The sequence below is a fragment of the Necator americanus genome, chromosome II (assembly GCF_031761385.1).
Source record: "Necator americanus strain Aroian chromosome II, whole genome shotgun sequence".
Lineage (NCBI taxonomy): Eukaryota > Metazoa > Nematoda > Chromadorea > Rhabditida > Ancylostomatidae > Necator > Necator americanus.
In genome coordinates this window covers 34,903,926-35,048,104 of record NC_087372.1, presented here as the reverse complement: position 1 = coordinate 35,048,104, position 144,179 = coordinate 34,903,926, and the positions used below count along the sequence as shown (strand labels likewise).

General features: G+C 37.5%; 10 protein-coding genes across 17 annotated transcripts in view; 6 read left to right on the top strand and 4 right to left on the bottom strand.

Annotated features, from left to right (window-relative positions):
* Positions 1–6,974: 6,974 nt before the first annotated feature.
* Positions 6,975–7,259, top strand: RB195_020442 (uncharacterized protein; the record flags this gene model as incomplete). The annotated part of the gene is made up of 1 exon (XM_064188734.1): positions 6,975–7,259. The coding sequence occupies one exon, from the start codon at positions 6,975–6,977 to the stop codon at positions 7,257–7,259; it is 285 nt and encodes a 94-aa protein (XP_064044615.1).
* Positions 7,260–16,782: 9,523 nt separating this feature from the next.
* RB195_020441 (uncharacterized protein) lies at positions 16,783–17,265 on the bottom strand (the record flags this gene model as incomplete). Its single annotated transcript, XM_064188733.1, has 2 exons — positions 16,783–16,987; positions 17,054–17,265. The coding sequence occupies 2 exons, from the start codon at positions 17,263–17,265 to the stop codon at positions 16,783–16,785; spliced, it is 417 nt and encodes a 138-aa protein (XP_064044614.1).
* A 6,018-nt stretch (positions 17,266–23,283) lies between these two features.
* On the top strand, positions 23,284–28,849 carry RB195_020440 (uncharacterized protein; the record flags this gene model as incomplete). The annotated part of the gene is made up of 10 exons (XM_064188732.1): positions 23,284–23,394; positions 23,761–23,861; positions 23,943–24,045; positions 24,632–24,768; positions 25,017–25,094; positions 26,475–26,536; positions 27,811–27,923; positions 27,983–28,094; positions 28,163–28,293; positions 28,679–28,849. The coding sequence occupies 10 exons, from the start codon at positions 23,284–23,286 to the stop codon at positions 28,847–28,849; spliced, it is 1,119 nt and encodes a 372-aa protein (XP_064044613.1).
* A 1,045-nt stretch (positions 28,850–29,894) lies between these two features.
* Positions 29,895–34,075, bottom strand: RB195_020439 (uncharacterized protein; the record flags this gene model as incomplete). 2 transcript variants are annotated; one of them, XM_064188731.1, is made up of 7 exons in its annotated part: positions 29,895–29,956; positions 30,566–30,577; positions 30,634–30,724; positions 31,334–31,421; positions 31,495–31,554; positions 31,662–31,778; positions 32,811–32,869. In XM_064188731.1, the coding sequence occupies 7 exons, from the start codon at positions 32,867–32,869 to the stop codon at positions 29,895–29,897; spliced, it is 489 nt and encodes a 162-aa protein (XP_064044612.1). The 2 variants fall into 2 exon arrangements, with proteins under 2 accessions (XP_064044612.1, XP_064044611.1); XM_064188730.1 differs by lacking the exons at positions 29,895–29,956; positions 30,566–30,577 and adding an exon at positions 34,043–34,075 and having other exon boundaries at positions 30,599–30,724; positions 32,811–32,932.
* A 292-nt stretch (positions 34,076–34,367) lies between these two features.
* On the top strand, positions 34,368–46,256 carry RB195_020438 (uncharacterized protein; the record flags this gene model as incomplete). 3 transcript variants are annotated; one of them, XM_064188729.1, is made up of 34 exons in its annotated part: positions 34,368–34,524; positions 34,700–34,825; positions 34,913–35,018; positions 35,093–35,241; positions 35,317–35,459; positions 35,514–35,635; positions 36,127–36,244; positions 36,994–37,086; positions 37,608–37,711; positions 37,772–37,834; positions 37,909–38,035; positions 38,175–38,267; positions 38,328–38,422; positions 38,504–38,586; positions 39,183–39,351; positions 39,419–39,514; positions 39,646–39,730; positions 40,233–40,384; positions 40,462–40,528; positions 40,660–40,824; positions 40,912–40,980; positions 41,045–41,146; positions 41,206–41,292; positions 41,419–41,484; positions 41,739–41,872; positions 41,928–42,024; positions 42,086–42,189; positions 42,362–42,483; positions 42,809–42,933; positions 42,994–43,090; positions 44,151–44,306; positions 45,332–45,465; positions 45,594–45,691; positions 46,151–46,256. In XM_064188729.1, 34 exons carry the CDS (start codon positions 34,368–34,370, stop codon positions 46,254–46,256), a joined length of 3,810 nt encoding a protein of 1,269 aa, XP_064044609.1. The 3 variants fall into 3 exon arrangements, with proteins under 3 accessions (XP_064044609.1, XP_064044610.1, XP_013296442.2); XM_064188728.1 differs by lacking the exons at positions 44,151–44,306; positions 45,332–45,465; positions 45,594–45,691; positions 46,151–46,256 and having other exon boundaries at positions 42,994–43,134; XM_013440988.2 differs by lacking the exons at positions 34,368–34,524; positions 34,700–34,825; positions 34,913–35,018; ... (25 more) ...; positions 42,809–42,933; positions 42,994–43,090 and having other exon boundaries at positions 44,102–44,306.
* Positions 46,257–46,683: 427 nt separating this feature from the next.
* Positions 46,684–54,258, top strand: RB195_020437 (uncharacterized protein; the record flags this gene model as incomplete). Its single annotated transcript, XM_064188727.1, has 20 exons — positions 46,684–46,747; positions 46,852–46,981; positions 47,038–47,185; positions 47,251–47,292; positions 47,351–47,445; positions 47,518–47,644; positions 48,132–48,251; positions 49,027–49,152; positions 49,284–49,401; positions 49,878–50,056; positions 50,107–50,310; positions 50,367–50,549; positions 50,836–50,967; positions 51,262–51,435; positions 52,598–52,767; positions 52,829–52,949; positions 53,344–53,442; positions 53,616–53,774; positions 54,015–54,095; positions 54,157–54,258. 20 exons carry the CDS (start codon positions 46,684–46,686, stop codon positions 54,256–54,258), a joined length of 2,574 nt encoding a protein of 857 aa, XP_064044608.1.
* Positions 54,259–83,844: 29,586 nt separating this feature from the next.
* On the top strand, positions 83,845–104,066 carry RB195_020435 (uncharacterized protein; the record flags this gene model as incomplete). 4 transcript variants are annotated; one of them, XM_064188724.1, is made up of 13 exons in its annotated part: positions 83,845–83,909; positions 88,186–88,260; positions 88,873–88,957; positions 89,094–89,284; positions 89,730–89,898; positions 90,315–90,375; positions 99,278–99,379; positions 101,919–102,060; positions 102,616–102,775; positions 102,857–102,982; positions 103,644–103,708; positions 103,765–103,897; positions 103,956–104,066. In XM_064188724.1, 13 exons carry the CDS (start codon positions 83,845–83,847, stop codon positions 104,064–104,066), a joined length of 1,485 nt encoding a protein of 494 aa, XP_064044605.1. The 4 variants fall into 4 exon arrangements, with proteins under 4 accessions (XP_064044605.1, XP_013306884.1, XP_064044606.1 ...); XM_013451430.2 differs by lacking the exons at positions 99,278–99,379; positions 101,919–102,060; positions 102,616–102,775; ... (2 more) ...; positions 103,765–103,897; positions 103,956–104,066 and having other exon boundaries at positions 90,315–90,422; XM_013451429.2 differs by lacking the exons at positions 83,845–83,909; positions 88,186–88,260; positions 88,873–88,957; ... (2 more) ...; positions 90,315–90,375; positions 99,278–99,379 and having other exon boundaries at positions 102,011–102,060.
* On the top strand, positions 94,113–94,901 carry RB195_020436 (uncharacterized protein; the record flags this gene model as incomplete). The annotated part of the gene is made up of 2 exons (XM_064188726.1): positions 94,113–94,204; positions 94,727–94,901. 2 exons carry the CDS (start codon positions 94,113–94,115, stop codon positions 94,899–94,901), a joined length of 267 nt encoding a protein of 88 aa, XP_064044607.1.
* Positions 104,067–104,256: 190 nt separating the features above from the next.
* RB195_020434 (uncharacterized protein) lies at positions 104,257–115,708 on the bottom strand (the record flags this gene model as incomplete). Of its 2 annotated transcripts, XM_064188722.1 has the most annotated exons (8): positions 104,257–104,310; positions 106,165–106,244; positions 107,673–107,818; positions 108,966–109,072; positions 111,924–112,004; positions 112,624–112,846; positions 114,001–114,122; positions 115,670–115,708. In XM_064188722.1, the coding sequence occupies 8 exons, from the start codon at positions 115,706–115,708 to the stop codon at positions 104,257–104,259; spliced, it is 852 nt and encodes a 283-aa protein (XP_064044603.1). The 2 variants fall into 2 exon arrangements, with proteins under 2 accessions (XP_064044603.1, XP_064044604.1); XM_064188723.1 differs by lacking the exons at positions 111,924–112,004; positions 112,624–112,846; positions 114,001–114,122; positions 115,670–115,708 and adding an exon at positions 110,350–110,484.
* Positions 115,709–130,036: 14,328 nt separating this feature from the next.
* RB195_020433 (uncharacterized protein) overlaps positions 130,037–144,179 on the bottom strand; it is a gene marked incomplete at both ends in the record, with an annotated part of 24,454 nt that continues 10,311 nt past the window's right edge. Inside the window, 8 exons of the mRNA XM_064188721.1 lie at positions 130,037–130,145; positions 130,248–130,462; positions 131,508–131,679; positions 133,326–133,489; positions 133,561–133,629; positions 137,661–137,739; positions 138,248–138,348; positions 140,125–140,226. Coding sequence (XP_064044602.1) covers positions 130,037–130,145; positions 130,248–130,462; positions 131,508–131,679; positions 133,326–133,489; positions 133,561–133,629; positions 137,661–137,739; positions 138,248–138,348; positions 140,125–140,226 — 1,011 coding nt within the window. The remainder of the gene's footprint in view (positions 130,146–130,247; positions 130,463–131,507; positions 131,680–133,325; positions 133,490–133,560; positions 133,630–137,660; positions 137,740–138,247; positions 138,349–140,124; positions 140,227–144,179) is intronic.

The window sequence follows — 144,179 nt, the reverse complement described above, 5'->3', positions numbered from 1 at the left end:
TGAAATTCTTCCCGATTTTGCATCCGAGATGATGCTATCGTAACGTTTTCGTAACATTTTCATTTTTTTCCCTATTTTGATAGTCTTATTTTACTCTCAGCTACGCACTTATTTGTTTCTGCGGTGCTCTTCATCATCTCTTTCTTATAACTCTAGAATATTCTCTCGAAAATAGGACAATTTTTCTGGAAAATCAGTTCCAGTATTGCAACCGAGCGGTGACCGTAATTGCGTGGCGGCGAACTGAAAAACCTAAGGAAATTCACCGTCAAATCGCCTTTTGACGAATTCATCGTCAAAAGGTGATTTGACATTGGAATTCCTAAGGCGATTTGAAATTTTCTGCGTGCGCTCGAAATAAAACACAATTTAAACTGGTTAAACCGTCCATTCATTCAGTAACAGTCGTTTTTTTGTTCGATATTCGCCAAATTCTGAACCGGCACTTATTTTTTTCATCAGTGCACTTTATTACCTCTTTCTTATAATTCTAGAAGGATGTCTCGAAAATAGGACGATTTTCTGGAAAATTCTCTTTGGAGCAGCAGCGAAACGATTTTGTCCTTGTAATTGATAACATTTACGATAGAATTTTATGAATAATTCATTTCTCGAAAATGGGAGGAAACAAAAAAAAATCTCTGTTCTCATCTACAGCTTCAGCGCATCTGTTCATTGTTTCATGATTTTTTTTCAAAATTTGTTTCAAAATTTAGGTTATGTTTTACCATGGATGCATAGAATTGAGGAGTTTTTCCTAACGTTTATTATTCCTGGCTATAGCGACGGAAATTTGCCTCTTTTGCAAATTGGTATGCAAAGTTTATAAGACAGTTGTAAATCTGAGCATTTTCATGGAATTTCCTGGATCTAAACTGTTCCACACTTCTCTAGACAAGGGCTGTTGTCTACGAAAATACTGCGCTAATGTGAAATTACAAACGTATCCAGTTCCAAGAGGAAACAAACTTGGTTTCCATAACTTCTGACCTCGATATATTAATTTTTATGAGTAATACTTTTATTAATAATATTTTTACTATTATAGGAATAATATATCTCATTTTAGGATTTTCAAGACGAGAAATATGTACCTCTATTTATTTTGATGTGATGAATTGATCCATGTATAGGTCAGAAAGAAAATCTTTATAAATTTCTAAAGAAAACGGTTCTTTTCCACAAGAAATTTCTTCGCGAGACCTTTCCACAGAAATTCCCAATGCCAAACCCAAATAATTGCAAAGATTTATGATATTATTGACAAAATAAACATACATATATAACAAATTATTTACATTATCGAAGCATGAAAAATGATGCAGAGATGAAACGCATCCACTCAAGCGAGTCCCTCCTTGAAAATTTTCTTCTCGGAGAATTGTCCAGGTTTATTTCGACTGATTTCGCTGAAACATGTGTAGAGAAATGATATAAATAATTCTCTAAGAGAAAAAAGGGGAAACGACGATACCCATCCAATCGAAGATTTTCAAACAACGGTAGCACATCCGTAGGAACCTCGACCACTTCATCGATATATTGTGGTAGGTCATCCTTTTCGATCATGCTATACTTGGGAATCGTTCGTCCAACCTCTTTCGTGTGTCGATTGAAGAAATAATTAGCATGACAGTAATTATTTAGTAGCAAATCATATAGTAAGGAGAAGAAAAACACGTAATAGTAGTGGGACATTGTTGTGTTTTGAAAAAGTAGTTCTGAAATAGGGAATGTTTATTTATTTACTTATTTATTACGCTTAACCGTGTGCCTAAAAGGATGCGTAAAGGGATCACTCCACGAATCCGGAGTGGTGCGGGTTTCAGGTTGGTTGTGCCTGTACGAGGTCGCAGATTATGGGGAGAAGGGTGATTCCGAGCGTTCCGGGGCGCTATTTCCTACAACGAGTTCGATTGGAGCGCGCCAGCTTTGCGTATCTTCCGGGCCGTTTTTTACGGCAATTAGGAAGAAATGGACGGAATCACCCTCTTCCCCATAATCTACGACCCCGTATAGGCATAACTCACCTGAAATCCGCGCTACCCCAAATTCGTGGGGTGATGCCTTTAAAGATAAAACATAGAACAAATATAGTAGGCTCAAAACGACACGAGCCACGATGCGGTTGCGTAAGCGGTTGCGCTCTACGATAGCGATTGGAATCGGGGTGGGACCATCGGGGACTATAGCGAGAAATACGGCGACAGCAAGGGTCCTCGCAAGATTCTTACCGCTATGCTCCACCGCGTCGCTTCGAGCGCAGCCGCTTACGCAAACGCATCGTGCGTCGTTCTGACCCTGCTATACAATAAATACATCTAGAAAAGATATGAAAAAAGAATAGAACAAGCAGGGATCAGTTCCGTGAACGACTCCAGCTTCACAAATGTGGATATTTCGTTGTGGATAAGCAGCTCTTCGACGGGAAACGCCGAGGCGAAAAAGTTCAGCCGAAAAGAGCATAGAACTCGAAGGATGAACTCAACTCTGCGACAAAGCAGGAGCTGAGAATGATTCGAGAGAAAAAAAAAACTCTTTCAAAACGAGAGGAATTATAATATTACTTAAATAATTATTATAAATAAGTCATAGCGAGAATAGAAACGATTTAGTCTTCTCTCCGACGTTCCAGAATATTGATGTTGATATTAGCGACTGATCTGCTGCCTTTTTATACTAATGGAACCTTAGGTTCTCGAAGGTTCTAGAAGATGTTTTCCACTCATTGCCACGTTTACACATTGCGAACATTAACTTTTTCTTAAATCACGTACTAAATTGTTAAACTTTCTTAAACTACAACTTTCTTAAACTTTTTCTTAAATCATGTACTAAATTCTTAAACTTTCTTAAACTACATTCCTTTGAGTAAATCTCTTTTTCTTGGATTTTTTTTTCTGACAGGATTTACTCACCACTTTTGTATGTGAAGTAACAGACAGATATATGTATTTATAAATAGTTGGAATCAATATAAAAAGGGATAAAGAAGAGAGTAATATAAGATAGTAATATAATAATAAATATATTAATATAGTAAAATAAATCAATAATAGCAATATAATCAATAATTAATATGTATAGAAGTGGTTAGAATTCAAATTGGGACCATTTGCTGAAATTATAAATAGGATGTAAGAGACCATATTGTACATTGACAAACTTGGAATTAAATTGAAAATAAAAAAAAAATTGGCGTAGACAGCATTGCTATTGCTTGGAAAAAGAAATTCTTGGAAAAAAAAAATTAAATTCAAAACAAAAAAAATTGGCGTAGACAGCATCGCTATTGCTTGGAAAAAGAAATTCCTGGGAAAAAAATGCTTGGAAAAAATTGACTGAACTTTGAAACGCATAGTTTTACTAATAAAATTTGAAGTTATGTGAGGAAAAAAAGTAAAATTTAAAAATTTAATTTTTATAACGAGAAGTGCGTCGAGATCTAGATGGGACTATGCTTAAAATACAAATAGTTTGTTTTAGATGAATTGCAATTGAAGATTCCACTGTGTGTGTATATATAGAGAGCTGAAAGTGTCCCCCAATTAAACAAAAAGTGCTTAAGAGAGTGCTTAAGCGTTAATGATACACTATTATGAGTGGAACAATCGTTATTTTTAAATAATACAAGTTTCCAGATGTTTCCCTAAGGAGGATTTATGCTATTCACTAAAATTTATAATGTTTAACATTTTGTAAAGGAATCTGCATCACAAACTTCTTTCTGGTTTATTTACTCGCACTGTTTATCTTTTTAAAAAGTAATTTGTTTCCTTTCAACTCGTTTTGCTTTTTTCGAGCATGAATTGCCGGAGAAAGATTTTCAAGCGAACATTACCACTTTCAACAATGCCTTTTCTTCCCAATCGATCAAAAAAAAAAGAGAAAGGAATTTATAGTAGCGCTGAATTTTCTCCTGTGATTAATTTTGTCGGAAAAAACAAAACGTCAGTAAAAAAAATATTTTAACTCACAATAAAGGTATAATTTTCAACTTCAAAGACCTGATTTTTTTTCTTAAGCTGTAATCTTAAGAAGAATATTTTTTCTACCAGATAAAAAGGATTAAAAGACGTTAATTTCGGATCTACTTTTCTTTCTTTCTTTCCTTTTGTAAATGATTAATGTGAGAGATTTTAGTAGAATACAGGAGACAAGAGCAGTGCTCACGCTAATCAGTGTACGTAAGTTATTTGACGAAAAAAATACGTAAACTTTAATCCGCGTCATAGTTCTTGTGTTTATTATTTATTCTGTGTTTATTATTTATTCTCTGTTTAATTTTTTTCAACTTTTCTTTCCAATTTATTTCCGCAAGCATGTATCTATACTGTTATTTGTATTTTTTCTCTAAAATTATGAAAATTAAATTTTGCTTCGTTCTTGCTCATACACCTCCTCTTCTTCACAGTCCAAAAATAGGTTTTTTTTCTAAATATCCTCAACAAAAAGGAGCAAATCTTGTCATAAAAACCCCGAAGCAACTAGGAAACAAAAAAAAAATCAAAGGAAACCGTCTTCTTCATTTCCATGGTCAATTCAGTGATAATTTCACTCACCCAATTATTCAGACGAACCACGTAGCAAGCTTAGCTACCGATGCAGTAAACTTCCTGTGACTGTTAAATTGCTCCAATCGAATGCGCATCGCGGTCCTCCTGGGAAACATAGCTGTCAGTGCGAGTATATGAGCGCAAATAGAATAATTTATTGTTATTCGAATAAGATTTCCGCCCTATGCACCACTACTCACAGCGAAGGTGGAAATTTTTTTTTTAAAAAAACTAGCTCGAAATAACTTTTAACTTGTTTCTTTTTAGACTTTTGGTAAGTTTCTTCCTCAAAAGATCAATTTTTGTATTCAATAGAAACCGTTTCGGAAAAACAATGAAATTTCTGAACAGAAAATAATCAGAACTTTTCTTGTGATTTCCATTTTTTATTTTTGTGAATTTCAAGCCATTTTTTACGTGTTGATAAATGCTATATGACGAAAGTAAACCCGCAGGAAAAAAAAATAAGAAAAGTCCTGATTATTTTCTGTCCAGAAATTTCATTGTTTTTGCGAAACGGTTTCTATTGAATACAAAGAATTGTTCTTTTGAGGAGGAAACTTATCAAAAGTCTAAAAAGAAATATTAAAATTATTATTAAAGTTAAAAGTTATTTTGAGCTTGTTTATTAAGCAAAACGCAACGTCATTATTTATTTGTTTACATTAATTCTTATTTCTTGTTTTTTGCAGCTAACCTTATTGGTTGAATCTTTTTTTGTATTTTTTTAATTTTCGCTCCTCTACGAGGCAATTTATATTTGGTGCAGTACAACGAACCTATCGAGATGTTTCAATCACCATTAGAGACGGAAATTGTCGGCAGTTTTTTCTCTCATTTTGTCGTCGTTAAAATGGGTCTAAGAAGAATTTTTTTTGCGGCCAAAAAAAAAGGCTACACGACTTTGAAATGTGTAGGGGAAAGAGTAAAGCATAGAGGTCACATGCTTCTTTTTTTCTGGTAGGTAACGTTCAGCTCAGCTGATGATGAGTAGATACGGTGTGACAGCTAAAAAAAAAAGCAGTGACAGCGTGTTTATCAGAAATTGAGGAGATTTTTTTCCCCGCGTAAACATGACACTGCTTTCACTAACGATTCGTTTCGGATGAGAACTTGGCTTTATCGATTAGTTTTGATCGGCTTCTGTCTTTTAATTTGGTTCTATCTTTCACTTTTATCCAACGCACGGTCCTATCTAGAATCTACAACGAGGTAAATTTAGAAAAAAAAACACTAGAAAAGAATTCAAGAGTCACTCATGCTATATACATGCTTCTCACTACGACATCAGGGACGGAATCGCGAATGGACTCCTCACCTCATCCAAGCCGAAATTAGTTTTCCACGTTATCTCTACGATTATTTAGTAACTTTTTTTTTTCAAAATAAAGCGGTTTTTCTTCTTAGAACAATATTCTAGCACAATGAGCACTAAAAACCTTGCGAAAATCTTGTTTTTCAACTTCTAATTCCTTCAATCACTGTCCTTTAGTGTGTTCTGCCTTTTTTGTTCTTTATTTTCTTCTTTTCAACATTGCTTTTAACAAAGGAAAAAAGCCAAAACATTCCTTTTGGCTTTTTTCTTTTGTTAAAAACAATGTCTATGAACAATTGCCTCGTCCTTTAAAACGCGCACGATAAATGTACCGTCGTCTAACGTTTATTGCTGAGAACCATGCTGAATAGTTACAGTGGTTCGATCATGCGCACGGAACGGCCGGTACTTATGTTTACCTGAGCGATCGCGTCTGCAACAACTTACGAAAACTGTACTATTAATAATTACACGATCGAAGCGAAAATTATTCTTCACTGTTATCTCAAATTTTATGCAGTACTTTTCCAAAACTTTTTAGTTTCTTTTCCAAAACAAACCGATTTTTCTTGTAATTCGTATTAAGTGCAGTACAAAAATACAGCTAGGCATAGTCTGACTACCTCGCTCCTCGTCAGCCTCAACTAATTTAGCCGACACCGTGCTACCCATGTAAACATAGGTACCAGTTTCAGCAGCAACAAAAAAAAAAAAGAGAATTGTCGCTCTGCGACAGTACTCGAAATGATCAAAATAACATCGCAGAGAACGGAAACGAAGAAGGAAGATGCGTAGGAAAAACTTGTAGAACAGGATACCACTTCAGAAACACTGCTTAAAGTTAGCACATAGGAGATTCACGTGATCTGTTGCTCTTCCTAACAGTGCTTTCCTAACAGTGCTAAGGTCCCAGTCATGCTTAACAAATTTATACGGTGAGCACGTAGAACTCCTACAGCGAATTCAAGGATGTGAAACATATGGAGCACTCAGCGCTATATTAGATCGCATAATTTCTCCAGAAAAATGATTTACAGCGTCTTCACGCCGTTAGGAAGGTTAGCTATAGGTTAGCGAAAGACTCTATTGCCCCAACACTACACATGCCCTCGTTCTCTTCATTCGCAGATCGTATGTCCGATTTTGACACTGGACATGGATTGTTGGCTCTGGATGCTCCAATTGTTAAAATTCTTGGATTTTTGGAAGGGAATAACACGTTTTTTAAACGTGAATCTCCTCTTGAATTATGCGGTGGGTCCTACCTTAACAAAGCGAGTGCTTCAAATTTTGAAAACGAAGAGTATGCACATTTCTTCAAACGCTATTATCAAAGGCATCATGTCCAAAATTCACGGATGTGCTGTGGTCTCTGGGGACAACGATAGAATTTTGTTCCTAGATTATGAGTATGACCCCTCTCAATTCGCCTTCGCCCTGATCGTTCTAAAAAACGGCGTAGGAAACTGCATTAGTTTTTACGAGAGCCATTAGAACCCGCCGTCTTTGTACACGCGCTGCGCTGCTATGAGCGAGCGGTCGGAAATCAATGAGATCTCCTCAGCAGCTTATTCAAGTAAAACTAATGAACAAACTGTTAAGGGCATCCGGCTTTAGACCGAGTATTGATTGATCTTCTTGCGGATTGGATTGGTGTAACGCAGTGCCAAGGAAGTTTTACTATGCCTACACGTTCGTCGGTTCAAAATCATGGTCAACCGAGCCTTTTATCATTCAAGTCCATAAATTGGCACTATGTAAACAGAAGCATTAATTCGATTTATTGATTGGTTCCAGCAAGTCATAGTATAGGCTAGATATGCGTTCGTAAACCTTAAACGATTCTGAGTTGAAGTGAACCCGTCGGCGTTTCCCAGCCGGACTGATTAACTCCAGACATTTAATCCTTTATCTTTTTAAATCAAATAATTGTTTGTAGGTTCGTCGTTCGCGCAGGAATGAATACATCAACAAACTACTTAATGGATGTTTTCTAGGATCTGGAGAAATCTAAACCAGTACGTAAAATTCTTTCTAGAACGTGAAGGAAAATTCTTACCTGTCGATATTCGCTGAGAAATTCAGTAACGCTAACCGCCATGAAACGCTCAGAAAAGGTGAGACGACCGCAGAAATGCCAATGCCACACTGATCAAGTGAAGTTGAAATGTGAGCGAAACAAAAAAAAAGACAAAAGACTTTTGAGACGTGATGTAGTGGATTTCTCCGTGAAAACCAGGTAGTTTATCCGAATATTCAGATAACGATACCCTTAAGAAGAACCACAACAGCAAAACTGTGTGCAGGTGATTATGCCTTAGAAATAGTACAAGGATGTGTGTTCAAACGTGCATCGTAAGAAAAATCCCGTTCCCACGTCACTTTTTCTTGCGATGACTAAGGAACTGGACTGGTTTCCATGATCCACAACCCGAACTCTACATTTTCCTTGGATTTCCGCATCACGTCAGTTTCGTGACACGCTGCCTTCAAGCTTGTCCTGACAACCGCGACAGCAATTTTTCAACTTCCACCACTTAACACACGTACTCCCTTCCTTTGGTTCCGCTCTAATCAAGGATGCATCTGCCGGTTCCGCACAAAATAGGTCCAAATTTATTTAGTATGAGAAATGAAGTACTCTAAGAAGCTAAGAAGTACAAAATTACAGCTACAAAATTTGGAGCACTTGGATTGTTTTAATGACTCTTCCTGTAAGCTTATGTGCGTCAATAAGGCTTGGAAAAAGATGAGGGTAGCAGTGGAGAGGTATTGTTGGATGAAGGACGAGAAAGGCATAGAATCTGTAGGGGAGATACCGCGCAAGACTACTATTATTATTCCAAACAAAAATTCCTGCTTATAGATGACGTATGGAACACCTTTGGGCACCTCGAGTGAGAATACCACTACCGTTCCGCCGGTACTCTCAAACATAGGCGAGGAAAACACGATGATCATTATGATCATATGATACGACAACGAGAATTACCGCGCTCCTAAAATCTTCTAAAGAAGTTTCCTGAGACTTCCGAGCGGAAAATAGTTGCATCAAACTGCACGCATAAGAAAAACATCTGTTCAGAAGCAATCACCTCCCACTGCGTGACCAAACGATCAATTAAAAGTCATGCGGTTACTGTTACAGCCATGCCGAACCATCGCTTCGGAACCACCGTTTCCGATGTGGAAAATGCTTCCTGGGCCTCTTCTGCCGAGACGAAGAGGTGAAAATTTCAACGGAACAGGAAAAAATGGAAATATGTACCAAGTACGCATTCACTTCATGGTGGATAGTCGTTTCTTCGAAACCTTTAGCAATAAGAAACCACGACAGCACGCTGTTTTTTATTGGATACGTTTATTTGCACTTTAGTCATTGTTTGAAAGTTTTTGTCACAATGGGAACGATCTCCGTGTGGTTGCTGTTTGTGTGTTTGACGCCCAACATGCATGTGGAGTTGGTTCAAGTTAGCTGAACACTGGGAACAGGGAAGGGGCTCCCATTGCCCAGCATCTACAGCGGTTCTGCCCAAGCGGCACAAATTGCTTTCGGGAAAAAATGATTGAGCTGTGCTCGAGAACCTAAAAAACCTAGACGAAAAAAATAGATTCCAACCTCCTCAGGTTCTATGACAAAGTTCGAGTATCTGTGACCCTGATAGAATGGTCATCTGCGCACAAAGTGGCACGATGGGACCTCCACTCATTCCTTCAGTCAGGATTGCAGCTAACGATGGTCCCATACCGATCGCCACCGGTTACGTAATTGCATCAGGATACTCCCGCTCGGCTACGCTTTTTGGGTAACCTCCGCTCGGACAATCCTAGCACGGCATAGTGTCCAACTCGAAGTGGGTCGGTGAAGCTAAGATTTTTGATCGACGGGAGACTCTTACTCATCTCTGCGATCTGATGGCAGCAAGCGAGGGTCCCGTTTGACGCAATTCGACGAAAAATTCGTTAAATCCGCAAAAATAGCCACCCTGCTATGGTGAAATGAATGGAGATACGTATGTCAGAAGAAATCGCTTTTCAAATGGTTTCTTTCCTATAAAATCAAAGTAATCATTAGTTACAGTCCGTTAAAACGACTTAAAACGAGCTCCGGTGCAGTCGCGGTCGAAACGACGCGGTGGTGCGTAGCGGTTGCGAGCGACTCAGCCTGCATGGATGAGAGGAGCTAGTGAGGGTTCCATCTTAATAACAGGCGCTAACAATGAAAAACGACGCAATGATAGTGGGACAAATTTAAATAGAATATTTTTAAGGCAGTTTATTCATGTTGTGAAAATATAAAAATGGTGGGTAGCATCAGAATAGAGTAGGGAGGAGCGAAAGAACGTTGATAAGTCAACGGCTAAGTCGGCGCACACACTTTCGAGCACATTTATTGCATATTGGAGATCACTGGTAGGTCATGGCGACGTTCACTGCAGGAGTCGTACAGGAGGTGAAAATGTACGCTTAGAATGTGACGAAGGGGGCCGGTTCTGTCATGGTGCGTTTATTTCATACGCCCTAATATAAGATACGTGATCATTTATGATGCTATAGAATGTTGTATAAAAAGTGGTTCCATCGGTTGTTATTCACGAAGTGAATTCGGTGAAAGGACGCAAGAAACGGGCTCAGCGAAAAACTAATTGCGGTTGCAGTTGATTATGCGCTCTGATTTTTCTTCACTCTTATTTAGAATTCCTACAATTGCTTCTAGGATCCTCAATGAAGTGTACAGTCTGGTCAAGACAACTTGAAGCCGGGAACTGTACCGTAGAACAGCGCAACAGGGCTAGCGGTTGCGATCGAGGTGGGACCATTCCTGCACTCCGATTGCATCAGGTGAGGGTCCTAGCTAGATTACAACCGCTGGCTTCACTGCGCCACTACGAGAGCAGACGCTTGCGCAGTTGCGCCAGTCGGATTGAACGATTATTACATACACCTAAATACCATTCGCTGAAAATTTCATAATCTACTATTTATACACATATTTATTTATTTATTCACATGCATCAATGGCGCAGGTCGATTCGATTTAGTATAGGTCGATTTATCCAGATGTCAGGTTTCGGATGACCAACTTAGCCCAAGGCAGAAGGGCCGTGGGTTAAGTTGGTCATTCGAAATTCGACACCATGGGACTCTAGACGAATCAGACGGGAGAAATTAAGCAAAAGAGTTCACCAACTTTCGTGGTCCTCAAACGATTAACTATCACAATATAAACTGACATCTTTTAGCGATAGTTCAGTGGATTTTCCAGCCACGAAGTAAGCCTCAAACTGAGGTAATTAAAGTTTATTAAAACCAAACAGATAAAGTACTTAAACATATAATATACACGAGAGAGTGAGGAATAGCAACAAAAAGGCGAGACATGGAAGTCGTGAATAAAATGAAATGAGATCATAATAGAATGCTGCGAGCCCTGACGTACGAAGAATTCTCTGATTGGGGAATGAACACTGGTAGATAGTCCAAATTTCATTGTCTGAGCTCGACACAACACTACTCTCCCAATTTGATTGTGCTCGAATACTCCTAGTCCAGCAAATGTGCCAGCTGCGCGAGAGTGCAACTCGTACAGATAGCTTGTTATTCGAATGCGCTTTGTCTGAGCATTCTCAAGCAAGAATACACTAGATTTTGTTCTTTTATTTTGATGCTTCGTGGTCACGTCTGTGACAAGACTGCATTCTAGACCAAACCAACCAGATGTTGCCAAACTCACTAAGAGAATGTTATTCAAAAGCAGGCGAGAGAGGAGATAATACGACGGAACAATTCAAAAGGAGGTATAACCGCAAAGTATCCTTGTTGTTGAAACGAGTTTCAACTTCATTTATGGTAGGGTTAAAACGACATGAAGCACGGTGCAATTGCGTACGGGGGTTCTTTCGAAGAGGCACGGTGGAGCGCAGCGGTTAGGAGCGTACTGGAACCCTTGCTGGCACAGCCTATTGCTGCAGTTTGCATTGGTCCCACCTCGGCTCCAACTGCTGCCTTCACCATGTCGTTTCGAGCGCGTGCGCAAATGCACCGTGCTTCATATCGTTTTGAGCCAGCTATACATGTATGTATATGTGTATTATACTATATATATATATATATATATATATATATCATTTGCATATGTATTTATGTAAACTATGTCTAGATCTACAGTTTCAACCAACTGAGCTAAACCGAGCCTTGACTTTGCCTACTTTTCGCCGTACTACCGTAGACGTACGCATTTACATGGCACCGCTTGACCGTAGCGCGTGTCCTCGCGCAACTCCTGCAACCTGACGCAAACGCCTGTGCGATAGAAGTCCGTTGTTTCTAAGGCTTTAATTTCTTTGTTGCTATTCCTATCGCTAACTGGTTACTACCAATAAACATGATGAATTGTAATTAACGAATTAGCTACAAAATCAAAAATAGCCAAACTTGTTCACATTGTTTACGAGTTTTTTTTTTCACAATTTTTGTTTCGGGAAGCTATACGAAAAAAGGATATCCTTCAACGATTTTATCCCAATTATATCGAATGCTTTTTCTCCGAGTTCTTTTTTAGAACCTGAAGCAATACATTAGAAAGCTTTCAAAAGGGTGCATTTAACCGAATGACGCAAATTGTGCTGAGGAGAATGTCTAGAAGCATGGACAAATTATTATTTTTTTATTAATAGATAATTATTACATTGTTCGTTACTAGTCAATTGTTATTAAACACTTAAAGAATATTTCTGACTCTTCACAAAATTGTTTTGAAAAGTCCGATAGAAACCTGAGACACTACAAAGTGTCGACTGCGATGAAGAAGTCGGTGACTTTGATATGAGGAAAAAAAAAACGCCTCCTCAGTCGGTGGCAGAATTTTTGCTCAGGTTCAGGTGACTGTGGCGTGTCTGTCGCAGGCGCACACACTCCGTCCTCCTCTAATCGGCTGATGTCGAGTTCGTCACTGTTTGGACAGAAAAATATCACCGTATCTGTGATGGCGTGAAGCACGTGATGATTCTATCAAATTCCTACGATTTTTCTTTTTCTTGCGAAGGAATTCAAAGCACAGGAGACGAGAAAAAACTCGTGCTAATAGCTGTTCTTGCCACATTTTTTTCCTTCTTCAGACAATTTAGCTATTTGCTGAGGATACTGGAACCATATTAAAGCCACCAACAATGGTCATACTTGCCAAAGTACAGTTCTTGTTGTTTCTTCGATATAACGATGACGAATCGCTGTTAGGTAACCGGTCTAATGCAAGCTACAGTCACACTATCAATAATTTCAGCTGATGAGCATAAAATGTACCGTTCATATGCGTTCCTTCAAGAAGTGGGGGTATTTTTTCTTGAATTGAAGTGGTAGTCTGATCTTTCAGTATTGAGAAGAAGGAAGGCAAGCATAACTTATTGTGAAGATTGGGATTAAATCTGCATCCAAGTTCCTTCTACTATTAGTTCTAGTATTCTATGACCACCGTACTACACAAATTTAGGTATTTCTTGTGCACCCTAAAGTTGTTAATTTCTTGCTGGTTTGTGAAGGTTGGATTGGTCGGGGCAAAATGACCTTAAAGGCATCACCCCACGAATCTGAGGTGGTACGGATTTTCAGGTGAAGTATTGGCATACGGGATGGGAGACTATGGAGAGGGGGGTGATTTCATACATTTCTTCTAAATTGCCGTAAAAAACGGCCCGGAAGATGCGGCGCCGCACAGGGCTGGCGCGCTCCAGTCGAACTCCTTGTAGAAAACAGTGCGCCAGAACGCCTGAAGCTATATCTTCAGGGCTATTTTATACGGCAATTAGTAAGAAATTACCCCCCTCTCCATTCCCATCCCGTATACGAATACTCCACCTGAAATCCGTACCACCTCAGATTCGTGGAGTGATACCTTTGAAGGCAAGGATGCAGGGCACTACTTTCTACAAGGAGTTGGACTGGAGCGCGCCAGCCTTGTGCGGCGCCGCATCATTCGGGCCGTTTTTACGGCAATTAGGCAGAAATGGAGTCACTTTCCTCTCCATAATCTACTATCCCTTGCAAGAATACTCCACCTGAAATCTCCACCTCAGATTCGTGGGGTGATGCCCTTAAGCTGGTTCCAGTTGCGTAAGCGGCTGCATTAAGGGCGCCGCGGTGGAGCAAGCAGTTGGGACCGAGCTGGGACCATCGCCAAATCTGCGATGGGCGGTGCCAGCAAGGATCCTTTTCAAACCTACATATCCACTACGCTCTACCGGGCCGTTTCGAACGCAACCGCCTACAACTGCATCGACCTTCAGGTAATTTTGCATCGACTGTACCACACATTATATTTATGAGTAAATCATGTACTTCACACCTACTTTCTGGTTACTGCGTAGCTCATACAAACACATCGAGAGTACGGGTTTGACTTAAACAGAACAGGGAGTATGTAAATCAAATCGAGAAAGGGGAACTTTATAAGTGGCTTGATGCCTCGGCAATCTCGTTTTTATCGAAGCCTTAAGAAATGGTTCGAGGTTTCTGATGCTATGCATATCCGATTAGACTCCTCCTCTCTCTTTGCCAAGCCTCGATATCGTTTCAAGTACGCCACGAGAGAACTCGAAAAGGAAAACAAACTGATCAGTCTCACCGACTAGCAAGACTGCTCAACCACCGCGTTCCTAAGGATTGTCACACAAGAAGGATGAGACCAACGCACTGTATGGATAGATGTGTTGGTGTCTGGTAGTGTTGAGGAACTACATGTGGGACAATCTTATAGCTCACAGAGTGTTATGAACTGCAGAAAGTCATTAGTAATTGAGCACTGATACTGAGCAATTCAAGCAGCAGTTAGATACTGATTCATGTGATTTGTGGATTTCTGGATTTTTTTTCATCATAAAGCCCTATACCATCTAATCCATAACCCGAACCCATATCATATGGATCACTGACAGAAATTCAGAGTGCTTCCAACGCCTTCTTAGTAGACATTTCTTTCTCGAGGGCTAATATGATACACTTTATTTCAAACTCATTTTCATAAGTTTTCTCATTCTTTTGCCGTCCTATTGGTTTCATTAAATTTTTACGCCTTTTACCAGCTAAATGTTCTTTGATACGCAAGCTCAGCATCCCTCCAGTTAAAAGGCAATGAACGCTAGGAATTTTATGTGTTAAATGAGGCTTAGCAAGGAGAGAGGTGGAGTTTGATGGGATGTGCATTTCATAAAAACAAAACCTCGAACCATTTTCATGCATTTGACAAAGGGGTTGTCGAAACGTTAGGCTGTCAATAAAGCTTCGCCAAAACCTCATTGGCACAAACAGAAGAGATTAAGCTTCAGCCCAGATGAAGTTCCAGTTCACAATACCGAAGTTTCAAGAAGAGGGGACTTGAAGATTTATAAACGATTTCATAGAGAATTTGTCCATGGATTTTCTTACGAAAGTCACCACGAATTTCAAGGATAAGGATAAAGATAAAGTTTCTGGCGTTAATCAATCCGCTTGGGATGCGCCCTCCTTCAATTCAGAATCGTTTGAGGTTTACGAGCGTGTAACTGGCCTATAGAATGACCTGCGGTGGCTAACCGATGTCGGTGTCGACTCGCTGTTTTTATCCTCCCAGACAAGTCTGGTACCAATTTATCGATTCCGGGATGAAAAGCTTGGTGAGCACTAGGCCGGATTCGAACCTCCGATCAATCGTGCAGACAGCGGAATCTCTAACCGCTACATTAAACCCGCCCTGAATTTTAAGGATATTGATGCTTAATGCAGATTTGAGATCAACACAACTTGTAAGTGCAAAAATCAGGTTTGCTATGCTGGAGACAATGCTGCAGTAAAGAACAACTACTTACAGTTTGAAGCACAAAAACGACGCCAACGTGTGGGACTACGTGGAGTGACCATGCAAGGATAACTACGAGCTAACTCCGGCGAGGCAACTCGTCCACTTTCTTCACAATAATCAACTCGTACATCCAATAAGAATGAAATGCAGTCATTTAACATTAGTAAGTGGGGATATTTATTCACAACACACCACAATCAATATTTTGTGGAGTATAACCATAAATGAAACATGTTCTCTCATTGGGTAAAGCTTCTCCTCCTCTCTGTCTGTGTTCAACAACATGAAGTTCCTTGCATTCCACAAATATTGCGATGTTAGCTCGCAAATTTCTCTGAGAAATCTAGTAGAGCATGCGTAGATTTATCCTCACATGCTTCATTGTTCCATATTTGTCGTGCATGTTTGTTGTTGTTTGTTTGGAAGGCTCAACAAGGTCTGAAGTCTGGTCAATGGGTCTCGGATGGATTCTCGTGCCGTTGTTCAACCTAATAGTAGATACAATTTTAGTAGCAGACACTGTATTTTGTAACTTTCCTAAGAGGCAGGTGTAGCGGTTAGAGATTCCGCTTCCTGCACGATCGATCGGAGGTTCGAATCCGGCCCAGTGCTCACCATGCCTTTAATCCCTCCGAGGTCGATAAATTGGTACCAAACTTGTCTGGGAGGATAAAAACACTGACTTGACGCATCGGCTAGCCACCCAAGTCACTGTATGGGCCAGTTACACGTCCATGAACCTCAAGCGATTCTGAATTGAAGTGAATGTGGGGGCGCATCTCAAACGGGTTGATTGACGCCAGAATCTTTATCCTTTATCCTTTTAAGAGGTTTCGCTATCATGAAAGTTTAAATGAGCTGTAGCCATTTCAAATTATTTCTGATAACTGCTAATGCAGATAAGAACTTGGACCACATTAACGCAAGATAATAACAGAGAAGTAAAAATTTATTACAGTATTAACAAAGCGGCTACTCATGAGTCCCAAGGATTTTTCTTTCATTTCCTCAATAATGTGATTGTCTTACCGCTAGCAGAAGATCATACAATGAAATATACGAAGCGAAGAAAGTGAGGGTCATCCATAAAGTCCCATACCACCTAATCCATAGCCCAAACCCATACCATATGGATACGGAAAACCCATACCCATCCCGTAAGGGTATCCGAATCCTCCGAGTCTCCATGGGCGCATATATCCACCCCATGGGACACCCCAGCCACCATAACCATAACCCCATGGCATGCCATATCCATACCATCTTTTCGCTCGTGAACGCGGTCTGGAAAAAATAGCTATGTTTGAATGTCCGGTTTTCTGTTTTAGAGAAAAAAACTCAACAACTTACTCATTCCCAGCATCTCGCACGGTTCTTGTTATCGCTCCTTGCGTATCCTTTTCGTTATCGGACCATTTACCGTATTCTGGTGGGTAGGTAGCTGACGTTTTTCCATGGGGTTTGATTCCGAAATTGTACGCTCCAACTGGATCTTGTCCAAAGCACAACGGGATCACGAACAGCAAAATTCCAAAATATAGGGCTCCTCTGCAGGTGAGCATTGTCCTGGAATAGGTGTTTATCCTAGTGATCCACGCATATTAAGGACGTAGTATCGGAAGATACGCACAACTGTGCTGGCTAAGAATTTTCCTGCTTTTTTTCTGCTTTTACCGTAGCTAACATTCACGCGTCAACGTACCTACCATCCCCTTTTAAATTTGTAGGCTTCCTAAATTTCACTACAAGCATTTATTTTCTGCTTAAGTTGTTGTTTTTCGTGTTCGTTTTTTTTTTGTTTGTGTTGTTTTTTGTGTTTGTTTTTTTCTGTTCTCATTCATGTTCTGCTGACGAGGTGAACTGCTATAAAAGCGCTGCAACGGAGGAATTGATCACTTCAACTCAATTTCAAGTCACCATCTGTGAACTATCTAGTATCCATTGGCAAAGAGAAGAAAAAAATGATGATCAGTGTGATTTTTCCCCTTAGCTTTCATATTCAGAAAATCAGTACTTTATTTCTCAAAAAACGTTGGGCTCTGAAGTAGCGGTAACGTAGTTTGATAGGTACATGATATACGTTAAAAAATAGGGAATAACAAAATAAATTAATATGATTTTAAAAAAAAAAAAAATTTTAAAAAAAAAAAAAAAAAAAAAAAAAAAAAAAAAAAATAAAGATGAACCCATATGATGAACAGAATCGTCAAATCCATCCAGATAAGTCCATAACACTGAAGATGTGAATATTCTAGTGATCAGAATGAAATTAAATTTTAAATAAGGTAGGAAATAAATAATACGGTGGGAAATAAAAATATTTTGAGAACTGAATCAAATGGATTTACCGAGAAAATTCAACAGATGTAAACAACAGACACAGACACTATAAATTTTCTTTGTAGAGAAAAAAGTAAAGGTGGTGGAGTTCTTCTTGCATGCAAGTATCCGTGAATCACAGTTTTTGTGGGCACAGGAAGAGGTTATGAACATTCAGATTTAGCAACAGATTCATTCAATATCAATTTTTTCAAATCAATTTTTCCTGACCGCATCCGTGAATGAAGAGATATGGAGTTACGATATGGGGTTGCATGGAATTATGGTTATTGGTTAAGCTCGAAAAATATGCAAATTTTCGTTTATAAAAAAATAAAAATAATTTAACAAAATAATAATGATGTATAAGATAATTTTATAAAAAAAAGGGAACTCACGGATTTTCTAACGCACTTTTGTAAATAATCGCATTCGAAAAGACTGGTAGATTTTGTTGTTGCCTCAAAAACTGACGACCAGTAAGGAGGCGCTTTTAAATTTTAGTTCCCGTGAAATCGAGAAATGGAATATTTCGTGAAATTTATGGTGTACGGGGAGGGGGGGGGGGGCGGTTTACGAAAATCACTATTTATTCATTTTTATATTCTTTTTATTTATTTCACTATTCAATATTCTAGCTCAGGAAATTGAGTGATTTTGTTTAGTGACTTCTGATGAGACGAATGAGAGTATTATTCAGAGTAAAGTCAGGGTCACAACAAGAGTGAGGAAAGTCAGAAAATTGACATTTGTACAAAGTTAGTGTTTTATTTAATCTATTAATAAGCAGGGAGAGAAGGAAGCAGCATCACTTTAAAATTAAATACACAGTAATAAGGCAAAGAGTCTCCCGGCTCCAAAGGAACGCCTGCTACGGTAGCGTCAGGAGGTCAAGGGTTCCAGGAGTCATCTAAGCTACCGGATGTGCATCACAATCTAGTGCAGGTACTAATTTCTCACCGTATGCTTCTTATTCAAGCGATGTGGATAAATGTAAATTCCGTAGTCACACAGCTACTACTGTAGATAACAGAAAGTTGAAAAAAAAAACTAAAAATAAAAACATTTACCCCCATATATATACTAGATGAGTTTGTTTTTAGTGATGACAATAAGAAATTCGGCAAACTATGATGCGCTCACAGCAAATGTTAACTCAGGCTGCCTGGCACGCTGCCAACTTGTAGACAACACCTTTCGAACTGTAGTTAATGGCTGAAGAGTCGCTATTTGTGCAGAGTTCTTCTTTGGTGAATTTAAGACTTTAATTGGTGTTTTTGTTTTTCTCCCCTCAACCCGATGTTCAACGATCACATGATTACGAATGACCTCTGAGGGCAAAGAGATGAAATAGGAATTGAACGGAAGGATGCAGAAGGAGATTTGAAGAGAAAAGTCAGCATATTTATCTGTTTACCGTATGAAATAAGAGAGAAAACCAATTGATAACGTTGTTGCTTAATCATGGGACCCTGGTGGAAACCATCTCCTGATTTCCCGAACTAAGGGAGAATTAGGTCAGCTCGCACGCCAAAAAAACTATTCTATAATTCTTCAAAGTCAAAGGAAAGCAAGACGATCTATTTATTTTCGAAAGAGGACATTTTGTATACTTCTTCACGAGAACTGGTCCTTGGCAGTAATAGTGACAACAGTAACAACAGAACAGCTGTGATTTTATTGTGTAGAAATAGAACGGCTCGACAAAACTCGAGAGGAAAATCAGAACAACAGAAGCACGAAATAAAACGAAAACAACAGAAAAAAGGGAAGGAATTGGATGTTCAGACTGACTGAGAGTTTTTTTCGCAAAATTTTTGGTTTTTGAATTACTCCATCAAACATATAACGAGATCAAAACGACATGAAGCACGGTGCAGTTGCGTCAGCGACTGCACTCGGGGAGTCGCGGCATAACGTAGCGGTTAGGATCCAGGGGGCCCTTACTACCACCAACAACGATGAAGTTTGCGATGGCCCCACATTCGACACCTACCGCCGTTTCCACCGCGTCGCTTCGAGCGCAGCCGCTTACGCAACTGCTCCGTGCTTCATATCGTTTTGACCCGACTATGGGTTGCTGAAGCTTGAAAAGTAACATTTTCTACTCTTCACGTTTTGATTTCACCTAAAACCACAGACTTCTCTTTACTTTGAAAATAATTGTTTAAAAAAATTAAAACAAAAAAAATTAGTTAATTTTAAACATTCATCAAAGATAATATTTTCTATAAGGTCTATTGTTACAAATTAAATTGTTAATGAAAATTACAGTGACAAAAAAAAACAAAAAAAAAAACCAAAACTAAATTTGTATCCAATAATTAAAGTGAAGTCTCTGGCGTATCAATCCATTTGGGATGCACCTACGCGTTCAGTATAAATTCAGAATAGACTACAGTTAATGAACAAGTGTACAGACTTACAATGACCTACGAGGGCTAGCCGGCGTATCATGTCGTTGTTTTATCCTCCCAGACAAGTCTGTTACCAATTTATTGACCCTGGAGGGATTGCGAGCTTGGTTGGCACTGGAGCAGTTTTGAACCATCGATCAATCGTACAGACACAGCGGAACCTCTTACCGACGGCGCTACACCCGCTTCCGTCATAATCAATAAGTATTGTGCAAAATTGTGTGAATTATTGTGCAATTCAAATTTGATATCGGAAGATTGGATCGTTCAAGCCAATTTATCTCTGGAAGCAGCTCAAGTTATGAGGAAAATGAAAAAAAAATATGGAAAATATATGGATAATTTTTCAAACTAAAAAAACAGAAATAAGGCTGATCGTAATAGGATGATTCCATAACTTTTCTGACTACATTCATTCATACATACATCCAAGATTAACAGAACCATCTGCAACATTTCAATGCTCTTTGAGATACGTTTAAAATCAGGCCATTCATGGACAGGTTTTCTGCATGTCTATCCTTCTATAAGCGCCTTATCCTCGGGTTTTTCTTCAATGCTGAAACTATTTTCGAGCACAGTTGTGCGTCGAACAATGGAGGGCACATATGTTCGCAATTAGTATGAGCTGGCGTCAAGTTTTTTTTTTTTTTTTTTTTGAGAGAGAGAAATAAAATTACTTTTCATTTCTTCGTCGCTTCATAAATGGGAGGAGATAGCTGGATAAAATCCTTTTCAAAATTCTGCGATTCAGAGCAATAAAAGAAGTTTAGTTTTCTGGAAAACTGAATCACTCAAATCTCCTCCTGACGATTCCAAATCCGTCATTAGCAGATCTGCTGGAAGATATTTAAAGATTATAAGTGATTATATTTATAAGATTCCAAGCGAGTTGTTCCTGCTTAGTAGCTTGTCTTGTAGCAAATGTATACTCGCATGTATTTATGTTTATGTTTAACTCGAAGACCGCAACGCAGCCGCAGGAATTCACAGCTTCTCCACCTGAGATACACTCTTTCCCGCATGTTCCAATCAAATACTTCTCAGCTAATATTTTTCGCTTCAATTTACTTTTTTTTAATTTGGCTTGAAGAAGTACCTTACAGGTGGACTTATTCTCCTTTGAAAAGTATCGATGGCTAATCATTAACATTGGACCAATTTTCGTCATTTTCTTACAGTAAGACGAAAACATTCCGCCTTTTCCGAAGTCAATCGGCCCCTATCGAGTTTCACACCGATTACGAGACTAATTCGTTTACGGATTTCACCTATTCATCTTGAATGGATGAATGATCGAGTGGTGTTCCGTCGTTCACTGGATGGGATGGTAGTTCTTCAAAAAAACCTACTTCAAACACATCCAAACACACAAGTCAACGTCAGCCAACATAAGTTCCTTTACGGTAACGAACTTCACGCCATACCATCCATGTTTGTCCGTGTGTTCGTCGTGTTCGTGTGTGTGTGTGTCGCGCGCACGTTGAGACGACCGTCGCGTGGGATAATCACCACGTCGCTAAACATTGCCCTTTCGTTGTGTTGAGCAGCTTTTCCGGCGCTGCTCCACATTTACGTAGATGTTTTTTTCCCTACTGGACTGGATTTCCTCCTTCCTCCCGAAGTACAATCCAACTGTCACACCATCACGTTAAAACGCATCGCATCGCTTCCGTTCATTCTTCGCTCGTTCACAGTTCTGGTCGCATCTTTGCGTAAATCTGTTATCCACAGAATTTCATCTATTTTTCTCATTAAATTCCTCATATAAATACACACAAAAATTCGAATTTCTATGAGAATTTTCTTAAATGAAGAGAAAACTGCTGATAGCATAAATAATTGCAAAAAAAAAATGATTCTGACCGGTGACCTGCTGATGGTAGATCACGAATACGTCATTATACTATGGAAAAAAAACAGAACTATTGTATATAAATCACCTGCTACGCGATTTTAAACCGTAAAAAAATTTCTGCCAGTTATTTCTTCCTAAAATGGTTTAATAGTAATAATTTATGTGATAGTAATAAATTAGCATAATAATAGTCTATATAGTAGTGTAATAATAATTTAATAGATAATATCTCATAAATAAAAAATAATTCTAAATATAATATACAACATTATCCGCTGCTACGTCAATTTGTGATCTATTATCGATTATATGATTAGTATTGATTTTACTTGAGAAATATTTTGTTATCCTATCCTTTCAATTTAAGTTTCGAGTTATTCGTTGAGAATCGTCAGTGAATTGCGAGCCGAGTAAAAAAATAGTCTCCTAAAATTTCTTGGGATTTACGCTGGTTGAGGGAATACAAAATTTCTACAGTTACCTGTCAAAATAACAACGCATTTGTTCAAAAAATTTCTTGATTTACTCAAACACTTTCAAATCGTCGATCAAACAACCCCTGCACCAATGCTCTATTGGTTTCTGGAAGGAAAACTTTGTTGATTGATGAAAAAGTAGCAATGAGTGGAAAAATTGCCCTTTTCTTCTCCGCAACAGTGTAGCAGTATCAGAAAACCTTTTTCTTTCTAATGTGAGAAAAAGAACAGAAAATCTTCTCGGTGTTAGAATGCGGCATGTGGTGTGTACTTTTTTGTGGTAATAGAGTATTTACAACTAAAAAAAAGAAAGCTTCCTTTACTGTTTTCCCTGTGCTGTTGTCAGGATTGATTTTTCCTTATTATTACTGAGAAAACTAAACTGTTTTCAATGTGATCACGTGTTTGCGAGATCTAGTCCCTAGTTTAGATAATACATCCGAATGTACATATATTGCGCAAAAACCGCAATGAAACAAAACCATTCCAGAAAACGTTTAGCCCACAGAAATGAGAACGCAACCATCTCGATCCCTTTGCCTCTTCGTTTTGCCTGCACTCTCCTTTGCCTTTCAATATCAAACAAACTACGGATACGTGGGTCCAGCATGTGCAGTAGCAGTGAGTTTTTGAGCAGTTCATATATAATCTATTTATTTTTTATACGTTAGCCATTACTGTAGCTGACTTGAATGTCGTTAACGTGTAGAATTGAACTCCGAGGAAAATTCAATCAACTACTTCCAAGAGGAAAATAGATCCCGAGAATTCCATCCTTTTTATCAGAATAAATGATAAGAAAGTAATAAATGGACAATAAAAATTTTAAAAAGCATAAAAATTAAAAAAAAGATAAAATTATCAAATCAAGTCAAATTAAATTAATTAAACAAATTAAACTAAATAAATAGTGAAAAAAAAATAAAGAAGAAATGATGAAAAAGTAAAGATTAATTAACATTCAGATGAATAAAAAATATTATACAGGATGATGTACTATTTCTACATGGAGAAGCTCAACGAGAGCTGACGCCGAGTGAAAGCGAAGCATTCCGCCATTACCAGAGAGATCTCAGCATTTTCCTCGAGTATGCCTCATTTTGTCTTTTTTTTTCTACAAATTATCTACCACCTTGAAAGATCGTTCTATTAATATTTGAAATTTTCAGATTAAAAAAGAAGTTCCCCATTTTGGAACCGCCAAAGATGCCATCATTCTGTGGATCGCTTAGCGATGCAGCCGAACTCGTCCTTGAAAGTTGTATTGTTCGTGTAGGTTTTTTCATGGAACTCGATCATAGCCAGAAAAAATCCAGTAAAATCAGTGGAAAAAATAAAAAGTGTCCTTTCTCAATTTTACAGAAATTGTTTGTATTTTGCGCAGAAATCATTTCCAACCCGTTCAACCGTAGAGATAAATCGTCTCACATCGCGCTCCAATACAATATGGTTCGCAAGTCGAGGGCAAATACACGGGATGGATTGAGTCCGGATCGTGACTTTTTGAGCGGAATTGACACTTAGCGATGAACTTACACTCACCACATGTGTGGACGTGCAATACTTTGGAATAATACGAAAAGAGTCGATAAATAATTTCTATACTGTGTAGCTTGCATTTACCACTGGAGTATAAACGCAGCTTACGATCACGGGGACGCCTTCTGCAGAGTGCGCACGGAATGAAAGGATTCCTCTTGTTTTTTTTTCCTTCACGCTCCAGAGAACCGTCGGGAATCAAGAGCTTCCGCAAAATGCATCTGTAGGCAGCATGAATAGCTTATAATTTAGATTCAAAGAAAGTATTGCTATAAAAAATCTTAAAAAATCGAAAGATACCTAATCGCGTGTCCTTCAGGATGGCATGGTATACATTGACGGCAGGGAAGTACGTCGCATAACGGATGAAGAGGAAAGGAAGGTGGATGAGATACTGGGCCCGTGGAGTAGACGACGACGAATGAAGAGAAGAGGAACTCGAGAAATTTCTAAAGAGTAAGGAGATCTACGGAGATTCTTTTACTCAGTAGTAGCCCAAAAAACCTACAATTTTCGGGAGGTATGTTAATAACAACGGAAATGAGTGCGTATAACTTGCCTGTGAAAAAACGGTGACATTCCTAAGCCGACAAATTATTTCGCAACGCACAAGTCTAAATTTTTACGGTTGTCCTCAGAAAAATTCCCTTACTAGTCAATTAATTTCTAATCAAGAAAGCAAGAATTGAAGCAAATTGATTAAGGCCAGGATACTCACCCTTGCGGGACATCTCGATCTTCCTCGATCGATTTCTGAACGTGAACCCGACTGTTACGAAAAGGTACGTCAGTCGTTCCTAAATTTTTATCCCCAACTTATTTCCTTCCTTTTTTCCTTGAGTACACATAATCCGATGTATTGATTCTTAGGATAACATCTTTCGTGCAGAATTACATTGCTGGCGGTTGAATTACTCACAGTCGCATTACCTCGCTGTCGTTCTTCTTGATTCCCATGGTTGTTAATATTGAAGGAATTTCTCTCTCCCAAGGAAAAAAAAAGGAAAAAGAAACAACGTATAGTGGACAAAGACACACGTAATGTCAACCTATCACACAATGTGCTGTGAACAGCCAATCTTTCTCTATGTAACTGTGGCGAAATTCTAGTGAGCTCTTGAGGTCTTGAGTTGTTTTTGTTTTCTGACACATCTATGGGTGTTTTCAAATCAATAAATAAACAATCGGGACAACAGATCTGGAGCCTAGCACAATTGCGTAGCGCACAATAAAACGACTTGTGCAAGAGGATCCCACCTCGAGCGCAGTCGCCTACGCAGTTGCACTGAGCTTCAGCTACTGTACCCGACTATACATTCCTGATGTTTGGTTCGTTTCACGACTTCCCCATCCTGCCCTACTTTTAACCTTAGTAAGACCTTACAAAACGCTTAATTTTTTCTTCCGGATATTAAACCAGGGCGTACATAGTTCGCAATCTCTCGCCAACAATTTCGACAATTTCTTCTTGTTTTTGTTACTTTTTCAACTTTCTCTTCGTTTAAAGATGCATGGATAAAATTTGCAAGGATTATGTATGTATCCACGTGTTGTACGATGCTCTTAGGAGCATAAAACCCATATGTAGCACAGCTCTCGTCATTGTGTTAGGAAGGTTGCCTCTGGAACACTCAGAAGCCGAGTATTTTTTGTTTTTTTTTTTTATGTAAAAGAAAAGACGTGGTTATTGTTAACTTTGTTAAAGACTGTTCAGGAACCACCGCGAGTATCCACAGCTCTTAATTGAACGTTTCAAATTATCTTCGTCATTTCCTGTGATATAATTAAAGGCATCACCCCTCGAATCTGACGTGGTACGGATTTCAGGTGGAGTATTCGTAAACGGGATCGTAGGTTTTGGAGAGAAGGGTGATTCTGTCCATTTTTTCCTAATTGCCGTAAAAAACGCCCCTTAAGATACGACTTCGAGCGTTCCGGCGCCCTATTTTCTACAAGGAGTTCGATTGGAGCGCGCCATCCTTGTGCACGCGCCGCATCTTCCGGGGCGTTTTTTACGGCAATGAGGAGGAAATGAACGGAACCACACCCCTCTCCATAATCTACTATCCCGTATACGAATACTCCACCTGAAATCCGTACCACCTCAGATTCTTTGGGCCTTTAAACTTCTTACTACTTCCCCCAAACGAAGGATATTGCAGATTTGCTCCATGGTTCCAACACTCCCCACTTGTATCTGGTAGTGAACCAGGTTTGAGCTACGGTACGTTCGAATTTCTTCCATAAGAATTTAACTGTCGGAATAACAGTAGCTTATATATGTACCAGCCTGAACATCCGGCTAAAGCCGGACTTCAGGCTTTTTTTGGTGTTCGCTCCGCTCGCCTTCACCGATCAAAAAGAAATAACAGTGACAACATTTTTTGTAATATTAGAATTGCTTTTTTCTATCAACGCTTTCTTCAATTTTTTTGCCTGAAAAGTTAAGCATAGGTGAAAGATTTTATAGTTTTTCATTAAACGATCAGTTCTATAATTGGAGAACAATCAAACTTGATTTTATATCTACTTTCCTTCCAAACCTCTACAATTTGGAAACATTATTCGAATATGAGTTTCCTTCGTTTTCAACTATTAGCAAAGAACGATGTACTAACATGAAATGACGTGGATATCACTATCGTAGTCACTCAAAATAACGTTCTGCGTCAGATCGCGTAAACTGTTGGCTACAATGGTATTGTATTTTATAAGCCATTCTGTTTCCTCTTTTTGAAGAAAGGATGTTAGCAGCATCAGGAGACATGCTGAGAAATAGACATGCGAAGGGACCACAGAATCCCATTCTACTGCGTTGGAGCTCCCGCGCACCAATCGGGCGCAGCGGAAACCGTCTCTCCTCACTCTATAACCTTCTGGCACCGGTGCACCATTCCGACCCTATGGGACCCGACGCACCCCATTTTACAGCTATCCGGCTCCGGGCCACCAAAACGGCGCCGTAGGACCCGTCTCACCCAATTTTACCGCGTTGAGGCTCTAGCGCACCAAACCGACGTCATGGTATCCGTCTCCCTCTCTTTTTGGAATTTCTTGACTCAGACACAGTCACACACACACGTGACAGAATAAGCCCGTTATTATGCAGCATGATAGTTTGCAAGTTTGGGAGTATACACTCACATAAAAATTTATTTACCCTCGCTAACATATGAGAGAGACTAACTTGCCTTATCAGAGCCAACATACATCCTCACATATCTTTCCACAATGGATAAAACGTAAAGTGCTCGCCTATCAGGTGTATGGCGATGGTTCGGCACCTCACCGGTGCATCGTGAGTTTTGCATCATTATGGGGTATTTTCGTGACATACATACATACATACATACATACACACACACATATATACATATATATATATATATATATATATATATATATATATGTATATATACTATATACACATATATATACACATACACACGCACGGACTAAGCGCGTTATTATACAGCATGATTGATTTATTATATGCAGGTCCATCATCATTTGTTTCACCAAAACACCTTGAAAGACCGATTGTACCGAAACCAATAAAGCCAGGAGGGTACGGCGTTAAACGACGTCCCGCTAGTCGATGGGAAGCTAAGGTGATTTCACTCCAGAATGTATATTATTAAAAATTGATCATTTCGCCCACTATCCTCAGAAACCCTCGGAAAATAATGCTCCCATGAACAAAACAGGAACAATAATAGTGCCAAACGGAAAGAATTCTTACCCATCCACAGCAACCTCTACTCCCTCTTCGGAAGTAATAAGTGAGTATGAGCCCAATTTTTCTGGAATTTAATAAGTGCAAGCCTCCTCCTCTATGAATTCTTTTCAGCAACAACAAAACAAACACTACTGCAATTTCTGGCAAAGTCATTAACAGATCCTGAACTTGTGAGAACACTCAAAGAGATCGAAAAAGCACATCTTGGACATGCGCCGTTACAAAGCTATTCTAAAAAGGAGGTTTGTTCTTAGTTTTATCTTTTCTTGCAAGTTCTGATGATTTTCCAGCATTTCTTTTCATTTTTTGAGGTTTTTTTTACTCAATATTTTTCAATATTTTTTTGCAATTTGTTTAAAACCACGTATTGGCCTTCTCAGATGCATATAATAAGGGAAATTTTACGACAAGTCCAAATTATGTCGATGATGTGTGAACTTGAAAAGTATTCCACCACAGTTCAATGTAAAAATTAACTCCTTTTTTTACAACGTAGTTCCATCCGGGATTATCCATGACATTGCGATTATCCTTCTGTGTCCTATCAGCCATCTGAAATTATACTACATAAATCAACATCCATGCTACTATCTACAATAACACGAAAACTGTCTCAATATTTTTAAGGGAACCCCAGCGCCGAATGAACCTGATTTCCTACCTGATCCTGTAGCGAAATGGTTTACGCGAACAACGGAAGAACCTAATGACGTGGAAGAACACCTGTCGTTCCTACCGGATGAGATCTGCACGGCGCATATGAAAAAATCGTCCATCAAGAGGCTTACGCATATATAACATTATTTTCACTTCATCTTTTAATACATTCAGTGCGGGATTATTAATAAAATATAAAATTCAGAAAACATCCAACGAGACACCCTTCATCCTGAATTCCATTTCTTTCATCTATTTCATTTACTATACCTCGTTATGGAAGAAAAACTGACTACTCTATTCTCCATAAGGTCTTCCTGCATCATCTTTGAAAGCGTTCTTATAAAAAAATGTTAAGAGCGTCGAAATTGGACCCACAAAAATCCCTTTCAGAGCTGACATGGAAGCACTAACGGCGAAATCGTCCCTTTTTCCTTTAAAACTCATGTAACTCCGAGACAGTGGATATTACGGTCGAAGTAAATGGATGAGGTAGGACAACAAGCCACTATTTCCATTCATTGATGTGAAAGGCTGCCTGAATCATCGGTTCTTCCAAATATGAATGTTTCACAGAAAAACAAAGGAAACTTCATGGCTGACTGTTTTTTCTCCCAAATCAAAGAGTGGAAGAGTACGAAGTGCGCGGACTTGAAGGCAGCTAGCTCTTGTATGCGACCGACGAACAATGACAATAACGACGTAAAAAAAATACTCAAGAAAATCAGCTTCAAAAACCTAGAAATTCGCTCCATATCAATGTTCGGAGGAATACGACAGTCCGGAAAGCATAATCTCGAGACCTTCACATGTTAGCTGCGACTTACTGACAGGCGCTTCTAATCCCGAAAGGTCAGACATCCTGTGTTGGACCCAAAGGACAGCTCTAATGGTTCTATGGTATGACGTACGCATCCTATTACTCATCGTAGTATATGATATGATACTTAATGAAACATCATTTATCATCAAATAAGAATTACGGCTTTGAAAGATTGCATCATTATCATCATCGCGTATTGGTCATAACCGTCAATATTTTTATTCAAAAAGGAAAGGTTATAAAGGAAATATATACGGGGACACAAAGCTAAAAAAACGGATAAAAACTATAAAAATTAAAACCGTACGCGTAGGGGAATTTAAACAAATGCATGAATACCAGAATGCACATGATTTGCACCGATCATTCTAAAGTGATCATCCAAAGCAAAAGTAGAACTCCAGAAGTCGTACTCCTCTTCGAATCTACAAATGTGCAGTGTTAATATATCAATTCTTAATAAAAGCATTTCAACATATAGAATATCAAGCTGCCATTGGAGAAAACTTCTTGTTCTTGAAATTGAACTGGGAAGCGACGAACGAAAAGATTAATATGGTGAAAAAAGTGTATCACTCTGGATGGATAAATCTGAACGTAACAACACACATTATCAAACAACTTTCCATTCTATTCTACTTTCGACTACAAACATAAGAAAATCACCAGCAAAAGCATTTTGTGAGAGACATGGTCAATGAAAAAAGATAGTAGTCACATGAAAGGAATAATTGACAGATTCGTGAAGCCACAAAAGTACTGGGTTGGCGGCTATAAAGTACTGTGTTGAACAGACGTGACGCAGATGTTAAATTAATCCGTTTTTCTTTTTGCATGTGAGTATTTGCGGGATTTTAATGAGTAATGTGACAAAATGGCCAGTTTTTGGGCATTTTGCAGAGATTTGATCCATATTAGACCAAAATAGAGCAGCCAAACTCACAAATATAGGAGAAACTTATGGTACTTACGCAATACTGAACTGAGCAAGAAAGAGATATGTATTTAGCCATATCTCAAAAGTAAAAACTTACGTTTATTAAGCCCTTAGTTTGATTGTTTCTTATTCATAATTCAGAATTCCCGCTTCGTTTTGTTTGACCAAGCAACCATTCAGCATACGGCTGTGATGCACTATCAATCGGAAGTGATACAAATGCAGGGACTTCATATGAATGATTTTCGATGACAACCTTAACAAAATATGTTCACAATATTTCGTTACAATTATACTAACACTTCCACCATCATCAATGATTAGAAATATTTTCCTTTACTAAAGGAGATACATGAGAACGATGTGTAATATTACCCCGCAAAGTTTGAAAATCATCAAAATCGTCATCAGGATGAAAATCCAAAGCCAGCATTTTACAGTGTTGTATGCCCATATTAGCATATAGGTGAGCTAAAAACATCACGATATTCTTCTACGACTGGCTTCCCATAGCCAATCGGAAAAAGATTATCCGTGGAGGTCAATTTCTCGTGAATTTTACTGGGTGGTTCAACTCGAATCTGTGTCCGAGGTCAAAAATGAGACATGTCTCTACTATTCCGGCACCCGGATAACATTAAGGTAAAAAGGAAGCCTTTGCAGATCCATGGTTAACCGCAAGTCTGCAAAGATTGCTCCTGCTTTAACCATAGCCCCAATTCTCATAAATTCTGATCACTAAGCATAGGTGTGTAATTAGCAAGAGGGCGTGCGGGTGAGATGTAATAGAAATAGCCCAAACTTTCCGCAAAAAAAAAAAAAACTTGCAGAGGGACACAACAATCAAATAAAAAAGAACTTTTACCTTATGAAGATCCTCCACGAGACTATCCTGTGTCTTCATAATGATAATCGCTTCGGAGTCTTCATGAAGTTTTCCTTGCCATTCATAACTAAAGATGTTGTCATAAGTAAGTGATGGTAACGGTAGTGCGTGTACAATAATAAGAAATTTGAGAAGCTCACATTGAAGTGATGCCGGGAATTATATTCGCACATGCCGCTAATTTGCGTTCCACAGCTACCCTTAAAGCAAAGAAAATGCGAATAGTAAGATATCTAACCAAGTAAATAAAATAAAAATTAAGAAAAAAAGTTTGAGGTGAGAAAATAAGGAAAAGAAATATGCAGACTTCGCAATTTTGATTGCTTCATCCTTCGAGGGAGCAGTGATGTAGACAACGCGAAGATTGCGCATACTACGCGTCAACACTGCAGGAGCACTGGATGCCATTGTGTTGTGAGTGAACCTCAATATGAACAGTGGCCAAATACCTAGAGTGAATCAGAAAACGGAAATATCATGCATATTTTGCAAGTTGTAAACGAAAAGTCCTTGATAAAGTGGTCCTTAAAGCACTGTCGTATCTTTTCAGAAAAAATGAAGAAAGAAATTACAATAATTGCAAGTACAAGCTAGTGAAGCTGAGGTATAGTCGGTTCAAAATGACTTGAGGCACGGACCAGTTGCATAAGTGGCTGCGCTTGAAGCGATGCGGTGAAGGTTGCGGTTGGAATCAAGGTGGGACCATTGTGAATTGCAGCGATGAGAGGTGCTAGGGTCCCCACTCGATCCTAACCGCTACGCTCCATCGCATCGCTTCGATTGCAGCCGCTTACGCAACTGCACTGTGCTTCATACCGTTTTGACCATAACCGACGTTAATTCTGAGGAATAGGGAAACCAACGAGCAAAAGAACGCCTTGTTAACAGCAGCGATCAAGAAGTGAGAATGAGACAGTGGAGGAGTAAGCCTGTTGTTAGAACAATGCTTGCACTGCGGCCTTTGCCCTGTTCACGTTAAAGGCATCACCCCTCGAATCTGGTACGGATTTCAGGTGGAGTATTCGTATACGGGATCATAGATTATAGAGAGAATGGTGACTCCGTCCATTTCTCCCAAATTGCGGTAAAAAACGGCCCGGCTTCGAACGATCCGACGCGCTATTTTATTTTTTTTTTACAACGAGTCCGCTTGGAGCGCGCCAGCCGTGTGCACACGCCGCATCTTCAGGGCCTTTTTTTTACGGCAATTAGCAAGAAATGGACGGAATCATCCCCTCTCCTCAATCTACGATCCCGTATACGAATACTTCACCTGAAATCCGCACCACCTCAGATTCGTGGGGTGATGCCTTTAACCTGTGTAGCGCAGCTGATGTATCGCGACAGCTAAGAATGCTGGTTGTCTAACTGTTTAGCTGAGGTCATATACACATTACGTTACAAGGATATTAAAATGACAGGAACGTGAAACGTCGCAATACTCGTTACTCCTCACCTATCATCTATAATCGAAGAAACCGTAATCTTTTCTGTAGCACTCGTTCTGTTAAACATCCACGATCCATGGAACAAACTAATCAAAATGAATGCTGCTACAAAGCACCCCATTGCAAAAATCTGAAACATTTAGTATCTTTTCTCGTTCGGTTTTATTTTGCGAAATGAGCGTTCGCATATGTGTTGTCCAGAGAAGGAAATGGAAAATATTTTAGTTTTATCGAATCTTCCGAAATTAGGAGAAGCCTTCTGATTTCGGAGAGATATAGTCAGGTCAAGACGACATGAAGATCAGTTCAGTTGCATAAGGGTGCTAGTGAGGGTCCCATACAGCCGTGGCTCTGACTCTCTTCACTTTTGAGCGGTTGGCGAAGGGATCCCCTTCACTTAAGCTGCACCCCATGAGCTAAACCCCCTTCACCTGAGGAGCGTCCGCCTTCTCCCTATCGCACCTATGGAGGGTCCCCTGTCGATCCTAACCGCTGCACTCGAAAATGTGCGGTGGAGTGCATTCATTAGGATCGAGAAGGGACTCTTACTAGTACCACTCATCGTCGCAGTTCCCGATGGTCCCATCTGGATCCCAGCCGCTTAGTCCACCGTGCCGCTTCGAGCGCAGCCGCTTATGCAACTGCACCCGGCTTCGTGTCGTTTTGAGCCGATCACACAAGGGAGAGATGGACTTTCGCCTCAAAAAAAACCTAATCGCTGACAATTTTTTAGCCGGAACGACCGCGAAGCTGGTTACACTAAGAGAAGGCGGAGTGTTAAAGTGGATGTTAGACAGAGGAAGTGTGAGTGACTGCCGTAGCGCTCGCTTGCGCGCGGACAAACATAAGTCCCAACTACCGTACCTACGTACAGTCTTGGTCATCTTAGCTAACTCAATGTTTTTCGAGTTCTTGTTTTATCACTGCACCTAATTTTAACACGTACTACACAATACACAGAAGGTAAGAATTCGAGAACAAAAAGGGAAATAGTTGTAAGATTTCGTGCAGCGACTCAAATCCAATTCGTGTAGTAAGCGATAAGATACGAACGCTTCCAAGCTATGTATGTGCATGAATGTATACCATAAAAATAATAGTAAACAAAACTCATGTCTCTGTCAACAGATTTATTCTCGGAAGTACTCGTAAACTATACGGACGGGTCAGGCCTGGATCTACCGAGATAAATGAATCTTAGGAAGCTGCTGGGATTTCTGAATTGAAAATATGAGCTTACAACGATTCCCCTTGATCTGCAACGAATTCGCATGCGATCAAATCAGTGAAGGATAGCAGAAATGGGAAAACATGAGTCGAATGGTGGCGGTGTGTCCGAGTTTCTGCGAATCCACGACGGCGCGATCCTGCGTACCTTTTCGAACACACAGAATTTTCCGCCAAAATAAAAATTTGGCTTCGTGTAGCGTTGTGTTTTTTTTTCTTTCTTGGAGTCTTCGAACCTCTTGTGCTCTCTTTATCACATGATTTGACTGGAAAAGCTTGCACTTTGCCGTTCATGTTCCTTTTTTGAGGAAGTACTTCCCTCGTTTTTTTAAAGGAGAATGGATGGAGATATGGAAGTCGATGCGGATGTGGAAAACCATCATTTTCGAAATATTGGACATAAACGACAGCAGAAGAATGGAGAAATTAATAGTGCCGTGAAGGTGAGACGAATCGACAATCATTCCACAGCAGGAATTTCTGGATCAAAAAGAGGTGTGTGCGTAAATATGTGAATATTTCATATAGAATTTTTAGTTTGACATGTTTAATGGTTGAGATGCTTTTTCTTTTCATCGCTAATTACCGTTAAACAGTTTATTGTTTAATGTTATACATTTAATATTTTCTGGAAACGGAGATAGTTTTATGAATGTTATTGTTTTTCCAGCTTACGTAGAAGTAGCTGGACGGATAGCAGGTGTCGAATTGGAGAATTTCATGTGTCATGGCCATTTAAAAGTGGATTTCAATACCAGTGACAATAATTGTTTCTATATAGGAGGACCCAACGGAAGTAATCTTTTTCTTTTTCCTCTTAATTGAATTTATCTCATTAATCTGAATTCTCTCACCACATTGTACCTTATTTTAATATTTCTAGGCGGTAAAAGTGCACTGTTTGCCTCCTTGAACATAGGGCTTGGTGGTCGCGGAAATAACAATGATCGTGGAAGCTCCGTCAAAGGTTATATCAAGGAAGGTCGAAAGTGAGTGGTTAGAATCGGTTTTTTTTTTAAATTTTACAACGTATTGTTCTCCTTAAAGCAGTTACCACATTCAGTAAAGCGAAAATACGTTTGATTTTAACCAATACCGGCCTCGGAAGCCATCCGGATTACGGAGAATTCGTGGTTGTCGAAAGAACCATTACGCCATCCGCATCGACTTACGCACTAAAGAGTATCAAAGGTTTCGGGAGAAATAGGCACGGTTGGTTGGATTATCTCTATTTTTTTCCTCTTGGGACTTTTTTCGTGGATACATGAATTTTGTGGCTGTTTTTAGAAATATTAGTCTCAAAAAAGAAAGCCGATTTGGATCAGTTACTCGTTCGATATGGAATCCAGCTTAATAATCCGATATTTTGGATGAGTCAGGATCGGTCGAGGCATTTTCTCCATCAAATGAAACCCGATAGGCTATATCAGGTATTAATTTTGGACTTGTTTTATACTTATGGAAATAAATCAGTACATTTTTAGATTTTTATGTGTGCTACGGAATTAGAGCATACGAAAGCGTGTTACGAACAGTGTGAATTAATTGTATCCTCTATTGAGTCTATGTGTCAATCGATGAAGGGAGAGTTTGAGAGGCAGAAGAGGTAAGAGTTCAAATGTTTTGCAAAGCACGAGAATCTTGGCTCTGTGGTGTGCTTTCGGTTTTGGTGGAAGGTGCCGTTCAAACATTCTGCAGTTTATTTGACTTCAACTTTGCGTTATAGTGGTTTTTTCTATAGTATGGCGAGTTTGATATCAAATCAATGGTTATTCTTTCAAATAGACTGTAACACTGTCAGAAACGAAATTCAGTATTTGACATTGTTTGATTCGATTTCTTCTTCCCCTATCGGTTTCGGGTTCGTTCTCGTATTTGTGGAAGTAGCGTTCTAGTAGTTAATACAACTGAAACCTCTATACAAATAAATCTACAAAGTAAGATTTCTTTACTTAACTTATTCTGTTTACTTCGCTGGTGTTCTCTTTTCTGTTCTATCGCTCTTATCGCTCTTCTTTTCTGTGCTAGTTTATGAACAGAAAGCTTTAAAAAGTCTATAAACTATAACTTGAATTAGCTTTTTTTTTCGCGTTCCAGGAAGTACCAAGCTATGATGGAAGAACGCAGACGAATGCGTGGCATTCAAGATATGCGAAACCAACAGAGTGCGATTGGTTGGATGTTGCTGTGGTGTCCATTAAGAGACGTTCTCGAGGTTTGTGTTCTCTTTCTCTTCTGCAAAGCTGTGTTTATAATTCTGTGCGAAGCTCAGTTGCTTTGACGCAATTCCCGCTAGAGGCACTTAAGAATGTTAAAAGATGTGCGATTATACAACGTTAGTTGGTGGATAGTCTATGGAGACGATTCTGATTTTGTTTTCTATAAGTTATTTATTTGTTTTAAGTTTTGTTCATTTTTTTGTATCCCTCTCACATACTTTCTCTTTATTCTGTGAAGCATAGCAAGTCCGTGACTTACTTGCTCGCTGCGCCGACATTTTTTGCTTACCATTATGAGATTCAAGCCACGAACGAAATCTATAGTTACAACTTGGTTCAAATGTGGCCCTGGAACGGGGGACGACTCGCCGTTCCTAGTAATTGCGTGTTTTCTTTTCCCATTCCTTCCTTATTGTCCACCACCCACCAGATAGCACCCGCTATAATTTACGTATATAGTGCAATCGAATTAATTATATGCAGTGTAAGTATGCGTATGCTAGGGACAAGTTTCGATCCAGAGCGAGAGGGGATGAATAGAAAGAACCAAGGGCAGAGCAAAATTGCTCCTCCTTTTGCTACAGTTCTCTTAAGTATTTTTCGTGGTCGTATATAGAGGAGGGAACTCTTGGAGTAGGTGTGATATGATGTTGATGTGTCATGGTGAGCCGGTTTCTTTTTTTTCAAACGAAAACTTGTTATTCGGTCGTGATCTATGTCGTAATCTTTATAGTAATACTTTCAGAAGATTCAAGTGTTGGAGAAGAAGCGCGAGAAATTTGCAGAAGAGTCTGAGCACTTACAGCAACGAATAGAAGGGACAATAGCAAAAAAGCAAGTAGGTTAAATAAGCTAGTTGTCGAACGATTATTACATCTGTTTTGAGTAAATAATGTTTGAACACCCTGAGATTGACCTGAAAAGGTAAAGGGATGTGCTGTGTATGTGTTCAGCTCTTCTATCTAAAAAAACGGTTTCTCCCCTTAAAGGCATCACCCCACGAATCTGTGGTGGTACGGATTTCAGGTGGAGTATTCGTATACGAGATAGTAGATTATGGAGAGGAGGGTGATTCCGTCCATTTCTTCCTAATTTCCGTAAAAAACGGCCCGAAGATGCGGCGCGTGCGCAGGGCTGGCACGCTCCAATCGAACTCCTTGTAGAAAATAGCGCGACGGAGCGCCCGAAGCCATATCTTCTGGCCAATTTTTTTTTACGGCAATTAGGAAGAATTGAACGGAATCACCCTCCTCCCTATAATCGACGACCCCGTGAAAGCATAACCCACCTGAAATCCGCACCATCCCAGATTCGTGGCATGATGCCTTTAATGTAAACCGCACTTTATCCTCTTTTCAGGAGTGTATAGCAGAAGCCTGTACTGCACGACAGAAAATTGACGAAGAATGTATTGCATTAAACGAGTTGAAATCAAAGATAAGATTTAAAGAGGAGAGAATGAGGTAAAGGGGAAATAATTTTAGTGCTAACTCTTTTCTTTTACCATGACTGAGACTTTGTAGAGACCTACAAGGTGAGCTATCAGCCCAAGATTCGAAGAGGTACAGCATGGAGAAAAGCAAAAGGTAAGATTTGGTATTGAAATACTAATGTAATTTCCCAATATTGCTCTATATTCCTTCTGAAGGTATTGTTTTAGTTCGCTGGAACAAAGGAAGCAACGCATAATTGACCAAATAGGTCATTTTGAGGAAGAGTCGCAGTGTGAAAAGAGGAAGGAGGAGGCGGCAATTACGAGGGCTAAAATGGAGAAAATCACGACCAAAGTACCTTAGGCAATTGATTTAATGTTTCCATTCATGTTTTGAATATTTTATCGTTCAATTTCCTGGTTATGAATTACACATAGCATTAGCACTTGGTGGATACCTTTCTTCGGATATTTTTTCTATGGTACATTTTTAGGAGTCGGAATTAGTTGAAAGGCTGCAAGTAGTGGAGCAGGAGCGTAATGACCTCCAGAGAATACATGAGGAATTTATGAGCAACCAGAATGAGGTGAGTTCTCCTGAGAAATAGTTTATTTTTTGTTCTGCATTTTTTCATCGCTTATTGAAGGCTGTACGAGAATCACGCAAAGTTTCCGCCCAAATAAGAGAGTTGCAACATGAGTTGCATCGAGCAGAAATAACAGCTAAAAATGCTGTTATGAGGTTTCTTTTTCTTACAATATAGTTTTTCTTTGTTTCATATATGCCTTAAACGGTTAGTTTTATAACACTTATTATGTTCAGGTTTGGAGAAAACGTACCGAAAATACTAGAGGTGGTGAATGCCAACAGTGACAAGTTCGAGCACGTCCCTCGTGGGCCCATTGGTATGTTTTTTTTTTCTTGAGAGGTCCTTCGTTTGAGAAGACAATCGTTTTTGTGTTTTTCAGTGTTTTGAATACGTTTGTTGTTCAAAAGTCTACAGACATCGAAATTTGTAAGCAACTAGGAGACTGAGATCTGTTCTCTCCCTACTGAGGAGCCTCATAGGAGATCTTATCTGAAAAATAAGTTGTTTGTGAAGAATCGAGAAGATCTGTCATCTTAATTATTAGCCTTCATTCTCATTTTTCGAATTACACCTGTAGAAATTCGTGGTGTAACTGAATGTAAACACAATTTTCTCCAAAATTTGGTGACGTTCTTATGCAATTCGGGGTTGGAGGGCCCAATCCGTTACTCGCGATGTTTAAGTCATTACGGTCCACGGTCTGTCAATAAGTTAACCTATTTGTTCTATAACATGTGGAAAAGTTATACAATTTGCGTCGAGAATATCTTACCTAGTGGAAAGTCGTGTTCATCAATACTCCGCCGCTTTCACTTTAAAAATCGTCTGAAAATTTGTAAATGTTTACAAGATATATTTTATGTTTATCCACAAATACGCTTCCTGGTCATCTCTTAAATTCATTACCCTCAGGAATGTATATGAAGTTACGTGATCGAAAATGGACCTTTGCCGTGGAAGAAGCAACTCGTCGCTTATTGACTTCGTTCGTTTTCCACTCCAAACGTGATCATCAAGTGTTTGAGAGGTTGATGAAAGCAAATCGAGTGCCTGGCGCTTTGCCAAATGCTATCTTCACGAAGTAATCATTTTTAATTCTGATTTCTATGCAAATACCTCACACATGCTTCAGATTCTGTTCAATTTAGGTTCACCACTCCTCCACATGATGTCAAAGCGAACGAGCCGTCCTCTGATTGGAATACGATCCTAAGAGTGGTGGAGATTACTGACGATGTTGTGAGGTTGTCCCTTTAGTTGCATCACGTTTAAAAAAAATTCGAGAAACTTTCTTCGCTTAGTAATCTTTTACGAATTTGTTTTTAACGATTTTTTTTTATTTTTGTTTATCACAAATAGTCTTTTTTTGTTGAAGGAATGTTCTGATCGACATGGCTTCAGTAGAAGGTACTGTACTGCTTGAATCAGATCAAGACGCTCGCCGAATTATGGATGGCAATGTACGTTTTCTTACTATAATACTTGACGTAGAAAAATGAAACTAACAATGACTGGTATATAATATATACACTGACTTGTGGGACGAGCCGATGTGTCAAGGTGTTTTTATGCTCACAGACCAATTTATCGACAAGTTTGCCATCAATTTATCGACTCCGGATGAAAACCTTATTTGGCGGTTTCGAATCACCGATTGTGTAGTCACAGAGTCAAACCAACCTGCTACAGCTACCCCTATTAATGATTAATTAATCTTCTTAAAAGTCAGTTCCAGTGTCTCGTTGTCTTTTGTAACTTAGTAGACGGAAATCGGAAGCTCTAAAGGAATACAATGATCTCATTAAATAGATATGTATTGTTATGATTTCCAAAATATAGCCTTTTCCATTATTGGGTAAATAGCCGTGTCGACACATCTGTTTCAATCATAGATGTAGACTGATTTTGAAGGGAAACCTAATAATAAAAATATTCAAAAAAACTAGTATCGCTTTTATTTAGTGTCCTGACAAATGTATTCGCGCTTATACTCCCACCGGTGGCATGGCCATGGGCAGAAATAGACGTGGTGAAGGCTTTTACCGTTTCTACGCATGTCGCGGACCACCAAGAGCAACAATATTGTCTGGACAAGATACAGTCGCGGATGTTAGGTATGGAATTCTCAACTCTCCGTTTTACTTCGTCTATGCGTGTCTCCTAATTCAATTAAAAAGTTGGAAAAATTCAGTGTTATGGAGTTGGAACTGGAGAAATTGCGGGATAAGTTCAGCGAAATGCAGAAACATATTAAAAAGGTAACTGTGTTATTTTATGGATGTTAGGTTTTTTTGCATGACTAATTTGCTTTGCTGTTTCAACTGTAATTACACAAATAGCGTTACAGCGTGTTGTGTAACCACTGTTTTAGCAAACTGTCAATCTTAAGGTTACGGATGAAACTGCAAAGGCGCAACGAGAACTCGGAAAAGCGCTACAGAACTACAGCACATTAGAAACTGACCTTGATCGTCTCCGAAGTCAATATCGGTCTCTGGAACGAAGGCTGGAACAACTAGAGATGGATGATGATACGTCGGTTGTGGATAACATGGTTAGTTTCAGCTCACTTTTACTCTAGAAGAGACTTGCTGTCTTCAATTTGTTGAATGTGTTCACTTATTTACTAAAATTGTTCTAGCGGAGAAGTCTGGATGAACTTATAGCTCAGATAGCTGATTTAGAGAAGCAATTCGAAAAACTAGATGAGGTAGGAGCCTTTATATTTGTATTTTCGTACTTACTGTAGATGTAATAAGTGGTGAATCCTTCAGAGTGCCTCGCAGAAGAAAAGCGAAATCCGACAGGTGAAAGAGGAACTGAGCAAGATCAAAGCTGATTTTGTTGAGGCAAAAAAGAAGATTACAGATTTGGAGGTGCTCCATTCAGGTTCATTTATTTTCTGCTCAGATGTGAAATTTTTTCATCATTTAAGAATGAAGAAGAAAGTGTAAGAGAGAGAATACGACACATTGATGCAACGATAGATTCCGATAGAAGGCGACACGAACGGATACGCGAGGTGAGATTTCCTGATAAGAGTTCACTTCATGTTTATTTTGCAGTATTTTATCTTGGTTTAGTTTTACCACTACTATTTTGAAGCCAATTCACCTTTTTGCTCCCTCTATATCTGTTTTTTTTTCAGTCCTTAACGAAGATGGAGGAATCAAACAGAGAATTGCAAGATGAAAAGATGGCTGCAGAAGAGAGAGTTAGTTTTTTTTTCTTAGTGCCAAATATTCTCAGTAAATCACTCCTTTCCAAACGATTTTGTTCGGTCGGAAATTTTGTCTTATGTGTGTACAAACATGCCTCATTGAAGAATTTACGTGCTTGTGTCGATTTTTTACTTCTGAATCTTAGAAAAGTCCTCACTTTCACACTAAAAAGACCATGTTTTTGTTTTTTACTTCTTAAAACATTACTTTTGATAGCTCAATTGCTTACTTGTACTCTCTCCATTAGGCAAAACGGAGCGAGGAGCTGCCTACACCATCGTCCATGACAAATCCACCCGATATGGAACAACTAGGTGACACCGCTGAGCTAGATGAGCAGTACAAGACGCTTACGATGAAAATTGAATCCGCAGAAAAAGTGTGAGTTCTGCAGAGGCTAACAATCCCGAAATCCTCGCAATTTTGGAAATTCTAGAATAGGGAACATAGTAACTGCCGAACAACTTCAAGAATTCAAGGATAGTTATGAACGAATGAAGAAGCATTATTTGCTGTTGAAGGGCTTGAATAAGGTTGTTTCTGATTGTCATCGTTGTTTTGTTGTATCTCTTGCACTGCGTTAATACAATTCAGAAACTCTCGGAGTGTATTCGAATACGAAACGAGAAGTTCCCCATCATGTGCCATGCTATTACAATGCGCCTAAAAATGACATTTCAGAGGCTTATGGCAACGAGGTGAGATAGTACCTTTACATATCATTGAAATCAATTATTTATTCATGATTATGATTATGAGTTTTTCTTTTCTTTGCTAAATCGTAACGCAACCTCATGCTTATTATCATGTATTTTATTCAGAGGTAGCTTTTCTAGTGTTTGGTATTCTTGAGCGTTTTTATCGATTCAGATCCTACCACGGTACCCTTGTTGTCGATCGCCAAAAACAAGTTATTAACATCAATGTTGCCACTCATCAAAAGGATGATAGCTCCGATTCTGCTGCAAAGAGTGTTGTGCAAGATTTAAGAGGTGGTTTTATCGATTTTTTTTTGCTGAAAAACTGAGAAGAAAGATTCAGAGCGTGTTTGGGATGGAACAATGATAACACTTCAAACGAAGTTCTTTTCTTATTATCTAATCTTTCTGATTAACTAAGAATTCGTAACCAAACTTTTATAATTTCAAACAAAAGTAAGAGTCAAGTGAACAAGAGTAGATTTTAAATATAACTTTTTTTTCGAGCTTTCATTTAATACTTTGAGGAAAGGACAATATCATTTTTGTTTCATACCAAGTCTTGCGAAGTGCAATTCTTTGTCCACTTCTATTGGTGTGGTTAACTTGGTATTTTAAGGACTTTCTGGAGGTGAGCGCTCGTTCACCACTGCATGTTTTATTATGGCTTTATGGGAAATTATGGAAGCACCGTTTCGATGTATGGACGAGTTTGACGTGTTTATGGATATGATTAATAGACGGGTGAGGGGAATTCTTTGAGGATATCATGCGGTTAGCAATCCCACTCTTGTATGATTACAGGTAATCATGAATTTACTCGTGAAGTTGGCTACCGAGCAATATTCACACAATCAATTTATCTTCTTCACTCCCCAAGGAATCAAAGAACTTGGCGAGAGTGAGCACGTCCAAGTATTTGAAATGCCCAAAGTTCGGGAATAGATTTATCATTGTCATCTGTTTGTATGTATTGTTTGCGACTATCTACACCTGTTTTTTACCGTCACATTCTAGAAGTCGCCTCTGGTTCCATGTTCTTGTAGTAATATCCTTTTCTGTTGTTTCTTTCTGGAAATTCTTAAGCTACTAGGAAATTGGGCTGATTATTACATTTAATGTAGAGAAAATGGTGGATATCTGTCATTTTTAGTCATATTTGCAACTCTAAAAATTACTGCAAATACTATGATCTGAAGTGATTCTATTAAAGCTGTATCATTTTCTATGCAATGTTTTTGTTTTATTTGCTTTTTGCATGAAAATGCACATTTTTACTTACCTCGTGTTCTAGGTACGGTTTGAATATCGACACTTAAGCTGAATTGTCATATGTCCAACACTTTAACCTTGTCTGATTTGCTAATTGATCTTACAGTAATAGCAATGATCTACTGTGTCCATACGCTGTATTTGTCTTCCCACTGCCAGTGAATGCTTAGTCGTCTAGACTTTAATAATAGATGTATCTATTGTAGATATTTCCATCCTTTATTTTGTTTTGTAATTGTCGCGAATTTGTGAAATAACACACACATTCCGCGTGGATGAAAAGTGATAATTATTTGTCTATTAAGCAGAGGAATCAGTGGTGAAAAAAAAGCCACAATTTATTTATAAAGGAATCATTTTCTTCATTTATTTGCTGTTCATAGCATGAAGTTTACCAACGATTTCTCCTTTTTTGCCCAGTTCGATATACGCCCAGAAATTCTGACGGATCTCTATCATCTCTTCTTGTTACTTCGAATAATCATAAGCAGAAATTAAGAAATTGAGACGGGGAAATAGAAACTAATAGAATGAGCCAGAAATAGGCATGAAGAATAAACAATAGTGATATTGTTTTTGTTTTCTGTGAAACAAAGAGTGTAGCAATCTTCAAATGTTTTTTTTTTTCAGTTATGTCGCAATGCTCGTAAGATGGCTGGTTAGTTTCGTGTTTGTTGCGTATTATGCAGCTGCTAGTGATGAACAGTCTGCTTCGTCGAAATCAGAGCAAGAAATCTCAACGCCACGCTTTTACACACGCGAAGGTGTTGTAGTTGGTGGGAATTTCACGCGCTATGAACTGAAATTCGAAAGGCCAATGCGTATAGTATTGGATAGTGTTGAAGGTAAGTATTTTCATGGTAGTATTGTTCAATAGAAATATTAAGAGGGTGGAGATAGGGGTTAGGAACCAAGGTGGACCATGGAGAACTGCAGCAGTGAACAGTGGTAGCAAGGGTCCTCACTCGAACCTCATAATTCCACCAACAAAGGAATGTTGTTCAGTCAAAACGAGGTGAAGCACGGTGCAGTTGCGTAAACGGTTGCGTTAGAAGCGACTCAGTGGAGATAGGGGTTAGAACCAAGGTGGACCATGGAGAACTGCAGCAGTGAACAGTGGTAGCAAGGGTCATCACTCGAACCTAACCGCTACGCTTCACCGCACCGCTTCGAACGCAGCCGCTTACGCAACTGCACCATGCACCGTGCCGTTTTGATCCTACTATAATCTCTGTGAACAGCGTTAATGTTACACACCCTTTTCTTCAGCGTGTATTGTCTTTGTGGCTAATCTAATACTGATATAGTTAGTAGTTAAAAAATTATGTGAAACTCTGTTGCTAACAAATGTGATCATGAGTTTTTTTTTTTTACTAATTTTCTTCGCTAGTAATGAATAATTTTGAATCTGTGTTTGTGGAACTGCTTGTTTTTGACATTGTGTAACCTGGGCACTCAAGAACTAGAACTGAGTAAAAAAAAGTTGTATTACCGTGCAAGAGATGTCGCAGTTACACATATTCGTGGTAATCCCACTCCGTTTCTCTTGCTCTTCTTTGCTATTCCTCCCAAATATTATCACATGGCAAGAAAAGACATGCTTTGGGATATAGTTCGAAAGTTTTTTTTCTTCAAATTTGATATGTTTTGTGATAGATATTGATTTTAAACGAATGTATCCAACATGTCAACACTGTACTCACCATCTTCTGAGCATCGTCGCAACTGTAAATGTAGACCATCGTTCCTTAGAAGTTTTGCAGCAAAAAATCAATATTTGATTGGATAGATGCAGAAGAGTTTTATTTTGAACAATAAGTTTCTTACCTTTAAACAAAAAATGTATAATGACGCAATGAAATCTTTTCAGGTGATGCTGATCTATATTTCTCTTATACAAACCAAGGTGTTTCATTTGAATTGGATAAGCACGACGCCTCTTCAGCTTCTTGTGGCTTGGACTACATTGACGTCGAGTCTCATCCGCAACCTACTTACTTAGGGGTAATTAGATTTCAGTACGTTTCCGGCGTGTTTGTGTGTTTGCAACGCGTATTTGTCCAATTCAATTCAACGTTGAGGATACGTTTCATACGTTCACTAAACCCATCATTTTTCTTCGGAAGTTTCAGATATATGGCCATCCTTCCAAGAATGAGTCTTCTTACCGCCTTTTAATAATGGTGGTTCCTGACGGAAATTTCGAACATGGTCCGGAATTAATACACAGGTGATCACCTATCATTTCAGACCTGTTGTTTCTGTGGCTTACCTTACCTAGAAGATCAATCGTTGCCGGATATAATGATTGTGAACGCAGTTTCAGAGTACGTTAAGATGTGTAAACAGATATTTTCCGTAAAAAGGTTTTCCTTTCGCGGTCTATTCCTCGTGTATTAATGAATATAATAATGTAGAGACAGATATTCGTTTGCGTTGGAAAGGGCGGGAAGGACTTTTTAGTGAAGTTCAGTATAATATCAATATAGATTAGAATATAGGTTGTATTGAAATCCCATACCGTTCCATCCATTACACGTCTCCTCATATACAAATTAGAGGAGCACAGCGCAAATTGAAAAAAAAAAACAAGTTAGTGGGGCATAACATTCTAGAACTTTCCCAGTTGCAGAATGATTGAGGCATTTGGGGCGGTGTTTCCATGAGATATGTCAAATTTCTATTTTAGATGGGAAGATCTTATTGAACACGATTCTCGTAGTGATCGACGAGAGCCTATTTACATGGAGATCTTATCGGGGATATTGGAAATCCTCGTTGAGATTTTACTATAGGTCGATTGAGATGCTATAGGTAACTCTGTTTTGATTCTGCATTTGTTAGTTCAGACAGATATTTTCCAATGTGTAAATTGTTATTTTATGGTTCGAAGACTTTAAATGTAATAGATTTTGTGTAGTTATTCGTTTTGTTGATGATATTCTTCACTTTTTCTGAATGTCTAGTTCTTCTTTGCTCACATTATTACACGAGGTCAGTTTGCTTATGTGATATTCGCATTGTAAATTTTACTGTTTTTCAATGTATAATTGAATAAAGCATGGCTTTTCATAGTTTTTCTTCGAAATTCAAGCGGTGATTCGCTGATTGCCTGTACCGTTGAAGTTCCTTTTTATCTTCATAAGTTTTGTAGTGGCACGTCAAGTTCGATCTGTTCATAATTTGGGGCTTATATTCCATAATCTTCGTTTGCTTTCAAGAATGGCTGCTGAGTTGACTCAACCAGCGTCAATATCGACTATACAACTGCAATCGTTCGAAAAAGGTAGGTTATGAATTGGGTATGTAACTCACCAAGTTTTCCGATGGTTTGCAAACTTTCACCCAAAGCGGCGAGATTGTATTAATGAGTGGTGATGTTGGTTTTAGGCCTACGCGCACCATCTCTTGGTGAGCAGCTAGCCACCGTAGTATCGACTGCCAATCTAGTTCGTGCAAACCCATTTCCGATGTATGTTAATACAATAGTGGTCAGACTTGCCGATGCATTTAAGGACGGGTATGCCGATTCCCCTTCTAATTATAATCTTTAAGCATCGTGTTTCACAAATTCAGTACAAACACATTACGAATGACGATCGCACGTGCTTTGTCAGAATGTGGATCTCATTTGTTGCTTGTTTTCTCTGGAAGTGAAATTTTTAAAAGAGTTTTGTCTGTATCCCACTCCAATGACCCAGTTGCTCGGGCTATGACGCTACAGGTAAGAGCGAGCATTCTTTTTTTGTATTTGTTTTCTGATTTTTGTGGTGAGTTCCACGTTTCTAGGTGCTGGCAAGTTTGGCACCCATCTCGCCGGAGAACAAACAGGTGAAACGATATTCTGGTGGCTTGATCTCCGTTTAATCTGCTATGTTTCTGTTCCCAGGCGCACCATCTCATTGTTGAATCGATGTCAGCCGAGAATGCTGGTGAATTCGAGGCAGCATGTCATGCTATGGCAGCATTTGCTCATCTTTCTTCGTGAGTTCTGTTGCTGAATTCACATACGACGTACACGATTATGCTCTTCCATCTTCTACTTCTCTTTTTAAGGGACTTTTCGGCTATGATTATTGGGCAATTATCTGAACTGCTAGTGACGGAACAGACAACCTATGATCGTAAAGTGCAGCTTGTGAAAGTGTTTTCTGGCATGAAAGCAACAGTGGCAACAGTGAAGGTGATCAGTTCTTCATGAGGCTTTGTGTTCAACCTTAAACCTTAATTATGCCAGATGTTTCACATCCTTCTACACAGTGATTCTATAATGGCACTCGATCTTGTAGTTTCGAATGAATACCTAGACTTTTAAGAACGCTACGAGCATTTGAGTGATTTGAGAATCTAAAAGATTTGATCAGTGAAACGATCGGAGTAGTCTCTAAGAGTGGAAACTTAGTAATCCATGAAGCTTAAAAGTTCTGAAGTTCAGTTATTCGAGCTTTCTATCACTTGAAGCCTTGAAATATGAATATTCGAGCACATCTTAGAAAACACACACATATCAACCATGTATTGATCTAAACGGGCAACCACCACTGTGACATCTGTAGCACTGTGTGCACAAGAATAATGACTAGGTTGTAGATGAACACTAGTTCAGCATTGATGTACATGACATGTTGTTCCTGTATGGTTTTCACGGCGATAAACTGTAGAAACTTCAGGAGGTCTTTTCACTCACATCTCTACTCTTGGAAAGATCAACCTTCAATAACTTCGTTTGTTCACTTCTCGATGCAACAACAACATTGGCTGAGAACACTCGCTATGCTATTCCAGAGCAGGTATGCTTTTCTTCAGTTAAGGTCAACGGTTGTACACTGTAGCACAGTTCCCATGCTAACTCACTGAGTACTTGGAAATCTTGTGTAGTTGATGAATAAATGCAGTAACATCTGTGTTTTGCCCGATTCCAAATTACTTTACAATTTTTTATTTCCCATGCATTGAGGTGCATTCGAAGCCAAAGGGAACACTAAATTGTATCAAGGTTCTTTTGAAAACAAATATTAAGAAATGTTTCGATATAAAGAAGATAATTATTTGTATCATTCATTTAATTTGGGTATTAATCATTATCATTATCATCATCATTTGGGTATTAATTCAAGAGCCAGAGATTTCTCACTTTTCTAACAAAAGTCGTACAAGCCTTAGTGTTTCTTTTTGTATTTGTAGCTCCTCATAAGAAAAAAGTTCCTGAACCATTGCTTGGGGACTTACTCATCTCCCGGATGTAAAGCCACTTTTTATTCTCGACATTCCACACAATTAACCCTTTGCACTCCGGTCTAGTCGACCACATGGAAGACCAGCAACTCCAGCACTTTTTCGCTAAAAATGCTCTCCTTATCCTTAGTCACATATTTTATAAAGCAGGAAATTCAGTTATTGTAACACTGTTTATTTGTGGAAATAAGCTAAACAAGCGTGTCGCTGCCGGGGGCAATGGATTTAAAGTACCTATTTTCAATGTGGCAGGTACGGCGGCAACGGAGTGCAAAGGGTTAATCTTATCGTATTATCAGTTTATTTGGATTGCTATCGCTTTATTTATAGCTGGATATACTGATGGAAGTTGTGTCCGGGTGTCATGGAGATGATCTGCCAGTCTGTGTTTCCACACTACAGAACATTGCTAGGTTGGCCAAACATTCACATGCTTGGAAAGAAGATCATCTTAAGGTTAGTCTCTTCCTACAAAATTTTCTAATTGGGTAATAAACGTTATGGTTCGTGAGAGACATAATACTAAAGGAAAATGTGTGAAGTAACACTCCAGAAATTCGAGTGAAAAAGTAATGCTTTTTTTTTAGAAATTAAATCAGTTGAAATCGAGAGTGTCGTCTACAGAAAGTTCTTATCGGCGTTATTTGGATGTCCTTGTAGAGCTGACGAAGAAAGCTCGTCCTGGCTTGATTACAGGACTCGATGGTAGGTTATGACGATCACTATTCAACTTTCACTAAGATTTTTTCTTCTCACAAAAAAGGGAAGATGACCGAAATTACAATCATGATTCAGATAAAAGAATGGGTGTTAACTGCCGTAAGTCTTTTTTTTTTTGCTAATTCCACTATATAATATTTAACATTTAGCAAACCTCATATTCGAATAAAATCATTTCGACAATGCACTCCTTTTCTCAGTGGTGTTTAACATGTTTTCGTTCTTAAATGAATTATAGATCGATATGTTTCTATTGCTAAATTTCTACCGATATTCATTATTTGATGGATGAAAGTCAAATTAAACTGCAGGCAAGAACACGAGACCTCCCTACTGACTTCCGTTGTCCTTTTCGTGGTTTTCTGAACATATTGAAAATTACTGAAGTGGGAACCAGAACCAGCATAATGCTAACGTCTTCTGATTGATCATTCTAAAACTTAAAACATCAAAATTTTCAGAAACTCTAAGTGAAATTGGAAATCTCGGTCAGAGTGACTGCATGACATTGCGAGTTCGCTACCTAGAAGTCAGCTGTAACATGTTAAGTCGGGTGCCCAACCAAAGAAAGTGGCAGATGTTATGTGGACCATTTCTTAGTACAACGTGTGAAGAATTACCGAAAAATTTAGCGAAAAAGGTGAGCACTTGAACTTGAGATATTTCCCCGCAGTATCTACTTGTTTCCAGTTTTACCGTACTCTCGGGCGATTCCTATGTTGTGCTGAAGTACCACCAGAACGAGTGCTATCGCTATTAGACAATGTGCTGGATAAACCCGTAACTCATGCAAACATCACTCTGTTGATCGATCTCTGCTGTCAAATTACGAATCGTTTGCCATTTGTTGTTGAGAAATTACACAATTGGGCCAAAATCTTAGTGCAGAAAGAGGTAATCACAACGTATGCTATCTAATATGCATTGCATATTCGTATCACATCTTTCAGAGTAACATCTTAAGCCCATCTATGGCCTACCTCCTCTTAGCGCCTTCAATTCAATTACCTACTGGATTGGATACACTAGCTAAAGGCACAGATTATGATCGGTATACGGTGGCTCGTGTAGCTTTCCGCAATGGCCATTGGAAGAGTGCCGCGTTTCCGAATTTGCAAGCAATTAACATAAACGTAAGTACTGCATATTACTGATTACAGTACTGATCCAAAGGTTACATGTTACATTAGATCTTCTTTATCAGACTTTAGCCAGGGTGTAGAGTGGAAGCGATATGCTCGTTCCCTTTTTTTTCGGCTCAGCGGCTTTTTGTTTTTTTTTTTCGAAAACTACAATTGTTTTTTTTTTTCAAGAAATCGTTTCTTCTCGAAAATTATATGTTTAATCTGTATTCTTTTGTAAGATAGGGTGATCATCCTTCAAGTAAACGAAATACGTCCAGAATTTTCACTATTTCAGAGGTTATCTCTAGACAACTGTGAATGGATACAGTCCTTAACGGAGCTGGCAGCTAGCCAAATCAACGAATTCTCTGTGAGCGTCTTATACGAACAAAACAAACACCTCTTTAGGGCTCATGCACTTCTGAAGGTATGTCATAATACATTTCTTTAAATATAGGGAGTTTTTCCCCTAAAGAAATCAATGTGGAACGCTGTTGTTGTTCCTGTAAATTTTCTTGTCCAAGAAGTCCCACGAATTGCCTTAAACACTGGCTCAGAAAAATATCTCATTGTCTTCATTAAGCAGACGAAAAAACTAAAGAAAAGAATTAGCTACAGTGGATGTACACATACTATTCATCTGTTCATGGTTGCTCACAAAACAAACCCACTGAAGAAACAATTTAGCATTAAAATCAATGGAATCGAAGTATTATTGCAGTCGATGGCACAAAGCTCACAACATGAGACGGCATTCACGTTCCCAAGCGAATGGGTGGCATGCTTGCTGTACTCGTCTGATGCAGCTCTTCAAATCGCCAGTGCAATTAGTCCAACATTGAACTGGTGCAAAAATCCTCTGTCCGATGCCGTGGTGTTTCGAGTTAAACGAGCGGTAGGTTGGTCAAAATAGATATAGCGAAAGCTGGTCATAATCCATAGCCTATATACTATATGAAAACATTTTTTTTTCAAGTTAGTATTTCTTCCTGAACTATCAGAAAAAAGCAGCTAATTCCTGAGTTTAAGAATATTTATGGTATGTACGAATCGTTGAATCCACATTACCGCCCGGCATTGAAATACCGTCTACTTACAGAAATATATGGCATGATACACGGCCACTACTGCACATAATAAATAAACATGAAAAGATTATTTCGCATGATTGAGTCTGTGAAACAGTTGAAGAGTACTGTAAGGAAACAGTGATCTTCAGACCATAATAAAAAGTGGAACTCTTATATGTTTTAAAATTCCTCATTTATTCTTCATTACATATGTAGCACTGCGAAACGTTAATCCAGAATCATGAAAACGAATACAGATATAATTCTACCATTAGAACTCTAAATCAATGCAGTATACATCGTCACTGCCTTGGTTCACATAAGCGTTGTCCGTCCTATTTTCTCGATCTTTCCATTGCGCAAAGCATTGATCCTTCGTGATCTATGCCGACAGTGGACTTCAGGGTTCTCTACTGTCTCATATCTTCATCAAACCTCTTTAACTTCAAGACCTCACAGCCATATTCCCTCTCTCTTGATCCATCTTTCTGCACTGTGGCTTTTAGCATTCCATTTTCAAAGCTATTGTCAGTCATATATAGTAAGGTAAAAACGAAATGAAGAACGGTGTAGTTGTGTAATTGGCCGCGCTCCAAGCGGTGCGGTGGGACATATCACTTAGGATCGTATTGGAACCTCTGGTAACAACATCCATTGCTGCAGTTCGTGATGGTCCCACCTCGATCCCAACCGCTGTCTCTACCGCGCCGCTTACGCAACTGCACAGTGCTTCGTGTAGTCTTGACACAACTATATTTTGCGCATTCACCATTCAAGATGGATGTGCATAGGTTCAGCCAAAAATGTTGCTTTCGTTTAAGTGAATTCATTGTGAAGACTGTGAAGACAAATATCTCAAGATTTCTTCTTCTTGTATCTTTTTTTTTATTAAGTGTTCCTTGTAAAAAAATCACCATGCGCTTTCATTCAAAATTTTTCTTATTTTCCTTTGTAGTAGTCTGCAGTTTCATTTTGTCATGTTTTCAGTTAATCGCATGTGACTTCGCTATTTCGAAAGCGTGTCAAGCATGGTTGCGATTAGCACGGTCTTCGTTTGGTGCTGATGAAGAATCCATCGATATTCTGGCCCTTCAGCACAAACAATGTGCTCTAGTACAGTACGCTGTGCAATCAATAACTGGACGAATAACAGCAACGTTAGATTTCTGAAAGGATGCGTGTTTTTTCCCCCTGAGTTTCTATTTTGTTGTATTTTAGACCACCACTACCGCCTATTTCAAGTAATACCACGGTAACACAACGATTTTTGGAAGAACTCAGGGTAGCTTCATGTCAAATCGACCAGATAGTAGCACAAGATGAAGCAATAACTACGCAGGTATATTTGGTCCTGTATACAGTATTTAGTATATCCCTCTATATCGAAACATAAATCATGTATCTATGAGGGTATTTTGAGAGCATTTCACGGATATTGCCGAGAATAACTTTTTTGAAGGTGGTGTTCTGCAAAAATTACAGTTGAAAATGCTCAGAATTGTTTTTATTTAAACGCATATCCCCATATTAGAAGTGGTACTGCGTGAATTAACCCTACTTTTACGAAATGATCTCGAGAAAATCAAATGCGAAAATTCGGGCGCGTGAGGCAGGTGAGCGTTTTAAACCAGCGAGAGTCGAGTTGTTTTTCTGGCGTAGGATTTTATTTCTCTTGGATGGATTTCCCTCAGCTACATATACATATATACGCATATAGATACTATAATTTTCAGTCGTTGAAGCATTTCGCTGAGGTGCTCCAGAATCTCTATACCTATCCGCTATGTATGCCAAGATTCTTTTTCCAACAAATGTATTCAACGAATATACAGGTACTATGTGCATCAGAGTTAAATTCAGTTCTTTTCTGAAGAAAGGCTTAATAAGCTTCATTTGACATATTCAACTTTATTAACGTGTTTTTCTTTCTGTGGAATTAGGAAAAGTACTTCTACAGTAGGAGTTTCTGTACAGCCAGGTGTGGTTATTATATGTACTGTTCTAGATGTCTGTGTCTATCCATTCCCAAATTAAAGACGGAATTACGGTGTCCGTAATTGATACAGTACCGATACAAGTGGATGGAGTAATTTCTACTACACATACTGTGCCAGTTCATTCACTGATTATCACCGCGAATGTGCAGTTTCCCACAACACCTGCGGTCAGTTTTCATGTCTTTTTTCTAGAAAATATTAATTTTCTCTACCTACATAAAACGTACCTCATTGTAGGAAATAATACAGCAATTTCAAGTTTGTTTATCTGTTTGTTTATCAGAAAAGAAATCTTCTGCACGACTAATCAGATGCAATAAAAGAAAAGAAACTTATATTTTTATGCATCGGCAGTGTTTCTTGCCTTTGCAAGTTAGTAATCAATTGTAACAAGCATTTGTTTTCAGAACAATTACAATGAGACAAGGACAGTAAAACCAACACAAAACATACATTTTACTGCGAATTTCTTGATGCAATTCAAACAGGTGAATTCTTAATCATTTGGATTCTTGTAAGTTTCCAACACTATGTGCACTCTTCTTTCAGTCGTGCAACATTGAATTTTCTGTGGAGTTTGTTGACGGTGAACAAGGCAAGAAATGGGTTGCCGACACAACAGCATTTTTGAAGGTTGATGTAAAAGAATAATTTGTGGAATTGTTTTGAATCTCGTAATCTTTACTGATCTCGTTTTGACGCAGCAACGAACTAGCTCCGCTCAGAGTTAGGAGTTCATCTCATTAGATATTCGCTTGCGATAGTTGTTTTTTTTTTTTTGCTGCCATTTTGAAGAAATTGTTTATCTTCGATTAAACGGGAGGAATCTAATTTTGTTACATATTTTATGTTCTCTTTCTATTGCAGAAATGTTATCGTTGTTGATTTCCACACTTTTCTCATATTTTCCAACCAACCGGTGATTTTTTAAATCTGTTCAAGTTTATGTGATGATGAATGTGAGGTTTTTCGTGGCTCTTCAGTGGTCGAGTTTGACTAATTAGATGAGGTGCAAAACATAACGTTTCTTTTCGTTTGGTACCATTTCGTGTCACCCCGCAAGACTGTCTTCCACCAGACAGGTGGCTGTCTCAGCACACCAGCTGTTGAAACGCCGTAAGATGCGCAGTTCGATACAAAGAAGTCTGAAAATCCCGGACCACAGAAATAATTCCGATGGTGTATCTACTAACTGATGTTGTAGCACAGAATATCTCACGGTGATAGTGCTAGTTCTATTTTCTAGGTCTTCGATCAACAATACTAGTGAAAAATACTGCTTTTCAAATTTCACTTCTTTTAACTTAAGTAGCTAATTGTTCAATTTTCAAATAGCAGTTGAACAATTAGCTCCGTCAATTTAGGGAAGATACCTCTTTAATGTCTTTTGAATTGCACAAGTCTAATATGTGTGAGATTACAGCCTTGGGTACTGCTTTCTAACGAGAGCTAGGCGTTGTGAAACCTCCTTTTTGAACCGGATCGAGTACGCGACAACGCGGACAATGACCATTGTGAGGAAAAGTGAAGGATAGCGGGAAGGAAGGCGCACATGGTGCGTAGAAGTTTTTTTCTAGGCGAATGGGTGTACCAACATAACCATTACCGTATCACTTTGGGAAGCTCGTCCTTCATCCACGTATTCACTTGGAGGAACAAATACTGAGGCGGAGCAGTAAATCAGTCTGTACCCAGAGGTGTAATTTGCAGCGGACATTTAAAGAAGCAGACAACGTCGCTAGTTTCGAGGTTCCTCGAAAGCCGAACTTTCTGATCTAACGTGTTCTGCATGTGGGACAAACTAGGGTTCATCCCAGGAACTAATATTTGCTTAAGAAAATTATTCCGCCTTGCGGGCGCCATTCTCAGCAATCAGCAGTTCGCAGTTAGGGAACAGCACGCTTTGAACGAGTTATTACAAATCTGCCTCGCAAATACCATCATTCGAAAAAAAAAACATTCAAAAAGCGCAACTATTCGAATGGACGAACATTCAACGAAACACATTCATTCAAATATATCTGGATATTTATATAAAATAGATTTTGATATCCGACAGGAAGCAGTATCCAAAGTTCTGACTTCAATATGCAGTAAGGACATAAGTACCAGTATTTGAATAAGTACTCGAGAAAGTCCAACATTCTTGCATTCGAATAGTCGAATGCTCGAAAGTTATTGGTGCATTTGAAACCTTACGGTAGAACACTGCTTAATCGGTCAAACATTCGAAGTTTTTCCTCGAAAGTGTCGATATTAAATCTTTAAACCTTTGGTCTTAGGTTGCCGAATAACGACCACTGCGGCGCAGTTAAGTTGGTGATTTGACAATTTAATTTCCAATCATTTTTTATCGGCCAGCACATCCATTACATCAGTGGTGGTATTGTTAGTAGATATGAGAGGATAATAAACTTAGTAACAACTATACAAGTGTAGGTCTTATCACAGGAACCGATTATTTCAACACGTCTACCTCTAAGTTTGTTACTCTCGGCGTATGTTGATGTATGTATAAAGTATGTTCATATCTGGACCTTGTAGAAGTGAAAACGAGGCAACCTTTAGTAAAAAAAAGAGCGGAGTGGGGAAGAATTTGGTTCTTTTTCCATTCGTGAACCACCAAATCAGATCTGTAAACAGCATTCCTTTGGAACTATGAAAAAGAAGTCCCCGAAATGGAGATGATCTCCAATTCTACATTAATGAGATTGGGAGACAATTAAAATTGAAGGATTGTATTCAAGATATATAATTAGAGAGGAACGTACGTGAATTCTCCATATAATCATTATAGTAGTATTTTCACTCAACCACATGCTCATTTTGCGAAAGATGGAGTAATTCGTAAGTGCAACAACGTGCAATAAGTGCAATAAACCTAATCAAGAAGCAAATGTAAACTAAACAGAAAAACTAGTGTAGAAACTTCACGGGACGTTTCACAATCGCAACTTCCGCAAAAACACAATTTCTTTCGAATAGTTGCAGTGTTTTTTTATGAATGGTGCAGGCCAGTCTTAAAATTTCTTCCTACTTCCTGGACCAACCGCTTCGTCGCATCACATCAAGTTTGGCACAGTCAGGTTACAACGACCCAAAGCTTGGTGCAGTTGCGTGAGCGGTGCGGTGGCTGCTACGATCGAGGTACGACCTTCGCCAGCTCCGCTCGTACCGCAGAGACGGCTGGAGCTGGTCCTTCCACGATCGTGACCGCACACTTCACAGTCCCGTTTAAAGGCATCACCCCACGAATCTGAGGTGGTACAGATTTCAGGTGGAGTATTCGTATACGAGATGAGAGACTATTCCGTCCATTTCTTGCTAATTGCCGTAAAAAACGGTCCGGAAGATGCGGCGCCGCACAAGACTGGCGCGCTCCAATCGAACCTTTTGTACAAAATGGTGCGCCAGAACGAATGAAGCCGTATCTTCCGGGCCGTTTTTTACGGCAATTAGGAAGAAATGGACGGAATCACCCACCTCTCCATAATCTACGATCCCGTGTACGACTACTCCACTTGAAATCTGCACCACCTCAGATTCGTGGGGTGATGCCTTTAATTCGTTCTAAGCTGACTATACCAAGTCATGGGCTGAACGTGCTGAAAAATAGTCATCTCGGTCTTTTTACTCTTTGCATGACAATGAAATCGTCCATAAAATCCGGTTTAGGTTCACTGGGTTGTAGTAATTCTGAGAAAGTGGCGTGCAGCATTAAAAAATGTCTGAAAATATCTGGACCAAAATATAGTAGTTGGTGCACCAGAAAGAAGACGAGAAGCTTGGGAATCTTGTTCCAGAGGAATACATCTATCTACATATATGTATGCTAAATACATGTAAGTCTGTCTGTGGCACAAACTTCTACGACGGCGTAAAGCCGTATGAAGTTATATGAAGGTTGACCCGAAACTCAGTAATTTTACTGTACAACAGTTATCGTTAGTAATTTAAGCGTCGCTAGTAATAATTTAAGGACTTACCTATTGTTGCCTCAACTGAGGAAATTCTTCGTCATAGCGGCGTTGAGCAGTGGAACAAATTGAATTTGCCACATTGAAAAGAAAAAAAAAATGAAGATAATCGACAAAAAGGAAGAAAATGTCAAGGAACTTCTCGGTTCCATAAATCAATTCACTGTCTTCTCCAACGATTGTAAGAACGTTAATGCTGCCGCTAGAAACAGACTTAAAGTTGAAGAATGTTGCAATGTCGATAAGGAGAACAACGGATGGAACAAGAAAAGAAAAATGAAGCGTAACAATGAGCGAGAAAAAGGTCAATTATTGACAAGGGAAGGATATGTATTTCACTGAACACATAATGTCATCGAATATGTGGACATAACTGTTAGGATTTTATAAAAACATTCAGCAAATATCCAAGTTTAGACAACAGTGGAGCGTAGCAAAAATTGAATTCGATTTCGTTTTCCTACTTTCTCGTATGAGTCATATTTTCTAGCGTGTACTGTATGTGTAACTGTGTAACTGCCGTCTGTGCGCAATTCAATTACAATTCCAATATTTTAAATTTAATTGTACTTTTTCACGTCCGTTCGAGAGAACTATCTTATCTCATGAATGCAGGACTACTCACAACTACAACATTATTTCATACTATTCTTCTTAAATTTCTTTCGAAATAAACAATGAAATTAGGAAAAAAAGAAGAAATTTCCTGAGGCTGGAGAATGCAGTTTGGGTTAGGTTGAGGAAAAAAAAAAGAAAAAAAAAGGTGAGGAACAGAGGGAGGGATTCTAGCATATGCTATATTCTTAACACTGCTCTGTTACAAATCTTACTAGTCGTTAGTTTAAAGGACAGAAAGGCGTTGCGAGGTCCTTCGAAGAAGAAAACAACAAACAGAAGCATAGCATTGGCGAAATAATACGGTGAAAATGAGAAACAAATCGTGTATCCAAGCTGAATGTGTCTCTAGTCATATCACATCGTGTATGACTCAGAGGGACATCCAGGTCGGAGCACGAACGGACAAAAGAATTCAGAGAGATGATAACATAACAATTAACATGCTGTTAGAAGTTCGAAAATTCGAATTCGAACGTTCTCGAGTAATTCGACACTGAAGCAAACTGGCAGCACTAGTGGCGGCTGGCACGCAAGACGATCTGCGCTCGCGCAGGAGACGACCGAGTTTTTGCGCGCCCATTCGCCTCGACGAATGCATCGCCGCTGCCGCCGCAGCGGCAGCAGCGGTCAAGGACGATCGAGTCCCTGAATCCACACGGTGGCGATGGTGGCGGGGAAGATTTCGAATTTTCGAAATGTCGCGCCGTTTTTCGAATCGACTCCTCTCGGCGCGAATCGCCAGATGTCGGCGCCGACCGCCGCGACGCCCCCGCCGCCTGGCACCCGACACGACCCGGCTCGACCACGGACCCGCCGAGTGGTTTCATTCGACCACATGCTTATTCCGATGCGACCACTGACCCAATGACGTCAGACGCGTGTGTGTGTGTGTGCTGAATTCTCTGGAAATGGTGAGTTTTTAGTATTCTTTGTCTTTAATTCTAGCAGCAGAAATGATTTCTTTACATTTTTCCTCAAGACAAAATTAAATAGCGCAAGAAAGCTCATTGGCTACTTTTACTTCCGAGGTAATCGACGATTATTTTGAAATTTCATCCCATATCACTGCGGAAACTCCTCTTTTCTGCTTTCTGTTTTGATTAACTGAGCTCTGAGTAAATTGACTTGATTGAAACGTAGAGAAATGGCTGCCCTGTACATTTTTCTTCTGACACTTGGTGAAAAAACCTTCTTATCAATGCACATGTTTGTATGGAAAACTTCAAAAGTACGAGAAAAAAAGACGTCAAGTAAATATTTTCTCAATTTTTCTCAATGCCTCTTAAACTACTTGACGATATTAGACTTATGTGGAGTTTTTTTTTTGTCTGCGAATGGAAAACTTTTGAAATCGTTCTTTGAAAACACGTTTACCTATTGCGCGTTGAAGTTTAGCATCAGCAGATATAGAAAAACATACTGTTCCCGTTCAAACCACTACAGAACTTAGTTTTTTTTTTGCGGTATTAGTATTTTTTCAACGTTGGAGGGAAAAAAGAGAGAGTGCATCTGTTTGATGTGAGAAAACGATCCGATCAGCTTCGTATTTGATTTCTGCGCTCATTGTTACCGTATTGTGAACAGCAGAGCCGCATCCACCGAGGATTTTGTAGCGAAATTCTGCATCAAACTCCTATCCCTCCTATAATTAGATGTTGTTTGTGGTAGAATGAGGCTAATTTTCGTACATTCAATGTGATTTTTTTTTTTCTTAACGAAGAAATATCAAAAATAATGATGTTCACATGTGGAGGAAAAACGTTGAACGACTTACCTTTGTATGTGTATTTGTATGTGTGTGTGTGTGCGGGTGTGTGCAGTCGTCTTGAGGTGAGGTATGGGGGCTGCGAAGAATCGCACGCACACTGATGGTGGTAGTGTTCCAAGGTCAAGCGCCGCGCTCCTATGTGTCGCCTCTGTTCTGTCTCTCTCTCCTACCCCCCATTCCAACACCGCCAACACCGACCGTCCGTCCGTCCATCCATCCGTCCGTCACCCCATTCACATCGCGATCGATACCAGTACCGCCTACACACGGACGGTTTCAAAGATGGCCACTGAAGATAACGAACGATGATGGAATTCTTGTAACGGAGAATGTGGTAATGTGAGAAAATCACATACACACATACACACACACGCATACCCACGCACACGTAAATACGCAAAACGCGGAGATCCGCTTTGTTGGCTACGGGGGGGGGGGATCAATTCAGGTTAAGACGGTACAGTGCCAGATGTGCACAGCTGGAGGTGGTGTGACCGATCATGCGACGAACGATCCACTAAATCCGTGCAAATAAAGGATGCGCTGTAGTTCCGTAAAGGTTTCGCCATCCTTTCTTTTGATTCTTTCCTATGCAGAGTAGGGATTTTGGTGCTTTTCCCAAGCTCTTTTGGGTAGTCCTTAATTTCCCTTTAGTTTTGATTAGGGTAAGAGTAGTTTGCTCATTTTGATGAAAAAAGTCGTCCCTATGGTTATCCATACAACTGGCACTTACGTTGTCGATATTTTAAGGATGTATTGATAGCGTATAACTTGTGCTAGCTTAGCATCCGTCAATTTATATTTCATACAAATTTGAATGAACTGTTAGTGAGACACTAAATTTCTGATAGAGAATGGTTGTAGGAGTTTAGAGTAGAAGGAGACTGTAGGATCCTTTCTAGAAATGGAGTGAACAGCTAGGCGATTGATTCCACGGGGAAACTTCTGCGATGTTGGTCAAAAACTGTAAATGAGGTTAGTATCCTAGAGAAGTTATTTTTTTTTTCTGAAATTTCACTTCTCTGGACGTACTTGGAGGAAAGGATGATGTATTTAGAAGGGGAATTTCCGATGTAGAAGTTAGAAATTATGAGTTGTTCTTGTCTTTATTTGGGAAATGCCCAGTTTCGCATAGAAAGAAGTTTCTGGAACTTTGAGAATTGCTCAGCTCAGTTGTTGGTTTTGCAGGTGGGATTCTTGGGAAGTGGATGTCGTAAGAAAAAAAAACCTCTCCTTTCCTTTTGGAATCTTACCCTGGGAGAAGCTTCCGCACACGTGTTTCACCAATTTGAAAAGCAAGTCAGTATCACAAGCGCTTGGACAGATACGTCGCATGACATATCTTCTATTGTCAGTCAAGAGGGCGCGCAACGTAGAGCGGACGCCCACGCAAAATTTTGATGGATGTGTCTTGTTTGGAAAACGCCAAAAATACCCAGTAATTCTTTAAGAATAGCGTGTGCTGTCGGTGGCGAATAAAAGGAATAGAACAGACGGACATATGGCCGTTGTTGGAAGACTGATGTGGGATTAGCATTGCTGGGAAATGTTTCTGGCGCACCAGCATCGTTTCCGAGCCGGTTCCACTTCATGTTTGTTGAACAGAGCGCGCAATCCACCTTACACATCTAAGGGTTTCTTTGTCATTTTCGGAATTTTCTCAGTTTTTTTCTCGTTCACACTGAAATCATGTGAGTGTAACCGATGTCAATAAGGCTAATGTCAATAAGGTGAGGTGTCCGGAAGAGCGCACATGTTACTTACAGTTGTTTTGATTCATTAGGGTTGTCTTTCCATAGTTTCGGTGTAGTTAATGTTTTAGTGCATCAGAATAGGAATCCAGTTTAAAAAGAAGAAAAAAAGACAGCCGACACACTTGATGTGCACTTTGTTCTCGAAAGCTCTGCAACATCTTATGTACACAGAGTATATAGTTTCTGAAGTATTTCCCTTATTCGGAAGCTGTTGTTCATTATTTTTACAGAAATGCCAAGCAGCTGCAATTATACGTTAATTAAAACCACTCAAATTTTGTTGTAGATATCTCCCAAGAACTGTTTAACTCGAGAGATATTTATTTCTTTAAAAACACCCATAAGTGTGCCACAAAACAGAAGCCAGGAACAAAAAACAACAGTCTCACTAGAATTTTGCCAAAGTTTCAGTTTTATACAGAAACATTGTGATTTGTTACTAAGCACTAAACTTTATATTATCATTTACTGGATGTACAGCACGAACCGAAGTGATGTTGTCATTCTGTGAATGATAAATGAGTTGAGCTCCTACCACCAGTCAAATTTGCTAATTGTTAGGATGGTGTTGGTGTTAGTGGTGGATTGCAGGAGAGTAGTAGAATTTTGCATGAAACATCCATCCATTAGTTGCACTTTTTTCTTGCGCAAACGTGGTGAAGAATGAACGAGAAGTAATGGATCAATAATGATCAACTGATTGTCTTCCGTTCAAGTAAACGTATTGGAAAACCCTTCGAAGGTTGGGGCATGTCACTTTTTTTTTATTCGACAAAGGACTCGAATTCTCAAATCTCCATCTATCGATTGCACAATTTGATCGATCAATTCACCACCGAATTGATGTCGTTAAGGTTTGACGGGAAAAACTTCTATTCATCAATTCCGATTCGAACCATACAACATTCGATGTAGAATTTCAATCTAATCTCTATTCTAACCGAATATCGATCGATAAAAATGTCGTGGCCATTATTCAGAACAATTTTGTCTTGGTGAAACATAATAATTGGATGGTAATTAGATTGAAATTCTACATTGCGTGTAAAAATCACTTTCAGAAAGAAAAAAATCACTTTCAGAAGTATAAGTTGGTTAACCAGGAAACGTGGAACATTTACTTACTTAGATTGCTTAGATGTAAGTAATTAAGGATTAAAATGTTGTTAGTGTATATTAAAAGAATTCTTGCGTTAATTAAGACTTATTAGGCTTAGACTTGATTTACTATCAAAACGACGAGTAAAATGTTCAAAGAGTTCATTCGGCGCGTTATCCTTGTGCGAGGAAAATTTTAAAACGATGACCGTATTAGTTCAGCATTCATAAGTAAGCAGGAGAGAGTTTAGTGTTAGTGAGTAAGATTGCTTTTTTTCAGAATTCTTTAAATTAGAAACATAACACAGTGTTTCGTACGAATTATTAGTACTACAAAAGTTTAACTGAAGAAAAAAGAACATCATAACTGTGTGGAGATGGCTGAGGACTTAAGACATGTCACGTTAACAATAATGCCTAATTTTATGTGTAACTCGTCCCACATATTAGTATTTTGAAACGAAACGTACCTCAATAAATTTGAAATATCTGATTTAGACCGTATAATTCAGGGGAATATTGCCAGTTATGGTCGAAACATTCGATATTCAAAGCGTGTGACAACCGCCGGCTGGGCGGAATCATAAGATGAGCGGCCGGCGTGTTCGAATTCGAATTTGTAGATCCATCTCGATGCTCGGACAGTAAAGGGGTTTCCCTGATTGTCTATGTTCTTTTAAATTCGAACATATTAGAAAATGAATCAGAGAAAATTCTGAATTTATTTTATGTGAACCGATTGTGCCGGTAGTTCTCTTGTATATTTATGACATTGTTTTTTTTTTTGAAGGAATCCGTCGCCTCAAATTTGGTGAATGTCGATTTTGTTGCAACGATTTTTTTGGTGAAATTCCCAAAACATTGTTATTCTATGACTGCTAAACAATTATTTCGCTGAGCGCTCTTGAACCAAAAACATTTAGTCGCATGTAGGTCACAGTTACGGATCATTGAATCGATTGATGTCCGTATTTTTGAAGTTGCGGTTGAAGGAGTTTTCCATCGATTGCGAGGACTAAATAATGGAAAAATACCCAGTAAGGGTTTTTTCGCCTCTACTGTTTAGCTTCGTTAGAAGTAGATCAAAGGTGGGGTTTCTTCCATGTGTTTTGCGGTGCCACTCCCGGGAAAAATATTTGTGTGGCTAGACGCTAAAAAAAGGGGCACAACACACGTAGAAATGTACTTTGTGAAAGATAGGAGTTCGAACGTACGCGTTATTTTTACACATGATAACACGTCTAGGCAAAATAAAAACTTCTCCATTGTTTCCTACGATTTTCTGCTACTTTTCATCCCGCATACCAAGCTTTTTTTTAATATCGAAAAGATTCTTCGTTGGGTACAGGACCCAACACTCGATAGGAATTTGATCGTCGAGATTAGATTCGTCTTGGAGAAGTTTTGTTGAGATTTTTTCTTCTGAAATTTCGTTTACTAGGCGTCTAAAAATCTCATAGGTGAAAATTTCAGTTATTTTTGCTACAAGATTGTTTTATTGTTTCGTCAAGTAACTTTTTCGAATTACTAATGAGTTGTCATTATAAATAAACAGGAATGCTAAGGAATAATTCACCTTGATCACGTGGCCGTGTGCCCTCATGATATGCAAATTTGGAAGATTTCTGAAAATGAATTGCGGTGCCTAAAACAGCATCATGCAATTGCAAATTCTGCAATCTTCTACGGATAGAAATTGTGCGAAATAATTTATCTTCGTGGATGGTCCTTTGAGAAAAAAAAAGCGGAAAAGACGTTTTCTTAGTGTTATTTTTGGGATTTTGGGTTTTGAGAATCCTTTCTTTGCAAAAAAAAAGCTTCCTAATCAATGAAAATAATGCTGTCATTGATGCATTGCTAAGGCCATTGTGGAAAAAACAACGAGAGTTGATTCGGAAAATGCAGGATGTTCGATCGATTCAATTTTTCAGTCATTCGTTACAGAGAGACAGAGAGACAGAGAGACAGAGAGAGAGAGAGAAAGAGAGAGAAAGTGAAAAAAATGTAGTCTAGAACTTGGAAAAGTTGGAAACTTTGAATGTTTCGAACATCAACAAGTGATTGAGCAAATATTTGAGAATTTGAGAGACTCGTCATTCTAGAATCCATGAGACTTGCTTGCAAAAGTGAAAAAAAAATCACACTTTTTGTAAGTATAAGTTGGTTAACCGGGAAACTTAGAAGATTTATAACATTTGGATTTTAATAAAGTATTTGAAATTTCTAAAGTAAAGTAGTAAAGTATTTTTTAAAGTATTTAGAGTATTTAGTAAGTAATAAAGTATTTTTAAAATAATATTACTGCTGCCAACTAAATTTTAGTCCTTTTATAGCATTTCTAAGTGATTTTCGGTTATCAGCATGGTGGATAAATTGCGATTGCAGTGGCAATCTTATGAAAGATGCTATTATTAGAATTTAGTCGATTTTTTCACCGTTATTACGATATTATTTTATTTTGTTTCATTAGAATGAACCCTTTATTTCACCTGTAAGCTTTGAAGCTTCAATTCACTCCTAATGGTGAAAGGTTTTTAATCTAAAAATAATAATCATTGACAAATTTGTTATCATTGTTTGTTCATTAAATGAGTTTCTTATTATTGTTCACTTAAGCGGAGTTATTTTTACTTGTTATTCTCATTCTATTTTTGACCAACTAAATAAATAATTGACTTAGACATATATAATTGGATAAATACATTTTTTTTCAGGCAAAGAGATAATTGAATAGATACACAGAAGCATTGTAAGTGAAGGAAAAACTTGAGAACGAGCTAGACGCAACGATTTAATTTTTAGTTAGTTTTTTTTTTTGTTCCATTTTGCAGTTTGCAACTTCTAATTCGGGCCACAAAAAGAAAGGTGACACATCGCTTTTGACGTCATTTGCGACGTCAACCACTTTTGAGGGGAGAGCGATTCACTTGACATCGCATGGACGGAAAACGCAGTATTCTGTTCGTATTGTTTAGGAACAGTTCGAGAAATCTCTTCGAAATACAAAAATGGAATTAAGAAAAGTTCACACGCATTTTATTTTTCTTCAAGCTGAGTTATTATTTCATGAGAGCAAATAATGAGAAAACCACGTTACAATTACGTTACAGTTGTACATATACGGTGACTCATTTGGAAATGCCAGTTTTTCGGCTCGCATTTGGCAAATAAACTTCTTCTATCATGCAAAAACGTCACTAAGAACAGTTACGCAATTCTATTTCACAAAAATAATACGAATAAATGGTGTAATAGTAATAAGCGGTTATTTATGATTTCAGAATAACGATATTTAGCACAGATAGTTTCCAGTTGATTCCTAGCGGAAATAAATGACTAATGACTAGTTTGGAAACGGTAGAGGGATGAAGAATTTGTCAGAGTAACTGCAGCCGCTTGACGCACTGCAGAGTTGGTTTAACCCATTAAAAAAAACTCCTAGGATTTTAAATTTATTTTTTTTTTCACTTTTATATTTGAAATTGTTTTCTGATTTATTTCTGAAAATACTGATGAAATTTTGCTTTTTTATACGAATTTTTCATTTCATGATAGGGTTTTGGAGTGTTGAAATTTTAAAGTTCAATCATTTAACGAACAATATTGTTTGTTTCATTAGGGAGAATTAAATGTGGAATTATTTTGATCAGTAGAATCTGTTCGAGTAAATTAGTAGTGGAAGGCTAAGGAATTTTAGTTGGCGCATCCTTGAGACGATCGGCACAGGTGCGCGAAAGTCTGCTGTCCGAACAATTGTGACGAATCAATGAAGGATGATTTACAATCCAGTACTAAACGTTGTGATTTTGGATCATCTGTACATGAAGGGCGGGAGGGGAACGGGAGCTGGAGGAAACGTGGTCTTAAGAAACGCTCCCGCGGTTGTAGAATCTCAAAAATTTGGATCTTCGTTGCTTTTTTTTTTTGCTTCGTTCTATGGAGCGTGTTTCTATGCTTCAAGGAATGGTTGACGTCACCTGTATTTGATGGATCGTGATGGATGCTAAAATAGGTTCAAAAGTAAAGTAACTCATCAAGATCCCTTAGAGAATATTTCATAGATTTCGGATTTTTTGAAGCAACTATTCAGCGTATTTGAACAAATAGATGAACTTAAAAAAAAAACAAATAGATGAACTTAAAAAGATGAACTTGAGGAAATATAGCACCGATTTGTTAGTTTCATGATGTCGGCTCTCTATTATTTTTCGAAATACTACAAGCACAGTTGATGGATGCTTTCCATAAAAGCTTCCTGCTACCCGCTGCTGAAATACGACGAACTGCTACGATGGGATCGTTTTTACTTAGCGTCACTCGTTGTGACGTAAGGAAAAATTGCCTCAAAGAGAGGAGATTAGAGAAGAAAGGTGATGAATTGAACACGAATAATGGTTAGACGTCGTAAAGTCAAGGAAAGCATTGTTTGATAGGAAAAATAGTAGAAGTCTAAGGCTTTGTGTGCTATGGTACAATGTCAATAAAATTTATTTGTTGTGCGAAAAGTCCCTGATTTTAAGGTTGTCTTTGGATAATATGTGCTGGAATTGCTTGGTAGTGTCTCACAAGGAATCCTTTACTACCAGTAACGACTTGTCCCACACTGATTTTTCCAAATTATTTAGGACTTTCTGGTTAATGGTAGCCGTTACTGAGCTGTCCTGAATTTGAGGACACGGCTATGAGAAGAATTGAGGAAAAATTCAAAAGTAATTAATTCATAGGTTGGTTTTTCCGTGAAACTGTAGAAATGTATCATATTTATTTGCGCTGACGCGTAAGCCTTACCTCTAGTTGGGTGTCAAACACAGGTAACAGTACTTGATAAGAGGTAGTAGAGAGGATTTGCTGTTAGCAGAGGTTGGGACCTCGTGGAGTTATTTAACAATGATGTACGGTGGTGACCTAAGGGAACGACTTTTAGCTAAATAGGGGTTTGTACCACCCCTGGCCCTTTTTCATCTCGATCAAACCATCATGGAAAGATAGGAAAAGAGATTTCTGAAATTTTATAGTACTCTGTAATGATGTAATGGATATAATGATATTATTAGCGATTTTAGTGATTTTGTGCGATTTTTTTAAAATTGATCTATTGAATTTCATCAACTAAAAAGATGATAGAACTTTGTGTACAAGGTTCGTGCGGAATAGCGTTATTTAATCGTGTTATATGATTGAAAACGGTCGATCGTTGACGATTCCCGCATGACATCGGCAATCCATTAAACACTAAACATGTTCACGATCAATCATGCAAAAAAAGGAGGTCTTGATTGTTGGCAAGAGAAAAACAGATGAGATGGTCTTATTTTTTGGGTGGATTTTTTTTTCAAGAAGTGTTTTGCCGTGGAAATTTCGACAAATGCTTGCGGTGGTCATTCGTCTTTGTTTGTTGTCCTGCGACAGCCGAACAGCAAACAACAACACACGTTTTAATGTGTTTTTATCTCGAATGCACTTTTACTTTCATACGACTTAGGCGTTCCACTTTTGTTTCTTTTTTGTATGCGAAGCTTCCCTTCCGTTTCCGTGCATTCAGTGCCGATTCAAATCCATATGTGGGTAGCTGAAATTGAGCTAACTGCTCTACGAAATACCTTACCGCGATCGCTGTTTCCAGGTTTTATCGATTTTTTGAGACAGTAGCTACTCTTTTTGTTTTTTTTTCTCTTGCAATTAAGAGGTTAAAAACTGTATGTCTCTGGAATTTTTACTTGAAGATTTTTGTCATTAGAAAATATATTAAAAGAGCTCATTTCTATACGACTAGTGATTTGGCTTTGAATCCTGGAGTAAAATCATACCCATATACTGTAGTTTATCATATAGTAGTATTCCTAGGAGTTCGAAAACTTACAAACTTTTTTTTCACCGGGTTGTTTTTCTGTAAGAATCTGCTGTGTCATTGACATTTGACACAGATATTCTCTCCTGTTGGCAAATTCGCATGACCTCGGCACCATGGGGGTGTTGCCTAAGGATCTTTAGCACGTCAATTACCTATTTAATGAGGGCTCAATAGACTTACCGCATGCCAGAGGCACTTATCGGTGACCTCTGGCCGGACCACGCCTACTCACGGGTGCCAGAAGCATTTCTAGGCCATATAAAAGATGAAGAAAGTTCTGGAATGATCAGTCTTCATTCGTTGTATTCGGCTATCTAATAGCTGCTGTGGTATGAGCTTGGAATTCTTTGGATGAGTGATGCTGAGGTGAAGCAAATCGCGACTTCACCGGGTATTCACTCATCCAAGAATTGTGGCATATTCTCTCTACACTGTAATCCTCATTCTCATTCAATACGATCAGTGTCAGTTACTATGACCGGCGATTGCAAGAACTAGTGATTTGGCTTCACGTACATATCACAGTTTCCTTGCTGTCCACGGTCCTGATACGAAAAGGATCGTTCCTCTCTGGATATTCCACTGCTTTCACTCCTCCTCCTCCGCCTTCTGCCCCGGCTGGATGTCGATCTTAGTCGTACGTTGTGTGAATATGACTAGAGACACATTCAGCTGGGCGTTGGCCTAACTGAATCTATTCTGATTTTATTCTTACTCACTCAACATCCCCTTTCCAAGGCCTACCCGTTCGTGAATTGATTCCACGGTGGAGGTATACTGTCCTCACCGGGAGTAAATTTACGATTGGTGATGCCTGAGAACTGCTTCCATTTCGTTCACATACAGGGTGAATACCTAAAAATCTCTTCTGGAATTCACTGCTGTTCATTCGATTTTTATTCACAATGCTGAATTCGACTACGATAGGGTGAGTTTGGCGATGCGACGAAAGTACTTGTTTGCTAAGAAACAAAAAATACTTTGCCACTGATTTTCTTTTTATTTTTATTTTCGGAAAAAATTGTAATATTTTCGCTTCAAATATTTGATATTTATAAGTGCTTAAGCAAGTCTAATTGTAATTTGAACATCAAAAATGTTGAGCACAAGAGAGATGGTCTAATATCATCACTAAATAAATAATTAGTAATATTTGAACAAAAACAAGCGCAACAATATGTCTACGTTAGAACTAAAACAAGTAAATGAGGAACTGAAAACTGAGCCGATAGATTAAGGTAGTTTGAGCTTATTGGGACAATATTAAGTTAATCACTGCTTTAAAATTGAGGTCGTTTACCTTTTGCCGATGTTTTATGCTCAGGAAAGGTACGCAAAAATAACGGCGAGGCAAAGTTTGAGAAAACAAAAATAAAAGAAAAGTAAAAAAGAAAGGCAGATTCATATTTTCTAAAAAATAGGAATTTTATCTTCAAACTGCTGAATACGTCGAGATCTTGAATTTTTAACTCATGAAGTTTTTTCAAGAGTTTAATTTATTTTTTTTTAAATTAATAATTTTAATTAATTATTGACTGATTGTAAACATAATTCCGTAATATTTTTCTTCGCTTAAGTGCTGGTTATTGTAAAGATGCAGCATAAGGGGAAAAAAGAGGAGTCAAAATTCAGAGATTCGTGAGCTAGGTTATACTACATTTCCATATGTCTATACCATAAAAGTTTATGTCAAAACAAAAACAGTACATAAATAATCAGCAAGCAATAAATAAATAATGAATGATAATGAATAAATAAATAAATAATGACAAATATTCTAATCTTCGATTCCGGTTTTTACTAACTATAATTAACCTGTTATTAAAGGCAGCATACCACGAATCTGAGGTAGTGTGGATTTCAGGTGGAGTATTCTTATAAATGATAGTAGATTATGGAGAGGAGGGAGATTCCGTCCATTTCTTCCTAATTGCCGTAAAAAACGGCCCGGAAGATGCGTGCGTGCACAAGGCTGGCGCGTCCCAATCGAACTCCTTGTAGAAAAAAGCGCGCTGGAACGCTCGAAGCCGTATCTTCCGGGCCGTTTTTTACGGCGATTAGGAAGAAATGGACGGAATCACCCTCCTCTCCGTAGTCTCCCATCCCGTATACGAATACTCCACCGGAATCTTGTACCACTCCAGATTCGTGGGGTGATGCTTTTAAATATAGGCTTCTTAGACACTTCTTTTTCCTTCAATTCTATTTCTTAATCCGTTACCCATCGTCAGGATTTGTCGTCGAGGTAAGATGAAGTGCATGGGTACGGGGGGTATCGATAGCAGTGCGGCGTGCACGCCTATGACAACATCATCGGCTAGTGTCAGCGTACAAAACACGACTTCAAACTGTCTTCTTACCAGCCTCATCAGTCGACGGAGTTCTTCTTCTGTATTGATTCATTGCTTACATTTCCCCTATTTTATACAATTTTTTTAAAAGGACACCGTTTATTCGCGTTGTTTACTCGTTCGTTGTTATACTCTAATAGATTATGTAGATTTCTTCTGTACTTTCCTGTATTTACTATCTGAACCATATTAGATCCTCGTGTTCCATAGCTATCTGCTTGTGGATTGTAATGAACAAAAAATTGTGAATTGAGTTTAAATTGTGAATTTGTATAAAAGTATGAAATGTGCCTGTTTCTTTAAAATGGGCCAGAGAAAGGCCAATCTGTGTTTCAATTTTTTCTGACCTTTTTTTTTTCTGACGCTAAGTTAGGTGGCCCGGAGTACTTTTATCTTATTATTTATTTTTTATTATTCATTGTTAATTTTACTATTTTTTGAAATAGGTTACTGAAAAGCCCTGAAAACAACGATTTTTAGGCCTATCTTATGAATCAGGGAAGAAAGGATGAGGTTTATAAGAAGCTACTTTTCTTCCAGAAAAACCCTACCTTCGTGAAAAAGTTTCATGAATTTGAGGATTATGAAAATCGTCCTCTTTGCGGCTGTGAAAATCTACTGCAGTAATGTAAATGATTGTTACACGGATGAGTTTATGACGGTGTTTTATTCAGCCACATATCATAAATCAATATTCATTTCTTGTGAAGATTTCGATCTCACTCATTTGTTTACAGTAGGCCTTATATAAGTGTTCAGATTTGCATTAAGATTTTTCTGTTTCTATTTTTTCTCTGAAAACTTGGTGTTGAAATAGTGGAGTTTCAAGAGAAACAACAGGGAAATAATGGTTTAATTCGGTGGAACAGTTTGGAAAAATATGGCGGAATATGGCCTGAGGTTTGTCCACAATGTCTCTACAGTAACCCTAATGAAATTCTGAAGTTTTTGCAGTAGATCTGCGGGGGAATGAAGTTTTTATATTTTTGCAGTAACCCTTCGGAAAACGAGGTTGATGATGTCAGTTGGTTGCCATTCTAGTCGCTTTTGTTCCCTTCTTTTAAAGACATCACTCCACGAATCTGAGGTGGTACGGATTTCAGGTGGACGGCTTCGAGCGTTCCGGCGCGTTATTTTCTACAACGAGTTCGATTGGAGCGCGCCAACCTTGTGCACGCGCCGCATCTTCCAGGCCGTTTTTTACGGCAATTAGGAAGAAATGGACGGAATCACCCACCTCTCAATAATCTACGATCCCATATACGAATACTCCACCTGAAATTCGTACCACCTCAGATTCGTGGGGTGATGCCTTTAAGCTCAAGTTGCTATCCTAAAACTCGTGCAATCAAAAAATTCATTCCATTCCCTTCGAGCCTGAACAACAAGCTTAGTTGAACTATCGAATTCTAACTATCGAACAGACTATTCCCATTTTCTGCGGTTTCCTGAAATCTAAAAATGATAATGAAAAACAATAAGTTGTAAGAGTTCCAGCAGCAAAGTTTTGGAAATGTTTCCAACTATTTGCCCTTTTGATATTATTTCTAGAAAAAATGGAGGAAAAAAGACATTTCAGTCAACTCCACAAATGATGGAATTAAATTCCATGGCTGGAATCTCTGCAAAAAATGTGGTTGTTGTGTTATTGGCTGAAATATGAGAAATTTTTCCGTCGAATATCACGTTATCCTGGTATTTAACCATTTTTTCGCTTTTTTAAAATGGTTTTTTAGAATTATTTTTACTTTTACTTTCTTAGCGAGTATTTGAATAATGGATAAACTGTTGGGTAAGGTTATTTCCACATACAAAAAAACAGCTTTAAAATAAGCTAAAATTTCCGATTATTCCGCATATGTTTTGATAATTTTGCTTTCTTGCTGTAAGCAGAGTGATCACATTTCGTACTCGACCATATTCACAATGTGATTGCTCTGAAAGTATATGGAATTTCCATAATTCAAGAATCTGTTTCTTTATTCCGCTCTTATGTTAACGATCCTGTTGGTTGGCTAATAATATTTTTCTCAATAATGATTACAAATCTTAAAGAAAGATTTGTAAAAACATGAGTGTATAAAAAAAATGGAGGTGAACATTAAACGATAATAAAATATAAAAATAAAGAATACGTGTGAAATGTTCCCGTTTCTGTGAAATAAATAAAGAATAAAAAACTTAAAAAAAAACAAAAAACAAAAAAAGAGTAAAGAATGAGGTTGGAAACGTTGAAAATAAGCAATTTCTTCTATAGATGTCCACTATGGGCCTTCACACAATTTATATTCGTATTGATGTCCTCAGAGAGCTTCAGAATAATTAAAAATCTCAAGGAAAAGGTCATGGGCAAGTCGTTTACCATTGTCCATTGTTTTAACTTTGCTGGCAGCATAAATCCGTTATAATCGCAAATTCCTTCTGTGTCTCCCCTAGAATCACAGCGATTCAGAGTGAGTAATTATTCTCTCAGTCGTGAAGATTGCATGAATCGATTTATGTATCTAAGACAACTTTCAAAGAACGAAGGTGTTCAAAACGATAGGATAAACATTTTTAATTATTATTTCTCACTATTTTGATGAAAAATACTTCACCTTAGTAATAATGATGATTATAAAAGTGGTATAATGTTTATGACGCCCGTGTTGAGGTATTCGAGTTAATGAAGTGATAGTTATCGCAAGTATATTTAAATTACTTGTGAAACTATAGATTAACAACCGTTAAATAGAAATTTTCGAGTGCAAGGCCCATTTTATAATGAGAAAGAGTTTTAAAAGAAAAAAAAACACAATTTTTGTGGAAGGAACTGTACTAAATAAGGCTTAGAGTTTCTTGTATCCTTCTCGGATCGTTTACTTTTACCCGAAACTCTGATTGGATGTAACTTGTGACTCTAAAAGCTGTGCTAAAGGCATCATCCCACGAATTTGGGGTGGTGCGGGTTTGAGGTGGGTTATGCGTCTATTTTCTATTTTCTACAATGAGTTCGATTGGAGCGCGCCAGCCATGTGCACGCGCCGCATCTTCCGGGCCGTTTTTACGGCATTTAGGAAGAAATGGACGGGATCACCTTCCTTTCCATAATCTACGACCCGGTATAGGAACTCTCCACCTGAAATTTGCACCACCCCAGATTCGTGGGGTGATGCCTTAAAAAAACCATGAAAATGTATTCCATGCGTGCGGTATCAAGTAATCGGTGGGCGCCTACAGCTCGGCAGCTGAGCAAAACGTGGAGAATTTCATCGCCGGGACATCGCAAATATGATATATTCGCGATGTGGGACGAGTTCGACGGCGGCAAGATGAAAGCATGTCGTCGGTTGCCGCCAACTCGTGCAAGATCCACTGCCGAATGAGACCTCTCCGAAGGCAGATGGATGTACATTCACGCTTCCATCACAAACCAACGATCGAACCACGCCCTTTCGGTGTTCGTGGCGCGAATTTTCTTTCCTTATACGGACGAGCCGCGTTCGATGAATTTGTTACGAGTGATGCTGCCGTTATTGGATTTCTTTTTTTTTGTAGCATGTACAAATTATCCCTTGGAAAAATCTATCCTCTTTATTCTAGTGATAAAACTTTTCAGCCTTTGTTTCCAATATTTTGCAATGCTCTGGCTTTGTAATTGTGAAATTGTGAAATTTCTTTTTTTTCCTCGCGTTACTCTCGAAAAATAAGGACGGGTAAAGCATGCTTTCATTATTTCGTTGTTGTCTTTTAAAGAAAATTGACTCATCATTTTAAGCTGTTTATTTAATATATTTATTTATTATTTTTTTTACAACTATTATCATTATTTTTTTAAAATTTATTATTATTGTTGTTACTATTACTGCTATTGATCTATTTTTCTTATTTCTAATTGGAAGTTAGTTTTTGCGTAGAGTAAATTGTGCAAAATAATGGAAAACACTTTAATACATAGTTTTTTCGCTCTCTAACTGTTTTTCAACCTCTGACAAATTTTAATTAATCCTCTATTTAGAATTAACTTTGCGATTCAGTACAGGTAGTAATGACAGTGGAATGGTCAACGGCATACGAACAGTTTTATTTTTATCGTATTCTTTAGTAGAACGTTGTTTGCAATATTGTTTCTTTATCTGTTTTCTGTTTTTTTTATTTACATACTTATTTTGATTGATCGACGATGAAATGAGAAGTGATCATTCTCCTTACCCATTTACCCATGTATCGATTTTTCACCGACCGATAGTGAAATCAGAGGATCCAAGAACATTGGCAGAGATGGATCACGTGCTGTTTAAGGTTGTCCGATGATATTTATTCTGGATATTTCTAAAGAATGATTCTTCCTATCAAATATCCACTTGCGAACAAACAAAAAAAGCCGATCTCCAGAAAATTGAAAGAAATTAAATTTAAATTTAATTATGAGAAAATTACTTGACCTCGAGGCTGAGACTATGTTAAGTTATTTGGACTAATTTGTAAATCTCACAATTACGTTCGTTTGTCGTTCGGCATTTAATAAATTAATCTATTTTTTAGTTTCATTTAAAAAAAATGCTAATTCGCCAGGTAAAAAAAATATGGGAATTACCTTCATACTTCATTTTTTGACGGTGTGGAATGAGCGACTGGTCATTGAGAGTTTGGAGCGCAGACGAATTTCATCTACAAATATGTACAACATTTTAAATAGCTAAAATATATTAACGATATAGGCATAGGTGTTTTGAGAGAGTTAAGCATGGAATTTCCTTTACAGTTGTCAAAATTTGTCCTTTGGAGGAACCATATAGTTCCTGGAAGTCGTCTATTTGCACACAGACAATGTTGTGTTCACCTTTCGTGCAATTCCTGTTATTCTCGAACGAATTTTAACGTGGAGTCATTGAAATTTTTTTTAAAGAATACAGTATACCGAGGTATTCGAGGTCTTTGCAGCAAGAGGTTGATGGGAGTAGTTGAATTCTTTAGTCTGTTGCGTATTGTTTCATTTGATCTACTCAGATGTAATTTAATAATAATAATTACTAGTTAAATAATTTGATATCTGAGGTTAACTCGACTGAACCAAATTTTATTGACTCCTAAAAAACCCTTTTTCAAAAAGTTTGGATAGTAAGGGATTTTTTTTCACAATTTTTACGAAAAAATAAAAAAAAGAATCCAAACCCCAGGTAAAAATTGGCAATGTTTTTGATGAGTCGATAAAATTTGCTTCTATCGAGTTTATTTCGGATATCGGGCTATTTGACAACCACTTATAGTATCTTAAAATAATAAAAAGATTAATAAAATCTTATTCTTCTAATTTTCTCCGTTCTCATTTTTTCTGCTTAAGATATAATAAAGCATACAATATCTAATACATCTAAGATCTTCTAATATAGAAATAAAATAAAAATAAAAAGAATAGAAATAAAATAAAAATAAAAAAATGTAGAAAAAATATGTAAAACTAAATTTTAATTTATTTTTACCAACTATTTTATTTCACTTTTTCTTACTGTTTATGCATGCCGAAAGAGAAAAAAAAATACAAACTAAAGTCTGCGATTTTTCTCGCATACAATAATCGAAAATCTCCCTTCTACCCTCGGTTGCTTTCGCCCGTCGTCCTTACCGCTCGCTCCTTTTCTGTGTGTGTGTGTGTCCTGCCGTGTGTCGTCTGCCGTTCGCGTCAGTTCACACCCCCGTACACAAATCATAAATCCATCACTATTCAACGTCCAAATGGCGCCTCTTTGCCGTGCATGGGAAACTGCTGCCTTCCGCTCCACGAGACACCACGCGCCTCTTTCTGCGCATTCAAATTCTTCTGCTTCACCCCATGATGTTACTGGTTCGGCGGTTCTCTTTTGTGCTTCGGCTCTTTTTCGATCTTATAGGTTCGATTTTGACAGTACAGTGACTGTCCTGCAACGAAAACTAAACAAACTCTCTTGATCATTCTATAAACTTGAGAACTTCTACTCCCCTAGTGTAACGGAAATGTTATGAGGTAATGAGTGGTGTTTTTGTAACAAAATGTAATGATTTATGGAGTGAATTCCTCAGCAATTTCAGTTTTTAACGCTGAGCTACCGTAATTTGCGTCCACAAATTATAATACTTCTTATAACTCATAAAAAGATTAAGAAAGAAAATTTGTTTGAAAATCGTTTTCAAAGCTAAGCTATACCTCCTTTTTTCCTTTTTTCTTGTGAGCTTGGATGAAAACGGTAAAAATCGTCCCATTTAGAAATGCTGGACAATTTCCATCTCTAAATAAATATGTGGTCCTCCGAAAAAAAAATCACAAAATACTTCTGTTTGATTAAATTGAGTTGGGCATAGATATTTCTATAACTAAATAATTTAAAACTAAGGTAGGTCTATTTTCTTTTTTACCTTTCTTTTTATGTTTTTTTTTCAATTTTTTTAAAATATTGGTGCTTATCCCGTTATAAGATCACCAATAAAAATTAATGAAAATTTATTTGAAGTTATTCAAAGCTATTGTCGTTACCTTTCATAGCGAAGGAAAATTACTGCAAATAAACTTCAACTGCGTTTTTTTTCGAAACATCACTAGGAACGAGCATCTATAGCATCATCGGTTTATCTACACTTCAATGTGAACCACACCGTTTCAGAGAAATTTTGGAAAGTAAAGTTATTAGCTAGGGATCTATCAAAGAAACAAATAAATAATTAAGAGAATGAAATATTGAAGCTCTCTCCAGTGAAATTCTACGAAAGTAAAAGTGGGGGATTTATGAGCCTATTACAGCGCTGTAGTATGACTATTTGGAAAATAATAATAAATATATTAAATAGGTTCATAATATTATAGTATGCTAAGGCAGCACCTTTAAATGTAATTGTTTTCATGAATTTATCTTTAACCTTACCAGTTCATCCCCTGTATGATGACGCTTCTGCGTTCACTATCGATTTTTTCGAAATAATTTCTTTTCTTAAAGCTATTACTGTTTTTCCTATATTTCAACCGTTCTCTCAGTAATACACCCATAAAGTACATAAAAAAATATGCAGACATGTCCAAATAAACGATTTCTTCTATATTTCAAGTCGCTTTTGAAATTTTATTCATTTTTTCTAATTGCGTCATTTTTTCCGCGTGACTGGTTGGCTGAATTTTTTCTGCTTTCCGATTAGCTAGAAGTATCGAGTCGAAAGGAAAATATGTAGAATTAAAAAATGGTCATAAAAGTAATATAAATTGAATAATTTATTCGAATTTATTTCCACAAACAGTAATATACACAAAGAAATGAGATTTTTTGGAAGACACAGGGAGGACATAAGGTTATTTTGAGGATAAATAAGTAATTATCCGGTGATGAGAAAATATCCCGAAAAATCACCTATAAAAATCCGCGCGATATGGTGAAATGAAGGAAAACCATTGACTTTTTTGAAAAATCGCCTCAGAAAGATCTCTGACCGTCTATGTCTCCCTATTTTTCTCACTCTCGTCAATTATGTTACCACAACAGTTGCCAACGATATGAATCTTTACGACTCATCCGAGAGCAATCGAAGTGCTCATCGCGTTGATTTTATTTCCTGGTATAAACATAATTAGAACAATTAATTAACTTTTCCATTTGTAATTGCGAGCGATCACTTGCTACTAGATTAAATTAAGACGGCAAGGATTGTTGGAATATTCTGGAATTTTTCCCGTTTTTTCCCCGGCGGAGAAGAGCTATAGCGAATAGCTATCGATTGTGTTCGTCTCTACATCAACAACATTTCCGAGCATTGCTTAAGGTCGACGCGCGTTGAATGATGTTTACTTTTCTAGTGTCGGCCAGCCGTCATAGATTACGGTAGTTTAAGTGAAACTAATCGCTACCGTACGCTTTCGGGGGCGTACATGCTGTATAGCTGGGGTACTCGTTGATTGTAATTGTCCCAGCGTCGATCAGTGCCCCGTCATTGTATGTAATTATTGATGATACCGAACCGATGAGAAAAAAACGGCTGTCACTGGTGAGGAAGGGAGGGAGAGGGGGGACCTCACTCCACCGTCAATGATTTGAAGTCGGGTTTTTTCTTCGGAAAATTGGTTATCAGCAGGGGGTTGGACCGCTGTTCGCTGTTCTTTTGGTGACTTTGAAGATAAATGAGTAAGTGAGAAAAATAAGGAAAGAAGAAAAGATGGAAGAAGTTTGATGAACGATGAAAACAAGAGGTAAAGACTCTAGTTTTGATTGATTGATGTTCAGGAGCTACCAGAAATGTTTTATTCATAGTTAGAACTAATTAATGACGTCATTGTACTCACTAAAATTTCCTTCACTGTTAAAATATTTAGAAAATTGATGAACAAAGTTCAAAAACCTGCATTCAACTTTGGATATAAGAGTAACTTGAAATATTTTATTCACTTATTTATAAATTTGTTTCCTTGATAGATTCCTGGCTAATAACGTTGTTTTCCAAAATTTCTCTGAAATGGTGTGGTTCACAGTGTAGATAAACCAACGAAAATGACATAGTTGCTCGTTTCCAGCGATGAAAAAAAAGCACAATTGAAATTTATTTGCAATAATTTTCCTTCGCTATGAAAGGCAACGAGAATAGTTTACTTGTTTGTTTTTCTAGTGAAAAACATTTTCCACTGTAATTTCTTTTTGTGGCAACTTTACATTCAATAAAGCTGTAAATCTTTTAAAGTACACATATAATAGTTTGGGATCGGTTGAGTAAGCAAAAAGAAAAAGTAAATTTTTTTCTTTTCATGCATAATGCCCATTTAGATTTTTCACATGAACAGAAGATTTTTGTAGCTAGAAAAAAGGGAAATTTGTGTTGGAATGGTAAAAATATGAGAAATTCTTTCGCTCTAAATTATTCTCTAAAATATCTGGCTTTTTCTTCAAGAGAAAAGAAACAAAAAAAAAACCAAAATACTTAGGTGTTCATTATTCGTATTTTTATTATTATTTATACATTATTGTATTTTTATATTATTTATACATTTAGTATATATTGTGATATTCATTCAACTAGCAACCATTCGTATATTTTCCCTTTCGTGCGCTGTTTTTCAAAGTTACTGTCCCTAACGGCGCTGTCGACTTTTGATCAGTAATCCGATCAATTTTCGACACATTGATCGAAATTGGGCATGGATCAGCACAATTGTTCTTCCTGATTCTGAAGAAATGCTTACAATTAGCGATCATTCCAAGCAGAATGTCTGTTTTAAAAGAACTATTGTTTCGAAAGAATGATTAGGTCAAGATATTGATCGAAATTCTAAGTGATCCCCGATTTATTGACCATTCCGTCTTCGCATGTAGCACCTGTACTAATCGGACCGACGATCTGTTTTCCTCATTTGGTGATCATTCATCATTGAATGTGTCTCCGAAGTCTGGATCCCTTATATGTATGCCGCGCCTCCTGCGATTGCTATACGAGGACGCCCATAAAACCTCGTGAACTCGTCCTCACACTGAGGTGACGGAGGCGGCGGCAGCGGCGGCGGAGGTAACGTCAGCAGCACATCGTCACCTCAGCCGCGTATCTTGTCGGGTCTCGTCGAACAATCTCATCCGACTGCAGCTCATTCTGTCGGCGAAAGGAATCGGGACACACATCCAACTCTCGTGTTTCCAACAATTCCCGATTCTTGGTGGATGTCGTCGATCGATATTCGATGCCACAAACTACCACAAACTGCGATTGCTTAATGATATTCAACGATGTATGTGTATGTATGTTTCAGCGTCGATTTGTGAAGAAACGCCTCCCGTATTCTGCTCAGCTGACGATCGTCGTTTCATATGCTGATTTTTCGCTTTTTGCTTCTGCTATAGAGCCTATAGCAGAAGCCCCCCAGCGCTAAACGTATTCTGCTGCCTAACATCAGCTTTCCGTTGTCTGTCGAACTTGAAATTTTCCCACAAAACAATCCACACAAACTAGTCGTGGCAGCAACATTTCATCTTAGTCATTCACGTGCGTGAACAACGTAATTGGTCGCTCATACCGTAATCAGCACAGAGGTATGTACAATGTGCTTGGAGATGGGATGGATCTGTTTCCGATGCTGGTTCCAAAAGTTCCGTTGTACTTTTGCAGAACGAAGAGGATTCGTCGTTGTCTCTCACAAAATCTTTTGATCTTCTATTTTCTCACATCCGGTTCCACCATCGTACCCTATAATTAATTCGTTTTTATTGAAACGAAAATTTCGTTTTTATATTTGTCTTTGAACGGATTTTCTTGAAATTTCTTTTTTTAGATTGCGTTTCCACTGCATATTATGTCACATGTGAAAATGATTACAGAACTCTTAAGATTTCCTCAAATGAGCAGTAGAAAATTATTTTAATGGGTGAATTACTCTATCTTTTCGTTTTTGCACCCTTTCTCTTCAGTTCCTCCTCTCTTTTCAAAAAAAAAAGAAGAAAAAAAAAGACAATCCGAATTTTTGGCGACTTTAAGCACTTTAAGAATAGGGAAATTTTTGAGTTTTTTTTTGCATACTTGTATAGTTTTCCGAGCTTTTCCAGTCTTATAGCTAGAATCTGGAATTTTTAGCGCATGTAGAGTCAGATTCGAGAGTTTCTCTTGTCTGTTAGGTGCACGTGGATCATGTACTAAGAAAAATTTCGCTAAATTTCTTGATAGGAAATTCAAGGACTCATTAATATTATGTGAATATAATCGTCTCTAAGTCATCTACAAGTTTACTCGTTATTTTGTTCTTTCCATGGTTTTCCCAGGTACATATGTACATAAGTAGTTGGTCTAGAATTTGAAATGAAGACTATATCCTGAAAAAAAATCTGTTTGTACTTGGTGACATGCATTGCTAATAATGATCCATTATGATTTACATTTGCATGCTCATGAGTTTTCCTTTCTCTCCTTTCCTTTCTCCTCTTCTTTTTCTTTTCATTTTTGCAATAGAATCTAAATTTTATGTAGTCTTTTTTAAATCCTTGAGTCCTTATGAACCACATCTATCAGCAGCGAGTTTTCCGTAATGTAGTCGACACGAAAGAGATCCGTATGCGTAACGGAGCATAAAGGAGACCGTCTTTTGATTCCAAGAACTGGTTTTCTCCTGAAATTCCTTTTAAAAACCACGGTTTGGAGCAACTATGAATGAGATCAAAGATTTATTTCCAACGGACATTTAGAGCTGGACTTTCTTATTCTTCCAGAATAACCAGAAAAAAAAAACAAAATGCACAATCATTTCCATAGTTTCTTCGTGTTATTCTCTTTTTTTGATGTATTTTTTTTGTGAGACGTGTCGTTGTAGGTCGAGGCTGAGTTATGTAGATTCTCTAGAAATTCCCTAATAAACTAGACTTCTCTTATTCTTTCTACTTTACTCTTCTGAGATCAGAAATTACTGGATTAGTACCCATCCTAGAGTATCCTTCAACTGTTACAGGAAGTTATAACGAGGCACCTATTTGTACCTCTTTAAGAATTGTCCTAAGACTTTGCCTTAGATTTCACTGCTTATATAAAAAATATACATTAGTAGTAATTCAGAACTTGTTAATATTTTAGTTATTTTCATTTTCTAAGTGAATTTCTTCCCAAATTCCAAAAATTAAAAAAAGAGAATGCTGAAGTAAAAAAAGAGATGATAGGAACAATTATCCAGGCTCCCTCTATATCCTCAGAGAATTCTCATACATTCCTTATTTGGGGTGATTCGAAAAAAATTTGGTGGCTAAAACAAAAAAAGGAATTACTGCTATTTTAGATTGTTTCACTAGCTATTGAGGAAGAAAACTAACTTTGAAAAGCTCACACGACTTCGATTATTTAATAAGACGATTTTTTTTTTGAAATTTCTATTCGTTCTTAGAGAACTTATCCATGAAAATTAAGGGGGATTGTTAGACTTGTAGTTAGAATCGAAGACCTAAATTGGAGGGGAATCACGGTAAAGTCAATCACACTCTATCATAGCGAGAACTTAAAAAAAACCTAGGAAAAAAAGCCAGCTATAGGTAGTGAAAAATTCGTAGCCGGAAGTGAATTTTTCAACCATCAAAAACCCGAATAAGTTACCTAAAATTCATGAAAACACACCCGCGAAAATATCCGTGAAAAGTCAACTACTTGATCCGGAATTATTTAATTCGTATGTGGGTTCCTTGAAGCTTCAGTGTTTCACAGTTTCTTATAAGTTTCATATAAATGTTTTTTCAACAGCAGTATGTATATCCTACATATTTCCCTTGAAGTCGTTCCAGATCCACCTCTCGGTACTTCTTCTTTCCTTGAAATAATTTTTGTGTTTTTAATCCATTCAGATCTTTTCCGGGTATCCTACAACGATTTTTATTAGTTGTTCATTTGAATTAGTTGCTAGTTGGGACAGGTCTATTCACTTTTTCTCGAGGTTTTTTTTTCATACTGGTTCGATCCATAAATGCTCCTGAATGGAAAATATTCTTGGAATTCCTTGTGTGGCTAATTTTGATGGAAAATTGATTGTTCATTGTTCAATATAGAAATTACTGGTTAGTATATCGAAATAAGTGGAAACAAATAAAGTGACACTGCCGATGGAATGTAATGAAACATCAGAACATAAGTGGAACTTCGCTGTATTGTGTTTCTACGTGTCACTTCGCTCACTTGACGATCATTATTGATTCGTTCCGGAGACAATAGTTAGTGGTCGTAGTCGGTGCTTGTCTCTCTCACTGAGCTTAATTTTTTTTCTCAATTTAAAATCTCTCTCTCAAAAATATCTCCGTCGTGATTTAATTTCATCTCGACCCCGCCTTCCATCTTTTTTTCCAGAAGATCTCGTCCTAAAATGCACTTTCTTTCAGACACTATGGCGTCTCCATTGATCGATTCGTCTATACATGCGATTCAACTCAATCGAATGGCTCAAGCGAAGTAGGTGAAATGAGGCGAAGCGAGGGAGCGCGAAATTTCGCGAGAGTAAAATTAACGGGGGAATCTCACAAGAAAATTTTGTAAAGTTAACCAAAAATCACTTCAAACTGCTACTGCTGAGGAATAGGAAGAACAGAATCAAATTATTATATTATATTACTTTTTGTACTATAAAAAAATACGGAATAGTAGGTCATGTCTCTGTAGAGTTAGAGATTCCCGAAAAATAAAAAAAAATTCTGATATCTTCTAAGGTATAATCTTACCTGGAAGAATATATTTTTCTTTAAATTCCAAATAAATGAGAGAAATGAAACCCAATTTTCTTTTAGGGATTGGGATTTTTATAAAAGAAAATTAAGAGTTATTGGAACACATAAATATGTAATATACTGAAGTTTATAGAAATCTTCGACGGAAAAAAGGTACCTGGCAGAAAAGCAGATTTAAAAAAAAACTTTAAAAACTCGCTGAAAGCAGGAGCTGAGTGGGAAATCTATCCAGTTCAGATTCTGGAGGTCATGTTCTCTACGGGGAATTTCCCAGAGATGGATTTCTTCCAAAAAATGAAAGAGGAGAGAAAAAAAGAAGGAGAGGGAGGAAACGAGTGAGGTTCTTATGACCACGAATCTGTTCCAGCTATCACTTCCTAGTAAAATGACGTTTCCATAAAGCGTCTAATTTTATTTCGGTGTCATATTCAAGCTTCGAGAAAACGAAGAAAGTTTTTCGCTTTTTTAAGCTTTATACTTACTACCTCTTCCTTAATTCAAGATCAACTTTGACGGCTAGATTGTTGTCGAGATTTAAAATCTACCAAGACTCATTAGATCAGACAGAAATGTTAGAGAAATGTTAATTTTGACTTTTATATTTGAACTCATGACCTCAAAAAATCAATATCATCTAACCACCACCAAAATTTAAGTCAAAAATTAAGGACAAAGACTCACATGTGAGAGATCTCAGAATTAATTTTCAGGATCCAAAACTGTTTTTTTCTAGATCTTTGAATTCTGTCGATAGAGCATGAGCTTTTCATTAGCTTTGGAAATGAATTGGCTAGACCTCTAACTGCCTTGTTTTGTTTGCGAGGCATTTGTTTGCGATTTCTTTTTTTTTTGAACGTCTAAAAAACATCTCTGCTGATCTGATTAGGTTCTATTCTCAAGAAAAATCGCCTTACCTGCGATGCTCACACCCAGCTACCGTAATCCGCTTAACGATTATCTCCTAATCCGCTACATTGAGCATGACATAAACACTTCATCAATTCACTTTTTAAAGGCCGCCTATCGATTTCAAGTACGGCGGGATTACTGTAAGTGCTATCGACGAGGTGTGCTTGCGGCAGGTGTTGTCCTAATGACAATAGGATGAATAGCAGTGCAAGTTGCGCCATGTGTAAGTGTGTAGTTGAATACATTATAGCCGGGGTTCGGCTGAATACATGGGACCTTCCAAAAAAGTGATTCATGATGCGACGCCATCAGTTTTTGGCAAATATTTGCTTGTAAGAGGTGCAATTGCACAAGTACATTCACTTTTTGAAAGCTTGTCGTTGATGTCACTTTAAACTATTGCGTAAATGGCTTTCAATCAGATTGGGAATACTGTATTTAAGGGGATTTTTTGCGTTAAACTTCATGCTATGAAACTTAGTTATCCGGAAAAAGTTACTGTACTTTTCAAGAGATGTGCAGTTACTTGTTAGTTAGCTAACTAGTTCATTCATTCATTCGTTCACTCATTCATTCATTCATTCATTCATTCATTCATTCATTCATTCATTCATTCATTCGTCCACTCATTAATCCTCTGAATCATTTGGCAACCTAAGCAATTGATTGTCTTCTCAATTAACTAAGTTCGATAAAGGCACGAGCCAAAACTTTAACTTCTGTAGACTTTATCCTGGAAATGAAGGTCCTAAGAAAGTCTCAATAGAATCTCAACGGAATCCTTAGAGAAAATTCCGATTTTCAGGGAATTCTCTTCTCTGCGAAAGTCCTGGTTCCTCTAGTGTTGGCATCTTCAGAATAGGGACTGGTTGAGAATTTTAACTCGCTAATTTCTTACGCTTCTCCTTCCCGTAGCTCATCTAATCCTTCATCTGCACTTCTATTCTCCTCATAAAATCGATTTCATCCCTCATTTATTTTTTCTTCGAATTTTCTTGTCTATATTGCGGAAATAGGGTTCAGAATCTGCTTTACTCTTCGTGGGTGAAGAACCTCAGTTATTACGGATAGCTGTTTCCATTAAGGCTCCTTCCCGCCCTTATATAATACATATACAGCCATGTAATCCTCCGTCAAACATCTCATCGTCGTCACAATCCTCCTTCTACCGCTCCCTCAATCGCCTCATCACTGGTCGTAAATGCATCCGGCCTTCGCGTTTTATGGCTCGTCTGATTAAACACAAACCCACACGAGCGTAAGAGTTACGATCATCGGCGAAGCAGAACCGAGCGACGACCTCAAATGGCTAACATACACCGTCGTGATGAGACGACGGTGAGGGATCGAATCAATGAGGATCAAGGAATGCTGGTCCCATAACGGAAAATAAAGAGTAACTGAGCCAAAAATTAGGAGAAAAGAACAAACTTTTGCTTTTTCCAGAGTAAAAAAAAGGCATCAATATATTCATTTCATTTATTTTATTACATCTGTTTTTATTTATTCATTTATTAATTGCTTATTTTTCTACATTAATCCTTACCTCTCGTAATTAAGAATATAATCTTTTACCAAGCGTAGACTTTTCCGAAATCTAGCAAGTACCATTAATAAAATTCTCTAATTCTTCTAAATTTCTTTGGAACCTATGTTTTTCCATTTTTTGCAACCTACGGAAAGTTTCCATTGGAAAACTCGTTCTTGCTTAATATCTGCTTGGGAAAATCTCATAATTCCTGATTTTCTGCTGTGCTGTGACGCTTACTTTCATTTCAAAGCTATTTCTAAAAACAAAAAACTTTCTATAGAGTTTCCTATGGGCTCTTAGCACCACTAATTGGCTTCTAAATGAATAAATGCATTTTAATAGACTAAAATTAAGCTGTTGTAAGGTAGTGGAGCATAGAATCGCTGAAAGTGATAACCGTACTCGGACTTGCGTAGTGGGCATAAGAAAATTCGGAATTTTTTTGAATACTCGGGTTTCGAGAAGGTTTTGTCAAGTTTATGACTCTTCAAATCATTCATTGATTGACTTATTTAGTCGATATTCATTTTTATGCCGATTAAAATAGATTATTATTTGAATTTTACATTTATATTTCATTTAATTAAATTTATGTGTTTATATTATTATTGTGTTTATACTACTATTATTTATATTATTATATTTTATATTATACCTAACCATTTTATGTATTTTTAGGATTTTTTGTTTTGTTTTGTTAGTATTTGAATCATTGAAGCATTTCTATCCTCACGGGTTGGATGCTCTTGGCTAAATTCCTCAAGTGAAATAGGAGCAAAAATTGTGGATTCCATTCCAATTTTGATGATTTCTTGAAAAACCTTTGCGTCACTACAGTAGTAATAAAAAGGAGAGACGAGGTCCAGACATGCCATGAATGTTTTCTGCATTTTTTCGCGTCAAAACATATGCGACATAGCCAGGATGGAGATGACGAATGGGCTGACTATCCAGCATGTGTCATTTATGCGATTATCGCGGCTTGTGTTTGTCCATATAGGCTCCGCATCCAATAAACTAATGAGCGGCATGTTTTGATGTGACCTATACCGTAACCAATCGCTCGAGACGAAACGATTCATTAACCGGATGTGTTAATAGTGACATTTTTCAGTCTCTCCATGGAGTCGTTTGCAACAACAATGAAAGTGGATACTGTAGCAATACTGTAAGCTAGTATGTCTGAAAAGTAGAGACCCTAGCTTCAGAAGTACTAGCTTACAGTATTATGGCAGTACTGGTGTTAATCCACTTCGCACTGAGTTCAGCCTTTATAAGGTAGATGTTAAAAAACTACAAATTCTTTGTTGCTGGAGGATCAGAATGAGGAAGTGGATCTACTAACCTCACCTCATGTGAATATAAAGATGGAAACAACCATTGATATGTCAAGTATTTAAGTCCTCATGGGCCAATAAAGTTTAATCTGCCTCCTGAAGCAGCAGAAATTTGCGGAAGAAAGTAAGCGTTTTATCCGTAAAAGACTTTGCAGGAACGAAAAGTTATGACTTTTCAAACTATCGGATCAATCTGCCATTTTATCCTTAAAATAAATTGTGTTTAGATGGAGAGTCGACGACTACCTGACACGAAAACGGGAACTCCTTGCTGATCTAGCTGATTTTAAAGAAAATGAAAGGTATCAACTGTTTTCTACTACATGCAGTATAAAATCAATGAAAAATAAACGAATATATAAAAAGGTACAGCTCTGGTGAAGTCGTTCGTATAAGTCGGAGAAATCCCGGGTATTATTCGGGATAATACCGCTTGTGTTTGGAACTGACACCGGTTTTCGCGTAATTTTAAACTGATCTCGACGTAAATCGTAGGTACTTCGAACCAGTTCTTAGGAAATTCGTGCACATTCCCCGCGTTTTCGACATTTTTATTCCCTATTCTTAAGGTTTATTGAAAAATTCGCGTTGGATGCAAAACGCACATTCTTCGTGGATCTCCGGCTCTTCTAGTCTCTGCAGAATTTCTATCTACATTTATCTTAAAGTTCGCTTATTTAACTTTATCACTGCTCACCATTTCCCCGGATATTTGGAGGGGATGTTTCAAGATATTCACCTGGAAACCCATTATGTTTCGCCGAAGTATTTTTCCTTTGTAATCCGATCAAAACAAAAAAAAAAGAGAGACATATAAGCTGGTTTCTGTCCTTGAAATGTTAAATACTGAGTTTTTCCTGTAGTTTTTTAAACTGTACATCGTATTAGAGCTCCTATTATTTCCTCTAATCCAGATTTATCGAAGAGACTGCTAAAACGATAGACGAGCTCAATCGTGAGAAAGAAGAACATTCGGAGATCATACAACAAATAAATCAGGTAGTTATTTATTAACTGACGTACATGATCAGAAATAATTGAAATTTTCTCTGAACTTTGCGATTTTTAAAAGTTATCTGCTATTTTTTCGAGTTTGATACGCTTAAACCTGATAAAAAAAATCGATTTTTTAAAGGACAAATGCGACTTAGAGAAGCAAATGGATGACGCAAGATTCGAACAACGTGAACGGGAGACACAATTAGCAAGAAAATACGAAACCCTATTGAAATTAATGGAATCGTCAAATGAGAAAATTCGAGAAAGTGGCCTGGGCGAAGAGGCAACAATTCATCCGGATGATATACCACATGCACGAATTCCTAAGTGGGTATTAAATGATTCTTCTAAGCTAAAATGAAAAAAAAACTGAGAGAAACAAAAAAAGAGCAGCAGAAGCTTCTCGATCATTACTGTTTCTGGATCATATGTATAGCTACGTAAACAATATTTGGACGTAGACATACTTTTACGATTTTTTTTTTCAAAGCGGTTTTCATCTTCCGATTAATTTCTTAACCACGTTGAAAAATAAGACGTAAGATATGAATTCGTTGAGAAAAACTGAAGAAAAATGGGAAGTGATCAGCAATTAACGAAATGATGCTGGAAAATTTCTGATCTACAATGTGTGGCGTATGAATTTCTTTGGAAATTTTTCATATTTATGTTATGTTCACTTGGTTACATTGATCCAAATAGCGCAAAACGTCTTTTTAATTTTTTGGGATCTACCATATTTATTTCAGAAAGTGATTTTCTATATTTTCAGGCTACCCACACCACCTACACCATTATCAGCTCCTCAATGGAAAGGTCTTACCGGTCTCATCCCACCAATGATGTCCTTAGATCAGATGATGATGGCCACACAATTTCGACCACCGCCGGCAGTGCCGGCACATTTGAAAGCTTCCGATCACCAGAGTCCTCCTATGAAGGTCAGAATAATGCTCTATGGATAAATAAGAGGACGGGAAATAAATTTAAAGGGAATAGCAAATTTGGAAAATTTGTCACGTGAGTAAGAAGAAACGTGGAAAAGAATGGGAAAAGAATCGGACGAAGAAGAGGATTAGGAATATTTCTCGATATTTTTGCATACTATGGCGGTTATGTGAGAGTAAAAGAGGAAACTGAAGAGTGAGGAAGAGAAGCAGACTACTGGAGAAAGAAAAATTTTTCTAACAAAAACAAACCACCCAGTTTTCCATGGTTACTGTACAAACTTTAGCGTTTTAAGAATTGCTCTCAAAATTGGATGCTTATGACTTACTGACTCGATATAAATCATATACAGTGGGGTCCTCGTTGACCTTCCAGGTCTTTTATTGATCGATATCGATCCATGTTTCAGACCTGCCAATCCTGCTTTCAACAAATTCATCGCAATGCTCCGATATGTCCAATGTGCAAGAGTAAGTCACGTAGCAAAAATCCGAAGAAACCAAAGAAAAAGGACTGAAATATTGATATGTACAGTCATCGATTTATTGATTTATTGATGGAATAAAGGATTGTATGATGGGTAACGAGTGGTAGAGCCTAAATATAATGATTTTCTTTTTGAATAATAGTCTGATAGATCTAGTTCAAATTTTTTTCTCTGTAATATGTTCTAATAATTTTTTTAAAATGGTTGTGTTTAAATAAAATAATACCAATAGGTACAGTAATTTGTATGAAAATTTGGTATAGCTGAAAATAAGTAGAGGAGAAGTTCTGCTCACAGAGAAAATTCTCCGGAACCGTTTTTTATTCACGAAATGAAATACAACAAAAAAAAAGTTACTCGGAGAGCGTAGGGAAACTACAGTATGCTATGACATAGCGACGTTAATACATTGTAGTACTGTTGCTGTTGTTGTTAGTATTACAAAATCTGTGCTCGGTAAAATATAGACATTGTAAAAACGACAGTATGTCGTCAATCATCGTCGCATTTTCAAAATTCCTGAAACGATGACTATTTCGGGAAAAATACTAGCAGATAGCTCTTATCGAGTTTTCTCCAAAAATTTGCTCCTTACTGAAATACATATCTGAAACCTTTATTTTCTCTTCACCAAAAGAATCAAGTGCACAGGTGAGAAAACGTAAGGCATTTTCAATGTAGACAGGTTTCTGTTTTCACTACCCTGCACGATTATCAAAAAAACCCGGGGGGGGGTTTGTTTTTTAAAAAAAAAAAAAAATATTTTTTTTCTTTTTATTTTTTTTTTTGTTTAAAAAAAGGAAAAAAAAGCCAAAAGTAAAGGAAAGTAAGGTTTTTTAAAAAAAAACTTTTTAAAAAAAAAAAAAAAAAAAAAAAAAAAAAATGGTGGGGTTTAAAAAAAAAAAAAATTTTTAACTACATATTAAAAAAAAAACGTTATGGTTATGTTTTTTGCTGCACTAATGGACAAAATTCCTTCCATAATTTCATTTGAGTTAATTCCGAGTGATGTGGAAGAAACACATAGCATACAAAATTATTCCTCATCAAAAAAAAATTGCCATCATGCTGAAACAGTAAGTTCATCACACTCCAGATCTTAAATTTTTTTCTCATCCACAAATCGATTAATGCATTTGTTTTATTATGCGCGCAAATAAGTAAAAAATCTTCTAGAAAGATTCTACATTGTATATGAACACATCTATACTCTGTTTTTTTGTTATTGTATCACGGTTCCATTTACAGTTACTACTATTTTTTGATATGATTGTAGTATTACTTGTTGTTTATCATTTAAGGAATTGTTTTACAAAAGCCTTTAGTTTATTAAGTGTTTCTGTGGGAACTTTTCTCCAACATTTCAATTTATTCGTATAGAACAGAAGAAGTCAACCAGTTTGTAATACGGAGTGAATTGGCTTCATCAATAGATCATGCGCCTATGTTTTTGGTAGGGAAGTGGGATGGCGGTGTTTAATAGATAAATAAGTAAACATGTCAATAATTCGAGTTAGCAAGGGGTCTTTTAAAGAACTCGTACTTTCTTTTTTTTGAGGGAGTTTTTTTTTAAAATGGACGGAATAAAGTGGAAAGTCTCTGACGTTATTCAATCCGCTTGAGATGCACCCCACGTTCACTCATTCGTTCAATTCAGAATTGTTTGAGGTTTGAGGTTTTATCTGCCCTAAACAATGACTTGTAGGAGCAAACCAATGCGTCGAGCCAGTGTCTTTATCCTCCCAGACAAGCCTGGTACTAATTTGTCGGCCCCGAAGGGATGAGGAGCCTGGTAAACACTAAGGCGGATTCGAACCTTTGATCTAGCAAACAGTGGAACCTCTTGCAGACGGCGCTACACTCCATCCAGGACCTATTATTCGACAGGAAAGTAACATTAAAAACACAACCAAACCAACTTTCATGGCAATTTCATATTGCTAGCTTTTTTCACCTAGACATTTGTCCTTAGTTTTTTTTTCCTGTGCTGGAACATTTTAGAAATACGTTAACCTTTAAGTGGTACCATTTCGTAGTTGGTCAGACTTCTTGAAGCTCAGTTGATAATATTTGTTTGTATTTATTATTTGTTGCGGGAAGGGTGAGGGGTAGCTCAGCGGTAGTGGATTTGGCTGCGATTGTACGGTAACTCGATCGAGGCTCAACAAGCCCTTCATCTCTCAGAAGTGGATAAGTTTGTATCAGGCTTGTCTGGGAGGATAAGAACACTGCGTTTGTGCATTGGTTGCCCCTTGGAAGTCCTTCTACAGGCTAGGCACGCGTTCATAAATCACAAACGATACTTAATTGAATTCGAAAACGTTGCGTATCCCAAGCGGATTCCTGAAAACGGCAAAGATAGTTTAGATTTTATCTCTGATCTATTAGTTATACCTATTACTAGTAGTAGTTATTTTCAGGTTTTTTTTTAATTTTTAAAAACAGATTTTGAGCTTTTGTACCCGATAGTTGATACGAATCCCCACCTCATGAATATCCGTTTCGAAATTTGCATTTATTTTTAAAAGAGAGCTACCTGAAAATCGATTTTTTTAAAAATAGAGTTTGCAAAATAGGATAATTGTTATTTGTTTCCTGGAAAACAACAAACAGAAGATAGTAAAGATCCCTGTTTAATTCCTATTCATTCTTTACTTCCTTTATTTACTGCATTACTGCAATCGATGTGTTAACTGAAGTCATATAACTAGTTGGACTCAATTTAAAAAGACATGTACTAAATTATGTTGGTACATTACATGGAGAAGAAAATATTAATTTTTTTTGTCGAGCGTTGAAATTGCGAAAACATGCATGCCTTATCAGTTTTTCCTTTAATTGGATCCATGTACTTCGAAAATTATCCGCAGCAGAGCTTGGAAGAAAATCATTTCTAGTATAGTGAACGAAAAAAAATATTGTTGTAATAATATGTGACCGGCCAAATGATGTAAAATTCCCTATAAAAGAGCTTCTCCACAAGCAGCCGATGTTTTTTTTTGTGGAAAAGAGTAGCTTCAACTCTGGCGTTGATATTAGCGATGTGAATATTGGCGACTGATCTCGATTGATTATGACCACTGCTACTTCCTGATCCTATGAGCTTCCAGGATATTCATACATATCTGAAGGCTCGTAGAAGTAGCCTTAGTATCATTCTTTTATACACTTTCTTGATATTCACTATCTCAGATTCCTAAATTTTATGTCAGAAAATCCTTGATTACTGGTTAGAGGGTGAGAAAGCCCTTAATAAGGTCGTGTTAACATTTTCGCACTTTTTTCCAAATGAAGTTCTTGTTATCAGTTTATTTATCTTGAAAAAAAAAACACACAACAAAAAAAAAGATACTATTTGAAAGCAACAATTTGCACTGTTTGTTTTTTTTTCTCCTGAATCATTTGAAGTTTATGAACGTGTTTATCTATCAGCTCAGTATTTTTGTCCTTTTTAACAAGTCTGGTAACAATTTAATCATCCTGGAGCGATGAAAGTCTTGGCTGGCACTAGGGCAATTTCGCACAATTGACCGAGCGTGCAGTCGCGGCGGAATCATTTTCCGACTGCGCTGCGCCCGCTCGCACCCGGAAGATGTTAGCATATTTCCATATTTCAGACATGTGAGTGCAATCTGAGACTAGCGACTTTTCGAATTTTGATTTTTCTCGGAACCATACGATTAATTTGTTGTCTGACTGGGCAGATAGTTCAACGACGACATGGTCGCTCAAATCGACGCTTTCGACACGTTCACAGCTGCGTGGCTCACCGGGAAATCACTGTCCAAAATAATATTTTCTTTTCAAACACGGTATGTATTTGCAATTTTTTTCATTTCTATCTACATATCTCTTAAGTAGATTAATGCAATCGATGTGGTAGCAAACGTGGAGAAGAAAATACATTTATTATCTCTTCTTCTTCGAAAGAAATCCTCACGCTTGTAAAAAATGTGTTAGAGTCATCAAGGTGTTAAATAAGAAGTGTCAATTGTCATCAAGGTGTTAGATAAAAATTAGAATTGAACCAAAAAAAATTCTAATAAAAATTAGTGGAGAAAACGGCGCAATTTGCTGCAAACTTCAACGATGAAGAACTTGCATCGGAAATATCGTAAGAACACATTACATTGACAGATCTGAAATTTGATAATCGATTAGAGGTGAATTTGCGCTGAAATATTGTTGTCGATGTAATTCCACAGGTGTACCTAGGGTATAATTTTCAAATAATAACTTGCTGTGTCGTTTTTCCAAATTATTCAAATTTTTATCCAATTTTTACACGTTTTTTTCAGATTGCTTATCAGTAGGGGATAAGGTAATTTTTTCAGATTCTGTGGCTGGACTTATGCTTGCTCGAATTACCGCGATGCGCATTCACTAAGGAGAAGTGGGAGAGGGGAAGAGAAGAGAGCGCAGAGAATATACGTACGAATCGCAACGGATACGTTGCGTTTACCTAGGGCTAAGGCGAGAAATCAGAAGAACAATGCCATGTATTTTTAAAGAACTGTCATCAAAGGAGAAAGCGCAGAAGCTCTTGATAAGCAAACTTTTGTCGATATAAGAAAATTTTAATCCAGAAAATAAAACGATTTCTTCGATAATTACAATTAACATTTGGTTATTACATATTTTTTTTCCTGTTATTAGGAAGAAATTGCTCGAAATTGGACCTCAATTCATCTTGTGGAAAAAATATTAAAATTTTTTGCTAGTTTTTTTCTGTTTCAACAGTTCTTTTAAAGGAACTGTCAAGAGTGGTTGGCGTTTGCAGTAGACTTTCTGGATGTTGCGAGATCAACGAGTACGAGGACCACTCAGTTACGGTGTAGTTTCTCAGAGAATTATTAGTTCGCATGATTTTTAAGGGAATTTTTCTCCGAATAAAGCCCTCCAATGTCTTTCGCTTCCTTGTGGCCAGTTTCTTTGAATTGCGTTGTAATTGAATTATGGTTGAACTTTCAACTCTTCACTCGGAAGAAATCGCTCGGGATCAGATCGCTCGGAATTCATCTCACTCAGAAAATGTCACAGTGTTTCTACTATTTTTTCCTGTCTTACTGCTTTTCTCAAAAGTAATTGTCTTTCAGTTGTTTGGTTGTGGTAGTCCCTGGATGCGAATGAATCAGCGGATATGAGGATCACTTACTGGGTGAGTTTTTTCTTTGAAGATTATTTCTGTGAATCGTAATTTCGCCTGTTTTTTTCCCCTGCTCGAAAAAAAAAATCTCGAATGCTCGGCAGTTCCCGGCGTATGATTCTTGCGGTCAGCAGCTTCCTTCCCATAACATCAACGGATGCGCCGTGTTGTTTTTATTGCATGACATTTTCACGTTCATCGTTTGCTCTATTAACCTCATCCGTCAACATTCGCACAACATCAACGTCTTCACAGTTACGTGCGTCAAATGTCACGCACATATGACGTTGACCTTATAGGGAAGGTGGTGACGGTGATCTTATAACATGTTAAGGTCAAAACTGTTGATAAATTCAAAAATATAGCTTCATAGTCCTAGCAACAAATATTTTCTCCATTTTATTAAGGAAACTTCCCGTAATAACCCTTAATATGTCATAAGGTAAACATTGACAAACTTTTTAAACTTTTGAAAAAAAAACGTTTTAAGGCTGAATCGAATCATAAGGTGATGAAAAATCGCGAGAACTGGTACCTTTCAAATCGCTTATATCTATATTATCTTATATTGAAGGAAATTCTTGTTCACGTCGCTCATTTTTTAAACAATTCGTAATTAATTTATTTTAAATTACTTTTTACTTCTTCCTTACCTTTTATTTTCTCTTTCTTTTTTATTTCTTAAATAAATTTTTAGTTTTTAATTTTCCTATTGCTACCAAAACTAAGAGCTTGTCAGAAAAGAGTGGATGATTTGTGCAGAAAAAGTGGATTAAACTGATTTGATTCGAAGGAAAGGAGGATTTATTGTGGATGACAGGAAAATAAAAAGAAAAAGAGGCAGAGGAGACAAAAGAGGGAGGACGACAGGGAAGGGAAGCAGACGAAGGCATCTAATATACTCCATTCCTGCCATTACCTGGCATTGGTGAGTGAATGAGTGCGCAGTTTAGCTTAAAATTTAGATTTTCTCATTTAGTTTTTTTATTTTCATCTGAGGTATAAAAATAATGGTTGTATACTGTAACTTATCCGAAATTATTCCGCCAACAGTTCATTTTCAGCATCTATTTGTAAGAATATGTTAAAAAGAAAAAGTAGACATTAACCGTTGATCATTAAGTAATATTTGTATAGTGTTGGTGTTTTCTTTGGATGAGTGTGATTGATTTTTTTCTAAGTTTTTTAAATTTTAATTTTAAGGTGTAATTGACTTTTTTTCGGTAAGAAAACAATTTTTGAGAAAACTGATTTGTGATTTTCAAATAAACAATTTTATTGAGTTCTTGAGATACGATGCAAAGGAAAATATAGCTAGAATTAATTGAAATTTGAAAAATTCAGCTAAAGAAAGGAGTTTTTAACCTATGAATGGTTTTTTTGCGTAATAAATGCTTAACATTGACGCATACTCTACGCAAAATGGGTGATCATTGATCGAATGGGTCAGTCTCAGTCAATCATTTGACGAAAATTAAACGACCTATGATGAGGTATACTGTAACTTTCCTGTGATACTAAGAAGCAACACTTGTAAGTGTGGCAGGGAGAACTTGACCGCTAATCACCCGTGTGGACTTGAAATCTGTCTAACCTCCGCTTTGGTTCATTGGTGTGCCCTCACTTTGACTCATAGCTCTCAAACGATCAGTCTACTTCTTTTTTCTTTCTTTTCTTTCTTTTCTTCTTTTTCTTTTTTCTTTCTTCTCCTCTTTTTTCTTTAATCTTTCCCGGGCACAAGGTCGCTTGCATATATCTGAGTATAATTAAAACATATCAATCACTTTTTCTAGCAATTTTCAGAAATGGGGGCAGAATAAAGTATTGGAGGAAAATTTCACCAGGATAAATGCGTTATTTAAATGGAAGCGCTGAGTATTCTGCTAGAAGTTTCTGCTACATTCATACAATTTTACATCATTTATGTATCCATACTTTTTCTAACTTACGTACTTTGATGCAAATTTTCTACATAGCTTGAATCTCCGGGAAAATCTGGAAAATTTCCAGGAGTTGAAAAGGGGAAAAAAAACTTGCAACGTTGTTATATTCTCAATAAAGTGTACTGACAGTCACATGTGCGTGAGCAATGAGTTTTCCTCGAGTACAGCGGCTGACTCAGTCAGGCGGCAATGACAACAACATTAAAACGTGTCGCCTATGTTAATCGCCTCAACATTTGAGAAGAGTTCATTTTCTTATTGATCCTTATCGATTTTTTCTGAAGATGTGCTGTGCTTTTCCCAGCTCTATTGATTTGCTACTTTTCCGATGTCATCATTGTAAAGTAATCCCAAGTAAGGCACTTTGTTTGTTCTCTTAATTGTAAAATAAGTCTTCTAGATAAAGAGATATCAACTCTACGCTCCGCCCCTACCTCTTTTTCCTGGTCAAATAGAGTGTTCCATGTCATTTCGAACACGAATTTTTCTGGGATCCGACGTTGAGAGTCTAATTTTTGCGGTAATTGTGAGAAAAAGTGAAATATTCGAGCAAAATGGCGTTTATATGCATAATATTTGGATTTAAAAGAGCACAAAAAATCCTGAAAATACTGGAGGACGATCAGTTTGTTGGAAGAGCTTTAGAAGATGGTTCCGACTGTATTTCTTAGACTAGAGAAAGCCGATAACACTCTCATACGTTAACATAATGCTAATGAAGTATTACGTAAGTGAGTACGGTAATAAACTCGGAAATTTGCATGAAAAGCGCAGTGCGCTCTTTGAGATGCCGCCGGTCGTGGATTTTCCCTTCGTCCCAAAACATCATTCACTGAACCATCATTTCTCGATATTATTTTACTAGGAATTATGGTATCGGTCATACTTGCGTCCACGGGAAGCGCTCAATACTTTTATATGCTGGTTTTAATTCAGGGAGCAGCAAGAAAACTCGTCCTACCGTATACTGCCTCAAAAATATTTAACAAAAAGATTATACAAAATTAAAAAAGAGACCAGTTGGAACTAGGCAATGTATGAGGAAAGTAGCTGTCTTTGAAGTTCTCATATACAGAGATCGTCGATAGCGGTTGGAAGCTGCGTAAACTCGTCCAGCATCATCCATTCCTCTGCGGTGAAAACTCGTCCGTGCCCTCTGTTAGATGGAACTACATTACACCCCCGAACTATGTTGCTAAATGCGAATTTTATCGCCTCCAGTTTACTAAGAGTTTTACGGTCTCTCAATATTTCCTAGGGTTTTTTAAAGCTAAAATTGAGTGAAGGAACACATAAGTTGCTAGGAATATTGATTGAGAGTTGTTACAAATGTTTCAACGGCTACTTCTTGTTGAACTCAGCGAAATGACAAATTCAAAAGTAGTAATGTAGTGAAAATTCAAACTAAATAAGCATCATGAAAGGGTAGAGAAAGTTCTTTGCAATAGTTAAATTTTAATTTTACTAAGAATCATACGAGTGAAAAAAGCGAAATTTTGGAAAATCTAAAAAGATTAATAAAATATGCCGAAAAATCGAGTGGTCAAGAAATTCTCGAAGTTCCATGGTCAACCAATCTCACTCGTTGTCATCCTTGCCTTCCCTTCAGATGTGTCAAAAACTACATAAGGTTAGAGTAAAAGCAGCTGCTATATTTTGTGTATTTTCATTGGAGTTGGAAAAAGATGAGTGTGGAAAATTTTCATCATTTTAAAAATACGTTTTCCTCGTGCTTTTTTCTATTCGGGTTGTGAAGTGAAAAAATAATTTCTTATAGAAAATTTTTAACATTCTAGAACCCAATTCTTCGTGTGATTCGATGTGCGGATGTCCTCAACGAGGACATCGTTCGTCCTCATTCGAGAGAGGTTCGGATCCGGAGGCACGCGCATGTGTCGGTCTGTCTATTGGAATGGAGCAATGTTCAATGATGCGATGAACGGGTTGCGACGAGGGGAGGAAAGGGAGACGAAAAAAAAAAAAAACGACGAATCGTACGTGGAGGAGAACCCGAGCAGCAAAAAGGTCATCGTACTCCACGTTCTCGTCGGGGACGGTCCTCGCCTCCTCGTCGATAAACCCCCGCCGCCAATGAGGCGCTTCATTAAGCTCCGCCCTGTATACTCGGACAAAATTGCGGCGCTCATCGATACCGATTAGAAAACACTGTGAACTGTGCGTGTGTGTGTACGAATGTGTAACTACATATCCTCTTTTCATTCGAATATACCGTAATACCGTACCCGTACTCTCATGCTCGGATTTATTAGACATATCCCTCTTTAAATTCCTGCACTCTACCTCCATATCAATGTTTTTTTTCTAAAATTCAAGGTTACACAGAGAAATTGTCCATTCTTGCCTTCTTGAAATTATGCAGCACAGTTACGTTTGATTTGTCTTACTGTATTCTCTCCGTTAGATGAAGTTGTCACTGTTATTAACGCCTTAGGACATGCCAAAAGATTATTGATTTGTTCGTTTTGTTACGAACAATTTTACCGTTCCTATCTCTTTTAGAACTCTCTCTCATATCTGTATCCACAAAATTTTATTAGGAAAAAAAAACTACTACTGAAATTATTTATGAGTTCATAATAAAGGTGGGGTTTTGACTAGGAATTATTTGAATAAGGTGATTGGGAATTATTTATCTAAGCAATTACGGCATTCTGGAGATCTTTTCGTACTCTTCACAAAAGTAATGGAAGTCGAAAAAAAAAATAAGAATTTGCAATTCAGTCTACTTTAGTTTAGCTTAAAATAAAGAAAGAATTTGAAAAAAAAGGAATTCTTCTTGGATGATAGAGAGAAAAATGTGCAAGATGGGGAAGGAAATTAACTAATCATCAAGAAATGCGCAGGTAGATCCTAGCCATGCTCGATATCGATTTTTTTAGCTCATCGATTTAGAGCTCGGAAAATTAGAAAAAGAAGATTTGTACATATGAGATTTAGCTGTAACATATGCAAAATTTTCTGCCATTGTTTTCTAACTTTTTTAACAAAAACTTACTTCACAACATTTTTTTTAAGATACTGAAGGAGATTACAATAACATTGTAATCTCCTTTAGCATCTTAAAAAAAACTGTTGCGGAGTGTTATTTTATTTTGATATAATTTTAGGAGGAGCTACATACGACTTCGGTTATTTATGGAATTTCTAACGTGACAATTAATATTTGGACGGAAATTTCTGGATAAATTTATTCTAGTCGAACTAATGAACTGAAGAGTTACATGACGCTTGGAGTTAGGCGCTCATAGAGGCTCTGCTACTGATTTGTGATTCGCTATGATATCAGCTTTTTCCATAAATTTCTTTCCGTGAGATGTTCTAATATCTTTATTTACAAATGTCAGCAAAATATTCAACAAAATAAGAATTTTTAATATTGTTGACTCATTTGATCTAAGGCTTAGGTTGCTGGTAATTAAAGTGTTGCAAAACGCGGATAAAAACCTGGACAATCTATCAATGTATGGTTTGCATGTGAGGTATAGTTGACCCTAATGAAGCATGTACCCCCGCTATATACTCAGTAAATGTGCAACTACCAGGATTATTTTGTATGGATAACCGATGTTACATGGTTATGCATTCATCATCTTTGCGTATCTGCAGCCGTTTTTACCAAAGCGATTTGCTGTGGGAGCTAAAATTAAAACTGGATAATCTTACAAATTTACGATGACGATTTTTGCAACTTACAGTAACTTTAATTTTTTAATTTTTTTTTTAATTTTTAATTTTTTTAAAATTTCGTTTTAGAATCGAGATGCTTGCGTCATGGCCACTTTTTCAGTTTTTCCCTCATGACAAACCATGATCTATCTACCATATATAGGTTTTAGTTCATTCAAAATCAATTGAATTCCCAGTCCTGAACCTCAAAACTCAATGACGAACACAGTTAATGATTGTCAGATATATTTGAAAGCGTTAAACTTACTGTAGCGTTCCAGAAACTATTCTAAATGCTTTTTTGTTCTTAGCATTTATATTCTAAAAACGATAGAATAGGATAGGAGATAGGATCTGTTCAGCGCAGTTCAAGCACTTTCTCGTCTCGTCCGAACCATTCTAAGGATTGTTGAAAAAACAAGTTTTCATAAAAAAAAAAATCACTGATAGGATAACGAAAAGAACATGCCATAACGTCATCTTTCACTAAATTTCAAAAAAAAAATGTTTCTTTTTGTTTAAACAATCGTTGTAAAAAAAAACCCATTGTTAATTTAATGAAAGGCTAACAAAATTCAAATTTAAAATGTGCACTTGTGTTTCGTTTCTTCTTTACTGTTGGATTTATTTCTCCTAAAATTTTCATCAACAACATGAATGTTCTTAAAATTCATTTTTATAGTGCAATTGTTTTTCTTAATCGATGATCAATTTGATTTATGTTGTTGAGATATTTCATTGATTTTTTAGAATCTCTTTCTGACTCCCATCGACATTTGGTGCAGGGTGTACTTCTCGAAACTTCTCATCGTTTTATTGCCTATACGTGTATAATTTCACTAATGGATCTCGAGAATTTGGCCAGTGAACTTACTGGGCTGCTAGTTGCAGGGTAACGTGGTTTGATTACCTTATTTAATTCCAATTTTCAAAAAAATAAATAAATAAAATGTGTATAAAAATGGAAAGAACGGAAAGCTGGGAAGGAGTGAGAAACAGGGGAATATCCCTCGAAAGACAAAGATCGTGTTTCTTTCAACGTGAAGATTATTTTGCTATGGATTACGGTAGCTTCGTAGCAATCTAAGCGTCAATTTAGTAGTCATTTCGCTGCTGAATCACGTTCAATGACTAACAGCATCGTTGCAAGAGCGCTAATGAATTCCTATTGTGTTTGTGAAGAAACTTCAAGGAAAATGTGGGCGAAGTAAATGAGTAGTGAAAGTTTTTTAACGATTGTACGTTTTTTTTGAACTGATTATACTAAGTTTCTAGTTGCTTTGCCTTTTTGGTTACAGTAGCACGAAGAAAATAAAATAAGTGGGAGATGAATAAATTTAGAATGAATTGCAAAATTTAACTTAAAATTGAAATTTGATTCTGGAATGTAAATGAGAGACAAACATTCGAAGTTTTTTTTCTTGTCTCAAAAATTCTCTCCATTTAGCGATCGGCTTCGTAGCCTTAAAGCGTGCTACAACGACGTATGTGCGGAAGAGTTCATGCTCAGTGAGGTAAAGGATCATTTAGCGAATTGTCGAAAAACCGAAGAAGACCTCGAGAATGAACGAAAAAGTCATGCGGAAGAGCTGAGACAAATCAATCAGGTGAACAATCCTTGATTTTTTTTTATGTTGTTGGGAATTTATCTTTCCCTCTCCCTATCTCGCATATTTAAAGTGATTCAGGACATCAATCAACTTGAGGATATCCTTAAATCACTGCGATCTGAACGTGAAACGAAAAAAGCACGTTTAACTCGGCGTATGAATGAACTTCGAATTGCTATGGATCAAGCCAATGAGAGTATTCGGGTGGGCGGAGTTTAGTAGAGTTCAGTCGTCAAAATCTGCACAAATCTCCTTTTTAAAGGCATCATCCCCGAATCTGACGTACGACCTACGACCCCGTAAAGATTTTCAATGGACAAACTCTATACGTAGTCGTAGGTGACGGGATCAGGGGTGGTTCCGCTCATCCTTCCCTAATCGTAGTAAAAAAAATAAAAAAAAACAATAAAAAAATCAGTTTTTTACGACCGTTTCACTTGCAACGCTCCACCTTTACACACGCGACGCATCCAGCTCCGCAGCGCTCGAAAGCCAATGAGTTCTCCTCGACCGCCTATTCAACTGAAACCAGTGAATAGGTTGTTGAGGGGAATTTTTGAGGGGATCAGAACGTATACCTAGAGGAGCGTTCTAACGTTCCTCATAGGAACTGAGCCGGTTCCCACGCCGTTTCTCAGGATCATTAGAGAGAGGTGAGCGTAACCACCAACTCCTGATCCGACAATCTACAACCCCATATCTAGCTTTTGCAGTGAATTCCCTCGTCACATCAGATTCGTGGTGTCCTGCCTTTAAGCATGTGGTACTCTATACTTCATTTGTATTTGTTTGGACATATATCTATTTGTATAGATAGCTTTTCATTTTACATTACATTTTATTTCAACTATTTTATATTTTTTAGGCTGCTGAAATTATTAATATAACATTTGAAGATAGTGACGGTATACCGAAAGAGTTACTCGATAGGTAGGAAAAATTTTGTCTATAAGTATCAAAAATATCGATTTATTGATTACCTTCAGCCTCTTCAACTCATCACCAAGTAAAGCACCTATAGCGTCATTGTCTTTTCTCGGCGGCCATTTTCCATTTTTGTCCTCATTGACGATGACGTCAGTTTGTAAGACACCACAACAGGATATGAGTAAAATGAAGGTATACTTCAGGAATATTGGGATTTTTCTGGATCTCCAAGTGTGGTGTGCAATTACAGACATGCGAAGCGTGTGGTGCGCAAATTCATCGAAACGCTCCAACGTGCCCGATGTGCAAGACGCGAAGCCGTAGTAAAAATCCGAAACGAGCACGAAAAAGAGACGATTGACAGAATAACCTATTATTATTTATTAATATTTAAAAATAACAGTTCAAAAATCGTCTTACGTATGATATGAAAAAATAAAGCTCATTACGTACACTAATGATTAGTAGAAAGGCTTTGAGAAATTGAATTTTTGGAAAAGAACCCAACACAGTGTGAATATCTTCAAACAAGTGCGACAACAAATCAGATCTCATTTCCAAGCAACTCGAAGTTGTTCAAAATATACGTTCGCTTCTTCGTTGGTCTGAAATTATTGGGATTTTTCTAGGAAATCTACAAATCGATGAATATCAAATACATATTTATCTTCCCCATGACTCCAGGCTGCAATGAGTAGCATTTTTAAGCTAAGGAAGAAATTTTGAGAAAAAATATGAATAGATGAGGATTTTAAAATGTTGATAGTTACCCACAATATATCATATGGTGCTTTTAGAAGATTTTCGAAGTTCCTCCTCAAAATCCGGTGCAGAAACACACGCTCTACCTTTGCTTGTAACACATATTCTACGTAAAGCGTCATAGCACTGCAGACTCGACGGCAGTCTGTACCATCAACGGTACATTGAGGTGAGGACACCAGTACAATCCGGTGGTGATTCACTCGCTTGGGAAAACGAGAGAGTCGGAGTGGTTTGCTGCTTTGTTTGCTGTCAACCAGCTAGTGTATACTTGTCCGACGCACGCTCTCTTCTGCTGTTTCTGAGATTCCGGATAAATGGTCTTTTCTGAGCTGCTTGAAGAAAAACTATTGTCCACACATACAAAGACAAGTTCAACGTTACTTTTTTCTCATTCCAAACTCTAAAACTAAAAACGAGTAGATGCTGAGTCGTTGTACTGCGGTAGTCCCGCACCGTAGTGTGGACAGGTCAAGGCGACAAGAACCTTGGCGCAGTTACGTAGGCGTCCTCGCTCGAAGCGGCACGGTGAAGCTACTGGCTGAGATTGAGGTGGGATCGCCGCGAACTGCAGCGAGTGGTGCTAGCGAAAATTCCGTCCTGATCCTAACCGCTAACCTCCAAACTTCACTACTGTCACCTACACTACTCGGGTCTACAAACCCACGAAAGTTGCTCGAGAATATTCGATTGAGATGAGCTTCAGTGCACCACCTTTACGACAACTTACGACGCCCTTCTCTACGTCGCACCTCTTCGCTTAACCTCCTCTGATTGTTCCATCCCTCGAAAGCTTCCTTGGTAAAGAAAATCTCCGGTAAGTCCTAGAGACAGTGCTCAGGAAGTCGCCGGCTTCCTTGATCCGTAGCCTAGCCAATGCTGAGAGAAGGGAATCGCTGACCTGCCCAGTAGGTGCATCAATGCAGTGACTAGCAACGGTGATTACATTGTTGATTGATTTTTATTGTGTTATGAATATGAAAATGAAGAGGAAAAGAATTGCAAAGTTTTCAAGATTTTTTCTCCAACCTAACACATGACAACATCAACATGAGTGTACGAAATGCAGATAAAGGCAACGTTTCATTAAATTGACAAAGTGTGGAAACTTTATAGAAAATATAGAGTTCGGACTGTAAACTATGAATGTGGTCGTGCGCCATCTCAACTTACCCTGATCATCCTGAAAACAGCATGTGAACGGTATTTTTCCTACAAGACACGTTAGAACGCTCTTCTGTACATGCTTCGGTCTCTCAGGAGGCCTATCCAGTTGGATATGCTGGAGAAGGGACCGGTACGCTTTAGTTGCAGAGTCTTGTGAGGAGACCTCTTTGAACTCCCACGTCCGCTCGCACGTGGACGCGGCGCACAAGGATGGTGCATTCTAACGCACCTCGTACGACGTAGGGGCGTTTCTCACGCTGTTTTTTTAAAGTACAATTATGTGGAATTGAGCGGGGCCACGATTGCGTTTGAAATCTACAACACAAACTCTATTTTTTCTATGAGGTCGCCACATTTCATATCTCGATTTCATGACGCGCTGCCTTTAAAGTTAGATTTTGTTTTTTTTAGTGAAGTTAACCTTAATGCTTGCAAGTAACTGAAGTCCCTCGACTGTTTTATGGGATCATTCTCAGTTTTTTTCAATTAAACGTAAAACCTTTGGAATAATTTGAAAACAAAAACCTTACTTTAATTTGTAGCTGATTCCCATCTAAACCAACAAGTTCTCGCTGACTAGCGCGTTTGGCTTCTGCCTTGGAGTAAAATACTGAAAAGTAACAGAGAAAAGTGAAAAAAAGAAAATAGCATCATTCGATTGATAATGTAGAGCAATAGCCAAGATTGTTAACAGTCTTTTATTAAGATTAATATTAATAATTAATATTAATATTATTGATGTTAATTCGCGATACGTTGCGCTAGATTGATCTATGCGATCAACTTAGCGCAACGTATTACGAATTCTAACAGTTACATTACCAATGTAGCGCGTAGACCAGGTTTTGGTAGCGTAGCGGGAATATGCTAGAGTGGTTGACTCGAATAAGAGCAATTTCTGCCTGCCGTTTATAATCGACGACTTGAGTAAAACTATAGGGGGTAGTCTGGTGGATGGCGATCTCATGGACCAAATGAGATATGTAAAAATACCTCCAACAATTCTCGAGAAACGATTATTTCAAAATAGAATGTGTGGTCGCTTCTGTAGTACTCCGGACTGTGTAATATGTCCTTTCGGGGAGGAAGGCGGCTGCATAGCTTCTGGAGTAGTCTATCTAATTTTGTGCAAAACATGTGGGGACCAATACGTCGGCGAAACAGGGCGACCACTTTGTGTTCGTATAAAACAATATCAAAAGGGGATGAAACAACTGAATGCAGCAACCCCCCTCGAAGCGGAACAATTTCATGAAAATGCTCATTTCTGTATTGCTAAAAATGCTCCTTTCTTTATTGCTGCCACGGTCTTATCGTACCCGAAATTTTGGAATGCAGAACTCAAGAAACTTTTTGGATAAATCCAAAAGGTCCAAGAATGAATAGAAAGGAAGAGTGCATAGTCACGATCAACGAATTGGCTCTGTATCAAGATCTTTGCAGGTTTTGATATACGGGTCATATGCGTATCAAATCCTAATTAGTATTAGCAGAACGATTCAACTATGCGGATTATCCGCTAACACAGTAACGCGGTTACTGAGGTAGGTACAACAACTTGGGCTCTTTTGGTTTTTGTTTCCTGATGTAAAATCTTGGGGGATGATGACTTGTTCTGGATGAGGCATCTGAGAAGATATATTGCAAATGTTCTTACTTTCCAGGCTCTGACGAAGGCAACAACGCCGAAACGTTAGCCGTAACAAAAGACAGTAAACAATCTTTGCTATTGCTTGACATTATCAATCGAATTCTCGCAGTCATAATGCCAAAATTCAAGGAAGGTCGAACTTTTGAGCTTTAGAAAATAGAACTATTCTAAGACGAATGCAGAATCTACGAAAATTTCCGTTCCGCTACAACTATTTCTCATACCGATGGAACACGGTTCAGTTACACGTGGTTGTACTCGACATCGATCGGCGGTTGCGAGAAGAACAAAAATTTTGTTGAGGACAAATATGTTCATTATATCGAATGGAATAAATGATTAGGTTTAGCAAATAAAGAAAAACAAATAAAAAAAAAGAACACATACCTTTTCTATATTGACGTTTAACAGCAGCATTAACTTTATCACTGCACAAATATAATATTAAAGGTGCAGTAGTTAGAGGTAGTGCCGCAGTAAGGTTAAATATAGCGCCGAAGATTTTTTCGAGGATAGGAATAGGATCGACTAGTCTGAAATTGCAGAATAAAATTTTTCCTAACATTGCAATCGATGAAAGATAAAAATAGGTATAACAAGGGCTGACAAAAGTGATTTCCGCGCTCCAGTCAGTATTAATGTTTGCTATTTAAAAAAAAAAACTTCAGAGAACTGCGCACTTCAGAAACAGAAAAAAAATTCAATGGATTCTTAATCGAAAGATTGACGCTAGGAGTTTTACGCTTCACAACAATCAGGGTAGGAATTCGTAAATCTATCTCACGTAACGATAAATGATTAACGCATCTGCGTTTGCCAAGAAAAACAAAATATTGTAAGCCAGACACGTGATGCGTTTCAACGACAATCGTTGGACCAATGACGCCCACTGGGTTCAACGTAGTGTTAAACGCACTACAGCAATAGTGCCTACTCGAAAGCCAGTCTTCTTTACAGAGTCCTTCAAAGAAAAATTTGATGCTTTTCGTGTTCGAAGGACTAAGCGACTCTGGCACTCGTTCGAAACAAGTGGAATATGGATTATTGGCGTCCGCCCAAGAGAATCGACGAACAACAGAAGTCAAGGTTATCAGGGTGATTACTTGTATTATATATTTAGATAAATTCGTGATAGACTTGTCTTTAAGGAGAAAAGCATTGACTTGGCACATTGGTTGGCCTCACAATTCATTTTAAAGTTACACGCACACTCATAAACAGCAAACGGTTCCTGCTTAAAGTCGCACGTGTAGACGCATCCTTATTGATTGGGATTGATCAGGGCGGTGCACCTTATCCCTCATCCTTAATTAAGCATTTATTGTACTATATTAGATCTATCCCTGCTTACTTTTATTGTTTTTTATTGTTACATATTTATTTTTGTTTAGTTTCATTAGAACTGTCGAAATCTGGAGCGTGGCCTGAGTCATGAATTTCTTTTCCCACTACGGCCGTACGGAAGCACGGAACGATAGTGTCTTCTGCCACTTTCACCGACAGACGATAACGACCTTGTGTTCATTGCAAAGAAAGATCAACATTGGCAAAAGGCGCACTTGCTTCGATTGAGGATCTTCCTAGTCTATGTCCATGAAATTAGCTTGAAAGCAAAATGATTCGTGAACAATCACAGAAAGACGGGAATTGTGTAAAATTAAATTTGTGAAATGGCCTTACCTGAATGCATTGGAGATTGTTATGGCAGTCAAACCGATAAGTGATTGCAACGCAATGAGGACGAAACCACGGTAAAGAGCTAACGCTGTCTCCGCATTTTCCCGAATCTGTAACCAATAGATACCATTTCAGGAGAAATCGTAATATCATATAACACAGTAGATAGACATCCTAGTAATGGAAATTTATATAAATAAACAAATAATAAATAAAAAAGGACGACTAAGGATAGACAGTATACACTTTACTTAAATATTAGCTGTAATTTTGGTAAAAGATAGATGACATAAGTAAGGAACAAAGTCAAGCTCTCATCACTCTGCTTGTAAACAGGATTGTTTTTCTTGTACCTATCTAAGACCTAAGACTTTTTCTTTTTACCTATAAAAAAATCCCTGGTCCGAATCTTAGAAGACAGCGGATGGTGGTTCAGATAAACAGCAAATAATGATGTCGCGACTCGCATCACTCCTCTCGATCAAGGTGGTCCGGGAGCATTTCCTTGCCGCGCGTGGTAGTGAAATGCGCGCGCTGTTACCAGCCAGCTGGCGCATAGGCGTGCTTTCTCCCGCAAAGATCCGCCCACTCGAGCCCAGGCAATAAAAGGCGCCGTTTTCACCAGCCTCTGTATGTTTCGTTTCTTCTTTGGTTTCGTAACAAAGTTGCCTTTGTTACATCGACCACTACAATATCTTCGCATTCGCCGTGTGTGCATGTTGTGGTATTGCCTTTATCGTGGATAGATGGGAGTAAGGCGCACGTATGAGACCTGCTGGAAAAGTGCAGTAGTATGGGAAAAAAACCAAGTAGAATGTAACCTAATATCGCTGTAAACCTTCATGGTACGTGGTTAGAGTTGATCCACACATATAATACTTCCCTTCCTCTAAATATGAATTCTCCTCCTATGGCAAGATATCGTGGTGTGCAGTACTAGAGAGGGCAATAAACATGTAACGATGCATTGCTGGAGCAGGAGCAGATACGCAAAGTGCAGATGGCCCAAGGCCAGAGACGGGAAGTATCTAGGACGCGTACATGGATAGTTGGAGCCGTACTCTGAACATCAGGAAACAGTAACCCCTAGTCTCCATCAAGTCGAACCTGTATCGCAAAGAATGACAATCTGGAGCGAAAACTGAAAGACTGAGTTGAGTTTGAAGCTTCTGCGAATATATAAATTACGAGGAATACCTCACTCACGTGGTTACTGAATTCAGAACTGAAAATGGTCAGTAAAAATTTAAGATTAAACGCCGAATAAACCACAGTTTCCTCTAACAATTTCAAAGGAAAATACTGCTGATGTGAAAGAAAGTCGTCGTCCAAAAGTTGTGGCATAGTCGGCTAATTTTCGAAATGGCAAAGCAGCATGGCAACTAACCGATCCTAACGATGGAACGCAAACGTAGATCAAACTCGTCTGTTTGAACAGTTCATCTCCCTTTTTCGTCAATTGCAAGCAGAGAGTAATAAATGGTACTGAGGTAGTCCTTATAAGAACAGCGCAAGTCCGCATTTGAAACACAAAAGCAAGATTCTTCCGTAAAATTTGACCAGCTTATTTGCAGCTTTATTTGTAGTAATATATTTCCATATTCTATTGGATGAATCGATATTCAGAGACGAAATAGGTAGTAAAAGGCTCAGGATGCTCATAAACGCATCAGCTAGCCCTTGTGATGACTTATAGAAACCATTCAAAACTGATTCATTTGAATCTGGTCATTTTACTTGACTGGTTTTTTCTTTCTATACTGTTGGGGTGGTTCTATTATTAGGAGATGTCGACAATCAGAAAACGTTAGCCTACAAAACATAATAAACGTTTTTACGAAAACAACCTGTAAGGCAGCGCAGTTTTATTCAATGAAAAGTGTCATGTTATTTGGACTACAATCAAGTAGTCATTAAGTATTGATTTTTGGAGAGCTATAAACGAGGTTGTTATTGATTAAGTTTATTGACTAATGTTTTGGCAAATCACCTAGTTCCCATCCCGAAATGGGTGATTCAGTTCGCAATTTAAAGGCATCACCACACGGATCTGAGGTGGTACGGATTTCAGGTGGATTATTCGTATACGAGATAGTAGATAATGGAGAGGGGGTGATTCCGTCCATTTCTTCCTAATTGCCGTAAAAAACGGCCCGGGCGATACTGCTTCGGGCGCTCTGGCGCACTATTTTTTACAAGCAGTTCGACTGGACCGCGCCAGCCTTGTGGACGAGCCGCATTTTCCGGGCCATTTTTTGCGGCAGTTAGGAAGAAATGGACGGAATCACCCCCTCCCCATTATCTACTATCCCATATAAGAATACTTGACCTGAAATCCGCACCACATCAGATTCGTGGGGTGATGAATTTAGGCAATAAGTCTTACAAAATATGTTGGTATTAGTTGATACATCTTCTTACTTTGTCTTCTTGAGCTTTGAGACTTAAAGATTCCAATTTGTTTGTCTTACACAACTAAAAAGTACAATTATTTTCTATTTCTCGAATTTCGCGTTGAATCGTTTGATATATCTCTATACGTGAACGAGGCTCCGTACAGAGGCAATAGCAAAGATGGCATGGACCTACGAGGCATGTTTCACACCTTATTAGACGATGAGAAATGCTGATAAACGATGCATGGGCGGTGCACAAAGGGAACGCAGCGCAATGATCTGTTGATGCTGCTAACTGCTGCGCAGCGCAATTAAAGATCATCGTTACTAGTCATATCCCCTAAGGATAAGCTGTCGCAGAAGCTGTAGGTACCCAACGATAGGCACCCGGAGGCGACTCTGATCCGCTTCCCTTGCACCTCACAGTTAGTTGATTGGTTTAGTCAAATGTTTGAAAACTGCATACTATACGGAATTTCAAGTAATGTAATTGTAAACTTGCAGAAATGTAAAAGATTAAGAAGGATGAACGGATAACAAGCCTGAATATCTTTCTTATATTTACCTGATATTCATGAGAAACATCCAGAGTTCCACGGCTATGACGCCAGAGCTTCATGTTCGTTCGTCTCACGTAAATCATAAGCTGAAAATATATGAAAAATAAAGAAAGGCGAATAAAAATGAAAATGAATCTTTATTGGTAACAGTAAGGTTGTCTAATAGACGAACAGCTGCTTTAATCACATCCCAGCAGCTTTTGAAACTATGCCCTTATATTTTTCTTGATAGAATGCTAAAAATTAAGAAACTCAATCTTTGCAGTAACATTTACCGTTATCGAGACGGCGTAGAATATTATGAACGTAACAGTAACCAGTATCGTTCTTTCCAAACTGCTGCCAGGAATGAGGACCACCAATACGATGCAAAAACACCACTAAAAGTTCCGAAAAAATAAGAAATAAATCTATTGAAAAATATCTAGGGGGTTTAGTAGCTTTAGAGCGTGAGTAGGGAACATTAAGACCTCATTTAGTGTTTTCATTTAGTGCTCACAAGCCTAGTAATCTATAAGTAAACAATGGTGCACTAAAATCTCAAAGGCAACAGAAATTGAAACTTTGTTTAAAAACAATTAGCGTGTTCCCTTGATGGGAAGGGCGAAACTTCACAAAAGTAGAGGTTTTGGAATAATTTGAAAAACTCAGCTACCCGCAATGTTAGAAAATAATGAATAAAATTAAGGTATCTACAAAACATACCATAATTAACAGAGAAAAAATAGCCAATTTGATATGTGTTTCCTTCTCATAGGTTCTCGAGCGTTTACTAGCTAATAGACGTTCGCATGCCAGGAGAAGGAGATGAAGACCATCTAAACGGTATTCATAACTGCCGAAACTTATGTTCACCCAGACAACTGCGACGCGTCCTCCGTTCCTCTTGTCCAACGTGAACTCGGTCCGCTCTTCTCTAACAGCGCGGCTGAATGCGCAATGCGGTTGTGCTGGTGATTAAAATTCTTAACGATTGGGCCTCTTGGAATTTTGAATCCGTTCAAAATGTTACTAGGAATTCTGTGACTGGTTGGTCAAGATTGAATTAGTGGTTATCACGCTAATCCAGGACTTTAGGAATTGTTGTGGTCATTAAAAAGTTATAGCATGGCCACTTTAAGTACATTTCTGGGATGGAACCAAAACTAGTTTTTTTTTGCTTACAACGGTTCTGTTTGCTCTTTCGTTAAATAAACACAAGCGTTGTTGAAAGATATTGCGGCAGTCTTGCTAGAAGTATCAGTACCATGCTTCAAGAATATTCGCACCTTATTTTACATCCATCTTCCTCTATAGTATCGAAGCTTTTCTCGCTTTTTTTTATCAGCAATTAACATAGAAAAGTGTAATAAGATTAATGTTATGTCAATAATAGAGGATGGGATCATCACACTGATAGGGATAAGAATCTTACGTCAGATCAGGGAAACATCCAGCCCTTGAGCCGTTATGCACATGCGTGTATCTAATTTCTGAAGGAATCATCTAGTAAAACTGATTAGAATAACGTCTGAAGGAGTGGACAGAGTACAATTGGGTGAAACAGTGCGCAAACAACTCCCCTCACTTGATTTTTCTGCTTTGTAGTGTTGGCATTCTACCTCGATTTTGTGTGATCCGTGTTACTGGTTTCCGACATCAACACGCTCATCTGATGTCGCAGGACCTGTTTTGCCCCACCAATCCACTTCTTCGTGCCGGCGCATCTAGCTGGTGGACCAGCAGGACACGCTAAGCCGTAGACCTTTTTACCTACTAGCGCACCAATCTGATGTTGTGGGACCAGCGTCACTCCATCCCTCTGGAGCTCACAGATCTATTCGATGCCGACGTAACATCGTAACTCTCTACTACTACTTTCTGCCGTGAAGGCAGAATCTGATAGCGTGCCCCCGCGCGCTCCATATTTTTGATTTCTAGCGTTCACATGTCGCTTCGACATCATGAGATCCACTTGAGCGCCTTCTGACGTCAACACGATCATTTGACGTCGTCGGAAATATCTTATCCCACCAATCTACTTTCAGGTGCGGTTTCTACCTGACGACTTGGACTCGTTCCACTGCTTTCCGGGAGCCATACCTAACTGGGCTGTCGAACTCGTCCCACTCTCTTCTTCTGCTTTCTGGTTCTTGCGTACCAATTCTGCCCCGTGGTAACCACCAAAGAAACAAAAGCACTCCATACACAATATAATGTAAATGCTGAAAAATGAAAACATTCAAGAAGAAGTAAGAAAAGGGTCTAGTCTTATGCTAGGATTAAACGCATAACAATCTCTCACATTTAATCTCTTTTTTTGTCGTGTTCAAGTACTTTTGAGACAAAAAAACAAAAAACAAACAAACCCACCATGCCAATTATGTTATTATTAGGTTGAGTCATAAATAACCTCCGTTTTGTTTTTTGTATTAATTGCGAAGTAGTGAGCTTCTCTACTAACTCGGGGAAACCCTCTTCCTCGTGGTTTGCCTTACACACGGGAACTTTTTCGAGCCGTGACTGCAGCACTTATTAAATTTCCAAAGCATCACGTGTGGTGTATTTTTGCCTGTATTTTTGATTCTTTATTTTCAAGCTGAACAAAGAAAAAAAGAACTGAGCGTAACGTGCGGAAAACTAGACTGCTGTCTAATGACTGATCGAAGTTCTGCCTGCGTAGCGATAACAAAAACCCTTTGTTTAGGTAACCCGATGTATGCGTAAACAATAACAATTACCAATAAAAAAATCATCCTGTACCTGGGCGGAAGTTAGTTATAACTCAGTCTAGTATGTAGCATGATAATATTGAAAAACCTTCAAAGGACACTAAAAAGGTCGAAAACACATAACTTTACTTTCACTAATGCCTTTGAGCTGGTGGCTGCTACTCCATTTGTCAATAAATATGAATTTCTATAAACACGAATGCACAAATTTTAATATTTTATTTTTTCTATGTTATTTTGTTCAAGTTATTAGAATATATCAAAGAATTAGACGTATTGGCATGAGTTTAGATTTTAATGAACATTTGTATGCGAAAGCATAAAACTGGAAATTATGTAGCTCTTGTGTCTAACATTATTGCGTGGGGGATTTCTCTTGGAATCTATGGAGTTTTGGATGTGGTGTACGAGTATCAGTATCAGTACGAGTATGTCATGACGCTTTGTTAGAATTGCGGTGGAAAACTGCTTCGAACCATTCTTCTTACGAGGCACGTTAGAACGGCCAACTCTTGCACACGCACCGCGTCCACTGGCGAGCGGACGACAATGAGCAGGATTACCCCAGCGTACCCCTATTTGATTAAAATAATTGAATATGGCGATAGGAAAATCGTCGCCTTAACAAAATTGACGTTCTGACGTGCCTCGTAGGAGAAAAGGCAGTTTCCCACGCCATTTTTTTAGGACAACTAGAGATAATTGACCGTGAACAGATTCATATTCGTACTCTTCACTCCGAGCCGTGTATTTGCTCGAGAGATTCTGTCAATTTCGTGGTATGCTGCCTTTAAAGAAAATCGGAGACGTTCTAATGCTTTCGTTCAAAAACCTCTCAATCTGAGATCAACGCAGCCTTTTGAATGGAGAGGAGCAGAGTAGACAGACAGTATACGTTCCGCGGGCGGACGCGTCACAGTTACCTGGTTGAAGGAAATTGGGGCCGACCACTCATTAACTCAATCGACAACAGATAATTCAAAGAAAAACTGATACGTCACGGTACCGGGAACAATCGTGAAGAAAAGCCTCTCACCTACGTAAATAGCAGCGTTTCGCACTCTACCTACCAACATCATCGACGGTGCACTCGCGTTATCACCAAGTAGTAGTCGTGTAAAATAATATAGGCGAATAACTGATGTCAGAAAACATGACAGTATAAAACTGTCAAAAACAATCACTAAATTCAGATGAAGTGAACGAATTCGTGAGAATATGATTAAAAATACTGTAGATATTAGGAATCCTTGAAAATGTAGTAGAACTTCGACAATACAGAATATAGTGTACATTGTGGTAATGGTTGAATTTGGAATTTCACGCAATGAATCGAGCATTTCCTAAAAAAATAATAAATAAACACAAATGAATCACGACTTACATAAAAATTATTTTTGCAAGAGTATATTAGCGATACATGTTACAAAATAATTTTACGATGTCTTGAATTCTATAATCACTATTTTCACAGAAGAACAGTGCAATGTTGAATTTCAAAGTGTGCATGGATTGAGACGAGGATTTCTTTTCACATGGAAAAATCAGAGATTTGCACTTTAACCACTGCATAGGCATTTGAACAATGCACAATTCCATGGATTACATTGCAATTATATCTCTCTATAATTAATCGTGGTAATTTTTGAGCATTTCATATGCATACATAAAAAGTAACTGTTGTTAAACATATGGAAAAAATCTACTCTCTGAAAAATGAAAAGATAAAAGTATGAGATACAAGTTCTTAGGGCTCTCACCTGACTAGAAGCCGGGTTCAATAAGATATCACGCGTTTGTATATTTGAAAAGGATAAAAAGTTAAAGGATAAATTGCCTGGCATTAATCAATCCGCATGGGATGCGCCCCCACGTTCACTTCAATTCAGAATCGTTTGAGGTTTACGAACGTGTATCTGGCTCACACAATGACTTGCGGTGGCTAGCCGATGTGTCAAGTCAGTGTTTTTATCCTCCCAGACAAGTCTGGTACCATTTTATCGACCCCGGAGAGATGAGAAGCTTAGTGAGCACTAGGGCGGATTCGAACCTCCGATCGATCGTGCAGGAAGTGGAATCTCTAACCGCTACACCACACCCGCCCCCGTGTATACTGATACAGGATAAAATACAAAATAATACAAATAATGATGTAAATGCAAAATGGTATGAAAAAAGACTCAAAGTAAAAGTAAGGCATCTCGTATTAAAGGCAAAATTTCACGAAACTGATGATGTTGGAATCTCAGTGGTGGAATATACAGTTTCGATAGGTTTAAAAAAAGTGAATTAGAAATAAATAAATGTAATGAGTATGCATCTAATAGCTAGAAATTACGTATATGAAAATTTTTCCTAAAACAAAATTTTCCAACTTTTAAAAGCTCTAGGGATGAGGATTATCGATATCCTGTAGGTTCCAAGCATTTTTTTGTCGCCAAAGTTGTTTCCATGTGAAACTTTCAAATAATGCTGTGGTGCTTCTGAAATAGGTGAAGGAATAGGAACGGAAGAAAGTGATAAAAAGCTGGCAAATAGGCGCTCGAGAGAGGAACGCTCTGTATCTCTGACCTTTTGAAAGAAAAGGAGTTCATTTGATAAGATTTCTATAATTCCTGAAGGTAATATTTACAAAAAATTTGCCCTATCGCTCTCTCAGTACTTCCACGCAAAACATGTAAAAAATCAATAAAACATTCAAAAATTATGTAAAGAAATGCAAAATCGTGTATTAATAAATAATAATAGTAGTGTTAAAGTGTTAAGGAGAATAATAAGTAATATTAATTACATTCTTTTTTCATTGATTCCGTAATTTCGACGACTTTCATCATTCTTCTTTTCGTACTTCCCTTTAACACCGTAGTTCTCTTCGTCTCGACGGCCAGAACAACATCTAAGACGGTTGTCTGTGTCTGCATGGATGACTGGAGTGCGCCTTCGCCGAGGCATATCGGCATCTTCTTAGGCAAATTCATAGACCGGACAATGTCCTGGAAGAACTCGCGAAGAATCCGGCGCGTACCTCTTTACCGTCCGCCTGTACAAAGGTGGCGTGTTCCAACGTACCTCGTAGGAATTAAGGCTGTTTCTTGGGAATTAAGGCTGCTTCAGGACGATTAAGGAGGATCGAGCCTGGCTACGCATATACTCGTAATCTACACCTTTACGCTGTCCCATATGGGTCCCAATATAGTCAATCTCGTGACAACCTTCAACATTCTTTAACGGAGGAGTGCGATGGGGAAGCGGTAATAGCAGCCGAGTCGCTTGCTTTGCGACTGTTGTATGGTGGTAGGCCTTCTTTTGGTCAACGTTGCTCTCAACGTTGAACTCTTACTCCAATAAACTTAGAGCCATCAAAGTCACAGCGTAGTTATTGGATTGTTTATTTGAAGACGTTAACACATACATTAAAGGCATCACCCTACGAATCTTAGGTGGTACGGATTTCAGATGGAGTATTCGTATACGAGATCGTATATTACGGAGCTATTTTCTACAAGGAGTTCGATTGGAGCGCGCCAGCCTTATGCACGCGCCGCATCTTCTGGACCGTTCTTTAACGGCAATTAGAAAGAAATGAACGGAATCACCCCCTCTCCATAATCCACTATCCTGGTGTCTGGTAGTTTGTGACAAACAGACAGACTAACCATGTTATTATGTAGTAGGAATAATGGCAAGATGTCAGGAGGGGCGGTAAGATGTAATTTTCTTGAGCTGAGGTTTCTTAGTAAAATACTTATCTGTTTTTCGAGTGTTAGATCTGTTGCTAACCTTATGCAAACAATTTTTGCCGAGAAAGTCCACTAATTAAGCTAAACTAGTTTTAACAAAATGATTTAATAAAGCAATCAGTGAGGAACTTTTTAAGAACTCATAAGTGTGATCATTGATCTGGGTTGGCGCTATGAAAACCTATTAGAATGAATGTTTTCGAGCGGGAACAGCAGATATCCGTGATTTGATCATTACCAGTGAACGGTACCACTAATTTTCGTAAGTGGTGCACTAGTTTAGTACTACTAGTGCACCTACAAAGTTTATTGGATAAAACCTTCATTAGCCTAGGAATTCATTTTTTTACCTTCTTCAGAAGCCTGAATAGAGGAAACAATCTTATATTTGTACCGTCAAATACCACATTATCCTAAATCAACGTTTCGACAGTTGTTCAAGATAGTGAAAGCAAAAGCCTTACACATTGAACTTAGTGAGGTGATCAGTTTTTAAATTATATTATTTTATTAGTTTCAATGTATATGGGTTCCTTTCCAAGTAATTTCCACCTTCTCGAAGAACTGAGCCAGAGTAGTGGGGCTATAAGTAAGATTGTTCCAATTTATTTTGTTCCAATTTTGTCATTCAGGCCTCTGGAGGTAGCGGAACGGTCGAAACAACAGGCATAATGAGGATCCATCCAGAAAACCCCGCCGACACACTAACAGGAATCGTGGGCAGAAGTATCCCGAAGTTCCATGGCAGGAGAACGATTGAAGTGCTAGAATTCGTATTATTTCTATATATCTCTTTCTATGCATTGGTCAATGGTAATTAGCCTGCAGGGGTCCCAGAAGTTCAATTTTGAACACCTCACATTCCAGCAATCGGCACATTTCTTATCTAAAATGTATCAGTGGGTGGATAGTGCGAATGGTATTGAATGGAATTTGACCGAAACGAGAGGAACGGTAAAAAAGTTAAAAGTTTCTGTCGTTAATCAACCCGCTTGAGATCGCCCCCACGTTCACTTCAATTCAGAATAGTTTGAGGTCTACCAACGTGTAACTAGCCTACGCGGTGTAACTGTAACAGTATCTCTAACCGCTATACTACACCCGACCAGAGGAAAGGTACTAAAGACAATATTGTTTCGAAGACATAATAACGCTATGGATTTTCTCGGATTAAAGAACGACTAGATATATGTCGTAAGTTAACGAGGACGTTCCGCAAAGAGATTGAAAGTAAAAGTGGAGAGTTTTGGTTAGATAATGAAGTGAAGCTATGACGAAGATATCGCCATCCTGTCGACAAAACCTGGAATAGCTATAGGAAAGTCAGTGAATAAGTAATCTGGTTTATATTTTCCTGGAAATAATACAGCATACAAATAATTAAAAATGTTGCTGTATGATACTGAAAAGTTATTGGTACTAGCTTTTAAGTAGCATATAAATAAAGTCTATAAAATAAGGTAGTTTTTTCCTAGAATAATATTGGAATTTGATTTGCAGTGGACTTATTTCTTATAAAAGTGGTACCTATACAGTGACGACTGAGTATATGTCGTAGTGATTTGTCTAGAACTACTTTTGCCATTCTCGTTACTAATGTATTTGCGGATCATTGTGTTACCTTCGTGCAACGATTGGTTTTAGATTACTGAACACTTTTGAGCACAGATTGACAGATAAGGTAGAATTCCCCTGTGCGCTCCATTAATCTCCGACTCATAACACCCGCGATACAACGGTTATGGACTACTTTTTTGCGAGCACAGTTGCAAGATGATGTTGTATTAGTGAACTTCCCAAGCGACAGCATTAAAGGCATCACCCCACGAATCTAAGGTGGTACGGATTTCAGGTGGAGTATTCGTAAACGGGATCGTAGATTAAGGAGAAGGGGTGGTTCCGTCCATTCCTTCCTAATTGCCATAAAAAAACGGCCCGAAAGGTGATGTGCGTGCACAAGGCTGGTGCGCTCCAATCGAGCTCGTTTTAGAAAATAGCGCTCATGAACTCTCGAAGTCGTATGTTCCGTGCCGTTTTTTATGGCATTTAGGAAAAAATAGACGGAATCACCCTTCTCTCTATAATCTACGACTCCGTATAGGCATAAACCACCTGAAACCCGCACCACCTCAGATTCGTGGGGTGATGCCTTTAAGCGACAGTTGGTTTGTAATAGACTCCACGAAAGGCAGTGTGTATCGCAGTGTTGCGTTTTTTGCCCATCCGGTAAAACTGGAGATTGCGCAGAAAACGGAGCCATCTATCAAGTTAAATATGTAGCGGATGCGGAAGAATGCTGAGCTTGCGTATCAAAGAACATTTGGGTGGCAAAAAATGTGAAAGTTCGATAACACCACTAGGACAGCACAAGAATGAGAAATGCGGATTAGAGTACGGAACAAAGTATACAATATTAGCCCCACGAGGAAGAGACACCCGTCAGGAAGGCAGTGGAAACGTTCTGGATTTTCGTCAGGAACCCATTCATGAATAACAAAACCGAGTGCTTTTATTTTACTATTGATTTCATGGCAATCGTAACACTCTGTAGTCTTTAAGATTCTGTTTAAGATTCATTTTCCTAACATTATCCAGACACCGACACATATCAATACTGCACAGCGTGTAGATTCACCTTCGGTAATAATCCGTGAGAAGGTGGTGGTCGCTAGTCGCTGAGACTGGTCAGTTTGTTTTCTTTTTCGGAGTACCTGCGTAGTGTGCTTAGAACGAATGTCAAGAGTTGGCAGGAAGAGACGAGGAGTTTGTTAAGATATGCACGGCATCAAAAACCTCGAAGCATCTTTAGGATTTGGTATAGAGGAGACTGTCGAAGCGTCTGCCCACTAATAAAGTTTCACCAAGACCCCGTTGGCAAAATAAGGAAACATAGAAATTAATAATTTGTTACTGAGTTTCTGTCCACAGCATTAATATATTTTCTAGCGGTTTTGCTCTACCAGAGAGGCAGCACACCACGAATCTGATGTGGTGAACGAATCCGCGGGAAGAACTAGAGATGGGGCTGTAGATTGCGTGGTTCTGCTCATCTCTCCCTAATCGTCCTAAAAAAAACGGAGTGGGAACCGCTTTAGTTCCTACAAGGTACGTTAGAACGCTCCTCTATGTACACTTTTCGGTCCTATCAGCAGTCTGTTCATTGATTTTACTCAGCTAAGCTGTTGAGAAGACAACATTGATCATCGACCGCTCGCACTTGGATGCGGCGCGTGCACGAGAGTGGCGCGCTGCGGCTAAATTCGTCGTAAGAAACGGCGTCTTCCACATCGTCGATTAGAGGAGAGGTGACCTGAACCAGACGGAGTTCCGCAATCTACAACCCCACCTCTAGCCATTCCACCAGATTCCCTCACCATCCCAGACTTAAAGGTATGCTGCTCTTGAAATTCGAGGACTTTTGTCCAATATTGTGAAGCATCTTGAGTGTACAAATAAAATGGTTCGAATAAATCAATTAAATGAACCCATTCAAACACATGGAGGATGGAGAAAATAGTGATTAGTCACTGGAACTTCGATCAATCTCATCAATAAGCATAAACTTCTTAGACTTTCCCAGCCCCAAAATTTCCTTCAAACATAGCATTTGTTTTTTCATAGATAGAAAAAACACTTCAATTTTTTAACGTACTGTATACCGTATCATACGATAATATGGTGGGCCACTGTCATCTTCGGACATCCATCACCTGAACGCATGCGATAAGCACCTGGTTCTAGTGTTATGCTCTTAGATTAGGTCCAATTCCTTAAGAGCTACGAGGACATTTACGGTTCTGCAGGGACTCAGAAATCATGAGAGGGTGAAGTTGAGAAAGTGAGATTTTTTAAACACGTTTATGACATAGTAGGCTCGACACCAAATATAGCTAAAGGGGGCCATGTTAACCCCAGCAACCGCCGCACGTCCAAAACAATCCATGCTCCTCCCGAATGACACACATTGTTTTTCCACGACGCTGCGTTCCTTTCCAAATAAAATACATACACTAAGATGTCTTAATGTCACACACAAACACACACAAGCATAAAAAAAAGAAAAAAGAAAAAAAGAAATATGAGCGGGCTTATATGGAGCTATATAGCCCATTTTTCTACAAGACGCTGTACAACTGTGTCTGAACCCCTGCAGGAACTCAAAAATCACAACAAAAAAAATATATTGCCGTTGAAAAAATGAGATTTTTTCACAAACAGAAGTTTTTTTTTCTCTAATTTAGCAGTGCGCTTTGAGTTGAAGACAAGGAAGTGTCAACCAGAATTATTTAAAGAAAGACGAGAACAAATGCAATCTCTCGCCATTAGAATAAAGAATTTCTTCATCCCATTATTTGTGCCTAACAAAAAATCTAATAATAGTGCTAGTATAGTAATATAAAATTAATGAGGTTCCAAACACAATAGAAGAGAATTTCTAGGCGACTGCACATGCTACATCTTTTATGCTGAAAACATTGATAAGACAGATATGCAAACAATCCAGTGACGTATGTCCACTCTCCAGAAAAACGAACTACAATTCCAGAAAAAACATTGCATTCTGCGTAAATGGCTTTACATTAAAGAATAAATGAATTGCATTTGTGTTCCAAGCACGCAACGAACCAATGATGGGAGGAAATTTCATGTGAACGTCCAGAAATCGTTTTGAAAGGCAGATTTTTTGAGCTCAATAGAAAAAAGAGACATTTCTGATCGATTTTGGTAGGGAACGTTGGGGAACCCTGTTTGTCCTTAATAGAGATAGGTTGGTACAAAATTGAAATGAGAGAAATTAAATTGAAATTGTAGCATAAAACTAGTAAAAAAAATCAGGAATAACGAACAAGATCCTCAGTCATAAGTGCTGTCGCTGCATCCGAACAAGAAATAAATAATCCAGAAGTTTCAGAAAATGGAATAAATCAGTTAGTGGTAAAAAGTGGTTGATTTCTGCTCCGTAAATACCTTTTGGTGAGTACAAAAATATCATAAATAAATTATAATATAACAATAAAATAGTTTCCATAGCAGAAAATTAAATCTATAGTTTGCTAGAAAGATCACTCTAGAAACCTTTTAATAATGAAATACTGTTATAATAACATCAATCGATACGTCTGAAAAGAATACTCGACGGGAGTAGAAGTGAGAAGCAAAGTATCCGAAGTAGGAAAATCCTCACAAAAAAAAAGAAGTAGGCGTTATTGATCTATTGGATTATAGAAAAAAGAAAGGAAGAGAAGAGAATTTCGCATTACGTTTAAGTCCGTCCATAAATGAGTTTCCAAAGGTTGAATTAATTCTTAAAAGAGTGGATTGTTGCGATTGATTTCTGCTCCGTAAATACTTTTTGGTGAGTACAAAAATATCATAAATAAATTATAATATAACAATAAAAATAATAAAATAATAACACAAAAACAATAATAAAATAATATAAAAGTTTTGATATAGATAAATTTTTGATAAACGTAAATAAAACAAGAAATAAAAAGGAATAAAACTGTGCTGCACCTTGAGAATCTCGAAATTTCGAGAATAAAATTCCCCAGTGTAGCTGTTTTAACGCATATTTTCTCTTGCGACATAAAGAAGTCAAGGTAGTTAGTACTACGGTACTCTTTTTTTTAATGATAAACAAGCAAGAGACAACAAGTGTTGCTTAATTTGATTTGTGGCCACTAATGAGACCTGAACATCGTCAATTTGCATGAAATTAAAGATGTTGAGGTCTCATTAGTGATCAAATTTCCATACGAGGCGCCTATGTAACGTTCACACATCTGCGTACCAAAGCGCTAGGTGTAAGCAGCACGTTTACGGAAATTTACAGGATGAAATCTCTCATAGTTGGCGCTTAATACTGATGATGATGCTGTTCTTTCCACTCCACTCGAAGACGTGTTTCGTGCGCTCGGAGATATAACACGTTAACAAATGCTTTGTAGGAGAATATGACCGCTAAATACGTTTCCCACGCCGTTTCTCGCAACAACTAAGGGGGAGCTAGGCGCTTTTGCTCCAAATGTGAACTCCAAGCGCTCATATTTTCGTGGAAATATTGAAAATTTTAGTTTTATTGTTTTTTTTTCTTGCAATTTCGTGGTTTTCACCTCGAACTCCAAAGGAGCGTGCTAAGGAAGCACAATGTATGTTCGACAAAATCACTCACATCTTGGAATTTTGTTGAAAAACTTGGGTTCACAACAATAGAATCGTATGGTGATCGAAAAAAAAGGAAATTTTTAAACAATTTTCGGAAAAGACGAAGTCATGCTTGAAAATTGACATTTAATTTAATTGCAAATTCTATTTACCTTTCAACTATTTGTTCAAATCCAACTGTTATTTCCTAATATTTCTAAATACGTACTCAAAATTATTTATACAGCTATAATAAAGTGAATTCTGAGAAATATCAGCATAAACGCATGATAACACATTTGCGAATATTTAATATTTCAATATGAATCGAATTCCAAGAATAAGCATCCTACTGAAGATTTTTTTCCCAGAATACGACTCAAAAACTATGTGCGAAAGTCAGAAAAACATAAAATGCTTAAAATAGATAATTAACCTTATGTGCGGTTACGACGAAAACTCGTCTAATCCACGTATATTGGAGAAAAAACTAATTACTCGGATATTGAAGCAAAGTATAGAAGCACTTATGAATGTTTCATGGAAGGAGGAATGGGAAATTACCAATAACCAAAGGAAAAAAATTGCTTCATGGAACTATGAAGTAGATGTTAATGATCTATTGGATAATACAGAAAAAAGAAAGAGAGAGAAGAGAATTTCGTGTTACGTGTAAATCCGTTCATAAATGAGTTCCCATAGGTTGCGTAAATTCTTAAAAGAGTGGATTGGTGCGATCGACTTCTGCTCCGCAAATACTTTTTGATGAGCGCAAAAATATAAAAAATAAATAATAATACAATAACAAAAATAATAAAAGAATAAAGGATAAAGTTTCTGGCGTTAATCAATCTGCTTGGGACCCGCGCCACCACGTTCACTTCAATTCAGAATCGTCTGAGGTTCACGAAAGTGTAACTGGCTTTTGAAATGACTTGTGGGTCCCAGCCCATTTGTCAGGTCAGTGTTTTTGTCTTCCCAGACAAGTCTGATACCAATTTATCGACTGTGAAGGAATGAAAGGCTTGGTGAGCAGTAGTACGGATTCGAACCTCCGATCGATTGTGAAGGAAGCGGAACCTCTAACCGCTACACCATAACCGCCACATTAAAAAAAAGAAATAGTAATAATATGAGATTTTGATATAGATATCACCGCTTCATTTGTACGGTGGGTCCTAGCTGGATTAAATACAAGAATATATGCAGGTAGCTTGGACGTGGAAAAAACGATGTAAAAGGTAGAAATAGCTCGGGATTGATCGAACTTTTTCGTAAGGGCGCGTCTACGCGTTCGACTTTAATTAAGAATCGTTTGGTATTTATATTAGGGGCGTATGCAGCTTATAGGATCACTTATGAGCGTAACCGTTGTATATTATCGATTTGAGAGTTTAAAAAAATCAAATCAACACAAAAAACTAAAAACACCCGTTCACGAGATGGAAATCCTCATTTAAATAAAACGAGTTGAATAACAGTAAGCTTTTTTTTCTGTGCATGACTTTAAAAATAAAAAAAAACGCACGGAAAAACTCTTTCATTGCGTCTCGAGCGTAAAATAAACTCATTAATTTTATTTTACTATACTACTATTACTATAACTATATATTTTTATTACGCACAAATAATAAGAAGAAATTTTTTTTATTTTTATTGGGAGGATTGCATTTGTTCCCGTCTTTAAGTAATTCTGGTTGACATTCCTTATCCTATTTACTTGGACATCAACCTAATATTAACTTAGCATTTTCATCCTCCCAACTTATTTATTTACTTTAATTTTCTTATTGGTATTGGTTTTTATTGGCATATTTGATTTTTTTACTGGTGTGTCAATTTATTGATTTATCGAGCTGAGAAGGATGAAAGTTTTGATTGGCACCGGAGCGGCTCCGACCCATCGACCATGCAGACGTAGCGGACCCTCGAACTTTCCAACCTTTTTTCCCTGCAGAAAAAGAAATGAATAGGGAATAAGAAGGAAAGAAGAGGGCAAAGGAATGAAACGAAGGCGGAAAAAAAATTGCATTATGGTAAATGCGCTCATAAATGCCTTCACGAGGTAAAGAACGCTTCAAATTCAATTCATATCGTTAAATTTACAGATAAATAACTTATTTTATTATTGTTTTTTTATGCATTTCCTAAGGTGATGGTAAACGGTTGATTGTCGCGTATTGCTAACTTCCTCGTGGTTTGATTTTGCTTTTGAATTTTGCTCCTACTCCGATTTCAAAATATTGGAAAAAAAATATTGAAAAAACGAAACTTGAAAAATCAATTTCTAACCGCTCCCGATCGCTCATCATTCCTTCAACATACAGTGCGCGTATTTTTTGAACCGTGCCCGAGGCAATTTTACCTTATTCAAATTCCAAAGGAATCACATGTCAAAAATGTATTTTTTTGATTCTCCGTCTTCAATGCGAAGAAAAAAAGTTACACGTTACGTACGCAACGCTACAAATACTGCTGCGTAAGGGGATAACCGAAGTTCTGGCCGCGTAACAACGAAAAAATTGACAATTAACAAAAATTGATCGTTTGGATAAGCTATTGTTTGCGTAAACAATAACAATAGGTGCCATGTACTCGAGCGGAAGTTATTTATATCGCAACCTATTTATTTATTTATTTATGTCTTCAAAATATTCTATTTTTTTTAAATTTTAACTGTTGTTCAATCCATAGCACCTACAGTACGTTTGGAAGGCTATGAACTAAAGCTATGCGACAACTGTCGTCGTTAAAGCTGTGGAAAGCAATCGATTTTACGAACTCTCCATAACTCTTCCTCTCTTTCTTCCTCTCCTCTCTCTCTCTCTCTCTCTTAGAACCTCCCTTAAAACCTCTTATCCTTCCGATAAAATGATCCGTTGATAAAATGGTACCAAACTCGTTTGGGAGGATAAAAACACAAGAGTTGATACATAGATTGGCCGGCTTTGTGTAGACACCACACGCGTTCATAAGCCTCAAACGATTCCTTAATTGAATCCCAGAAAGCGTTGCCACATCCTAAGCGGTATTGGCAGAGGATATCGGATATTTTAGATTTCATTCCTTATGCATAAATTGACAAATAAAAATGAAAATAAACAATCATAAATAATAATAAAAATTTAGATAAAAATTGTAGGGTACAAGGTGCTTTATAATCTTAAAGAATCAAATTATGCACAAGTTGACAAATAAAGAAATTAAAAATAAATAATAACAAATAATAATAAAAATTTTTCAAAAAGCTGTAGGGTACAAGGTGTTTTTAGAATTTTAAAAACAACAAGTTATCTTGTTATTTTTATTTTAACAGTCAATAAGTTGAGAATTTATGTGGTCCGATAGTTGAAGACCAAATCCTATGGAAGCCATTTTGAATTTTATATCATTACTTTATTTTTATATTTATTATTGTATTTTATTTTTATTATTATTTTTTGTATTTATTTTTAAAAGAAAGCCATCTGGAAAATGGATTTTTCTAAAGCAGAGTTAGCAAAATAGGATAGTTGCTGGGCGGTTTATGGATGCTAATAAATAGAAGATCGTAAACATCCTCATAATATTCATTTTATCCATTGAATTATATTAATATTAATAATTAATTAATTATATAATTTTTATCCATTCCCGCTTTACACTGATTTCCACCCCCGACCGTAATTCAATAAACAATTACAGTGATTTTTTCCATTGAAATAAAGTTTGCCATGCGTTACAGGTTGTTTGCTAGGTGGAACGTTTATTATGCCACCGGCCGCCGGACGTTACCTGATGGCGTAGACTTCACAAAAACAACCAAATAAAATGTCCGGATTCAAAGAATAAACAACTTGAAAATTCGAAAAAAAAAAACATCGTCTACCTCCAATTTTATAAAATTACAGAGTTACAACGCTGCTACTGGCTGTTTAGCAGCTGCATTGATTTTTACTTACAGTTTTAAAGGTTCTATTCAATTACAATAAATATTGCCTATTTAGAATAGCATTAGCGTTGAAGATTTCCACGATTTATCGATTTGTCGCTTCCATGATTTTCGATTGTTTCAAGTCAGAAATCGGTGAGACGGTTGTGATCAGGAAAATTTTCGAGATTTTTGAGAGATTCATATCTCTCTTCATGCTACTACTCGGTTCCGTGTGAAGTTGATTTAAAACGTGCAGTATCTTTGTTTACGTTCTGTAAGAACGAGCACTAGGTACCGTTTCCACTGCGCACGACAAATTTCTCGGAGTTTCCTTCTTTCCTGTTGTTTTTTTTTGTTTTCCACTCTTTTTACAGGCATTATGGTGAGTACAAGCAACTCGTTCCCCTTCAAGAAATCCAGAAATCCAAAGGAATTGATCCGTAGGACATCTGAGAAAACAAACAGAGAAACCAAATCAGTTGAGGCTTCAGTGAAATATACTGTAATCCATGCAGACCTAACCTAATCTAGATAAATAAATTTTGTGCAGATATTTCAAACCACCATACAATCACCACCACCACCTCCACCACGAGTTAGCGAGAACAACTTACCTTATCGGTGGTCCATAAGATAGAGATGTACTCGAGTCCATAAAGAGCTGGAGAGCTCAGGTAGACAGCTTTTCGGATAGTATAAGAGTTCACAAGTGATCAAAAAGATCCTTTCGAGCCTGATTTTTTCCTGGATTTTTTGCTTAAATTCAAAATCTCACCGATGTTTAGCGGGCGACGTCAGTTACTAGCGTCAGTTTCTAAATTTAACGAAGAAATCATCGGCTAGGTTTTAATTTTCTATGAATGACTCGTCCAGGAGGCTGTAGAAGGATCAATCTTTTTTTTTCCAAAAATCTCTAGCCTTTGTTCTAGGATATATGATTTTACTCCGGAGTGTAATAAGTGTCTACCAAGGTAGAAAACCGTGGATCCTTCTCATCAATGGAGGTGGGATTCAATGCGTACACGAAAGGCGAAAGAGTCTTCAAACTTCATTGCAGGGGTTTCGTTGGTGTTGGTTGGCGCGGACCGGTTTCGAACCACAAATGGATGAGTTGCGGACGTTCCTGCCACTGCGCTACATGGTCATAACAGATCCACAGTCTCATAATAGCTATCGTAGTAATTTAAAAAAATTGACAGAACCAATAACACAAAACGTAAGGATTGCACCATGATATGGCGAAGTTTTTTCGGGAACGTTCTGATTTTTGTGGAACCGAAAAAGACAGTGAAGGAAGTGTCCCCATCCTGAAAAAAAAATAACTCTGTAGAACAACGTGATCTATGAAAAATTTTATTTAAAGAAAGCTATGTACAGACAAATTCATATTCATATTGGGTATAACATAAATTTTAGTAATCAACACCCAAAGTAAAGAATATTTAGAATAAAAGGAAAGAAATTTTCTTGAAATCTGTAGAATATCAGAAGCACACCGGGTAAAAGTCACAGACTTTTGCACAGAGAATAGCCTATTCAATGGAGGGAGGAGGAGGTAAGGGATGGTTCGTGGTTTTTTTGGACAAACCACCGACGCCGATCGACATTCACGCGATGTCAATGATTCGGGAATGACGATAATTGTCCAGATAAAGACGTGATCTTCGTTTCGGTGTCACATAGTCCTCAATTCTACGTTCGTGATCATGATAGTACCTGAATTAAGTGCCGAATTATTTGTTTATGGACTAACTCATTTTCAAAAAGTAATAATAAAGTAAAAAAAAAATAAAGTCAGCTCATCTAATCCAAACTTACTTGGAATTTCTGTTCTCATCTATTTCGGAACATCTCGTATGGTTGGTCACGTAGGAATGTCGTTTTTCATCGGCAGCTGCTAACCTCAAATCGCCGACCTCAATCCAATCGGACGGATTCCATTGCACGAACACCAGCGCCACGGGCAACTTTTCCGGCATCACCGAGTGATGAGTGATAAGCATTTGAAGCGATGGAAAATGTTTTTCACAACTCTAAAATCGACAGAAAATCAATAAGCCGCGAGAAAGTCAATAAACCGAAAATAGAACGCATAATTAATGTTGTGTAAATACGAATAAACAATAAGCGTCTATTCGGAAATTATATGAATTTACATTTTTTTTTCTGTTCTTTTTTCTTCTGTCTGGCTTTTTTTTTAACGAAAATCTTATAACTTTATTTTTCATCTTTATTGGGAACAAAGTTGTTCCATCGTAAACCTATCTGAGTTAATTATACGCTTTTCCCTCCTACTGCTGTAAAAGGATACTGTAGATGCGTCACAATGCGTTGATGAGTTCCGCTGAAGAAAAATTACGCAACAGATTATAAATGAGGTGTTGGTGTGGTACCGTATCCAAAATATTTCGAGTGGGATTACTATGACGGTAATTCAGCTAATCTACTGGGAAGCATCATTGTTATGCTAATCTATTATTGCGTAAACATGCGTAAACAATAAGCATGTGTTTGAAAATTAGGATGAATTTGCGGTTTTTTCCCACAGGTTTCGCCAGATGACCATTTTGGAACATAATACTAGTAGTAAATTAATTTTTCTGTAACAATTTTGTAATGTAATTTTTTAAATCTTTTCGTTAGTAATTTTTCTGTAACATTGCTAATTTTACATGCTAGATAAAAAAGTTTATAAAAACCATTCTAGGATGTGATCGCTGTGGATAGATGTTTCTTAGCACATAAAGATTATTTTCTTCTTTTTTCACATTTCTAGAACTTGAAAAATAAAGTGTTCTCGATTTTTTTCAATTCAGGAATTTTCTAAGAGATGAGATCTGGAAGATTTTTTGAAATTTACAAATCCAAATTCTTACAGTAATGCTCCAAAAAAATCAATCAATAATTAATGTAAGATCAACAGAGCGAAAACAGGGTGTTTTCTGCAGTAGAATTCATCAATACGAGATCGCATTAGAACTAGACTGTACTTGACTCGAAGAAACATTTTCCAGGAGTCATTTCCGAGAGATTCCAACTTCACCAGGATTTTCTATGAATTTTCGAGAAGAATCTCACCTTAATTCGATATCCGTATTGATTTCTGATGATCAAATAATGTGAGATACAGGCCGGATTGTGCGTGGGCGGCACACGAACGCTCAACGCCAAACATCGCCGCTTCGATTCCGAATATCGAACAACGAATGCGCCTTCGCAATGTGACAACAAATTTCGCACCAATAATTCCCTGAAAATAAAGGAAAATTAATTCTTCGCTGGCATCGTGCCTTCCCTAAATTCGGCGCGTTCACGTCACGTTAACCCACGTGACCATTGGACGTGGTCACGTCAATTACGCAACATCTGTCGGCAGATCACCTCGTGTTCTTTACGTGGATTTTCTGTGCCGGTGAACGTTGCTAATTGCATGGGAACATGCTATGAAATTTGGTTAGGACCAGAATTTTCCCTCTGCGTGACCTCTAGCGTTTCAATGACAGGAAATGAAGAGGATGATACGGTAACAGAAGTGTTAAATTAATTTTGGTAAATATTCCAAAAAAAAATTAGATTTTTAAATTAATCTTATTCGGTCGAATTATTTTAGAAAAATCAAATTTAATCCTAATTCCTAGAAAAAAGGACAATAAATAACGCAATGTTAATATACGCATGTAAAATAATAAATAATGAATAATAAATAATAAATGCCTGGAAAAAAATAAAAAATAATACAATTACCATAGTACTCACTTTTACTTCAGTTACCTGTAAACTCCTATTTCTAAAAAAATTATTTATTGTTATTTCTATACTCATTTACATATATTTTTAAACTACTTCTATTTTTACTTCTATTTCTTCCAATTTTTTTTCTTAAGCTTAACCTCTTTTTTTCTCACTATGTATAATATATATGTATGTATAATAATAAATAGTAAATAAAGTAGATAAAAAATAAAAGTGAAAAATAAAATGAATAATAATAATAATAAACAACAAATGAAGTTTTGCATTCTTTTACTGTTGGATTTTTTTTAATCAACAAGAAGAGTTCCCGAAAAATAATAACGTGCACATTTATCTGGGCTAGTAATTTGGGTTCTCGGAGATAATCCTGACATTCGAACACCTCCACTCGAAAACTCGAAAGCCCGATCCGATCTCGACCTATTTGCGCACGTGTGTGGAGGCATTCCGATATCCACGTCGGCTTCATTCATGCTATGCAGCTGTTGATTTGACCCGCGATGACTTCCATTATGTTGACGAGATGGTGATCCGTAGCTAATTGCCGATTTAATTGCTCTCACACCGTCGACGTCGTCGTCGTCGTCAAACAATTAACGCAATCAACCGATAAGTTCAAATGTTTGAAAGAAAAAAGCAAGTCAACGGAGAATTTTTTTTTCAATACTTGTAAACTTCTATTTCTAAACAAATTATTTATTGTTCTTTCTATATTCATATACATATATTTCTGTACTACTTCTATTTCTAATTCTGCTTCTTTTCACTTTTTTCTCAACCTTACTACCTTTTTTTGCAGTTTTTCAATCGTATTCTCATCCATGGACCCTTATCGTGCATGATAAAATATACAAATATTCAAATAATTGCGTTTTCCTATGCTACGGGTTGCTGGAAACATTTCTATGTACTGAAATTTTCACTAAGTTATCCTAAAATTTACAAGAAACCAATCCCTGCTTCTCTAGCATAATCCCAAGGAAATTCTGGCGTGTTTCTTGTAATCTTTCATGGGAATTCCATAGAATGAACATCAATAAATTTCGAATTTTTAGCGATAGGCGTTTTTTTTTTTGTAGTTTTCGAATGATCAGCTTAGCAAATGTCTCCCGATTGCCTGAACCTCTGGCCAGAAAATCTTACCTTGACGGCAACTTCACAAAATAGCTGACATTATCCAGTTGAGCTTGTAACGCTTCATCGATCGGATAAATCCATTCACCAAGTTTTTCATCGTAGACTAGCACAGGTTCAACAGCAGGTTTTTTCTCCCTATTTTTACTTGGAATAGGTTCCTCTGGGACTGGCTAAATGGAAAATATCGATTAAACATCTGCTAAGTTTTTTTTAGTAACTTCAAGACGAGAAAAACACTTACCGAGGTTGCTTTAGGTTGAAATTCTTCTCGGCGAATATCTTTACGTGGTGGAGAGTCAATATTGCTCATCTGAAATGAATAATTAGATGATACGGTAGGAAAATTCTGGAAATTCTGTACAGAAATTTTGACTTCTTCGAAAATTAATCGTATATTAAAAATTAACTGAAAATCGTACATGGAATAGTAATTAATCCTTTTATGTTCTCTTTAGTGACTTGAAAATAACTTCATTAATTCGTGTGCTTTTCATACACATCTAGTTTTTAGAATTATTACTTTATCTTTAATATTTACAAATAAAACGCTAGCAATATTATTGATAAAAATTTCCAGAAAAAAGAAGAACAGCTCAAGATTGTTTTCGTAGCGTGAGAATGATGGAAGAATAAAAAAAAAGAGATGATAAGAAAAAACCGAACGAAAGTGATTTATTTTACCAAATTTTTGAAATTAAAGCCAGAATTAAGTGAGAACTTCTTCTCTGGGGAAAACCTACTCCATAACCTTTTATTCCTCCTTCATTTTTCTTTTTTCTATTAAAATTATAGAAAAGAAGACAAAATTAAACCTAAACATTAAACTATGTCTAAACGTCCGTCCTCAAAATAAAGAAAAGGATTTATTTTTACTTAATTCACTATTTCTGAAAAATTATTTTATTTCTAGAAATCATTCCTATACTATTAAGGCGTAGTTAAATACGTGTGGTCCAAATTTCTGGCGCGCGGCCAATTTTTTTTGTATTCGATTGCGTCGAGCGGAATTCGATCCGTTGTCTCGCTGGGACCTCGGCGTACGAAACGTAAACTAATAAGCACTTTCTTATCGGTAGATCATCTAACTCATCATTTTTTGTCGGACACGACGTGCACGACGTGTTGCGTAACATGGTGTGTCGTATAGCAATGTATTATTAAGTGGTGAACATCGGATTGCGTCATTCACGCGACGTGACGTGACGGAAACGTATCGCAACGAGTGGTGCGGTTGACGTAATATTTATAAGGTTACTATTGTGATTTTAGAAAAAGCTGGAAAAATTCGGAAAGACTGGCAATAACGCAAAAGAAATATCATTTCTGGGTGATTATTTACATTTGTGAGGGTTGCACTTTCGAGTCTGATTGCAAAATAAATGTAAAATATGAAATATTTAATAAAATGTAAAAATGGATCCTCAAAACTCCCCATCCCCCCATCCTCCTCCTCCGTCCTTGGAAATGTCAGCAAAAATAGAGAAAATTAAATGAATAAATATCCCAATCTTCCAAAATAAAACATAAAAATTTCGGAAAAAAAAATCAAGAAGAATTTCAAGAACTGCATATAACTAGTTTTATGGTTGTGGTTTGTATAAAAATATTAAAACCCGACTCTTTGACAAATTTCTGTTTAGTTAAAATCCATGGAAATAAATAATATGGACGTAATTCTGTTTCATTCTTCTTTCTGAGAATTCAGGAAAACTTTTTCTGGGTATTCCGTGGATTTATTGTTTGTTCAAAGAATTGAATCTTCATCATTTGTTGCCATTTATTGAAAAAAAAAAATAAATTGCCTCGGTAATAGCTTTATCATTACTAATTTATTGTTATTAATAGTAAGGAGGGAGTCAATTACCGTATGATTTCAAATAAAAAAATCTCCATCATCGTATGGGAAGTTTATGAGTTTCCATTTCCCTTCAAGTTCCTTAATTCCTTTTTTATCTCTTTTCAATAATTTTTTTAAATGCCTTACTGATTTAACAGTTAGGAATAAATGCATGGTTATCCATAAAAACGACCTGATATGTATAGCAAAGCCGTTGAGTTAAGTTGCATAAATTTCTAGAGTTTTTGAACATTTCAAAAATTGAAAACATTTTATTTCACAAAGATCAAAAAATTTTTCAAAAGATCAAAAAAAGATCCATAGAAAAAATAAATATAGAAATAGTATGGAGATTCCTTTAACGTCATGGCTGATTGTTCTTGGTCTCCAAACCCAAACCACACTACCCCTGTTTTAAATCTGTTGGTTCTATCGTACCCCGTTTTTTTCGGAGGTCATTAGAGTGTCCACAAACGTTGTAGAGCCACAGCTAACCTCCCTACCTACAGTGCAATTCTACAGTGATTGTCCACTCGATGCAGGCTAGAATTGCTCTAGCCCGAGCACTTGTAGCCTTCGTACAACTACTGCAGTGTGTTGCTCTTGAACTTATGCAAACAATAGACGGACATAGGTTAAAGAGGTTCGCCACTACTCGAACATACATATAAATGAACCATATTGAAGCGTTATGGGTTACGGTAGTTTAATTGTGAGAAAAAGTGAGCTGTGAAAATCAAAAGATCGGTGTTGACGGTGGTATAGTGAAACAAAGGATCGATATGTATGAAGAGTAGAAAGAAGGAAAAGGAGAAAGGAAAGAATCGCGAAACAGAAACAATGAAAACATAGGAGGCGAAAAAGAAGGCAAACGAAGAAAGGAGTGAAGTGATAAGTAGAGAGAGGAAAAGGAGATGAAATAGAGGAATAGGTAGGAGAGGAAAAGGAAAGGCTAAACGAATTAAAAAAAACTAGGGAACATGGAACCAGGGATGAATAAAAGAAAATGTGAAGTGATAAAGAAGGATACGTAGCGGAAAACTGATCAAAATAAAGAATGGACTGGTGGGATGAATGATGTAGACAGAAAGAAGAAAATGACCCAGAAATAAATATATAGATATATGTATAGAGGGAAAAAAGAAGAGGAAGAAGGACGAGAAGACGGGTGGACGGAGGAAGAGACAGGGAGATGAGAATTCTAAAGTTTTAGTATTATTTTATGAAAAACTATGGCATATTTATTCATTAGCACATTTTTTTAGCAAAAAAAAAACGATTTGAAAACAATTTGTAGTTATCCTAGAGAATTGAGAATGACGAGATTCATACTGTACCTTCGAAAGTCTGTAATTACGGGCGCTACGTATTCAACCATAATCGTTCCGCGTTTGGCCACTTCTTTCAATTTTTAATTAGAAAATTTTGAAAAAATCTCCACATTTTCGATATGTTCCCTATATACGGACGTATATGGAAACTGATACCGTAGTAGTCCCCACAAAAACGTCCCGATTGACCTTAGACTCATCCAGAAACTTCCAAAAAATCACTTAAGCAGGTGGTTGTTTATCGTTACGTCATTCGTGCAGCGCTTCTCGTTGCCAGACGTGCACCCGAACCTCCTATGGGGTTCTTATCCCACATCTTACGCAATTCCGTTTATATTCTCTAATGAATATATCATCTATAAGGACACTAGAGTTAATCCAATCGTGAAGTCACAGGAGGACAATTTGAAAAAAAAAACTAATTAACTCATAAGTGCTATGCATTATCCCAGAAATAATACGGTATCCTGCGAATGATTCCTTTATTTTTCAAAATTAAGAAGATTAAGATCTTTTAAATTCTGGATTAAGTCATTTTTGTTATTGCTTAATTATTTTGGTAACCTTGTAATTATTTATTAAACTTTCAAGCTCTAACTAAACTATTCTCTTTCATTTTCTATACTCCTCTCAGTTTTTTTTTTCTGGGAAACTTACAATGCTCCTTCCCAAAAATTCCCTTTAGATCTTATTTTATGGATTTGGAAAAAACCACAATATTTTTCGGATTAAACAAACAATTGACTACTCATAAAATAAATGGAACTACTCATAAAAGAAATGGAAAATTGGAGTGAATCTTGTAGCGAATAGTAATAAATCTCAGTAATTTAGTTCTTGTGAGAAATCTTAAAAAATGAAAAAAATCTTAAAAATGAAAAATGCTTTCTTAAGCATTTTTATGAGAAAATTTGGGGAAAAAACCAATATTTTACTTTAAAATCCTTTTTCTTTCCAAAAAAATCCATCCTCTAATCGTATACGAATGATAGGACTTAGGAAACCCCATTGTGGCGGTAATTACGGATAAATACCACCTTCCTCCACCACCATATTACCCTACGCGACTCAATAAACCGCTTATATGAGGTCTCGTTTAAAGTAATGCGCTTAGAAAAAAAGAAAGAAGGAGAGAAAAAAAAGAAACGCAAGAAAACTCGTTCACTAACATACCCTCTTATTTGCTATTGAAGCGGTTGATGAGAGGCGATGAATTGCACTCGAGAACACCGCACTAACTGGTCGTCGTTTCCTAAAACTGGAAAATTCCTCGGAAATTTATATGGCGATGATCAGATCAGTTCAGTATGCGGTTCTTTCAGGAAATTTCTACAGAAAATAAAAGAAACAAAGATTTCAATCAAATTGTTTTGTCGATTCGATTTGTTCTAATTGAAAAAAGATCTTTTTGATTTGATCAAATCGATTTGTTCCAAGTGGAAAAAGAGTTTTTTTCTTATTCCAAATTTTTCTTATTCCATTTTTCTTATTCTTTTTTTCTTTTTCTTCATTTTCACACAATCATCTATCCAGTCATCCTATCCAAATAATTTCTAATTTTTCTAATTTTGTGTTCTAATTATTCTAATAATTCGAACTATTATTGGCCAACACACGAAAATTAAGGATTTGTCGACTTATTCGATCCCTTCGTTCTCACATTTATTTTCGTTTGAATATCAAAAAATTCAACAGAACAAAATTGGGTCCCATACAGAACATCGTTTCACTTTTAACAGTAAATCGTGTCTAAAACAAACCTCTTCGACTTCTCCTCAAATGTTTCTTTGCCTTTTCCCAGGAGTCGAGACATGAATGCGGTGGACGAGGTACGTTTATCGGATTTTGACGGTATAGGAGCCTGAAAAGGCAGCACTGGAAAAAAACGGAAGGAATGACCGCTTATGTGAGTTAGAAGATAAATCACTTCTGGATTTTTATTTCCTTAGTCTCTGGTGAAAACGAAGTAATACCGAAACATTAGCTACTAATAGAATAAATTGCTCTTGGCTCTAGCTTAAGTAAATCAATAGAAATCTCTGAAGATTTGTTTTCGAGAAAATATTTAAAAATACTTTGTTTATTTTATTTCTCTCATTTTCTCTTTATTTATCTTTAAATTATTGAAAACAGAAAAAGGACTTTTTTAACAGTGCAACACAAAATACTTTCATTTAGAAATTTTTCAAAACATTTCAAACTGGCTTAATTTAGAATGTCATAAGGAAAATTTGTGAATTTCTTAAATTATTGAAAAAAACAAGACAACGCGAAGACGCTAAGTGAAGAGAACAGAAGAAATTTTCCTTTCAGATTAGATTTTAGATTCTTTCCTACTCGGGTCTCGTAACGCTGGAATAGCTGGGAGAATATGCTAAAAAAGGACAAATCAAAATCACAAATCAGCCGGCGAGGTAAATCGGACCTTCCTCCTGAAGTTGAAGCGGGCCGTGTACAAAAAAGACACTCCGACACCTCGCCATTCGTGATCACCCGGCAAACTGAGGAAAAATTCCCTTTCAGAAAGCTCCTACGGTTATAATTAGCGGTCGAGGCTCTTCTCTGGTGATTTTTCTCGGATTTTCATGGGAACGAAAGGGGAACGAAGGAGATTTCCTTCACTGGATCGCGTAGGAAGACGACACGTAGAAAATGAAAACGTTGTTGTTGACGGGATGAGGATGGTAATCACATAATGCACTTGACGGGTTGAGTAGTTTTGCGCACAAACGTTAACGTCATTTACGACTTGATCGTAAACGCGGGGACGGGAAGGCGGCGGCGGTACGAGCTTTGTGCTTACGTTACGCGTTAGTGGTGTGCACCTGTGACTCCGACTTCGTACCGTACTCCTACGTCGTAACGCATATGGGAATTACGTGAAACGATTGTAAAGTGCGATGAACTGCTGCTGGGAAAGAACACAGAACCGAAAAGAAAAAAAAAGCCACAGAGAAGAACCGCAACGACCGCGACCGCGCCACTATCCAGAAATTCCAGCACTATTTCTTTTCCTACAAGCGAGATTAGCGGATTAATCGGGAGTCGTTCTATAATCCTTAAAGGACTCATATTCCATGGAAATGTATCAGAAAAATATTACTATATTGATCTAAAAATTTACAGGAATTAAAATAGCACAGAAAAATCAGAAACCCTAAATTGTAAAAAAAGAAATACCCTTTCAAATGAAGTGTTGGGTTACGCTAAGCCCCTTTTTTTTCGTGCGCGAGTTTAAATTTTAGAAAAAAAAATGAGATTATTTTCTCAACTCTTTTTTAAGATCCGACGTCTAAGAAATCCATGGAAATGCATCAGAAAGAAAAATTATATTGATCTAAAAGTCAAAAAAAAAATAATATATTAGCATTAGAAAAATTCAAGACCACTCTGAAGAAAGAAATGTTCCTTCCAAATAAAGGGTTACATAACGCTAAACCCTTTTTTCCATGCGGGAGTTCAAATTTGAAAAAAAAAACACCATTACTAATGGTAATCTAACATTTTTTCAACTCTTTTTTTAGATCCACCGTCTAAGAAAAGGAGAAGCCAGTGGAACCATTGAACTACGAATTTTAAAAGGAATCCCTCCTGCGATTTCAAAATTTCCAGAAAAATTTCCAGAAAAATGACTCACTGGCAACGGTGTCGACATGGTGACCGGTCGTACTGGTGTACTGGTTCGGGTGACAAGTGCTGCCTCAAATGCGTTCCCCAATACGGATTCGATTTCTTCGACCTTAAAAAAAGGTGTTTAAACGGGTTCCATTCGTTAGTTTCTAGGAAAAATATTAAAAATGTCCCTGGAGAATAATTGTTATAGGCGAGAGAAGTAATGCAATGCTTGAACCTCTTAAATTAGTTAATAATGTAATTTTATAAGTAAAAATAAGAATAAGAATAAAAAAGAATGAGAAGAAAAGAATAAATAAGGATAAATAAAAATAGTAAGTAAAAATTATAATTTTTTTTTCGTAAGATTTTCTGACTCAGACAAATTGTGTCCTATTTTTTATCTTTCTTTCCTGGTGCAATATTTGTGTATGTAAATAAATAAATAAATAAATAAATAAATAAATAAATAAATGAATAGATAAATAAATAAATTTTTGCGACTTTCTTTTTCGAAAAGAAAACCAAACGAAGAATTCCTTTAATCAGCTACTGATATTAACCTAAAAAACCAAATAAAAAGTTCCAAGCAAATATCCATGGAAGAAAATGTTCAAGGGGTCAGGAAGGAAAGAGAACAGGAATTTCTAGGCAGAAAAGAAAGTGAAACATCCAGAAAACGTGAAGTTTTGGAGATGAAAGCTTGAAAAATGTGTAGGCATCAACTATGAGAGACGAGCGTCTCGCTCTAATGTACTTTGGGCAGCAAAAAATGGGTCAGCTGTCCGCAAGATTTCAATCCTTTAGGATTTATGAATGGGAAAGTGTAGGTTCGGAGAAATATTGTTCTAATTTAGTGACAACAATAAAAAGTGAACTTGGGAATGGGAAAGTTTTTGGAAACGTTACGGAGGCAGAGGTGGTGGTGGTGGACGACGAGGAGATTCTGTGCTGATGGAAGAATGATAGCGAAACCTTGCCTCGGATTCGCGCCGACGCGGAAACTGTAAACGCCGCCGAGATGCGCGCTGCGTTGCGGATGTAAATCTAAGCAAATAACGTGCCATATGTACATATGTATACCAAGAAATATGTAACATAGAAACCGGTTGTTGAGTTACACCTCCAGATATGCATGCATAAGAAGTATTTGATTACTGGGAAAACTAGGAGGAGAAGTGATTCACGGGAAAAAAACCCCCAGCCCGAGAGAGATCATAGAGAACAGGATTAATCGAAGTGGTAAACGTCGCATCGTCTCACAAAAAAAACTCTCTTCTAATGTAATAAGAAAGAGGAGAATCAGGAAAAGATCTAGGAATAGAAACGATGGGGGAGAAAAAGTGTAGAACTGAACTGGTTTCGACGCTAAATTTAGAACGAATTCAAAGTTAATTAGATTGAGAACTTTAGAACTAAAAGGTTCAACTAATTCAATTAATTAAATTCTTTCTTCGTCTCTAAAATCTTTTATAAAGTTTTTTTTTAAGCGGAGGTGATGTTTTAATTAATTGGAGAAAAAAAATTAGAAAATTAAAATTTCTTATTGTTCTTTCTTATTGCTGGTTTGCAGGGCTCTTTTTTTCTTTCAAAGATTTTCTCCCTGAATTTTCTTTCAATTAAGGGGATAGGTTATTCCTAAGAGGTATTCGAGATTCTGATGAAATTCAAAATGTTATTAATTTTTTAAAAATTTTATTCGTGTTCAACGTGATCAGGAAAAGGAATTCCAAATCAGTTATTCACTAAAGATGGACTACGGATGGCCGGAACTGAAGCGCCGGAATGTTTCCGTCGTCAGACGGCTGGGTGCGTGCAAGTGTCTGTGTGCGGGTGTGCGGGTGTGCACGAAACTCATCCATCCGTCCATCCATCATCCGGCTGCTCTTATCTTGGCATCAGATCAAATGGGTAAATTAAGCCTAGCGTTCTAAAGCGAGCGCGATTCACTTCGACGCGGCTGAAGATCGCAATCGAATTTTAACTTTGTGAATTATCGTGGATCTTTATTCTTTCTTTGTAATTCACATTTCTATCGAGCTTTGAGGGAAAGAAATCGATAAATTCTCGAAATAACGTTGGGTGAATAGAGAGAAGAATAGAGGAAATCATAGCGAAGAGAAGGAGAGAGAAATTCCAGAGAATGTAACTGGATTTGGTTTATTTGTTTATTTTTTTTACTCCATACTATTATTATTTGTTATTCACATTATATTATTGTACATTATTATATTATTGCATTTTACTGTATCACCATGTATTATTATATATTATATTATTTTATGTTATCATTTAGATTATATTATTTATTATATTATATATTATATTATTATTTATTACTCAATATTATTAGTAGTATTCCCGAAATTAGCCGATGAATCAGCTAAACTCGAGAATTGGGAAAATTCGATGCTTTAAACCACAATAAATGAATGAATAAACAAGCAGGGAAACAAATAAGTAAATAAAGTAAACAAATAAAAATATATGATAAGTAAATATTAATATAAGTAGTACCATAGCCTTCAAGCAACCGAAACCAAGTTGAATTCAAAATAATTCGAATATGCAAACATTGTGATCGATATCGATTGTAATCGAAGCGGTCCAAAAATTGAGCCCTTTAGGATTTTTCCAAAACACGAGTTAAAATTAAATAAAAATAATTGAGATCTGTAGGTTCTTATAAGGTGAGCTGAAAGCTAATCACATCAGCACGAACCAATTTATTACTTGGTTGATTCTAAGTTATTTATCGATTTGTTTATGACCTATATTTAGGATAGAATACTAGAAGGTAGAGTTATTCGAATTAGATTCCTTGAAGAATTAGATGACCTAGGATCAACTTCTACAAGGTATTAAGGTCACCACGCAGCGCCACCATATCATATCACATCACAGGGGTTAAGCAAATAATTTGCTGGGTTCAGCCGATGATAGAGCATTGTGTTCCCCATGATATACATCAATGGCGGTAAATATTGCTGTGAATAAATCTGAAAAATATCGATTTATCCGCCCGGGACCTCTAACCTGGTCTTCTCCCATTGGGCTACATAAGTTGGTCGCCTACGCCCTGTTGATTATAATAAATAGTTCTCGATAAGGAAAACTGATTTTAGAGAAGGATTTTTTATCTTCTGAAAGGAGCGGAGGAGAAAACAACTTTTCCATTTGTTTGTTTGTTTGTTTGTCTATCTGTTTAACTGCTGAAGAAGGAATGCGATAGTTTTCTTTGCAAAAAGTGAGTGCGGAATTTTCCTTTTGCCTTTTGTCTAAACTCGGACAAAATATGATATCCTTTCTCGAAGAATCATTGCTGTGTGTGTGAATAGATAAGAAATAGTATAATAATATTATACAAACAATATAAGTAATATAAATAAACAATAAATAAATTTGCGCTCAGGAGACTCGTTTGTTTCACCTAATGGAAACGAATTCTTAGGATCTAATTGGAGAGGATTTCGTATATGAACGGAAATGTAGACATTACGCTGAAATTATCCACAATTTTTCAAGGAATAATCGAACGAGCACTGGAAAATTTTCCCGCAAAAATGAGATGAGTCAGTCGTCAGACAGTTAACAACGGACATTTCGTTGAAACATCTGGCGCGCACTGAAGGTGCCGAGAATGTGAAGAACAAAGCGAAAAAAGTGAAGGCGTCTGTTCCCGTCAGGTAAGATTTTAAAAAGTTCTCTGGAATTTTTGGGAAATCTCTCGAAAACTTTATGGAACAACTGAATGAAATCGTTTTTCTCAGAAGATTTTAGTTGAAATTGGAGGAAAATCATTTTTTTTTCCACTTTTAAATCAAACCAAAATCAACCCAGCCTCTATTCTTACAATTTGAGTTTGTTTTTAAAAAAATTGCTATTTGCAATTTATATAATTTATTCTAGTTAAAAAGTGGCTGAAAAATCACTTATTCCTCCGTATTATTGCTGCAAATTATCTTTACCAATGAAGTAAAAAGAAATACCAGTGAAGGAAGGAATTGTCTCAAGTCAAACATTAATAGCTAGCTGATTTTTGAAATTTTTAAATTTCTTTTTCTGCAATTCTTGATCTTG